The sequence below is a fragment of the Myiozetetes cayanensis genome, unplaced genomic scaffold (assembly GCF_022539395.1).
Source record: "Myiozetetes cayanensis isolate MyiCay16 unplaced genomic scaffold, myiCay2020 scf23, whole genome shotgun sequence".
Lineage (NCBI taxonomy): Eukaryota > Metazoa > Chordata > Aves > Passeriformes > Tyrannidae > Myiozetetes > Myiozetetes cayanensis.
The window spans coordinates 3,805,030-3,949,208 of record NW_026087445.1 but is presented as its reverse complement, the minus strand read 5'-3'; the positions used below and the strand labels follow the sequence as shown (position 1 = coordinate 3,949,208).

The window sequence follows — 144,179 nt, the reverse complement described above, 5'->3', positions numbered from 1 at the left end:
AGGTTTACCCATTTTACTTTATTAACCAAATCTGATAAGTGTGAATGAATTTTCTTTGGAGTGAACTCAGTTCACTGGAAGATTGTTTCCAGCTTTGAGTAATGCCAGGAGGTGTCCTGCGTGGCAGAATCTGCAGATTCCCAGGTCTGGGACTCTGGGGGTAAGAAATGGTTCATAATGGGGTGACAGTGGGTTCAGTACAACTGATATAACTGATAGAAATAGATAATTCCATGGGTAGAGAACAGATGAGTGGGCCTTTTTCCCTCAGACCCATTTAAGAATAATATAGGTAAATTTTTATGTATGAGTCTGCATGAAACAATGACGTTTCCGGCTAAAGAATGGGCTGGTCAGGCTTTTTGTCTTGTGTACAGCATTTCTAGTTCTCATTAAAAACAAATCCCCTCACACCACCTTTACAAGGTGGCTTTAAATCAGAACTGAAGGACTATTATGGGGGGAAGGGGTATTTTCAGGGGAGATTAATTATTTTCAGAAAGTAGAACTTTCTGAAAGAAAAGTTTAAAAGAGTGGAAAAAAAAATTGTTTTCTACTGGAAAAATAAAGGAAACCAGTTGAACAGGCTCAGATTAGGTTCTCAGACTGGGGTGGATGGATAACCCTCTGGCTGGGAGCAGGGCTCAGAGGCAGGCCCAGCTGACCAGGCTGAGGGGCAGGAAAAGCCAGTGTCACCACGATGCCAGCTGTACCTAACCCAGAGTTAAATCAGAGATGCTCATCTGTTGTGATGTTGGTCTGGCCACTTCCCTCAGCAGAAAGCTCCCAGTGGGGAAAACAAGGCGAGGGAATAACAGTGTTTATTTGTCGAAAGGGAAGCACATTCCTGTTGACTCAGCCCTCATTAAATGGCTCTCATTATTGCCACAGTGTGAGCTGCTGGCAGAGGCCTCTGCTCTGTCACCAAACCACGATGATGCCATCTGGAAAAGGAAGAGAAGGGAAGCAGGGCAGGAGAGCCTGAGTGTCCCATCCCTCCCTCCCCAAACCCCATCCCAGAGATTGTCCCGATCTGAAGGGGTAACACCGTGCTGGGAGGTGCCTGGAGCCCCCGTGGCTGAGCCATAAATCTCACTCAGTCAGAGGGGAAGATTTATACCCACAGCCTGGAAACAACGCCTGTAGCGCACAGACACGCACCCTGACACGCACACGCATTCCCAAACCCAGCAGCTTTGCCAGAATTAAAGGCAGCAGAGAAGGTGCAGTCCCAGGAGCAGCTAAATTGCTTTCATGGCTTTCCAGCAGCCTTTTTGAAGACAAATTGGGGGCTCGTGTTTTGAATGTAGCCCCAATTTGCATTTTGATTGGCCAACCGGCCATGCAAATTCCACGGGAAAGGACTGATCTGTCAAAGGCATCTGACAGTTTTCAACAATTGCTGAAATGGCTTTAAAACAGACCTGGGAGAGCTGGGGAGAGAGAAAAAAAAAAAAAATCAAAAAAACCTCTGCCTGATGAGTGAGTTCTTTCATCTGCTAAAAGCTCTCCAAGCCCACAAGCCTGAGGCTGACTTTAAATAGAGTCAATGGAGAAATATCTTCTAGACAGGAGGATGATGAAGCCCTCCAATAGTCTCTCTCCCTTTCATTCCCTTGTCCCTCTCTCTCACACACATATTTACCTTCGCTCTTCCTCCCTCCAGAAAAAGTCCTCTCCAGGCTGGTGCTGGATACCCTCACTTCTGATGGAAGTCAGAGAGGTGTCTGCCATTCAGCCATCTCATGGGGTTGAACTTCAGGATGGTCCTACAGCCACAGGGTCAAGGGATCTTGTCCATTTGTGATGTTGATGGTTTCAGGCAATTTTATTGTGAGCTAAAGGGATTAATCAGTTTGTGTATATCTTTAAATGAGTCACATTTTGCCACTGGCTTGCCAATCAGACGCAACCTGTTTCTGGATTCAACCAAGAAACCAAATATTTCCTAAGGACATGTCATAGGCAGGCATGAACTGCTCTGAAACAGCTCTTGGCAGTGTGAGATGAAGTCAGTTGTACTTACAAGAGTGATGAATGCTGAAAACTGGAGTTTCAAGCTACCAAGACTCAGAATTGTTTCTGTCTCCAGCGATTCAGAGATCTCACCCACTCCTTTTCCGTGTGAAAGAAGTGAGCTCATCTTTGGGTGCCTTTTTATGGATCAGCCCACTGACCTCAGCAGAGCCCTTGGGCCATCTCCCTGCACAGTGACATAATAATGATGGATAAGCATCATTTACCATTTTGGGGGAGAGGCAGAGCAAAAAAAACCAATGATTCCCAGGCCTGTCCCAAACCGTGGAGCCCGGCTCTGCTCCAACCTGCTCCTTTTCCCAGAGCACTGTCAACTTCTGAGCCCTCCAGCACATTCCTCTCCCTGCCCTACAGCTCAGCTCTGATACCCCCACACTCCTATACTTTTGACCTCCCCAGAATTGCACAATCTGCCCATGAGCCTGTTCCTCCTTCTGCTTCATCTCAGGATGCAGCATCAGCCCGAGGAGAAGTTCAGCTGTGAAGAAATGACTTCGCCTTGAGGCTGCAAACCCTTTGGGATAGACATGGAGACTCCACTACCTCCAAAGGACACATTAACCTACTTGGTTTACTTCTTCTGCTCTTTGTGGTGAGCTGACCATGGCTGAACAAGTGCCCACCAACCCACTCTATCGTTTCCCTCACCAGCAGGGTGGAGAAGGGGGAAAAATAAGGTGGAAAAAACTCATGGGTCAAGGTAAAGGCAGTTTAATAAAGCAAAAGCAAAGCTCACATGCAGAACCAAAGGAAAATAAAAGATTTCCATCAGCAGGTTGCTTCCTGGGAAGCAGGGGTTCAGTACCTGATGACATGATGGGAATGAGGGAAGAAGGTTGACACTGAACTGGTGTGGGCTGGGAGAGATCAGGGATACCTCTGGATTAGCCATGCTGAGAAAAATAATAAGGTGATTGTCTGTAGGGCATCTCTGTGTGTGAATTACAGGCTGTGAGGGCAACACAGCTACAATTATTTGTAGCCTGGTGTGATTCCCAAGTGCCTCAGGACTTGGGACCTCAGTGGCCCATGGGGATGGTGAATGATCCCTCCATGCTTGTTCCAGGTGAGATGATCCCACTAAGATAAGGAGATGACTGAGCCAGGTGTCAGGGGGCTCCATCCCAGAGCTGATACTCCAGAAGTGTTTGATTCCAACCCATCCCTTCACAGTGGTGTATGGCTTTCCCAGCCTTGCATGAGCCATGACTGAGGAACCTCTGCACCACCTACCTTTGCATGCTCTGGATGAGGCTTCAGCAAATTACCTCAATCATCCACTTCCTCTAATGTTATCTGCTTAATCCAAGCATAATTAGTGACTTGGTCATCTATTTAACCCCTAGCATAGCCACTGGAGTTGTATCCTTGAGAGAGGAAGGATCATGCTAGGTATTTTTCTCACTGTTTTCCCCCAGTCCCCAGGCCTTCCTCCAGGAGGATTTCCCTCTGACCTCAGCTAATGAGATGATCCAGCTCAGTGACTGGGGAGAGCTGCCTCAGGACAAAGTTCAAGCCTTTTTCTCCTCACCAGGTTCTCTGTGACAGTTTCTATTCAGCATTTAGCAGCGGGTATTTAGTTACTAATTTCCCACCTCTGTCAGGTGGATGGTGCACAGGGATGGATGTTCTTGGGGCTCAGAGAAGTTTTGCACTTGGGAACAAAGTGGACACCTTGGTGGGTTGAACACAAAGACGAGGAGGAGATTGGCAGGAGAGGACAGTGTGACTCCCATGTGATTAGAACTGGATTGTTCTTTTCTTGCTCTTTCCCATTCTCCCCCCATGCCTTGTAATGGTCATTGGTAGCAATTTGTGTCATGCCACCCTGGGCTCCGAGATTCCACAAATCCATTCATTACGGCCCCCAGGAGCAAATCCCATCAAATCACCAGCTTATAAACTGCATTTCAGATATGTTACATGGAGAACTGATTGCAAATCTGAAGACATTTCCATTTCGCCCAAGGCCAAGATTTTTAATTTAAAAAAAAAAAAAAAAAAAAAGTCCCATCAGAGTCTGTGCAAAAGGCTCTTTAGACATTCCAACCAGCACAGTTTATTTAAAAATTCAATAAGGCAATTTTCATGGCAGCAAGGAAGTAGAAGCAGTGCTGGGTGCCTGCACACCCAGTGAGGAGGAAGAAGCAGCCAGGATCTCATCTCCCACATCCACTCAAGCCAGACTGTGCTGCTGCCTCATTCTAACAGCCTACAGCCCAGAAGCTGTGGTACCCTTCCTCAGAAAATTAAATTTTCTCCAACAGTGGAATAAGGATTAGGGAGTGGTGAGCAGAAATGGCCTTTTTAGAATAATCTGCTGCCCAGGAGCCATATCAGCTAACACAGAGTAAATAGGGTTAGGCCTTTTTCTGGACTTCATGAGGTTGGAGACAAGACTTGAAGGAAGAGAGGGGTTAACTTTGCATAGATATAGCCATGGGTAGAGGACAGAAGGTAAGTCAAAAGTGGTTGTTATCTGCTTTCTGTGAACTTTAGAGGACTTCTTGGAAAGCAGAGACAAAACTGAATTGCTCTTTATAGAAGAAACACACCTGGTTGCTCCAGACCACACAGCAAAGGCATTTTCTGCTGCCTTATGGTCATTGTTATCTTGCTCTCTGCCCTCAGCCAGGCACAGAAAACAGCCAAGGCATCCCCTCATCCTGGTCTGGCATCAGGACATAGCCAAGTCCAACCTTTGGAGGTTTTGAGAATTCCTGTCTCATAAAGAAGCAGCCACAAATTATTGGTGCTTAAAGAGAACACAGAGACCTCTGCCACCCACCTGTTCCCTCAGCCCAAAAACTCACCCCCCCCAGAGGAGCAGAGGCACCTGACTCCCCCCACCACCCCAACTATTCAGGTCTCAGCCCACTGGCAGAGGAGCTGAAGGACTTTCCACTCCTGCTGCTAACGAGATCATTAAGACAAACACATGAACCTTTCCAGTCAGAAGGATGAGGTGGGGTTTTAATTAAGGTAATTATGCTCAGCTGGAAAGGCTATTTGCACAGGCATTTAGAGTCTCCAGGAAGGTGCTGTGTTGACAAGCTGGGTTTAAAGGTAGTAGTACTGATAGAGCACGTGGAATCTGCTGCTTGGGTGGACTACTGGACCCAGGCTACCAACACTGCTGGTGTCTTTCTTGAGAAACCTGATGGCACATTAAGGAGTCAGGAGATGCTTTGCCAGTGGCAATGTTGAGGATGTCCATTATGGAGAGGACACTGCTCTCTCAGGTCAGGGGAGGGAGTTTGCAGAGTGTCAGCACCTTTTTTCTCTCAAAAGAGGATAAGAACTTTTAACTTCAGAAATGCTCCCAGGTCAGTAATTTGTGGGGAATGGCCAGTATGTGTGTCAGGTCAGTTGGTGTTTTGTGTTCGAAATTGAGTGGTTTGGGTTTTGTGGTTTTTTCCCTTAAACTCTTCTAGTGTTCTAAACTCTTTTCATTTCTATATGAAAAGTCATTACAACTTGAAATTGGGAACTTGGCACTTGGACAGCATCACACTTGACAATTCTTAACTGTTATGAACTGTAGAAGATGGGTCAGGGCTGACCCTGGCCTGCAACAAGCTGGGACTTTGACAAATCAATACTTTCCTGTACAAACCTCCATAGAAATTTTCTGATCAGCCCCTGATTGTGTCCACTTCACTCTCTTCTTCACTTTTTCTGACTAAAAGCCCTTTACACTTATCACCCTATGTTGGAGGCCTGTCCTGCTCTTCCTTTGTAGCAGCTTTGGTGAGTGTTGGGGGGCCACAGCAAGGACAGCTCATTGTTTCCTCCTCCCCAGCGAGAAAGACAGAGCAGATCAATGTGACTTACACTTCACCCTTCCCCATTCAGCGCTGCCTCTCATTTTGTTCTACTTTTAATATCATCTTTATTGCGAGTCTGTTCTAATGCTGCCTGTTTATTTATGGCTATTACTGAGATGATGCTTTAATTGTCGGATCAGCGCCTCCAGTCCATCAGCAAAGGAGCAGCAGCTCTTTATAAACATCATTTTTTATTTAGCTCTGCCACACACACACCCCCCCCACACACACAATTAAGCACAACAATGGTGTTATTCCCAATGAACCCTTGTGCAGTTCTTTGTGATTTTTACCCCGTCTTGAAAAGGACAGTCTTTGAGTCTGTTTACTGTTCTTTCTCTACTGAGCATTTTACTTTGTAGATCTGGAAAAAGGAAATTCAATTAGAGTAGTATTCAGGATGGTTTTTATATATATTTTCTACCAATTAGCATTTCATTAAGGCAGTTAAATTGCATTTGCCAGAGACAGACACAGCCCATTGCAGAGCATTATTTTAAGATCCCATTTCTTTTTTTTTTTTTTTTCCATCTTGCAAGCTGAAAATGAAATCAGGGAGTGATTGATTAATTATTAATTCATTACTGGTGATTGGGTTGGAGTTGGTCAGAAGGGGAAAGTGCTAAGACACAATCTTGGTTTATGTCTTCTGACAACTTTGCAGGAGCTGCCTGAGGTCAACAGACTCATCCTAAGGTCAAACAAAGTTGCTGGGATGCCTTGGCTGTCTGGCACCACCTGCTTCTGAGGACCTTAAAGAGCATTTAATTTCAACCCTCCTGCCATGGAAAGGGAAACCTTTCACAGCCCAGTCTAGTGGAAGGCGTCTGTACCTATGGAAGGGGGGGTGAATTAGATGATCTTTAAGGTCCCTTCCAACAAAAAACATTCTATAATTCTCTAACTTTGTCAGTTTAATCCCCCTGCAGGATGGACGATGATGGATAGGGAGTAGTGATCACTCCAAAGTATCACTTCTAAAATTTTTTGGGCAAGAACCATCCTAGACCTTGGTGAATCCCCCTCCTCCTCACGATGCAGCTGATCAGCAGGAGGAATAATTACTGCTCCTTCTGCAGGGCTGAGTGAAACAGGGCACATGCCCACGTGTGGCAAACTGCTCCTGGCTCACACCAGCTGCCTGGGCTGCACCTCTGCCTCGCTCTAGAAGCAGGTTAAGCTCAGCTTTACCTCTCATTTCTGCCTTTTCCGAAGGCTCCTCTCCATCCCTCCCCCTGTTTGCAGCGTGGCTTTGTCTCTTCATTGCTCTCAAGGTCACCATTGATCAGGCTGTGAGTACTTTACAGCTGCAGCCTTGGACGGGCAGAAAGAGGAATTGATTGCAGCCAATTCAGCAGCAGATTGAACTGTATTGACTCGTCCCCTATTCACGCAGGAGGAGCTTTGCTACCTTTTAATTACCACGGCCACCCCTTCTCAGCATCAGTGGGATGGTTGGGGGTGTGTGGGAGTGTGGGGGGATCATGTGGCCTTGAGGGACATCTTTGATGGGGTTAGGGATTTTTTTTCTGACCAGTCAGGATAACAGGGGGACCAATGCTGGTTGGCCAGTGAGAGAATCCCAGGGGCAGAAAGTCATCTTTCCTCTGTTCAGTGACTCTTCCTGGAGGAGTCTGTCACTGGAATTGCTTAGTTTTCCACGGTGAAAACCAGCTATTTTCAAGAGAGTGACACTGCTGAGGGAACAGCAGCCACAGGTGATATGAGGCAGGGAAGGCAGAGGCTGACCTGGCAGAAGTCACCCTGTGAGAACATTCCACCTTCCCTCTCCCTGTGCCTGAGCACCCCGAGGAGGGTGTGCTGCTGCAAGCTCCCCTCAACCACTGGATCAGCCCCTCTCCTGTTCAGCCAAGTCCTCTGCCCAATTCCTGAGCTCCTCCTGTTGAGGTGCAAGAGCTGTTTTTGTGATCCTTGCACGCGTCTGGGGATCAGGAGAGGCTGGGATGTGTTCGATTGACCCGTGTGTAAAACAAGATGTACATGATTGATACCCACGGAGCTGCTCAGGCTTTCCAGCCTGGATTCTGCTGCTGGCTCTGTCCATGGGCTTCCAGGCTCCGAGGCAGTAGCACAGTAATTCAGAGCTGTCACAGAAAGTGCAGTTGGCGTTTCTGAAAGGTGCAGGATTGGCAGCTTTAGGAGACTGAAATCCTCTGTTCATCTACTGAATTGATGCCAGTAGTACCAGCACTAGGAGTGAGAGAAGAGAAGTGATTCCAGCAGGGCTGGTGAATAACAGCTTTCTTAGCAAATTGAAAAGGAAAAAGAAAAAATCAACCAGAACAACAAAATGACTCCCATTTAGGGTCAGGGAAAGTGTTGCATTTTGATTTTTGTTGAGTTTTTTACTGCTTAAAACTATTCTGAGTAAAAGACAACATTTAAGGCAATGTCAAAAGAAAGTAATTTTCAAACAACAGCTAAAATCAACATTTTAAAGACAAGTGGGGAAAGAGTTAATTTTTTTTTTTTACCCCACTTGCTTCCCTTTCCCACAGTTCCTACAAAGAGTTCAGAAATTCTCTGCAGTGTTCTGATGTGACCAAATACACCATTTCAGCCTCTTCCCTGGGACTGCTGATGTCCAACAGACTTCTCCCATCTCCAGGATCACTTAAGAATAGACATGACACTATTTTGTAAGGCTGCTGACCCCAGGCTGGGTTTGTGCAATACCTGCCCAGTCACCAGGAGCTGACATAAGACAAGCAATTAATTCTTACACAAACTATGAAAATACCATCAGCTTCTCTTAGAACTCAAACTGGTGACCTGCAGGACCTTTTCCTGCACCTCTCCATGTAACGTGGAGTATTTTCCTTGACTGACTGGGAAGGCAGTGCTGTTGGGGTCCTGACTTTTGTAGGCTCAGATGAAACAGGCAAAGGGGCTTCACCTCTTCACTTACCTGCCAAGGTTGTTTTGGCCTTGCAGCAGCCAAATGTACTGAGATGAGACATTCAATGTGTGTATGTGGGAATGGGTTTTGCCCCTGCTTTCCGAAAGGTCTTTGTAAGGAAGCCATCCCTTATCCTAACAAAAATCCCAAACCCTCTGGAAAAAATAAAAGATTCAGATCTATACTCCAACTTCAGTGGTGGAGAGATGGGGTTATTGTTTGCAGACCAAGGGTATCTCTTGACTGTTGCAATCCAAATTAAAGCTAACACAGACACCAGCTTTCTAGCATACAGCCCTTTCTCCTGCCCTTGAAGAGAGACCCTTCCTCATTTCTTTGCAGCATCCCAAATGGGAGAAGCGAATTCCAGCAGTTTACAGCTCCCAGGGAGAGAATGCACTGTGATAATCTCCCCCAGTTTCTAGCTGTTAAAATAAATTCTTCCCATGTTAGTAAGACTCCCCCGAGGCCTCGGGAGAACAGGTGCTCACTTGACCCGAGTGTCACCTGTGCCTCATATATCACAGCAGCCCCAGGGGGGGAAAATGCAGCCAAAGCTCCCTCCCTGCTCCCGCCCAGGGGAGCCCTGGCTCAGCACAACTGCAGATGGAGACCTGCCTGTGTGCTGGAACTGCTGGGAAAGCTCCTCTCCAGAGACTTGGGATCTGCTTACCCTGCCCCTCAGCCCGCGGTGATGGATGGATGGATGGACTGGGATGCTCTGACTTTGGAAGGCCTCTGGGTTCTTATGGCATTATGGGGAATACCTGGTGCTGCTGGTTTTGCTTCCTCTGGTTGTGTGGTGAATGAGTGTTTTCTTGTGCACCTCTCTCAGGAGTGGGAGGAAGTCGAAAGTTGAGCACTTTCACCCCTGGAAGTGCTCAAGGCAAGGTTGGATGAGGCTTTGAGCAGCCTGGCCTAGAAGAAGATGTCTCTGCTCATGGAGAGGGTTGGAAGCAATTGATCTTTAAGGTCCCTTCCAACCCAAACCCTTCTGTGATTCTATGTTTGAAAAAATTTCTTCAGGGAGTACATTCCTTCCTCTGCAGAAATTCCCTCTGTCCTACCCCACAGGAGCTGTAAGGAGTGAAGTGTCACTTGAAACAGTTTAAATGATGAGATATCCAGAGAAAAACAACTCAGTCAGGGAAATCCAGGCCCAAGATGTGGTTCTAGGGGTGTGAAGGGGGAATATTGTGATGAAACCAATGGGGCATGTCCTCTGTCCATGTGGTCCTGGCTGCCCACCCTTGGTGTCTGGAGTGGGTTTCAAGAAAAGGAAATCCTGCCTCTTCTGAAGTTGTTGGGGACAGGAATGCCATAAAAAGAAGTTAGAGGAGAGTTGCTCCCAGTATTAGTCAACAGGGGGTGGTAAAAGTGAGAGATATGTAGTTTTATCTGAATAATATTAAGACCCACAGCATTCCAACAGTTTTCCCAAAGTCACAGCAGCCAGGTTATGCAATGGTGGAGTGAAAGCTTAGTTGACATTCTGATCTTGTTCCCTGTGACCCAAACTCAAGGAGCACACGTACTTAGGCTCTCATTTTTGTCCATACCTAATTAAGTGTGCTAATTATTTGGCAGGTTATTAATTATTTTGCTAATTATTTAGACTCTGTTTGTGACTGGTCATTCCAAATGATGTACAACATGGGTTGATTTCACACTTCATGCCATGTTTATGCCAAAGTCGAAAAGGTTTATATTTTTTTCATGATTAGAGAGGCAATTGTGGAACAGTTGTTCAACACAAGGTTCCTGGGAAGCTCAGCTGGAATTTGTAAGTAGCCAGCTCTCTTTGTGTTCCCTTCCAGGCTACATGAAGCTGAGTGGTCGTGTTTTGCTGAATGTAATGTTGCATGAAACTTGCATAAACTTTTTATGAGCTCTTAGTTGCAAGTGTTTGGGAGCCATCAGCTAATATGGAAATAGTTTCAACAGGACCTTATGATTTAAGTGACAGCACAGTGACGATGAACTCAGAAACATTTCTGAGCATCTGTTGGGATGGGAGTCTGGGCTGTGATACTGATGGGTTTACACAGCAAAGATGCTTCAGAAAATTAAAATCTATTCATGGGATACTCTGGCAGGCAGCAGAAGAGTTTATATATGGCTTGTAAATTCTTCACCAAGCTCTGAGAATAACAAACTGCTTGCAGGGGAAAAAGACTGGGGATGCACACACAGTGTAAATAGGAATCACTGCGTTTTTTGGGATGAAATGGTGAACATAAGAAGCAGATAAGAAATACACTACTGCTTTCAAAAGTGTTCAAGTCAGTTTTTCTGAGTGGCTGTCAGTAATTTACTTCTCTGCCTCACTTCCCATGCCTTGGCTAATATTGATACTCAGTTCAAGGATGGATGTAGGTCCAGGGGGATGGGATGGGAAAAGAAGGACAGAAAAGGGAAGTAGCCTCATGTCTGTGCCATGTCATTATAGTGCAGACTGAGGCACTGAAGAAAGGAGGGCAGCCATCTCCAGAGTATGGGGAGAAAATATTTCCTGTGAGTCTCAGCTCACTCCCATTACTAAGGCACAGGGGAAAGGCAATCCTCTTCTGTGGAGCTGAAAAGTCTGTTTTCCCTTGGAGCAAACTGACAAACTTTTCCTGAGGGCCACCTGAAGAGCAAAGCCTCCTCACTGTAGCCATCTGGGAGTCACTGGGGGCAGGCTGAGTATTGATATTATTTATTTCTCCAGTTGCTGCAACCAATTAAACAAAAGCTTACTCAGTCCATAAAGAGCAATAGCCTGGGGAGAGAGGGAGGGGGAGGCATTGCAAACAGGCATTTTATCTTTGGCACACACTCCTGGGCAGGGGATTGAAGGTCAATGCATCCACATCACACTGGGCTGATTGCAGTGCTGACAGCCACTCACTTGGGTTTATGAAATTATCAGCTGATCTGTGATTGCAGAATCTAATCAAGGCTCGGAAAATGCGGTGGGTGGAAAAGCCAGTTGGGCTGGATTGTTCTCCTACATCTGGGGAGATGTGGGGAGGGGGCTCTCCAGGAACCTGCACCTTCCTGGGACAGGGGTTAATGGACAACCTTTGCTATCAGTGCCTTTTCCTCTGAGCTGACAGGTCATCCTGGCTTTTTGTGGTGTTTTAACTCAGGGAGCACAGATTTGCTCACTCACTACTGGAATGACATAGGATTGTAAACATACTCGTGTTAAGAAGGATCTCAGCACAAATTTGCTCACTCACTGCTGAAATGACATAGATTTGTGAACATATTCATGTTAAGAAGATCCTCACTAGGATTTGGCTCTGGGTGAAAGGTTTGCATATCACAAAAGGAGTCTCTGGCAACATTTTAAATTGTCATTTTAATTAAAGATCATGGGATATTGGTAATTCCTATCCCCAAGAAAGCAGCGGTTGCTGGAGCCTGATGAGGGAGTCAGAGAGGAGGATGGAACATCTCCAAGGGAAAATATGTGAATCTGTATTATTTAAAAATGATGAGGAGTGCAAGGTTTATCACAAGTCATCCTGACAAAATATGGGAAGAAGGGCTTCATCACTAATGTTCACTCATAACATTTTAGGTGAGTTGTTATAAACCTGGTAATATCAACTGCTTTCAGAAAAAGACCCAGATCCAGGTGCCATATTATAATTTTGGGTAGCTCACCTTCTAGATACTTACTTTAAGAATCAAGTTTTCACAGCAGGAAAAAAAATTAGGAAATACCTTTTGTGATCAATTGGAGGGATCAGAAGATATAGAAATCAAAATATCCTTTTCAGTTTAAGTTAATTTTGTATTTTACACAAAGTAACTTAGAGACTGTAGGGGAAAATGCTGTAATTTTTTAAATGCTTGAACTGAGCAACATGGAACTGGTGTCAATGCATGGATTTTCTCCTGGAGCTTTCCCTTCTGAAGGCTGAACAGACCTCCTCTACCACCATCCTCTTTTTAGCATGATTTTCTATATTCTAGCTATCTATCCTATTTTCTGATCTAAATACATTTAATTTCCCTTTTAACTCTTTTGCTCTATCATTGAAAATGCAGTGGTCAGAGAAAGTATACAGAAGCTGGGATCCAGCATTAACCAACCATTAATTAAAAGAATAATGGCAAGAATGTTGTTCCTACACTTTAGTGAGCATTCCTGCCTACCTCAGCCTTCCCAAGCCAGGAGGTTTGACAGGATCCAGCACACCAGGTGGGCTGATATTGATATTTTTTCCTGCTCTGAATAACCTTGAAAAGGCAGAAAGAACACCCATTAAAGCCTTGGGAACATTCTCCTTGTTTCATGTGGCAACAGATGAGATTACTCTGGGAAAAAAAAAAAAAAAGAAAAATTACCCTTAACTGCAACATAGGAGGAATTCAGAACTGTTGCAAAGACCAGAGCTGCACTTTACTACAGGATGTTCAGACACATCAGTAGAGACATATTTGGGATGAGGAGCTTCATGTTTGACAAGCAAGAAGAGTTGTTGGAATCCAAAATATTCTGAAGTGAAGAGTCTGTTCTTAAAAGGAACAATAATGGCTTAACAGTACAAGGCTTTTAAAGTCAACAGCAAAGGAGTTCAGAGCAGTGGCGTGTGCTTTCTCTTTTGCTAAAGAATACATATTTTTTTTCTGCTGGTGCAAGGAGCTATGAACGGACTATTTTTATTCTTTTCAAAAGAAGGAAGCAATTCTCATGTAACCAAAGTGAAGCAAACAGGCAACACCTTGACATTATGGAGCCTCAGTAGGCTGAAGCTCCATTATATATGGAGGTAATAATGACAACTTGGAGCACAAGAAAAGACCTTCTCTGAGAGGGAGTGGGGAAAAGGAAGAAAGGAGCTTTTTGCAGTCCCCTGCCTTGCAAAAGTGCAGGTGACTGTTCAGAGTCACACTGGGGGTGGCTCAAGCAGTGGGGTTGTGATAACTGAAATTGGTAGCTGTGTTCAAACACCTGCCAAAGCAGTTCTCCACCTTCCCAACCTGGTTTCTCAGCCTCTCTGGTGCCCTCTCTCCAACTGGCAGCAAACAGCTCCTATCACTGAAGTCCCACCACTTTATTTCCAAGACCGTGGTTCTTCTCAGAAGGCAGTAGAGAAATGGGAGAGGTTACCCCATGCCCTCTCCTCATCTGATTGAGGTGGCTCTAGCAAGCCGATGTATTTCCACTCTCCTTTTAAAATGCTTTACAGTTTAATAAAACAGAAAAATCAAATTGCAAGAGGACAAAATGATTTTCATAAACATTGCTGTGGGCAAAGGGGCCCTTCGGATAATAGAACTTTTATCTCTGTTTTTGAATCTTCAGGCTGCCCTAAATGCACGCCATAACAGTAAGTCATTCACTACATGCACATTCTCACAGAATTACTATATTAAACAACTGTGTTAAACAGGTGGGGAGGGAAGGTATATCTTTTTTTTATTATCCCTGCACACAGGAGCTGATTGGAAGGAGCTGGCCTTGCTGCCATGGATAGATAAGATCCAAGCCTGTGGAGGTCAGCTCGGACACTCATCATTTACCACTCAAAGGCACTGTCCTGTGGTCACATAAAACTACAGGTGGAGGGATGGAAATAAATGGTGACATTTGGGGAGCCATTGTGGGGAAAGGGCTTTTTTTTTTTTAATGGTAGAGATTTATACTTATAGACTACAAGTCGAACTGGAGAGCCGTGGGCATGAGGTTTCCTTCTCCATCAGGAATGTTAAAAGAAATCCTCCATCAACAGTCTCTGCACAACCTGTAGTGTTAATAACTAAGGTCAGGCTCTGGCTAAAACTGAAATGGCTTTTTATCATCACAGCTGGGTCACAGAGCTGGAGACCACTGTGTGAGCTGGAGATGAAGGGTCCTTGTCCTGACCCAAGTCACTTCTGTAATAAGTTGTCTGCAAATGAAGGGGATATGACTGCAGAAGTAAAATACAGCCATTCCTCAGTGCCAGTCCCTGCTGGGGGCTTGTGGAGAGGATTGGGACAGAAATCCCACTGCAGTCCCACTGTCTGTGTCAAACACCCTTGAGGAATCATGCAAGGACTGAGTAAGACCTCAGAGTGCCAGGCTCTGACCTCCTGCACATGTTGTGGGACCAGCCTCAAAGTTCCTTTGTCTTTGTTTTTAATATAAGTAGAATCCTGTGACTGAGACATTTTGCTGAAACAAAAACTCTTTCCCTGCAAAATCTGGTGTGAAAAAATTGACATTCTTGAATGAAAAACCATGTAATCAGGGAGTGTTCACTCATCTCTATCTCTATTGGTCAGTCTGTGTGCTCGTAAGTAAGAACATCATGTGGTGGAAATATTTCCCTCCATGTTGAGAGCTCTTCAGTAAAATTGTAGTGGAAAATATTTTTCAGTTCTTCCTTTTCCTTTTGAATTGCAGCAACCTTTGCTTGCAGACCCTCAAAAGAAACGCTGGCAGAGCTGAGGTGATAAAAATGGTACAAGCAGTTATCTCCAGGGCCTCCTCCAGACTTCCTTTATACACAAAGCAACATTAGTTAATTCTTCACTTTTTTTTGTGTTGATATGAAATCGTGAGATTTGAGGCACTATGGGCTGAAAGCTTCCATTAGAAGAAGGCTGATCCAGGGGTTAGGAAACAGGGTTGATATTTTGGAAGCAGCAGTTAAATTTGATGTCCGGATACATCTTTTCTATGTTACTTTGCAGATAAGTCCCCTCAGTCTGTCAGGATCTCATCTACAAACATGATAAGAATATTTCCACCTTATCCTAAATGTGTTATGAAATAAATCTCAAAGATTGAGGCTTTCTGTCTCCCTGTGTGCACACAGACATATCCCTACACTCCCTCCTCCCTTTCCACAGAGACATTACTTCATTCTTTCAGCCAATTCACAGCTTGTGAGAGGCAAAAGTGTAGGTTTTTCCCTCAACCTTCCTTTCTCTTTGCTGTGCAAAACAACATTCTAAAGATGACACAAAATTCTGCCACCAGACACCAAGTTCATGGTGCTCTCTGCAGCTGAGGCACATCCTGGGTGAATGGGGCTGAGAATAAGCTCATCAAAAGAAGAGTTTGTCTGTCCACTAAGATCTGGATCAAGTGGTACAGAGTGTAACAATGTGGGTCAAACACTGTTGACTGTATTTTCTAGTTACAACCATATATATTAGTATCTATATTTAATGCATGATTTGAAACTTGAGCATTATCTATGTGCTATTAATTATCATTTCTATTATTTGAGTCTGAAGAACAGTAATATACTTTGGCCTGAACATAAGTGCTTTCTTCTCTTCTTTGATTCTATAGCAAGCTGTTATTTCTTTCTGTGTGGAGAACACAAAGCCTGAGATTACAGAACTGGACCAGGAGAGGTAACATCTATTTCAGTGGTCTGTGGGGCTATTCTGATTAATGCTCTATAGCTCTTGCTTGACTCTCCAACCTGCTGAAGTAATACAGAAGCCATGCCTTGTTAAAGTGAATTTAAATTTATGTTTAATTGCCTTCAGAATAGAGGTGTTTGGAGCTATACAAAGCAGAGTGAGTCTGTGCACCTTCTGACATACACCACCCTTCCTCAGGAAAAGAAGCTGTAATGGGATACTTTGCCCAGTCAGAGGGTTTGAATTTATATTAACTTCAGTGTCAGGGTCAGAACAACCCAATGTCCCACATGTTGCTCTTGTATAAGTCTGGAAAACGTCTCACTCCTGTCACCCAAGGCACCCTCAGGGTGCTGTGGATATATAAGCAGGATCAGAACACATTTGGGGTTGTCTTGTACACAATTAACCCCTTACCACTTCATTCATGGATTCACCAATTAGGAATTTTGCCCACAGGTCTGATTAGAAACCCACTGGAAACCTACAGGAGCCTTTCCTTTCAGCAAGCAGGATTTGAATGTGAGTTTGTAAGACTGCTTGGGCCTTGCTGGATGAAAGGCACTGCACTGAAATGTAGCACAAAACCCCTTCCCTCTTTCACATGTTCCTATTCACATGAATATAGGTGCATCCACCTACTTCAGCACACTGAAATGAATATCTGCCACAAGAATAAAGCTTATCAGTGCCCAAACACGGCACAATCAGCCTTCTCTGTAGATGCAAACCCTTCCTGAGCAGCAGCGAAAGGAATTAAACCCAACAGAGGAGGACAGAGGCTCATTAAAGAGTTATAACAAACCAGTTATCAGATGCTCAAAGAATAAACTTGTTGGAATAAACCTGTTAAATAAATCCTCAGCAAAGCTAATTAGGCTGGTGTTACATGGGCACAATGATTCCCTTCTCCCATGGAGGACTTAACGATAGGATAAGCCCGTTAAAGGAACGCCAAGTACACAATAAGCCAGCTTTTTAAAGGATGCTCCTCCTCTAAACTTGACCTACCTACAAATTGCCACTGATGAGAGATGTCTCCAAATGCCTGTCGAAAACCCAGGACCACGTGCCTTGTTGTTTGAGAGAGAGACATCCATGGATGTGCCTCTTTTCCCAAACAAAGGGACTGGTGATGGCTGTGGAAGAGCTGCATGATTGAGGGGGTTTTGTTTTCCTTTCTCTCTGTGTTGCTCTCAAGGCACAGATTAACCAACTGAGCCTATTCTCAGAGCTTTAATGACAATATTGATCGACTATTGGTGAAGCAGCAAGGAAAGAAAGAGAATAAAAATAATTACTTTGCCCCTATAGAGTGGTTTTTGTCAACACATATGTAAGGATGGATGATTTGGAGATTAAAGACATTTAGCTGAGGCTTGGAACTGTGTTAGCCAAGCCTCTGGTTCTGTGTAAAACACACTCCTGCTACATCCCTCTCATGATCAACAGGGTGCTGCTGCTTCCTTTTGATCTCATCTACTGCCATACTGAGGTCTGTGAGGAAATTCTTAGAAGTTCCCTCAGGATAATCCACAAAGTTCCCCTCAGGATGATCTCCAAAGCTGAATGAGGCTTTGGGAGAGCCTCTTAGTATTCCCATGATGGCTTAACCTTGCTGCCAGCATGGGCAGGGGCAGCAGTGGAGATGGAGGTGCAAACCACGATGCTCTCAGTAGTATCATTTCCCACAAATACCTCAATGTGTTGCTACCATCGTGCCTTTACATTGTTGTGTAGCCAAAGAGCTGCAGTTGTTCAGTTGTGGCTTCCAAGTGAAAGTTGTGCAAACAACCATAATCCTGAAGAGAGGATTAGATCCTTGTGCTATCACTTCTATTACACAGGTGCAAGGGGAAGTGAAGAAGAGGAAAGTGATCCCCTTGAGACTCTGTGACCATCCAGCAGCAGAGCTAAAAATAGCTCCCAGGTGTCCCAAGTTGGTCCTGCACATTTTATCCAATAGGTCACTGCCTCCAGAGGAGAACTGGGTGATTTTCCTCAGGAAACATGGGAAGGGTTAAGTGCTGACTGGCTTGGAGGGAACTGATCTATAACTAGCAGGGAAAGAAATGTTTATTTCTGGAGAAGGTGTCACAAGCAAAAGAAAAGCTTGAAAACAAGAATTGAACACGACATAAAGAAACCCTTGACAGCCACAGCCCTTTCAGTCGCCTTGAGTGTCTGTGTGCAGAATTCATTGCTGGCATCCAAAAAATAGTGTCAGCTCTGAAAGACTGAACTCAGGGTATGAAACTACTGTGACAGCACTGGGACACTGGGGCTGACAGTGCTCCAGGGAGAACATCTGGGCTGGTTCAGAGCTGCCAGGGGCAAATGGATGCCCAGAGGGGAAAATACAAGAAATAACAACATGCAGGATCCCCTAGACTGAATTTCTGCCTAATGTTTAAGCTGCAGTGAACGGAGTGATTGGGATGGAAAGCTGGAACATGCTGGTACCAGAGTGTGTCTGGACAGCAGGAGGTGCAGAAATGTGCAGGCAAAGCTCCTTGTTAGTAATATCACCGTTCCCCTGGAAAGGTAGGAGCTGAGTTCAGGGCTGCTCTGGGAGGGATGTGCACACACAGAGTAAGTAGCAGTCTTTGCTTTGGGAAACATCCAAATAAAATAAGCAAACTGGAGCTTTTATACTCACTCTTTAACATGCTGCTTGGGAAACAGTGGCATAAAAGCTACACCTAAACAGCTGTGTTTCACACTCCACACTAAATCTTGGTCCTAGACACCAGGATAGGGCACACACACAATGGCCCCTTCTTGGTTTACTTGACCATGTTTCTGTAAATAGATTCCTGGACATTTTATTTGTCCTTTCCTGCTCTGACCACTAACCAGAATAGCCTGAGAGGCTGTGTTTATGCAGGGAGTTTTTGTAAAGCACTTAGTCATATGCCTTTCAACATAGTTCCTGAAAATCGATGGCATCAAGTTTTTCTTAACAAGATAAAAAGTCACCATTGTAGGTGAGAAATAACATTGCTCAAGGCATGTGGTTACTGTAAGGTAACAACAGCTCCACTTCTCAGGGTGCTGGAATGCACCAGTTATCAACCTGGTGACTCACTGCATACCTGAGGCAAAGTGCAGTTATCTCAGAGTAACAGCACACTCCAAAACATGTCATTCCTCAGTGATTCAAATTTTCTCCCAAATAAATAATAAATGATACCCAGGGGTTAAAAAAAAAAAAAAAAAAAAAAAAATTTTTTTTTATTCCTGTTTTCAACACTTGCCAGGTATATTGATTTGTCCAAAGATGATGGTGATTGTCCATTCTGACCTAGACTTCTGTTGATGAAAAAGTACATTTTGATTGCATGGATCTGTTGTAACACGCTGGACTCCCTACCTTGGAGATTTGGACCCTCAGGCTCCAGAAAAGAGAATTTCCCCCCTGTGCTGTGTGGCAAACAGCCAGGTGGCTTGGCCATTATTTATGATCCAGGGAGAAAAAGACAAAGCCATCCCTTCCAGAAGCTGAAAACAATTGCCCAGACAATTACAATAGATCAGCATCAATTTAACAGCCGTGCAGTGGGATGTGTGTCCATGTTATGACTTGATTTGGTGCTGGGGGTGGGACCATTGTCATGTATAACATCCAACCCTATGGCCTCGGCACAGCCCTGCTGGGTGTGCTCTGCCTTCTCTTGGGGAAATCAGAAAAGAAGCACTGACCCTCTAACTCTCATGGACACGCTGCAGAATTAGTTTAGACTGTGGATGACAGTGCTGTCCACTCCCTCCTGCAACCCCTGTTAATCAAGCTAAGAGCTCTCTTTCTCACAAATATCAGGATATATCTTGCTTTGCCAGCTCCTTTTCAAGGAACACTTTTTGGGCTCTGTGAGATATGAAACAGTTGCAAGAATACAGATATGTTGGAGTGAGGAACAAGGGAGAAAAAAAGCTCCACTGAACATTCTAGTCCCTGCATTTGACTGCACGTGGATTTCATCTGCCAACATTTTTTTTTTTTTTTGAGTGGTCTGAAGTGCTGAGTGATTGCAGATAGAGGCAGAGTGAGGCTTGAAGCCTTCTGTGCAGCGTGCAGCTCATGATGGGCTGGGAGTTACAAGTAGTTCCCTTTTTGAAAGCCTCAGTCCAAGTTCAGAAGGAAGCTAAACTGCAGGTGATGAATACTGATGACTTCTGCTTGGTCCCAGACAATAGTAACAATAGTGAATATGAAAGACTGCTAATAAAGAGGATGGATTTGTGACTAAATGGGAAAATCAGCAGATATGGGTTCATTTGCTTGCTCTTCCATGCACCTCAGTGAGCTCTAAAGAAAAGTATTCAAATCCTGTAGTTTCATCCTTCTAAAAATTAGGAATTCAATCTAAGCACTGATTTGGTTCCCTTTAGAGTCAACACAGAGAGAGCCAATTTCAGAAGGAAATTCCTCCCATGTCAAAGACAGTGTCTAAGATAACAGGAAGATTACACCTGTAGAGTTAAAATTGCCCCTTTCTGTTAACTGGAGAGAATGTTTGGATGAATACACCAAGCCAAATGTGTGTCCTGTTCTAATTCCCCATGAATACAATGGATCAAATCATTAATTTACATCAGTCAGCCTTGGCCAGGAACTGTCATATCAGTGACATTTGGGAAACAATCTTCTGAGCTGGGAACAACCAGTTCTCACCGTTCTTTCTTCCCACTGCATTTTCCCAGGTTTGACCTCAGAGTAGTCGCTGCCTTATTTTAAACTTCAATGAAAGACAAATCATTATTATTTCTTTTTCACAAGACATCTACTAAGAAGCAGAGCACCAGGGAAAAAATATTAAGAAAGCTAGTCAGAAAACTGGATCTCAGGAGACTGAAAATCTGCAACCCCAGTAGGTCCTGGTGCTCAGAACAAATGTCCTTAAAGGTGAGTGCCCAGGACAGCTGAAGTTCAATTTTGAAGCTATGTCACTTTTTCCATTGTTAATTTGAGGCTCAGAAGGATTTATCTCAAAATATAAATTTGGGATATGTTAATTTAGTAACAGTGCAAAGATAGGAAAGCACCTATTTGGAAAGATTAGTGAGTTCAGAGTCTTCTTAAGGCTTCTAGAGCTGCACTGAGGATGATTCAGTTTAATGCAGAAGAACAAGATATCAGAACCTCCTTTCAGAAAAACACCCAAACAATTCCCAGCTACTTCTTCCCACTCTACTGGGACGTGCCAACACTTTTTCTTAGCTTGGCAGGGGGTTCTAACATTCCCCAATCCCTATTTAAGACTTGACTTAAATGTCTAATTCTGCATTTGGGGGTGATGGAAACAGTTTCTGCTTGTTCCTTGCCTCCATGAGCCCACTCCCAGTCTTCTTCCCACCATCCACCAAAATAGCCTGGTACTTGTCTGACCACAGACCCATCCTGCTTGGAGAACACATGGACACCCCCCCGTGTGTGAAGGGATACCAACAGCAGATGGATCTGTTGGTGTCTGGGAGCTGGATATCTCTGCAGCCAACACAAAGCACAGCCCGAATAAGATCACTGCTTGCTGTGATATTGTTTGCAGAGGAGAAAGAGGAAATATATTTCACAAGAGACCAGGAGAGCACCAGAATATCAATACATTGCTCACAAAGCAAGTTTAATCCATTTTTAGCCTGTAATAAACAATGAAGTCTGCAAAACCTTGACAAGAATACATTGTGCATCCTCAAGGAGGACAACACAACAGGATATGTGGAAAACAAAAGTTTGCCCGTAGCATGAGAGGAACTCAGAGTGGAGTCTGAACATCTTCACCAGCTCATGGGACTCTGAAGGGAGTTTTGCTGTAGAATCACAAATAGATGTGAAGTATTCACTGTGTGCAGCTGGCACACACAGCTCCTTCTGCATGAGATAATGGAACCCTGTGCTGGCCTGTCTGGGATGGAGTTAATTTCCTTTATGGCAGCTCATATGATCCTGTGTTTTAGGTCTGTGACCAAAACACTGCTGTTAACACATGGATGGTTTAGTTATTGCTGGACAGTGTTTGCACAGCAACAAAGCCTCCTCTGTGTATCTCTCTGCTCCCAGAACACAGACTAGGGAGTGGGTAAGAGGCTGGGAGGGGACACAACTAGGTGGGTGACCTGAACTAACCAAGGAGATATTCTATGCCATAAAACATCATGCTCAGCAATTAAAAAAAAAAAAAAAGTGATTTTAGTTATGTGAGCCATCTTTTGTCTGAGAACCAGCTGGATGTTGCTCTGCTCACTGGATGTGGTGATTGCCTTCATCTCACTTCTTTTGTTTTATTTTTGTCAGCTTCTCCTTCCTGCTTCAGTTACCAACAATTTTTTTCTTGGCCACTAAGTTTTCATGGGATTTTTTGCCCTTTCCTCTTCCCCCATCTCCCTGGTGGGGAGTAAGGGGACAGCTGTGCAGTGGTGAGTTGAATGCTGGAGTTAATCCACACCCACAGCACAGTGGAAACCTCTCTGCCCATCCTTGTGCCAACTCTTATGTGAAAAACATGGACACTTCTCTGCTTTCTTGGTCTCTCAGTTTCATGTGATTTCTTCCTAAACTTCTAATAGAGAGTCCAAATTACTGTTTCTCATCCTCACCACCACAATATTTTTTTTTGTTTGTTTGCCTAGTGCTTGTAAATAGGAGACTCTCTCTTTTCACCATGTGTGTTGTGAATTTCTGTTCTTCTTCATATCCTCCCCCGATAGACTAGTTTATATTTTCTTTGTGGGAAGAATATTATAGTTTTAAAAAAAATCTAAACATTGCTTTTAAGACATCTGTGAATAGAGGGGTGAAAAAAGTGAAGATTGGTCATGCTAAGATTGTTAACAGCTCAAAAAAAAAAAAAATCCTTTCTGGAAGAAGAAATAGAAATTCTTGTTCAATGGAGCTTTGCTGATTTGGGGTGAAGATCCAGGCTTTGTTCATTGCAGGGAGAAGGTGAGTTGAAATATCCAAGACTAAAAAGAAGAGACCACTGAAAAGAGAAAACTACTGAAGTGAAATAATTTTGTTTTTAAAAATGGCATCCAGAAACCTTATCTTTGACACATAAGAACAGACACATAGCTAAATATGCTGTAACCTGCTTAGGTTTCCAAAGCAGCAAATTAAACCAGTGGACTATGCAGTGAGTGTCCATTCAGATGAGCAAAGCTCATTGAACACAACAATACTGTAAGAGAACATGTTGAATACTCAATGCACCAAATAATCCGCTTTTGATACAGAGACAGTAAAAGGTTTTGGGAAAGAGGCAGAAATAGTGTATGAGTGAACTGGGGAGGGGGGAGAAGAGAGAAAATATTCTGGGGCTGGAAAATGATAAGCAGAACTACTGTCCTTGCTTTGTTTTGTTTTCCTGTAATTATATTTTTATTATATTTATAGCAATTCTTTTTTCCAGGCAGGAAAAAAGAACTGTCCCAGCAGTTTGTTGCCTTGGACTTTCTGGAAGAAGGTGTTACTTTGTAGAGAGTGCTTATCACAGAATCATAAAATCACAGAATATCCTGAGTTGGAAGGGACCCACAAGGATCATCAAATCCAGTTCCTGGCCCTACATAGGACAGCCCAACAGTCCCACCATGTGCCTGAGAACATTGTCCTAACATTTCTTGAGCTCTGTCAACCTTGGGGCTGTGCCCACTGCCCTGAGGAGCCTGTTCAGTGTCCAGCCACCCTCTGGGGGAAGAACCTTTTCCTAATATCCAACCTAAACCTCCCTTGACCCAGCTCCATGCCATTCCCTCGAGTAATGAGTGGTTCTCTAGGTCTGTGAGACCCCTGGTCCCTGGAGAGTATCATCTCACCTATTTTCTCTCTCTCCCTCTTCACAGGAACATGAAATATCCTGCTGGGTGGTGCCAGATCCTGCTGGACCAAATCACACCAGCCTTTCCTGGTGCAGTGAGGAAAGACACCCAGTATTGTTGCAGTAGCTGAACTGGCAAATCCCACTGACTGCAGTGAGTGTTCATGGAGCCTTTGCTTTTATTTCAAACAACCTTATGTAGGACAGGAGGATTCCTCTTCCCTTTCTGGTAAATGCCAAGAGCATCAATGAAAAAAAACACACTAGTGATAACTCCAAACACTGTTTATTTGCTTAAATAAGCGCTTTGCCCTTGTTTATCTGTTCTGTATAAGGCCTGATCCCTCAATCTTCCCTGCTGTGGTGTAAGCCCTTCCTCTGCAGCCTTGTACCAGGGGGATCTGTGAGAACCATTTCAGCCTTTTATTTGAGCCAGTGTGACAGAATCCAGGGTGGCTTACCAGGAAGTGTGATGTTCAGCTTTGTGGCTGAACAGTCACTTGGAGAAAAGTACAACTCAGGAGCTCTGGGCACCCTGTAAGAGAGATAAGCTAAGCCCCAGCCCGGAGTTTAACGAAACAGCTTCTAATTCTGCTTAGGAAAGATTTGCTGAAGATTTAGCTTAAGACAATGTTCTGTAGCCACAGGGGATGGGTGAGAGAAGGACAGAGTGTCCTTGCAGACCAGAAGAGGGGGATGGAAGGAGGGCGTCTCCCAGTGCCCTCCTTGCCCCACATACCCTGCAAGAGGTGACTGATTTTTTTCCCTCTGTCAACCCAGCCTAGCCCAGCCCAGCCCAGCCCTGACTGACTTTTCTTAGAGGTCCCTGCCTGGAATCCTCACATCTCGGCGTTGATCAACGCTCTCCCTACACGGGTTGCCTTTGCTGAGCTGCTGAGATCTGTCTGGGTGGGTCATGCCCTTGAGGCATCCCCACCTCCGTTCCCCTCCAAAACCTTCCCCGAGCTCAGCGGTCGGACTTTGCCAGGCGGGTCCAGCCGGGCCGGGAGGCACCGGGAGCTCTGCCCGCTGCCTCCCAGGGAAGCTCCACTCGGCTCATCCCTCCGAGCCGCTGACGAGGACCCGGTGAGGGTCTCCGAACCCCCGAGCCCCCCGAAACCCCGTCCCCGTCCCCGCCCGCCCGCCTGGAGCTGTCCGCGGTTCTGAACCTCATCACGCCGCGGGGATGCGGGAACGGCTCCCCCCCAGCTCCCCAAGGAAGGGTGGGACCCCCCCGGTGTGGAGTCAGGATGGGCATCATCCTGCTCCCCTCGCCCCCAGCCGATGGAGCCCCGCGCTGTCTGGCTCCGATGAGGTGAAAATAGAAGGCGTGTGGGGGAAGATAAATTAAAAAAAAAAAAAAAAAAAAAAATTATGGATGAGAGCTGCCTGGAATGGCAACCAGTCCCGCTGCAGCCTCCTCCCCAAATCCCCTCGGATCTGCCCTCAGCAGACAAGTGTAGATCCCCCCTCAGCCCCGTCCGGCGGCCCTTCCTGGGCTCATCCTCCCTTCCCACGGCCCAGGCTCCGTCTGGCCGGAGCTTAAGTCCCTCCTTTTTGCCCCCAGCCCCTCCCCTTCTCTAATTATGTACAAAACACTTCTTAGAATAAAATGGCCAGGCTGGGGCTCCTCCCTGCTTTCCTCTTCCCCATTCATCCTCTCCAGCCCGCTCCAAGCCCCTCCCTCTGTGGCAAGCCCAGCCTCTCGCTTCTCTCCTGGAGCCCTTTTCATTTTTATTTCTAACCCCCTCTCCATTCTCCCTGCTGCCTCTGCTCCTTCCCCCGATGGCTACGAACTGAGCAGCAGAAGAGAGGGGGGGAGCACAGGAAAGGGAAAAAAAAAAAAAAAAAAAAAAAAAGCAAGGAAAAGGAAGAAGGGGAGAAAAGGATTTTTTTTTTTTTTTTTTTGCCTCTGCCCTTAATGCCCGCGATCTGGATCAAGGAAGGGGATTTTCTGTCTGAGCATGAAAAGGACTGCTAGAGCCCCAGGATTTTCACGCCTGCAGCATCAGCCCCGCACCCAGTATGCGAGCTGGACAGAGAAGCTCTCCCACAAGTTCCTACCGAGCCGAATAAAACCCACGGGCGACCCGATCTCCGCCAGAGAGGGACATTAAGCATCAGGTAAAGGCGAGCGCTGCGCTGCGGCTGCGGCTCTGCCCGTGCCCGGGGCCGGGCTCCCCCGTCCTGCCCGCGTTGTGTAACCGCGCCCGCGGCCCCTCCGCCCGCACCGCCCGCACCCCCGCCCCGGGCACCGGGGGCGATGGATGGAAAAGTCCCGCAGCCCCGTTAGCGGTTCTGCGTGCGTGGTGCTGAGCGAGGGGCCGGGATCCGCCGGCACTGGGAAGACTGGGAGCGCTGGTTCGTGCCGGGGCAAGGCGCAGCCCGCCGAGGATGCCCCGCCATGGGGGCTCAGCCCCCGGCTCGGCGGGGCTGGCGGAGAGGCGGGGGCGGCGGTGCGGGTGGGAGGCAGCCGGGATCCATCTGTATTCCGGAGTATCGATACATCCCGGAGCGGGGGGACCGTCCCCAAGGAGATGGTGTCATCTCCACTTAATCCACTGCTCCGCTCGCGCGAGTGACAAGCAAATCGCGGAGGAAAAAAGGAAAGTCTGTCGCCTCGAATCCCACACCGGGCTGATTGCCTCGACTTCCAGCGGGGATGGGAGACAGCGGCAGAGCCGGGGGAGGGCGCCGATGGCGGGGGGCTGCACCGCACGGCGCAGGAGATGGGTTTCTCCTGCTCAGCTCTCAGCGCTGCTCGCGAGGCTGGTGTGGAGCATAACTTTGCCTTTTTCCAGTCCTTGGGGAATGGGGGCACGGTGGGGGGACATCTCCACGCCATTGCATCATCCCCGAGGTCCACCACAGTCTGAGACTAAAGCCCCAGAGACGATCCGAAGAGGGTTGTAGGTGTGAGCGTGTGTTTTGGTTTTGGAGAGTCCCCCCGTGCTGATACCTGGGAGTGGGGAAGGGGAGGGGGTGTCACTTCTTGGATGCAGCCTCCTCTTCCCGGAGGGAACCCAGCAGCAGATGAAACGCCGGCAGAATTGGTGTCTGAATTTAGCCGTGTGATTGACATCTGCACTAGGCAGGATGGAAGGTTCCTTCGTGCTTTACTCTGGCTGCTCATCTGGATGCATAATAATAATTTGTTAATGACAGTAAAGCTGCTTTCCCAGGAGTTGTAGAGAAGTATTTGGAAGATAGTGAGAGGAGGAGGGAGTAAGTAAAGAGGTGTGGGTTCGATGTACGAAATGGGAAAGGTTTTTTAAAAAATTCCTTATAAAGGAAAAATATCGATCAGCTCTGCTTGTGAGCGACAGACAGACAGGCAGACCCGGACTCTCTCCCTCCCACACACCGCACAGACAAGCAGCCGTGCTCTCCCTCATGCATGTACACGCTAAACACACCAAACACACGCTGGGAACTCGCACAGCCCACCCCGTGCTCACACACAGCATCTTGGGCTCACTCTCCCATGGATGCAAACACCTATTCCAGCTCTGCGGCCCCGCAGTTCCCCCACGCTCAGACACACAGACTGGATCCACAGAAATAGCTGCATTGATTATTCTTGTTATGTGAATCAAGCCTTCAGACATTCACGTGAGCACACACATGCTTGTCTTCTTTGCAGGGCTAGCAGTAGGTGGTTTGCTCCTCCAGCATAGTCTTCTCCCTTGTAGTTTGCTCCAGGCATTGATCTGGGGTTTGTCTGACTCCAAAGCCCTTTGCGACTCAGCAGAAAAGCTGCTACATTTTATGTGTCTACAGTTGTTTTACTGCTCTTTGCATGTTCCCAGGACTCAGGAATGATTTCACTCCTGGAAAGAAAGGCAGACGAGCAGCACACAGGGGAGCAGGGAGATGGCTGGGGGAGCAGTGGCAATTCCATACCCATCATGCCTTCTCTGATAAGAGCTGGAGTCTGGGAGTATGGGAAGAGCTCTGCTGGAGTTACAGTGGTTTTGAACGTGTGTGAGCAAAACCACACACACATCCATAGCTAAAACACACGGTGCAAGGCTCCACTTCAGTGTTACTCTGGTTCAGAGCAAAACCCTCCCATGCCATGCTCCCTTTGCAAGCCCCTTTGATCAGAGACAGCTTAGTATGTGTGTGGGAGATGATGTCACTGGTGTTAGAAGTATTTAGCCTCCCCCTCTGACCTTCCTCCCCTTCCCCTTTTTCCATAGGGCCTAGTCAGGATACTGTGCAATTCTCCAAGAGCAGGAATATAATGAGGCCGACTAAAGTGTGTATTAAAACTTCGGAGAGGAGGAACATATGGTGAATTGGCTTGCTTATAGGTAAAAGGTGTCCCAAAAGAGATGATGGGGGATGTGTCTGTGTTCCCTCCTTACCTCCACTGTTTACTACATTGGAAGTACGTGTAAGGCTGGTGCTAAACACTATGCAGGAATGGGTCTGCCAGCAGACAATAATCATTGTTGTCTGTATGACAGAAATAGTTCAATGCCAAACCCTCCCGTTTTCTCTCAGGCAGAAGCCCCAGTGCCTGCTCTGGGCTCATTGCTGGGGAAAGCACCGCAGGAACCGACTCCAGAACCGGCACATCCGCGCCTGGCTCCCTGCCCACCTCCAGAAATGAATGTAAATTTTTAGACTTTATCCAGGGCTCGGTGTTTATAGCTGATGCAGGGACGTTGAGCAGGCAGGAAAAGATTAATCGGTAGCACCCTCAAAAAAACCCAAAAAACCCCAAAAAACCAACACAACAAAAACCAACCAAAACCAAAAAGCTCTGAAGAACAGACATGAGGGTGAAGAGCCCCCAGAGCACACCGAGGCGCTGCGTTCGGAGATGGGAGGTCAGGGAGGGACCCCCCGGGAAGGGAACACACCCCGCGCTCCGCGCCCGCTGCGCCAACGCGGCCCGAGGGCGCTGCCGCCGGACCCCAGGAGGGGGCGCTGTGGCTCCACCGAGCGCCGGGAGAGCGGGGCAGCCCCTGCCCGTACCCCTGCCCGTACCCCCTGCCTGCATCCCCTGCCCATACCCACTGCCTGCACCCCCTGCCCATACCCACTGCCTGCATCCCCTGCCTGTACCCCCTGCCCATACCCACTGCTCACACCCGCTGCCCGCACCCCTGCCCGCACCACTGCCCGCACACCTTGTCCATACCCACCACCTGCAGCCCCTGCCTGCACCCCCTGCCTATACCCACTGCTCACACCCACTGCCCGCACCTCTGCCCGCACACCTTGCCCATACCCACCACCTGCAGCCCCTGCCCACAGCCCTGCCCATACCCATCTCCTGACCCCCCTGCCCGCATCCCCTGCCCGCACCTCCTGCCCATACCCACTGCCTGCATCCTGCTCCCGCATGCCCCGACTGCATCTCCCTGCCCGCATCCCTCACCCGCATCCCCTGCCCCCGTCCCCTGCCCCGCATCGCCCTCCCTCACCTTCTTGCCTTCACCCCCCGCTTGCATCATCCTTTCCGCGTACGCTGCCCGCACCTCCTTCTCGCACCCCCTGCCCATACTCTCCGCCTGCATCCCCTGCCCGCATCCCTCACCCGCATCTCCGCACACAACCCCTCCCGCGTCCTCCACTTGCATCTCCCTGCCCTCATCCCCCGCCCGCATCCCCTCGGAGCGGGGCCAGGCGCCCCCCATAAGGCGGGGGTGGTCAGGGGTGGGCGCTCGGGGCCGGACGGGAGTGGGTTCTCGTCCTCCCGCTGCGGAGCCGCGGGGCGAGCGGAGCCTGCGGGGGCCCGGCCCAGTGCGCGCAGGGATCGTTCACCCGGTGATGAAATGCAGCTACTTCTGGGACAGAGCCCAGCAGCTTTTCCGTGCCAGCAAATACTACAGGGGAAGTGAAAAATCACTTCATGCATTGGAAGTGCAGAGATGAACTTAGTGAGGCAGAATATAAATTACCCGGAGCGAGGGAGCTCGTGCCCGGTGGTTTGATTTACACCGGCCCCCTCGCGAAAGTATCACGGGATTTTAACAACCATAAGGACCTTGGCCCATTTCCTTCCAGGCCACACAGAGCAGCTTCCCAGAGAGGGAGAATATCCACACACACACACACACACACACAGATCTGGCTTCTAGAAGACCCACGGACTCTGGGCTGGTTGTGTGGTTCTCCCCCTTCCCTGGAAATGGCTGCCTGAGAAGGATGCTGAGCTATGGAATGGTGCTGAGCTGAGTCAGGGCAAAACACCTCCCAGAGATGTGTGGTACCCCAGAGTGTTCCCAGATGCCAGGGGAGGTCTTTCCCTGCTGGCTGTGCCTCTGCGTGGCCACATCCAGCTGACTTGCTGGGCCTGGAGCTTGTGTGGACACGGCTGCAGCAGCTCGTGGCTGCAGTCGGTGTGGAAAAGGGAAATACTGTCAAGCAGGAGGGGCCTGGGGAAGGAAACTGGATATATCTACTGGGTTCTTCTGCGTGGAGAGAAACAAGGATAGGCAGAGCTGGACTAGACAAATGAGGTGGCATTCCCCGAGGTCTGGGAGAAGGCATAGGGTTGCTGGATGGATGGGCTAGACCAGGGAAGGAAAAGTGCTGGGACTAGTGGGAGGGAGGAACAGAAGGAAGAGCAGAAATCAGAGGAGCAGCTGATTTAGGCTGAGCTGAAGGCTATTGAAAGAATCAAGTTTATTTCAGGAATGCTGGATCAGATCCTAAGCGAAGGTGGTATATTGTGGGTATAAACGTGTCATTTTGAAAAGGAGCTAAGTCAGGCCCAGGATTCCCTGTGCACTTGGGCTGGGGAGTGTAACACATCATGTCTCAGCCTTTGCAGCCCCCTGCTTGGGGAGCTGTTCTCCTGCAGCCTCGAGGCAGGACCTGCAAGCAGCATCACAGGAGGGAGAGAAAGACTCTTATTTATTTTTGCTGTTTGTTCTTCTGAAGTCATGTGCTCTACATCCATTTTATTGTTGCGTGCACGGCGCAGCTGGCAGAGCTCAGCTCTGCACAGAGCTCTGCTGTGTCCCTGACAGGCCCGTTTGGAGCCCAGTGCTGGGTGAGAAGGGGACCCAGGGTGTCACCAAAGCCACTGCAGCTCTGGTGATGGCACATCTCTAGGTGTTGACATAGCATCCCTAACTGCTTGAACTCTCATACATATGATTCCTAGCTCCTATTTCAGAAAAACAGCTAGTTGCACTGCTGATGGATCACCTATTCCACTGGCAATAGGAATAACAGTAAGTCAGAGAGGCAGCATCTGATGGGAGTGAATAAGCTAAACCAGCTTCAGATGGTGGCCTGCAGAGGAGGAGGGAGAGAACAGCCCTTGCCAGACACACACTGTTGTTGTTCACTGTTTGTGTTGGTGATGGAAACGCTGGGCAGAGGTAGAAACTGAGTTGCCAGGAGCACCAGCATGGCTTTCAGGCCCTAGAACAATTCTCTGTGTCTGGTAGCAGTGGGCACCGTTCGATGGAGTGTTGCCATCACAGTGACATCTTCCCTCCCAGAGGGTCAGGAATTACAGCAAAGTCAGCCCTGGGCTGACACATACCAAGCAGTGACACAAAAGCTTGCAAACCAAGCTATGAGAGGTTCTCACACGTAAGAGAAGCTCCAGAAAAAAACAATTAGCTCCAGGGCTTTTTGTTGGAAATCAAAACAGAATGTAGGAGCAGAGGGAGCTCCCACACTCCCATCCATTCTCCGTACTCCTGATTTCCAGTAGAGTAGCTCTGGATCCTGCAGTCTCTTCATACCTGGGATCTATCTCATGGTTATCCTGATAGGCAGCACGTCCTTCCACCTGGTTTTTATAGAAGATACAGCCTAGAGCCTTACGACAGATCTTCTCACAACTTGGACTTTTATATCTATGCATATTCCAGCTGGAATATGTTGTACAGCAGTACCTGTGAAAAGCTTGCAGCCACTTGCTGTAAATCATCCCAGGCTGTCGGAGCCAGGGCTGTTAACTGGCTCCGTGGTGAGTGAGGATCTCTTTCTTAGGCTTTGATTTAGAGCGTGATTTAGAACCTGGCCTGTGCTCCAGACTCTGCTGTGTCCATCATGGTTTTGGATGCAGTTCTGGCCACAAGTCCTGAGTCGGCACAACTGATCCCATTTAGCCATCTCTTTGCCCTGCTGGAGCTGTGTGTGAGGGTGTCAGATGCACTGCTAACACTGGAGACCTCTGTGGTAATTCATCCTTGCAGTTGTGGACGCTGACTTGCTAAGCAGGGTGGCAGACAGGGTGAGCTTTAAAACCATCGCCTCCCGTGGGCAGCACATTCCAGGTGAGGCTGCAGGACCAGAAACATAAATTAAAAAGATGTCTTCAGTAGTTCAGAGGTAGAAAATTACAAAAAACCCTAAAACTAACCAAGGAAGGATGGATGGGAACGAGCTGTGACCCTGGGGAGGAGGCTGAGGATTCAGGGCAGGCAGGAGAACTGGGATAATCGGGTGTGAATCTTTAGCTGGACTTCTGGGACCAGTGGCACAGACAAAAGTGAGGCAGGATGCAGGAGCTGGAGCAGCCTGGCAGCTTTGGGCACGTGGCTGCTCTTCCAGCAGGTACAGATGGTGAGTGGGTAAGCGAACCCTCAGACATATGCTGGGGTACATACGTGGCTGTGGGTCCCTCCTGGCTCAGACCCCCTCGCTGCCCAGAACAGGAGGATGCCAGAGTTATTCCAGCCATTTCCCACACTGCTCTGTGCTGGGGGAGAATGGCAGTCAAAATCAAAGATGTGTTTTGAGGGAGCGCGGAGAGCTCAGGAGGTATAAGGTGAGACTGAAAGATGCCTGAGAAATACTGAGAAAGTCAAAGGGAAGAGCTAACAAAGGCAGCACAGTGTTTGTGCTAAAACTGTGAACAGAGAGAAAAAAGCAGCAACAAGGATCTCTGTAACGTAGCCCTAAGACCAGCAGCTATTTCTAGAATTGCTTATTGTCATGTCGTCCAAATTCGGAGTTGCTTCTGCAAAACAACTCCAGGCTTTGCTGTTTTATGCCTGAGAATGCTGATAATGTGTTTATCTGCCATTTCCACTCTCCTAAAAGAGAACTATAAAGTATTTGAAAATGATGGAGGGTTGTTGTACCATGTTTTAGGCCAGTGAACAGATAAATCTAAATCAACCAGGGAAAAGAGACCAGTTAGGATTTCCCCACAATATTTACATGATGTTTGCTTAAAGTAACTCGAGTTCTCAGAAATATTTTTATAAAATCCTTTCTGTGCAATTAGAGATAGTTGTGTATCAATCCTTTCATTTGCTTCTTGAGGGAGAAGAGTTAAGGTTAAAAGACTGATTGGAACTGGAAGTGCCGCTCGGGGTATTTGCTGACACTTTGGTGATGGAGCTGGATCGGGCCTTGTTAAGACTGGGAGAAACTGAGAAGTGGTCTAACCAAACCACTGAAGGGATCAGGAAGGCATGGATGGGTGCTGTCACTCCAGGGATAACCTTTCAGCTGTGTGGGGATGTGCAGTCAGTTGTCTGAGGACTGTCATGTGCAGTGTCACCAGGAGGATGCTGTGTGTGACTATTTCTTTTTTGTCTCCATTTATGCTTTTGGTTTTCACAACATTCTGCAGTAATGGAGTAAGTTATGAGTTATCTGCAGAAGTATTTGCTTAGAATTTTTTACATCTAGTACCACATAATTTCCTTGGGTGTCTCCAACTTTCTATGGGAAAGAGAAGGAGTGAACATCCATGTCTCATTTCTCTTCTCTGCTTGTGACTGGACAGATATCAATTCACCCTCCTTGTCTCAAGGGCCCCACTGCTGCAGGATATGTCACTGAGTGCTCAGATATTGCTCAAAAATATCAAATACAGACTCGGTTTCACTTCTGTGCTCAAGTGTTGCCGACCCAGTGCAATCCTGCCTGCAAAGAGCCCAATCCTGCAACTGGAATCACACAGTCAAATTTTTAATTACAGCCCCACGGACATAATGAAACCTATTTCCAGGATCAAAGCCTGAGCAACAGCAAATCCATACACATGCTGAGTGCAGAGTGAATCATGTTTATGATCCGTCAGCGTTTAGCTTCTTTGTTCCAAAATGCTGGTCAGGAAGGCAGAAGAAATATTCCCCAGGATATTATAAAGACTAACATATCATCAGAGGGAGAATCAATGGAGATTGATGGCAAATTAGATGGACACTTGAGACATTAAAAGGAAGGATGGAAAATAGGAGTGATATTATAATTGAAGCATATTAATACATTTTAAATTGCTTTACAAATATTAACAAGTTAAATAAAGAAAGCCTGGAAATAATAGTTTATCTAGTCTGGGGAAGTGAGGAGCTAGAAGGGGAATTCAGGTTTCAGTACAAAGGTATATGAAGGTTAAAATGAAAAGTGATCAGAAGCATTTTAACACTTTGATGATACAAGAACAAGGGGACACATCAAAATTAAAGGGCACAACTTTTAAAGCAAATTAAAAGGAAATAGTCCTTTCTTCAGCATATACTGGAGCCACACAATTCCCTGCTGCAGGATGTCGCTGAGATGAAAGTCCGGATGGATTTGAAGTGTAAAAGGCTACGTAACTTTGTAGCAATTAATAGCATTTGCAGCCCTGCAATCTGGGACAATGGTAATCAGATCTCATGCTTCAAAGCAAAGGCTGACCATCTTCTGGGGTCAGGAAGGACATTTTCTCTCTGCATAAAAAGAACATAATATGGTTGGCCAGGTAATATGACTGGCTATGGTCGATCCCACTAGAAGCTAAGTCAGCAAGAGATTAGCAAATTGCTTCTGTGGGTGCTGGATTAAGGTATTACAAAAAGGTTTTCATCAATGCCAGGCAGAATATCAATCCAGCAATCTCTTCCTCTGTGTCAACTCCCACAAAAGTAATTTCAGTGATTACAGTAGATATTGGAGCAGGACATAAAAGGGGTGGTTATGAGCAGCTGCAGTGACCCTGAGCTGCACGGCTCAGTTTCCTCCATCGCCGCCGTTATCTGCGGGATGGCGCAGAGCTCGGGCGAGCCTGGAGTCTCTCAGCACCAGGAACTGTATGGATGCAAGCTTCCCACCCTCAAGGGCCTGCTGTCTGGACAGAGGAGGAGGAAAAGAAACAAGGAATGCCGTCACCTCTGCTCAGAACCAGAGGAAGTGCAGCACAAGGCTCGAGGATCGATTCAAATCCTGTTAGAGTCACTGGAAGCATTTCAGTTTGCAGTTTTGCCTTGACAGATTTTAAAACTACTCAGTGGCAGGGTAGTGGAACACTTCAGAAGATAGGACCTTAAATATCGCAGTGGGATATGGGGAACAGTTGGAAAATCAGCCTCCAAGGTGTTTGTAAAATGTCACCTTAAAGAATTTGCCCAAGCTGATGCAGGAGGGCTGCGGCAGAGAGGAGTGCAAGAAACCTTGAGATTTAACCAAATCAAGCCTGGTAGGACTGACACAGAGGAGAGAGATCAGACATGGAGCCGTGTCCTCTCCCCTCATTTTCTCCCCAGAGCCACATGCATGTGAGGTCTCAAGGTGCCTGCTACAGACAGAAGTCCACCCTGTCTGGTGCATGCTGGACACAGTCCTGCATCCTGCCCACTGTCATCCACCATAGCCGAGGCCACACTGGTGGAAGGGAGGAGGAACATGCCTTTCTCCACACCCTTCCTCTCCCATCAGCCATTTTTGGTCCTGATTCTGAAGAAAGACATTTGGGTGAAGAGAGAACAGGTTGTTGTGTGCAGACAGGGATGTTCAGCTTTGACAGGTGACACCTGCTGAGGGCCCCTTCTCCAATGGCCGTGAGTGAGCAGAGAGGAGATTGCTCTTTCATGGTCATCTGCTCTGGGGCTGAGACAGGGAATAAAGCAGATTCTCTCAGAAAATTGGGAGGATGGACAGGTGATGGGTGTGAGGAAAGAACACCAATACTGTTTAAGTGGAATTAAGTTCTGAGAGGTGTGTGAGTGGGGCTGGGTGGAGGGAGGGGAGAGCTGGCAGGTAGGAGCTCAAAGTTCACAGGCAATGCAAGTATGAATGCTGAGACAAATTGGCATGTTGGGACAAATGATTCCTTTGCCTCCTGGATTGCAAACAGGAGAGAGATGTGACCAGCAGTTGCAAATCTGCTGGTGAGGGTTGGGTAGGTGTGATGATTGCTGTGCTTATGGGTTTGGCTGGAAAGGGGAAGGATGGACAAGGGAGCTTTAGCTCTGCAAAATGCATGAGAAAGATGCATGCAAAAAAATAGCTATAAGGTAGGACTGCAATTTACCTGCATTATTGGAAGATTGATTTCTGATGAAAGGAGCAGAGAGAGGAGGGGAATAAAATTTTATAGATGGCAAGAATGGGGAACAGAGCTTTAAAATGGCAGCTGTGAGTTAGTATTCTTGAAGGATTGGTTCAAATGGGACTGCAGAGACCAGTGCTAGCTTCTGATTTCCAACCATCTGCATTTAGAAAAGAGAGGGAGACCAGCAGACTGGCCTCAGTGAAATTCTGCTGGATTTCCCCCAGAGAATCAGAATTGTCCCTGCATTTCAAGTACCTGAAAGACTTTAAAACACTGAGAAGGCTGAAAGGTGAGGTGAGGGTCGAAAGGGAGAATGGCTGGCAGGAATAAGTAGATTGTAGCCTAGGCTGGATAATTCAGGGATCTGTAATAAAACTGCATGGTGGTAGACAGTGAATAAAAGACTGCAGGTATATTATGGTTTACGGAGCACAGGACAGATGTGTCTCTAAGGAGACTGTGATAAGGAGAGGAAGGGAGCAGTGGATCAGGAGCAGAGGCTGTTTTGGGATGCAAGAGCACTGTGTGAATAAAGCAGCACTGTAGCAAGATAGTTCAATCACGGTGCTGTCACCAACATGTTATATATGACCTTGGGCAGGTCACTTAGGCTGATAGCTTCCAGAAGAGCTTTTTAAATGCATGTGTTTCCATGCACAGGAGCCGAATCTCTCACAGTCAGTGCTGAGCCCTCCAGCTCACACAGTGAATCTCAACTACCCAGGGAACTCGGATCTAACTTTGGCATGAGGAAAAATCTGGATTTTTTTCTTTTTTTTCTTTTTTTTTTTTTTTTTAAAGAATTCAGCATCCCCTGTCCTCAGGAAATATTACCCCCCAAAGACTGGTTCTCAGCAGTGCTGAGTCTTTACATTTCCAGTGCTGGAGCAAAAGCAGCACTGGTTTGCATCTGTCTCTCTTCCACCCCAGCAAAATGGCTCAACCTTTAGAAATCTGTCCTGAATTAATTTTTCTCCTCTTCACCCAAGACCACTGGCAAAGTTGGCCTTTCACTGGAATATCCCTCCCTTGCACACAGAAATGGGGACTTCCACAACACCCACAGCGAAGTGCATGTGCAAACACACACAGAGAGAGATGTGCATTGTGCTTTAAGAAGCCTGAATCAAGGCTGCTGTTTCACTTCACCAGATTAATCTTTTTTTTTTACCAATTTCAGCATTTTCAGTAAATAGCAATTAATGATAAAGCTGCTTACATTAAAAAGAGGAGCAAAAGAGTCTGATAAGTCCTTCCTGCCAGTGGATTCTCCTGCAGTGCTTCTCATTACTTTGTTTTCAAGTTTGAAGGCAGAAATTCTGTCCATGGCTGCACTTTTTTCCTCACTTATGCTCCTCCAAGGCAGGTTTTTTTGTAGATCCTCGAGACCAGTGAAGTGCAGTCCCCAACCCCTTCGTGTCTCAGATAACTTTGATGCTGGGGCATGACCCTCCCTGGGGTGCCATAATAGTGGTGGCCAGAAGTGCTGGGGACAAACACACATTCCTGCTTGTCTGCAGACCTCCAGCTATAAGATTCGGAGCTGGGGAAAAGGAAATCAACAGGAGAGCTGAGGCACACTCTGGATTTTATTTTTAGGTGTAATTTTAAAGCTCCAAGCACTTGAAAGGATATGAGGACCGATTTCCAGCTCAATAATGCAGAATTTTTGTAGAAAGAGGCTCAAGGATGCATTTGCCATGCCCCACATGCAGAGTGTTCAAGCGTGCAGTGTCTGCTGGGACAGTGCTGGAGGACTGTGGAGGATGACAATAAGCCTTTGGAGGGTTTGTGCTTACTCATATTGCCCACAACTGATGTTAATAAAGCAAAATATACCCAGAACTGGGTTACTTCTTAGTGGAAGTTTCTTTCCTCCTGAAGAAAGCTCAAGAGCAAACAAATGCAAGTGTAATGTCTGTGGCTAAGGAACAGAGGAGCCAAGATCTTTGGCAATGTGGAAACACCTGGAGATATTTTGATGCCCAGTTCCTATATATGTGCCTAATTCTCTTTAAATCCACTGGAAGTTAAGCAGGTGATGCTTTCCCAAATACCTCTGGTTTGAGTCAGGGTTTGCGGATTCAGGGAGCTCTCTGCTTTGTTGTTGTTGTTGTTATTTTTTTTGTTTGTTTTTGGGTTTTTTTTTGTGTGTGTGTGTGTTTCTTTGTTGTTTTTGTTTTTTGTTTTTGTTTTGTTTTGGTCTTTGTTTTTGTTGGGTTTTTTTTGTTTGTTTTTTTTGGGTTGGTTTGGTTTGGTTTGGTTTGGTTTTTTTTTTTGTTTAATGTCATATGCACTTGGACATCCCATGCTCCAGTTTTCTGGTTCTGTGTTAGGGATAATGGTGCTTAAAAAAAAAATAAATAAAAAGACAGCCATGAGAATTGCAAAGAAAAGAAAGAATTCAGAGAAACAGAGGGCAAAAAGGGATTGTGTCACAGTCTTAGAATAAACCAGCAGTATATGGCAATTTCTAAGGGAAAAAGTAAATCCACTCTTAGATTATTTCCTGGGAACTTTTCTCTCCTTTTTGATACAAGGATTTGCTCATTTACTTTTCTGTAAATCTAATTATTTCACTCTAAGTTCTCTGTTGAATGCGGGTTTAGACTAGAAGAGAGCAAAAGACTCTGAAAGTTGTCAGCTTAAGAAATTCACAGAAAGTCAGCCTTGCTGAGATCCCTCATGTTGTTATGAAGATCTGACAGACAGCTATTGGAATTCCTGGTAGAAAGAGGTGAATAATGACTTCTCTCTTTTTTTTTTTTTTTTTTTTTTCCCATCAGTTTGGTTCTGGAACAAAAAATGAAGGGAAAAAATTACTTTAAGGTATTTAGATATAATTAACGTGGCAGGGGAAGAATGAAAAGATTTTATATTTGAGACTAGAAAGAAAGGAGAGTATAAAATCACTTCAAAATTTACACTTAGCAGAGAAGCATAACCTTGTTTTTTTTTTTCATAACCACATTATTCCACTTTTTTTTGTTTGTTTGTTTGGTTTTTTTGTTTTTTTTTGGTTTTTTTGTGGGTGGGGGTTTGTTTGGTTTTTTTTGTTTGTTTTTTTTTTTTGTTTTTGTTTTTTTTTTCACTTCTTTCTATATCCACTTAGCAAACACCTCATCACAAAGCATTTAAGAAATAATGCAGTTGTGTACTTTGATTCTTTTAATTTTTTTTCCCATCCCATTTTTTGACAGTAACTGTCTAATGAATTCAATCTGAATTAATAAACATTGGCAGACAATCCCCAAGCACTTTTCCGAGCCTAATTTTAGGATGTGTTAAAAACAATGTCTCGCATCCTTAGTGCCTATGATGGCAGTTCCCTTTATGCTACAGGCAGTTAAAGACAGTTCATACCTCAAATAACACACACTCAAAGGGTCCAGAGCGATGGGAGATAAAAGGGGAAAGTAAAAAGATTTGTCTGAAGTCAGATTAAATCAGGAAAAGAAACATACAGAGAATCCTACGCTCTTGACTTCCATTCCCCACTTTCTCACTAGCCTATGGATTAATTATAAATCTCTTTCTCACCCATTAGATTTTTCTCATACTTCTTCTACTCCTGCACTTTCTCATTCACACCTTCAAGTCTTTGCTACTCTTCCTTTAATCCGAGTTTCCTGACACTCTATTTTTTGCACGCTTCCCTCTCTTCCTCCTCTGCTCCTCCTGGAGAGGATTGCTAACCAAGTGGCAAGTGTTAATAACATGTCTTGGCTGTGCCTGCTGGGATGGATAAAGAAGGAGCGAGGTGGGTGAAGGAAAAGAGTAAAGGGGGAGGAAGGGCTGATCTGAACTGATTTGAGACTGGACAAAGGTGTGAAGGAAGGCAGAGGAACCCCCTGCATGCTCGGAACCCTCACTGCTGAACTGAACGTCTTGGGAGCAGAACATCAACATATCTGTGAGGTGGGACTTGTACCCTCAGGGATACAGAGGCCAAAGGGGGAGCAAAGACTTGCAGGACTGGGAGATGCGTGGGCAAAAGGGAACCAGCAGATCTGCCCTCTTTGCTGTGACAGGACCTCAATCGAGGACGTCTCGCCCTGGATTTGTCTGGGCGGTTTGTGCACAGGGACTTGCAGTGCTGGAGTAAAATCAGCTGTGAATGTGCATATTCAATGAGACAGGGGTTGGGGGTGCTCCCTGCACACCGGGGCTGCCGTGCTGGCAGGGATTAGACAGCCATCTGCTCGCTACAGCACACTCACAGGTCTGTACCTGCATCCGGGATGTCACCGGAGCTCCTGCTGACCTCCTCAAAGCCTGCATGTTTGTCACTGCAGCCTCTGCTGTGTGGGGAGTGGAGAAACCTGGGCAGGGCCTATGGGTTTAGGGGACAGAGGCATTTAAAGGGCACACAGGAGGAGAGGTTCAAGAGGCTGTACTTTGGGCTGACAGCTGCAGCTCCCTGAGGAACGCAGGCCAAGCCCACAACAGCTGGCTGGAGAAACCGTGTGGGTGCTGCGGGAACAAAGATGCTGCCTACTCTGCAATCCAGTCAGGAGGAGGGAGAAAACAGAGATGTAAATTAGAAGGAAGTTTCCTTGAGCTGCTCTGGTCTGAGAATATTACACCAAGAGTAAAATGTCCAGGAATAGCTGTCTGTCATTGTAAACAGTCACATTAGCCATGATAGATAACTTCAGGCTATGTCTTCATGAGCACAGTAGACTCTAAATACTCTTCTTTCTCTGGAAACTCCTTCCAAACACCTTTGATTTCACAGGGATAAGCCAGCTGTATTCCTGTTCTGCATTTAATTTAACACTCACAGAAAATTTTCTATCTAGCTAGCTATTTATTATCGAATTCCATGTCTGCAGTTGAGGAAAGTCTGTTTATTCCTTTTCCACAGCAGTGTCTCTGTCTCTGGCAGCTCTGACTAGCTGCTAGGTGCCCTGGGGAATGTCGAAGCAGAATTAATTAATCACGACCAGCGATGGAGGTGTTTTTCAGATTTGGATTTGGCCAGCTTATTGCACAGGATCTTTCTGGGAGTCAGGCAGTTGAAGACACAAATGTGACGCCTGCTCTGGATTGCTTTCAGACAAAGTCACTTTGGGAACCTGCAGAGGCACGTAGGATCCCTCCAGTGTGGGGGAGATGCAGCAGAAGTCAGCAGCGTGCTGGTGGAGGGGACTGCAGGACACCACGCCAGTGGAACTGTAAACTGCCACTCAGCATGTCCTGTCCTTCCCCCAGCCCCAGAGGTGTGAATCTCTCAGCATTCACATAGAAGTCTTTCCTGAATGCCTCCATTGGAGCAGGAGGAGTTGTGATGGCACCTGGCACTTGCCAAGCTGGAAGTCATCCTTCAGCATGCCCACGAGTGATGGCAGCGCCGGCCAACTGCACAGGCTGTGCTGAAGCATCAGTGTTTGCCTTACAAATAGCTCTGAATCCTTCCAGACCCTCTTCCCCCTCTCTGTAGAGCCTGATGGAGCATGTGCTGTTCTTCCTGGTCAGCGATTTCCCCCTGGCAGTGGGCAAAGGTCAAGTGCCCAGGCCAATTCTCTTAGATCTGTCAGCACCCTTCAGTTCCTCTGGTGATGAAGGGCTAATGATTTTCAGAGTCTGGCATGGATGGGCAATCTCTCCCTGCAGGAGCATTCCTGCTTTCCAAAGACACTCCACAATATGGCTTGGAGTAATGAAGCATTTCCCTCAAGGACTCTTCCAGGGGGTAATTCAGTGCTCCATTGTGCCCTTGCTGTCAGGGGGATCGGGCTCCAGCACTACAGATGTGCTGATGACAACGGGTAGGATCAACTTTCAAGTAAATTATCCACAGTGTTCAGAATTTGTCATCCTCAAACCTCTTTTTCTGCCTTCAACTTATTCCATTGTTGCCTAACACAGAAACAAATTGAAGCACTTTGCTCCTTCCCCACCCCAGAGATGAGGCCACGTCTGGGATGGAGCCATTTGTGGGGCGGGGAGGTGGAAAGCTCGGCTTTTAATGGAAGTCTCAGACTCCAGCAGTGCTCACTATTAGCTGAAGGCTGTAATCCATAGTGACAGGCCAGCTGGAGCACGAGGAGACATCCAGACAGATCTGCATGCAGAGGTGCCCTCCCAGCAGCTGCGTGGGGGGATTCAGATTTCCAGCCGCAGTGCCTGGCGGTTGAGGCAGGTCCCTTTAAGAGGAAAAGCAGACAGAAAAACCCCTCTGCTGCTGTAAATAAACCTGCAAAGGTGGGGGATGCTTCTCCTTTTCATTCCCACTGCACAAACACCGCAGTGTTGAGGACTGACCGCTCTCTCCAAGGGCTGCTGAACCTTTGATGGGAAGGAGCAGCTCTTACTATGTACTGGAACTTTGTTTTACCCTCAGGAAAGGGGGGAGAAGGGAAAGACAATGGTCAGGCATAGCCTCAGTGGGAAGGAGCAGCCCTTAGTACCCACTGGAACTTCCTTTTACTCCTGTGAAGGGAGGAGAAGGAGTCTGGCCATGCTCTGCCTCTTGCTCCATCCGCCATCAGGGACAGCCTCACGTTGGGGGTCCTCCTTTTCTCCACATTTGGAATGGATTCTGTGTCCTCTGGCCATCCAGCCCTGCCTCCATCTCCTATCGAACTGCACAGGAGCCGCTGGGGACATTTCCATCCACGAAATGAAGGATCAATAAGTTGCCTCGTTCCAGGCTCACTCTGTGCTTCTGTTCTCGCCCTCCCTTTTGCCACTTGCTTTGCCCTTCTTTTCAACCCGCTTTCACCACCACCAGCACAGAATTGATGGCAGAAATTCAGAGGCTACACACAGAGGAGAAAAAAATGTGGTTTAAAGCAAGAAAAAAACCCCAAACAACCAAACAGGTAGACTTCCAAGAAGGAGGTGGAATATGTCTTTTTAAAGTACATAAGTGGTTTGGAAGCCCAAAGGCCCCAGGAGGTCAATGGTATTCAGACTTATATCCCTGATGCTCATGAAAACATTGCACACAAATTCCACTCTGGGAAAATTTGCATTTTCTTCCCCCTTTTTTTTTTTTCTTTAGCAAGTGGAGAAGTTGGTTTTCTGGTGTGCAGAGGGGAGTGGAGCTGTGCTATGCTGTCGTTGAGCTGACAGACATGCTTGGAAAATGGACATGCTATTTCCTTGGGAAATTCTTGCCTTTTGATACGTGGTTGGGGATTTTTTAAAGCTTCAGCGTGAAGGAGAACCAGGATCCCACAAGGCTCTTACGGCCTAAAAATTCAAAAGTAATAATAATTTGAAATCATCAATATTTTCTGTTCCTGTGGTGCTGAAGCACTAAAGTGCCATGAGAAATATTTATCATTTTCTGATGACAACACATATAATAAATGAAACAACATCAAATATTTTATTCAACCTGCAGTATATTTTCAACGTATATCAATACAATACAAAATGTGTAAAAATGTCAAAACAAATTAATTGAAACAATATAAAAATAATGTGTTTATTTCCTCAAAATTAGACATTTCAACATGACTGAAAATGAAGAGAGAAAATCAAACCGATTTGTTTTGACACTTTAAACGTAAAAAAGTTTGTCAAAATTGACAAGTTCTTGTGCAACGTTTGGATTTCGAGAGAACTGCCTTTTCCTGTGAAAAACTGTTCTGTCAAAATTTTTTGACCAGCTCTACTTACAGTCTATCTAAACAGACAAGCATCACAGCCAAGACTCTCAAACGCTCCAGGTGGTCAGGAGATGGATTTAGCACAGAGCAGAACAGTCTCAAAGAAGGAAATAAATAAACCTCACAGCTAGAGGTGGCCTTAAACTTGGCTCCCAAACTGCTTTAATGTTGGAGATGCTCAGACCTGAGTGGTTTTGGTTTTTTAAACCTGGCAAGGACTGAATTCCTTTGGTTTTTAGCAAAGCTGTGTTGCAGAACTGATGGGAGGGAGTGTTGGTGATGGTGAGATTTCAGTGCAGATCCTCAATATTCTCTGGGATTTTTCAGTTCTTGGTTTTGGTTGGGGTCTAGCTGGTACCACCCCTCTGGGTTTGACTGATTATTACTGATAAGTGTGAGATGGCTTTCTTTTCCACACATCCTTCTGTCTCAGTGGGATTTTCAGGCTCAGTGCTTAGGGAATAGCTGGGAATGCAGTGCTGCAGCAGAGTGGCTCCAGGGTTCAGGGCTGGTGAGAACAGCTTTGGGTAAGAGTTCTCCAACCTTCATGATACAGAGATTTTAAATCTTCTCATTATATAAATGCAGTTCCAGGTTAATTCGAGCTTCTAATTTAATATGCTGTTCCAAATTAAGAGTTAATATGGTATTTGATTATATTTTTGCAATGAGATCCAACCCAAGGCTCATTGACTTCAATAGACCTTCCAGGAGAACCTGCAGTGGCAGAGCCTGGGCTGGTGCATTCTGAGAGCAGGAGACCTGCACTCAAAATTTCTGACTTGTTTCAGAAGCTGCCCATAAAATGGTGGGTTTTGGGGCTAATCCATTTTCTAGCTCACATTCCTGTCCTGAATTTAAGCACCCTTGTACTGATGTGCACAGAACTTCTCCTATATGGGGTGACAGGACTGTAGAAGGGGCTGAACCTGGGTGTTTTCAGCCTCAGATCAGTGTCCTGTGAGCTAAAGGAGTCCATCCTAAACCCTTGAATTAGTGATTTGTGGAACACACCTCAAGTCTCTGCACAGCATCCCTCGGGGAGTGGCAGGGATACGAAGGGAGGAGTTATCCTCACCCTGGCCCCACATGCAGCTCTGTTCCTCTGCACAACTCTGAGCTGGGCTGTCCTCTGGAGGTCCCACCTTGTCTCTGGAGTGTCCTGGCAGGACTGTGCACAAGGGTCTAAGACAGAGCCTGCAGGAGACTGTGTGGCCAAATGCACATGGAGATTTTTATGGCCACAGAAAATTCCTCATCCGCACAGTGGGATAAGGAAAGTGGAGCTGCCTGAGGCCAGAAACTGCAGCTGCCAATTCAAGGTCCCTTTTCTCTCCCCTCTTCAGCTGCCCTTGGTTCCCTTGGCTTCATCCAGCTGAGTGGTGGCTGAACCTGGTGCCCAGAAGGAAGCTCCAAATTAAATGGTGCTTTTCCCCCTGGCTGGCAAGGCTGTCATTATCCAAGCAGCAGGAGCTGTACCAGGAGAAGCCTGTGGATTTTAACCCCTTCTGCTCCTCCAGTTAGAACAGAGGAACACAAAAGACCCAGGTCAGAGGCTAAGCTGCTTTCTGAGACACAAGAAAAATGGGAAGATAAACCATTTGAAGGGATCATTAGGCAATCTAAGCCTCTTAACATACCTAAATAAGCAGTGGTAGTTTGCATTTCCCAAACCCCATGGAATGGGGTGGCTTTGGTGGCAAAGTCTCTGCCTAAGAATGAACTTCAGAATAGCAAAATATTGCAAGGACTCTCAGGTGTGGGATAAGAATTGACTTTCTTGGATTGAATGGGCAGTTTGGGCATCAATTCAGGGCAATTTGGGCATCAATTTTGTTTCCTTCAGTCTCTCTGCTTACAGATCCCAATTTTTGCAATGGAGTATATTAGAAAGGCAAGACTGGCACACAGGATGGAACAGGCATGAAACCCAAACCCAGGGTTTCTGGACTCTGACACAGGCTTCACTGAACTGAGTTTACTCTCATTGAACTCAGATTACTCTCCTTCCTAAATTTCCAGTAAAAGCTGTAGGGAGTAGTATGATTTTTGTTCAGTTTATTGTGTCTGGTTTGCAGGTGTTTCTTGTTCCAAAATGCAAGAACAGTATTAAATGAATTTGGATATTTCCTCTTATGCATAAATTACAAAATCTATTTTGGCTCAGTCAAAACACACAGTTTAAGAAAACACTTCATTTTGATTTTGAATGTATATTACTCAACATGTAATGAAAAACAAAACACAATCTTGAACCGATCCTTTCCAAACTGAACACTCGACACATTCTGTTCCAAAGAAAAGCTGACTTTATCAAAATGCCTTTTTTTTCCCCTTAAATCAACAAATTTCTACAAAGTGTTTTGCCTCTGATGAATTGGCATTTTCCTGACATGAAATGAGCAATCCAAAAAAATTCTAAGCAGCTCTGTGGCAAGTCCCAGCTAATTCTGGAGTAGTAGCAGGAAGGTGCGTAGGAAGGGTACTGCAAGGAGACGTAGCATTGAGCCGAGACTTAAGAGATTTGGGTTGAATTCCTGAAGCAGTTATAAAATGAGCTGGGACAAGTCATTAATCTACCCCGTGTCTCAATTCCCATTCTGCAGAAGAGAAAAAGCAGCACTCCCCGATTTCCTAAAGCCCTGCAAGGATAAAAATCTATTAACACTTATGAGATTACTGGACTTTGATATGAGGTGTATAAATACAGAGGAAGACAGAAGAAAGAGCTGCATTTTTGTGTAACTTAGAATGAAATTATGGGGAAGTGGACTAGCTAGGACAATAATTTAATAATAGTAGGAATAATTTCAAGTTCAGGGCAGTGCTTAATAGAAATCACTGCTCACAACCCACCATATTTTTTTTTAATAAGCAGCTCAGAAAAGTGCAATTTATCATTATTATTATCATCTATATTCATCCTATCTCTGCCACTTCACAAATGAGAGGAGTTCCTCACAAACATCTACAAAGAGAGCTCATTATCCAGCCTCCCTATTTTTAACTCTCATTTGTGACAATAGCTATCAAAATCCTGCCAACAGTCGGGCTGCTGGTGTGCTGACACCACTGCTCCACAGCCCGCTGAGCGGTATTATCTCACTGTTCCCTCGTGCTCCCCCATCTGTCCCTGGCCATCTGGTGTCCTTGGTCTCCTAATTAGGCTGTGAGCTTTTTGGGGCATGGACCGCCTTGCTGGTTTCTGTTCGTGCAGCATCTACGGTGGGACCGGTCCGGGCTTGGTGCAGCAGGACTGTCTTTAACATCACAGGGGATCTTGTGTTGCAAGGGACCCACAAGGACCATCCAGTCCAAATCCTGGCCCTGTTCAGACACCCCAGCAATCCCATCCTGTCCCTTAGAGCGTTATCCAAATGCTCCTTGAGCTCTGGCAGCCTTGGGAACCTGTTCAGTGCCAACCACCCTCTGGGGGAAGAACCTTTTGCTGAGATCCAACCTGACCCTGCCCTGAGAGCTCCAGCCATTCCCTCGGGTTCTATTGCTGATCAACAGACAGAACAGATCAGTGCCTCTCTCTACACCTCCCTTTGTGAGGAATCTGAATACCAGAATGACATCTCCTCCTCTCCAGATGAGCAAACCTCATTGTCTCCTCAAGTGGCTTCCCCCCCCAACTCTTCACCATCTCCATAGCCCTGTGACACTTCACCACACATCTGTTTGCACGTGCAGAGGTTCCCTTTAATTCTTTCCCAACATGTTGAGCTTGGAGAGGTGGTTCTCCTCTCCAAGCAGATCCCTGAACCAAGTGCCTGCAGATCCTGGAATTCAGCAGATTTATGATGAGGACTACTGAAGTTTAACTCCCTCTGTCCAGCACCACCTGCTGTTGTGACTTGGTGGAGGTTTCTCCCTGTCTTGCTTGATTTCAAGCTGCCTCTCACCCCCATCATCGTCACACCAGTGCTTTATAATTAGCTGAAGTGCGGGGACAAACGAGCTGAAAGCAGGTACGGAGCTGTTACCGGAGCTGTTACCAGTGTGATTCTCGCCTCGTTACAGGCAGGGAGTAATTAGAGTTTCTGCACAAAACCCGCTCCCTTTAGGCTGCTGGTTGAACTGCATTGATTAAGAAGGGTTTGTAGGGTGGTTTTGGTTCACTGAATATTCTGACAAGTTGTAAGCAAAGTGTTGACAAACGGAAGAGAAAAAAAAGTCTCTTCTCCTTGAAGTCATTTGGGGTCAAAAGTAATATTTTTATCACTGTTCCCTCTTAAGAGGATGGAGAGACAAATCAAAAGGAGAAAAAGCTTGAGTAGTTTGAAATAGAGATTTGGAAATATTTCCCCTTGGAGCTCTCACAACCCAAACACTGACATCTCCCAATCATTATTTTTTTCAGCATGAGCAATTTGGCAAAAATGAAGGGAATTTGTGGACTGTGTTGGTATTCTTGGAAAGGTATTTCTCATCCTCTCTCCTTGCCTTCCCTCACCTAAAAACTTTTCATCTGATGAATATGCCACAGGTTTAACCACTCATGCATATTTAAAATTGAAATGGTTAAAGAATAATGCAAATTTAGACACCAATCAATGCAGAGTTACCGAGGTTTGGGGAGGAATTCAGTCAGCACTGCCTAAAATGGTGAAATCCCACTTCCATAAAGAAATAGCTTTACAACCATTTGGAATTTTACAATGTTGCATGCCATAGTCATCCAGGGACTCAGAGCCACTGCTGAATTGCAGCTCCATCCCTGACTCCAGTCAGATATCAGTGTCTGCAAGTTTGAGCTGTAAAGACATCTAGGTCAGAAGTGCCCAAACTCTGTTTTCCCAGAGCTCAGGTTAATCCACAGCAGTTCCTATGACTTAACAAACCCCGACAGATTGGCTTCCCCATCCCTTTCCATCCGTGTTCCCTCTTTTCCTCTGGCTCTGACAGAAAAGGTGTCCCCAGCTTGGTTGGATTGCTGAATGGGGTTTCCAAAGCACTTCTATGGGCCACCTCTGAATTAGAGGCAGGACATAAATGTTATTGCTCCAGTTGCACCTCCCCCAAGTTAAATCCTAAAGGTGTAGGGCAGTAGTTACCTGTCCAGCAGGAATGTGAGTGCACAGTTAACTCAAAGCAGGGATGGCTGAATAAAATCCAGAGGAGCTTATCCCTACTTAAAATTAAGGGTACACTTAAGCTGTTTGCTGAAATGAGGTCAGACATTCGTCACTTTACAGGGTCGAGCTCTAAACTAACATAAGCTGTTTCATCTCTCCCCTGACGCTTCAGCCTCTTACTAATTTATCAGCATCCTAAAGCAGTGTGTGAAGTTGCTGCAGAACAGAAGTGTTTCAGATACAAATAGCAATTGTTAGCCTCCTCCCTCTGGTAAATGGCAGCAGGCAGAAACCTCTCTCAACCTGCCAAGAACCAAATGTGGGACACAAGGAAGAATTATTGGTGCATGAAGCTTAAAGAGATAGGGGACTTATTTCTTCACTACAAATAATGTGTTCAGTAATTTCTCTTTCCTGAGTGTGCATTTCTGATGGAAATAGTTCCCAACAACAAGCATGGGGAAAATAGGAGGGATGTGTGCAAGATCTAGTTTGAGTCTAATAGAAGGGATAAATGAAAGGTGAAGAGGTTGGGAGAAAGGTAGAAAATCCCAGGAGGCAGAGGAGGAATGGAGTGTTCACAGCAAGCAAAGGAGAGTCAGAGCACTTGTATCCTGTCTGCCCATTTGCAGAGGGAGCTGGGGCTGCACAGCCTCTCTCGTACGAAACAGACCTTGCAATATCATTTTGTGCAAAATCTATCATTCTGAGCTATCCCACTGTATAAAAATTACCTTTTAAGTGGCTAAGTAGACACCCAGCTCTATTCTTTTCTTCTTATTTCAAGAAACAATGGGAGTAACAGCACTTGCCTGCCTTACTAGAGTGCTGAGAGCTTTAATTAATGTCTCTAATTCAATTTGAACTCCTTGGATAAAAGGCACTGCCTTGTGACAGCAAAGGTATTGCCGAAAATAGAATATAATTAACACACAGATATCAATCACGATGAAATTAAGTGTACATTCAAATACAACTTGCACTTTACAGAAAGTACTTGCCTATTTTTCCTCCAAGAACCCTGAAGACTCATAAGATAAGGAACATTTAATGCTCCAGACTGAATTTCTATTAGAGAAAGGCCACCTTAAACCACCTAATAAACTACAAGGGGTTGTAACAGGAATCTCCATTTGCACTGAGGGATGGACGGTGCTGGAAAATGACTGGAACGTGACTCAGAACCAGCACATGGAACATTTTCTTCTCCCCCACTTATTTACCATGAACTGTAGCCCGTGTTCTGGCTCACCCACTGATCATGTTTGTTAACAGATGTGACATTTGCATGATCGTGTTTGTTGACATGAACCAGAAGGACCCAGCTCACTGCACTGCTCTGTGCTGCTCCTGAGTGGAAAGGGAGCTTTTTAGCTTGGATTTTTTCAACTGCCGCGTTCCAAAGCTGGCCGAGATGGTTGCCATTCCTTGCTTATAGGACAGAAACACCTGGTGAGTCATGTGGGCAGCAGGTTTGCATTCTGGTAGATGCTACAACCAGATTCTGGCCTCTCCAACAAGGTCATGGTCCAAGCAGTCACACAAACACTGCTGTGACTCCATGTTGGCAATTGGAAAGTCAGGCAAAAAAAGCATGCAAGGGTACTGACCAAGGTCCTGGTGTCTGGGGCAGAGTTGAGCACAGCACTGGATTCCTGGATCAAAACTCAGTGTCTGACTCCCCCAAGCCTCCCCGTTACTGCTGAGATGCCTTCTGTGCCAGATTTAACTTCTGGTTAGCATTTGGTCTCCAACCCAAGGTTTATAGACTTGGAGACCTCACGTCCCTGCTTCTTCCCTTTTCCCTTTTGCCAAATCCCTAGAACATATCTCACATCAGTGGAGCCCCATAAAGACACCTGACAAATTAATTTCAGATTCAAGCTTGTTAGGAGTTAGATTGAATGCACCTCACAATATTGCCTTAGACACAAAATAATCCCACTTTAGTGAGCTTTATAGCTTCCATGGGGACCAGCCCTGTGGAGTGTATTAATCTTTAATGTGAAACAACATCTCTACAGCAGCTACAGGGGGGAAAAAGATACTACTAAAAAATTAAAGTTGATGGTGTGATAGCAGTCTAGACCCAGTTGTGCTCTACCATCCTCCATTGCCTCAGGCACCATTCCCTGCTCTCAGCACTGATCCAGCTTCCAGACTGGAGATGTGGCCATTTCTTACAGTGGTCTCAAGGCATATTCTCCCCACATTTTACCTCTTGGTTATGAGCCATCACAGCCCTAATCATCCTGACTCTGACTGTGGCCTGAAGGAAAGGAAGGGGAGGATGAAGATGGTATGTGTGGGGAATTAGGGAATATCTCCTTTCTTTCACAAGCCAATATTTCCCCAATGTATGATGCTCTCATGTGGGAGGACACACTGGGATTTCTCTGAAACTCATTTTGTTTGGTTCTTCTCATGTTTTGGTTCTCACTTGCGCTGTGCTGGGAGCAAGAAGGGGGCTGTCACTCCACCCTGGTATGTAAGAGCTCCCAGCCTCTTTGCAATAGGAATTCAATAGAAAGTGAAATATTTAAAGGAAAACTGATCCAGGCTGGCTGATGAGGGAAGTAGTTATGGATGAGTTTAATGAACAGACAACCAAGCCAGCTTGGACAACATGTGCAGAACACCTGATCGTTATCAGCAGTGATGGCATATCCTGCTAAGGGCAAATCTGCTGAGCTGGCAGCTGCATCCCACAGTGGTGGGACAAGAGCAGTGAGTGGAGAGCCAATAGAAACTGCTGAACTGGAATTTGGAAATCCTGAGAGTGGGATGCAGCTGGGAGCACGTCCCAGTAATCACCTCAGGCTCATGACTGCTGTGAGTGGAAGCAGAGGTGTACTGTAGCCCACTTGGAATATGCTCTGATCCCCTCAGTGTGGGGCTGGAAACTCCCCAGCCCCCTGATTTTTAAGGTAAACTTGAACCACTCATTTGTGTGAGGTGAGGGACTAAAGCACCGAGAACTGCCCTCTGTATGAGTGAAGCAGGAGCCAGTGGTGAAGGCTGACGTTAAATACATGTCTCCAGAACAGGAACAACCTCCTCAGCCAGGAGCTGCAGGTCCCACCAGGTTTAATAACAGTAATACTCCCTCTGCAATTAGAAAGAAGTTTACACGTGGCCAACAGAAAAACCGAACATTCACTGACTTACCCATGCTTAGTTTTCTCTCATTTCTCCCTGTAACGCAACAGCTGAGTGTCATTTTTAACCAGACTTACACAACTCTGCCTTGTCAAGTGCTGCTGAGCTCCCTGCAGCTCCACTGACACATGCTGTGCACACGTGCAGGCTCCCACACACCCCGGCTCACACTCGGCTCTGGTGCTCCCCGGCACACTCAGGGCTTCAATCCCCCTGCACAGCAGACTTGCACACTCACTGCCGTGGGCTGAAGCTTTGCTGTGCTCTTGGTGAGGATTCCTGGAGCATGGGAGATCGCTCAAGCCAGCCAGAAATGCTGATGGCCTCTGGTCTGTGCTCTACTGCTCGCACCAGCCAAGGTGTGAATGTGTGCGGCACCTCTGGCACACCTCGGTTTGGCCTCTCCTACACTCTTAGCAAAACCTTTTCTCTCTGGGAATTGCAAACTTTTGGAGTGCTTATGGTGGACTCAGAAGGGTTTCTGGAGATGTACAAATAAGCCTGACATCTAAATCTCACTGTGGCAGAGCTCTGCACAGCCTTTCTCCTGCTTTAAAAAGTAGCTTCAGTCTCTCTACACTGTACTTTACAGAAATAGGTGGGTATCACCTGACCAGAGGGAAAACTTTTGGCCAGGTTTGAGCTCCTAGAGTGGGGGATGCAGCCTTAAGATCACTCTGCCTGCCCAGGTGTGCACACTATGTTGACACATCCTCCACAAATCCCAAGGACAGGAGAGGTGGCAGGAGGAAGAACCGGTCCTGAGTGTGGAGAGAGGGATTTTTATGGGCAGCTCCCAGTGACGAGGAGCACAGCCCAGCAGCTTGTGGTTCAGAAGAAAGTGGGGGGGTCCATACTGGATGCAGGGTGCTAAACAAGGCCCTCACCTGCCCCCAAGGGAGCACGTGGCTTTGTTTGGAGAAGGGCATCTCGCCAACAGCCTGACTGCGGGGGCGGATGATCTAACGCTGGAAATGGGAGTCAGGAGACGAGGGCTCTCTTCCAGCTGTATCCATGGCGTGCTGAGTAACCTTTGGCAAGGCACCTCACCCCTCTGCTTCCCTTCCCACTCATCATATGTCTTGTCACTCGACAGGGAGAGGAGCTGGCTCGTGGCAGGGCTGTCCTCGGCCGCGCTGTGCCGGGGGGTGCGGCGGGACAGCCGCTCTCCCACCACGGCAGCGACAGCGTGCCCTGCTCCAGGTGGTGTGGAGCATCCCCTGAAGGTCCCTAGTAAACCTCCTACGCTGAATATGCATGTTAAATATGTCACCCTGCAGAGCCTTGGTCTTGGGAAGAGCCTGGAGGTCCTACCATGACTGAAACAGCAACAGACCCCGTCCCCCTCCACCAGACACACACCTCCCCAAACCCAGGCAGGAAAGCAGGTTGAGGACATTTTTATCTGTCAAAGTTTGGCAGGATTTCACAGTTGTGTGCGTATCTCTGTGTGTGTGTGTGTGTCTGTGTGTCCGTGTGTGCTCCTCGCCGCAGCCTGGGTGATTATTTTGTTTTATTTCTTTTTTTGGCAACGCTTTAAAGTGAGAGCTGGGTCTTTATAGATTGCTCAGGTTGCACAGAGTATGGATTACAGATCATCAGAGAGACATGAAAGCAGAAGACACGTTTCTCTGGCACAGCATTAAAGGGACAATAAAGGGGTAATTGTAGCCTGGGGTGCAGCCACCTCCTGTGCCCGGCCTTCACTCGCCTTTGCAGCACTGCAGAGAACTTCACGAGGGAAATGATGGAGAAGCTGGGGTGAGGATGGCTCAGGTCAGGACCTGGTTATTTCAAAGGTGATATATGCTCAGGAGGTTAAAGGCACCACTTAGGCACATGAATAAAACACTGCCAAATACTCTAAGCTGTAACACAGGCAAACCGAAGGCTTTTAAAACTAGATTTTTCCTGTCAATTTGCACCCTGAGAGATGATTGTCAAAGGATCAAAGCAATTCTCATTTTCAAACTCTCTCTTTCTCTCCCTCCTCCCTCTCCTCCCCTCCATTTCTCTCTCTCTCTCTCTCTCCTTCCTCCTATTCCCTCTCTATTTTCAACAGGACTCCACAGAATGGAGCAAGAATGAGAGGAAAAAGGCAGACAGAAAAGCATGAACTGGAGGCTTGTTGAGTTCCTCTACCTCCTGTTTATATGGGACCATATACTCGTACAGCCCTCCCACCAGGACCCAGCTGCTACCAACCAACATGTCTCCAAGGAGTTTGATTGGCTTATTTCAGACAGGGGGCCTTTCCACCACTCACGGAGCTACTTATCCTTTGTGGAAAGACATCGTCAAGGATTTACAACCAGATATAAAATATACAGGTATGTCGGTTCCCCAGTTGTTTGGTGGTGGGAACTCAGCCAGTTCCCGTGGGCTCCAGGCTCGTAGTCCACGGGAGACGCATCACCGTCCCCGTCCCACCTGGAAACGCTCCCTTGGTTCTCCATGGTCCTCTCAGCTGGCAGAGCAAATCGCTTCAAGGGCTGGGATGTGGTGCTCTGATAGTGAGATGAAAGCACTGCAGTGTCATGGCAATGTGCACAGAGTAGATGGAGATAAAAGGGGCTAAGGGTGTGGGTGTTCTTCATTTGCGGTGACAGGCAGTTCACAGGTAGGTTCAAGAGCAGGTTTTTCACATCAGTGAAGCTCTGGACAGCCCAAACTCATACATGTGAACTGCCAATATCTTCGGGTTCACATGGGCATAAAGATGTCACAACACATATCAGTGTGACAGCTCTCACGCTGCTGTGCAGGAGCCTTACCTGTTTGCTGCCTAGCAGAGACCTTTGCAGATTATCTCTCCATATGTATTGGACTTGCTCACAGAACTATGATCTTGCTTTTAGAAAAACTCCAGAGAATTAAAAAACTAAAGAGAACAGGCAGAATTTGGATTTTCCTTTGCCTTCTAGGTTTTGAAGCCTTTGCTGCTGCTTGTTTCAAGCTCTTCTTGCCAGCTGTGCTATCCAGAAACACACTTTTTTCTCTTCATTTTAACATGAAAAGCCGGGGTGCTCACATGAACCTCCCATTAAGGCAGCAAGTGCTTTGGAGTGAAGGGGAATAAGCCAGCAAGTGTCAGGAGATTTGTGCTAAAACCCAAAGAGACTGCAAAACTCTCAGAGACATGTGTGCATTTACATAATTATATAGTCCTGTTGTGCTTCAGAAAGACACTTGCAAACACAGCCATGCAAAGCAGCAGGCAGGGAAGCACCAGTGAATAAATAGCCTGTTGGCACAGGGAGACACGGGATGGCTGGGGATGGGGGAGCAGGGGTCCACATGTGTGCAGGCAGTGTCCTCCCACGGGCAGGGAGCCAAAAGCCACTTGCAGAGTAATAGAGACACGCAAGGCATCACCTATGTGTGGGGAAGAAAAATGAGTTGCTCCTGTGCCGTGGCCTCCAGGGAGTGGAGCAACCCCCTCCCCTCGCAGCAGCACGGGGAGGTTAGCACAGGGTGAAAATATTGTCCTGGCTTGTCCTCAGCCGAAACAGCTCAGGGGGAAGACAGCCCCCAAGCCTAGAAATTCTGCTGCCACACTTCCACTAGTGAGGTTTCAACAGTGAGCTCTTTGCTCGCACAGAGCGGCAGAGAAAACTCGCCTTGTTTTTGCAAAGCCTTTCTGCCTGGCCGTGGCTCTCCCCAGCTCACCCCCTGCCCTGCCTGACGACAGACACTCTGACCAAAGCCACGGATCCCTGCCCTGCTCAGTGCCCCTGGCAGCAGCTCTGCCCTTTGCTAAAGAGCTGTGCAGCCCGGGCTGCCAGCGCAGCACTCTGCAGGGATGGGCTGGGAGGGAAACCCACACGATGGATGTGTTCAGACACATCCACGGACTGTCACTGCGGGTCAGGCCAGAGATCCATCAAGCCTGGGATCCTGTCTCTAAGAATCATGGAGAAACGGGTCAGGAAGGACCTTGAGAGGTCATTTACTCCACTGCCTCTTCCCCAAGGCAGACTCAGCCATACCTGTGTCACGTCTGACAGAGGGTCGTGTGTGACCTGGAAGGTTTCCTGTGATGGGGAATTCACACCCAGAGCAGGCAGCTTGTGTCACAGCTCTGCCACCTCCACTTTTACAAAGGAGCTAAAAATTGTCTGCATGTGAAGCCTGTGATTTCTAGTTTTATCTGTTAGGGGGTGAGGAACAAATTCCTTTTGATTTATAGGAGACTGCTGAGAATTTGAAGCCTTATCTCAGTTCAGGATGAACTTTATACATGGGAAGTGGAAAGGGATCTTTTCTTTCTCTATTTCTGCTGGATATTGCTGTAGCACTTAGGAAAGACATTTGTATCATGGGGAGGACACAAGATCCTCCTTCCACCATAGGAGAAAATAGGCAGCAGCATTCTGTGTGCATGGGAGGAGTCTGGGAAGGGTCTCACAGATGGTGACAAGCCTGCAGAAGTCATTGCTCACAAAAGAAACTGGAGACGAGACAAAGTCCAGTGGAAATTGTTAGGGAAAGTGTTTAGAGAGGCAGGGGGAAGACTGTAAGGGCACCTTGGGACATCTCATGGCCAAATACCACTCACTGATTGGGGAACTCCAGCTGTGTGTGTCCTGCTTGGAGCTGCTGGGAGCTGAACACTTTAGAAAAACACTGTCTGGGATTAATTTGCTCCCAGTGTGGTCACCTGAGGAGGAGGGGAAAGCCCTAGGGGCTTCAGCAGAGCACATGGAGCCATCAGGTAGGAGTCTGGCTGGGTGTTGGAGGGCTGGTTGTTTTTAATACTTGACCCTGTTGACAGAACTGGTCACTTAAAAACTGAGCCCATGTATTTTTGAAGGAGTCTCAAAATCAGTCTTGCTGTGGGGAATTAGTAGAGCCACAGTCATTCCTGGCAGCTGAGTGCTGGACTGTGCACACCTCCCAGAACATATCGTTTTACTGAAACCCACAGGGGTAAAATCTCATTTTGTGGGCTCCTTAAATTGACTCTGAGAATCTGCAAAGCTGTTGGGATTTTGTCAACTGTTTAATTCCAACACAGAAGCCTCTTTCCTACCAAATGATGTCTCTCAATTGCTCTTTGCACTAGACTAGCCCAAGGGAGGCACATATTCTACATTAAGGATATCACTCCTTTCCTTGGAAAAGCAGATGATGTGGAGCAGGGGAATTTTCTGTGCAATCTTCTCTTTCAGTGCTCCTTTTCCCCCATATGTTTTCTGGTCAGCTGGTTTGTTCTGTGTCCCTCAGTCAAGCAGTTCCTTGGGGCACTTGTGGTTTTGTTGAGTGAGGTTTCACCTGACCACTGCTCCCCTCCTAAGGCCCATAGCAGACCCCAGACCAGCCACAGTGACCACGGGTTTGGAGAGGCCTCCCCCATCCCTAACTGAAACACTGTCAGCTGTTCAGTGGTGATTTGCCCAGTGTCCTGCTGTGCAGGAACATGGACACAGTGCATCAGGGTCATGTCATTGACACTGGAAACCCCGAGACAAAGCCACTGTTGGTGCTCAGAGCAGCACAAGGAAAAATGCAGCACTTCCTCCTGTTTACAGGTGATGTTAAAAACACCAAACTAAACCGTGCAACACTCCTCCTTCCACCACTGCTGAAGTCCAGGAGTGTGTCAGCAGCAAACACAGAGCCTGTTGCAGTTATCAGGGCTGGTTTATATATGCTGCATAAGCAGAATTGCTGTAGAACCTCATAGCTGCTGCTATCTTTCATGAGATGCCTGGATTCAGATCTACCATCCTAGCATGGAAAATAGTTCACTGCTACAGTCTCCAAAGGCTTGTTCCCTCCTCATGTGTGATTCATTCCAGCAGACTTTAGGTCTCTTTCTTGCAAAACTTGGACCACTGATTTTCCTGGTCCCCTCAGTCAAGGTTTGCACCTTGCATGTGGTATTAGGAGGAAGGCAAGCAAAGGAGGAGATGTTTTCTATTAAATCATGAACAGTAGGAGTAGATACAATTGCATTAAGGAAGCACATTAATCAGCATCGATTCATACTAATAAGGGTGGTTTAGGGGGGCCTCTGGCAGGAAAATGCTGCTTTGATCATTATCTGTGCACACTGATGCTAATGCAGATAGGATGGCAGATGCTGAGAGTGGTTTGTGGGATGTCTGAATATTCATTATCACTATCCTTGTTGTTGTTCCTAGTCATGAGAGCCTTGGGTATGAGGTACTGCAGGAAGGCTGGCAAACAGATGAAGCTCAGCTTGGCTTTGGGACTGGGTCCTGCTCAGGACAGAAAACATTCCTGTTACCACAGAACAGTTAACAGCCCACTGCTTTGAAGTATATTGTAGTGTTGTCCTTTTTCTCTTCTCTCAGAAAGTGATTATTTAGCTACAAGGCAAAGCAAAGAAAACAGTGGGCTGAGCACTGGAATACCTGATGCAAACAGCCAGGCAGAGGCACTGACACAGGCATTTCACTAACGATGCTGCTCAGCTGAGGCCAGTTCTAGAAAAACAAATCTTTTCGAGGAAAAAAAAAAAAAAAGCAGCTTTGTTGTTCGAAGTTGGACATGAGAGGCAAAGAGTGAGGAGGTGAGATGGGCTCATTCAGCTGAGTAGACAGGCTGACCCTGCCAGTTCTTTGGGAAAACAAGGGCTGGGCACAGCACACTGGGAAGAGGGCAGGGAGGTAACACAGGCAGGATGTGGATTTTTGCCCCAGGCTCACGGTGTGGCTGTGGGTGAAATCACTTCTCCTTGCCTGGGTTCCCTCCCACCCCTGGAGAATGGGAGATGACAGCAATTGCCTGCTCTGCATTGCTGGGCAGACTTAATTAAGTGCTGCAAGACGTTTGGACATAAGGGACAGGAGCAATATAAAATGGATGATCACACGGGGCTGGAAGGGGAATGTGCATGTGCAAGAAGAAACGCGGATTTTCCGTGTGTGGGAGTTTAATTCCATTTTCTGAAATGACAGTAGGGACGGGGAAATCTGGCTCTCTGTGTAAGAGAGCAGGGAAACCCTGGGGTATAAAAAGGAGATCTGCTTCCCTTGCAGCTTCTCCTGCAGTGGGACCATTTAGAGGCTGCCTAATTTCATGAAACCTGCAAATACAGAATCCTTCTGAGACCTCTGTCAGGTCTGGTTAAAATGCGCCAGCAGATTCAAAACTTGGTGGGGGATGTGACACCAAACCAGCCAGTCCTGCCCCATCCCTCCACCTGCAGAGGGACAAGACAAACTGGTTGCTTAAAACAAGGTCTCTGGATATATAAAAACGAAATGGAGCTCCTGGGACAGGAAAGGTTGGGAGTAACTGGCTGCACAAGCTGGCTAGAAATTGGTTGGGATGCTGCCTGGGGGAAAAAAACCTGATTTACCCCCCCCCCCCCTCAAAATATTGTTTCATAAACAGGTCTCAGTGCAGAGGTCAGAGGTGTCTCCATGCTGGAGATACCATCTCAAGGCTTGGCTGGACAAAGCCTGAGCTGATGTGCTCAAGAGCTGGTGATAGCCCTGCTTCAAGTGGGAAGTTGGATGAGGGACCCCCAGGGTCCCATCTAACCAGCATTTCTGTGATTTCCTTGTCTCTCCTATTCGGAGTGGACACTCCACTGTGTGCTCATAAAGGGATTTGCACTGCTGAATGCATTCAGCCACACTAGAGATTTTTATTTAGTCCTAGAAAACCCACAAATCTGGGCTACGTGCTCTCTAAACATGTCACTCCCCTGGTGAAGAGGAGGAGAAGGATCACAGAGCCAGGATCTTTGCTGTGCACGTAGCACAGGCTACAACAGACTTAGAGAGGCATATGCTGTTCTGCTGTTTAAATTTTCCCTTGGAGGGAAAAAAAGAATAAAAAGGGAGGAAAAGAAAATTGGCCTCACAAAACTGCCTCACAAAATTTTTTGAAGTTTTATGGCACCACAAATTAAAAACAATGAGCCACATTCTCTGTGATAAATACATGAAACTGTTGACTTCAAGGAAAATTCACCAATTTATTGGCTGGAGAATCTCTTGCAGCACTTCCAGCCTTGCACATGCAGCATCAGGGTGTGTGTGGCTGCTTGCTCTGCCTGGGAGGATGATGAGCTTTTGCCATTTCTAAGCAAAAGCAACTCCCACATCAGGCACTGGGCTTTGGCCAATGTGCTTAGTGAATGTGAGGGGTTTGATGACTGGTTTTAAAGCAGAATCACAGACCACAGAATCATTCAGGTTTAAAAAGACCTCCAAGATCATCAAGTCCAACCTTGCCACCCAGCCCAGAGCATTGAGTGCCATGTCCAGTCATTCCTTTTTTAGGGAGGGGACTAAGGTAACTGGTGAGGCTTCATTCCAGCAGCAATGTGGATTAAGGTTTCCAAGAGGTTGTGAAGATGTTCTGGTTGTGTTAAGTTCTGTCAGAGACAGGATCTCTTAGAGCCTCTTCCATCACCTTTTCAGTCCATTCTTCTTCTCCCATCTCTCCACTCCTCATTGACTCCTTTTGCTGTCTCTCTATTGCATTGAATTTAATCTACTGGTCACTAGAGCTGTGCAAATAATTGATTTTGTGGTTCACTGGTTGTATGGAACAAAAATAACATTAAAAATGGCTTGATCTGAAATGGATGTTTGTTCAACTTTTCAGTAAAATGAAAAAATGTAAACATTTCATTTCAGGCTCAGTGAAAGGCTTAAGGTTTGCTGTTTGTTTTCATTTTATTAATCCAGTGAAAAACTTTTTTTTTTGTTGCAATTTTTAAGGTGTAAAAGTTCATCTCAAAACACAAGGTTGAGCAGTGCCACTTAAAAAATGTCAAAAGACAAATAAGGTGATTTTTGAGTATATTGTGTTTGGCTGTTTGTTCTTCAGCTTGAATTTGCAAGGAGATTTTATGTCCTTGAGATAGGGAAGGACAGAAAAAAACCCACTCACTGTCCTTGATGTTCCCTCGGTGACTTTGAATTCTTAAAATTCCCCAGGGTTCAGCTTTGATTTCCCTTGGGATCAGCTTTTAGCATCTTAGGAAAAAGGAAAAAAAAAACCCACAATAATTTCCCCAGCACTGCTGGACAAGGGATTCATAGCTGAGAGGAGCAGCAGCTCTGCTGTGGGAAGGTTTCTGCTTGCTCCAAACCCAGCTGGGTGCTGAGACCTGGGTGCTGTGACTGTGACAAACCCTACAACACGGCTGCAGTTACAGGTCCTCTCTCACACACATATCCTGGCAAGTTTTCAGTCCTGTTCCAGTTGTTTGGATGCCTGAAGCATCCAAAAAAGCACCGTGAACGTTCTTCTCCAGCAGCATTAAGGTGATGCTTTAGCTCTGGGAAGAATTGATAGGCACTGTTAGGCTTTTTAATCTTTGCCTGGGCTTTTTTTAGTCATGCTGAAGTTCTGCTGACAAGGTTTTCCTATTAGGGTTTTATGCTTTCTGTTTAAAGGGGACATCAACTTTTATGTTTTCCAGTCAGACAGAGGCAGGGCTTTTTTAGGAGAGACAACACAGCACTTGAAGGACAGAGGGAGCTGAGATGAAAGGAGGCTCTTGCCTCTGTGTGGAATGAGCAAGGGAAATCCATGCAGCATTGCAGGGCAAAAAAATGCAGGATCTCCATAGTTTACATTATACATGTAAAGGAGTGATGTACACTGGTTTGTAATCAGTAAATGCCGTGCAAATAAATGTGTGTAAACCAAAAACTGGAATCTATTTCCATAGTGCATGTAAACAATGAAGCCTTCTAGTGTTCTCTTCAATGTAAATGTTAATCTAAAAATGACATTACTACAAGTTTATGCAACTTTACAAGAGAGCCACGATTTACATTCCTGTCTCACCAGCTCTAACAGCAGTTTGGCAAACAGGAGCCATCCAGTGATGGGTACAAACCAGAGAATTCCATCACAGAGCATCTCCTTCAGCCACAACCTTCATTCCTCATGCAGTTCAGGGACTGGTGTTGTTACATTCCCTGCATAATGCAGCTCCCTGCATATGGGAAGATTTTCATATATTTGCATAAGCAGAATAAAGGCAGAAGTAGGGGGTGGCAGGGAATGGCTGGGGCTGAGCTGTGCAGAGCTGAGTCCTGGGCTGTGTGAGCAGACACAGAGCTTGGCCCTGGTTGGGGCTGGAGGAGCAGCTGCTCTGGCTGTGTCTGGATTCAGATGGTGAGAGCTTGGGAACATCCCTGGCAGCTGCAGGATTTGACAGAAGACACACCTCTCCCTCTCTTTGATATTCTGGAGAACACAGGGCAAGAGGAAGGATAAATGGCACCAGCCTTTGATATGCTTGGAGCTGCTGAGAAGTGGGAACAGAACATCTGGCCGAGCTCTGGGGAAGGGTAGCCCCACATCTCAACTCAACCAGCCCATGGGGAACAGCACAGGAGTAATGCAGTGATAAGTTCACCTTCTGATAGGGCTCTTGTGGTCAGGACACACCAGTTCCTCTGGGGAGAAGCTCTCTTATGAGCTGTGTGCCTGGAAAGGCAGATCCCTGCCTGGTTGTGCTGCCTGCTAACCCAGGTGAGCTCTGAGCTGGATGGGCTGAGCACTAGCACAGTTCTGCAGGGCTGCTCCAGCACAACAATCCCCTTTCTCAGCCCAAAATGAAATATTTTGATCGTCCTCCCAGTGAATTCCAGAAGCAGCACAGAAATATTTTAGTCACTGAACCTTCCCAAAGAGATGTGCATCCTGCTGGGCTTGGACAAGGTTGTCCACATCCTGTCCCCCATGAGACCTTGCATGATGGGGCATCTTTTCCCCTCCACATGTCAAGCAGAGACTGTGCCCAGCAGGGCTGCTCCCGGCATGCTGTGACAGCAATGACTCTGCACGTTCATCTCCCATCTCTTCAGAGCAGCAGACTATGGTCCAGTGGCCTGGGAACATATTTTAGAGGCTAACAAGGCAAAGAGAAGATTTTACTCTCTTTCTAAAAAAAAAAAAATTTTTTGTATGTGTACAGATTATCAATTCTGTTTTCAAATCAGGGAGATGCTTATTTCAGCAAAGAAGCTGTTACATTTTGTAAAAAAGAAAAAAAGCCATTCTGTTAGATGCATAGAATAATTTTGTTCTGGCATCAGTAGCACTGGGAGATGACATGAACCCTTCCCTCCCCACCATTATAGGGGTTTTTCTATTTCTGGATCCTTCTAATGTTTCTCTTGGGTTCCAGAAAGTATTTTTTCCCCTTTCTTTTTTGCTGATTGCCACCCACCAGTCTCTGTAAATGGAACAAGATGTGTCCCACCAGGACAGCCGGAGCCATCCAGGCTGGATTCCTGTGTTCAGCAGCTCAGAGCAGGTACAGAACCCAAGGACACATCTGCACAGAAACCCAGGGATCAGCTTTGCCTGCAGCAGGGAGGGAGGTGGGTTTGGGGCAGCGCTTTGTGCCAGGGTCTCCCCTCCAGGCAGGGTGCAATCAAATATTCCTGTGCACAGCCAGCAGTTCCTGTGGCCTGGGGAAGGAGCTGGAGCCCAGGTGTCCTGGAACAGCCCCAGCTTCCCTATGGAGAGCCCTGGGCAGGTGATGCCTGCTCTGCTCCTGGGCACAGGGAGGATGGAGGCAGCATCCAGGGATGCTGTTTGCTGGAAGCTCCATGTCTGGGGTGATCAGGCCCACTTCAAACCCACAGCTCTTCCTCCTCCATCGCTGACATGGTGACCATGAAGGATTTATGGGAAGCTGCCATGAGGTTCCTTTCACCAGGGAGTCATTTTTTTCCTGGTTAAATACAACCCATCAGGTGAGAAACACTGAGAGGGAGGAAAGGAGAGGGGTAGGGGTGGTATTTACACCCACAAAGCTGTCTGGGCTGAGGCACTGCAGGCAGCTGCCTCCTCCTTCTCCTCCTCTTCCTCCTCCTCTTCCTCCCTCCCTGCCAGATTCCTCACAGCTACCTGGCTCTGGAACCACTGTTCCAACAGGACAGAGATCATCCCTGTGCTCTGTGGTGTGGGAAAGCCTCTGACCTGCTCCAGCACCTGCCCTGGGAGGAAGCCTCGAGGTCTGGCAGCAGCAGCAGCTGCGAGCGGGGCCAGGCTGGGCCAGCGCAGAGGGAGGGGATCCTCCAAAGGGCCTGTGATGCTTCTAAATCAAAGTCCTGCTGACAACACAGAGCACTAAATGCCTGCCTGGGGCTCTGCTCCCACAGTCATGTGACGACATCAGAATTTAAGCTTTAATTAAGAGATGAGTGCGGGGAGGGAGGGAAGAGTCTCCAGCCCTTATGGCTGCGAAGGAAAGCTGGGAAACACGACCTCAGTGCAACCAACATCTGCTTTAATGTACAGGCAGCTCCCTGCAGAGGGGTGAGCAGCTGGGAGAGGAAGCCATTCCATCGAATTCCCAATCAAGTCAAGCCTGCTTGTGCTTCTGCTTGCAATGAAAGAGCTTACTTGGAGAAAGGAGAAGTTCCAGAAAAGCTGTGCTATGGCAGAGTTACACAGAAACACAGAATCCTGAAAACACTTGGGTTGGAAGGGACTTCGAAGATCATCTAGTCCAAACCCCCTGTAATGGCCAAGGGTGTCACCCACTAAATCAGGGTGCTCAGGGCTCTCACGCAGCCTTGCAGGGCCAGATTTCCCACTGTCACAGCCTCTGCTTGTGGACATCTCCCAGGGATACACCTTTGCAAGGCTCATTGAAGGAGAACCCTATTTGATGGCCAAGTTCTCAGCTGTCACACCGTGCTCTGGAGGCTCAGATATGTCTGATATTGCAACAACATCTCATTCCCATGACTGAGGATCATGAAAACGCCAGTGGGAGAGCTGTTCCCATTGTAGCTGGGACCTGTCTCTGAGCTCTGACTTAGTGAAGCATCCTCACACTGTGAGCTTGTAGCTTCTGCAACAGAAGTGCCCCTTTGCGAGGTGCAAACCGAGTTTTCATGGACTGGTAGTGACTGGCAGGTTTGCTGGAGCATGGGCTGGGTTTGAGCACTGATTTGAGCATCTGAGCATCACAGAGCACTCAGGGCATTCAGCTTGGGTGAGGATGCACTGACCAGTGAGGGACACCTCCCCACAGAGACCTGGAGGTGGAAGAAGCAGTGTTATGTCAGGAAATCAAAGATGTTTTATTGTCTGTGCGTCCCTGAAAATTGTTTTCATTGTCCATGCATTCCTGCTCAAACTCATTTTGCTTTCCCTCCCCTTTTTCCCATTCATTCCCTCTCAGCAAAGGCAAACCTGCCCAATGAGTAATCAGCATTAAATATTTCAGTGTTACCTTCCAGCTCTTGAGCACAACCCCAGAAATATCATTACTTTTAACTTCCCTCCAGATGCCTGGGGCTGCCCCTGGGGAGTGCAGGCTCACAGCCAGGGGTGAGGCTAATCAGAGATCTTGAGACACAGGGAGAACTGTGTGTTGCATGGTTAGGAGCAAGCAGGAGAGATGGGAATAAGGCAAGAAGGTTTTTATCTTCATTTCTGACTAAACCCAAATGAATAGTCCCTATCAGACTATTGGCATTTTGTCTTCCTTCCCCTGTTTTCCTCCCCTTACCCCCCATTCATGCACAGACTGTCTCAGATTCCCCCTCCCACCCATAAAAGACTCCCGACTGTTTCTTGGGAGTATTTGATATTTGGGAATCTGTGCTGTGCTGTGCAGCAGGTGAGTGTTGCCAAGTCACATGATGAACTGTATCTCAAGACTATTTAATGTCTCTTCAAAGCCCACACTTTCAGAGTCCTGTGATTATGTAAGTGTCTCAACTCAGATTTTTAAAGTAAGTTTACGGCCCTCATAATTGCAGAGGAAAACTTGATAATACCACTCCTACATAGTCAGAAAGCAGAAGGGGGGAAAAAAAAAAAAAAAAAAAAAGAAGGAAGAAAAAATCCCATGAATATTATCAGATTTTAAAAGTCTCATGAATTTTAAAACCAATCTCTTAATTCTTTTTTTGAGCCTGACTCATGATTTTCAAGCAGTTACCAATGCGGCTGTAGGGTTTGTAAGGATGTTTTTTTATCCTATTAGTTAACTTACATAAAATATCCAAACCCAGGGAGACTCAGAAACTGAGTATTGCACTTCAGTGCCCATTTGGAGACAACAGGGTCTTTTCTTCTGTGTAGATGCTGAGGATCTCCTCTTAAACCAGGTCTCCAGTCACTACTGGAGCATAAATATTTCCCAAAATTATATTAGTGTTAATCATATGAATGAGAATAGCCATAGTATTGATCTTCATAATGCTTAGGTTATTAAATTTGAGTTTGAAAGTAGTTTTGTGGTGCAATTCATAACAGCAAATCATGTCAGCATGCATAAGCAGGGACAGGAGGCCACGGAGCAATGGCACTGCAAAGCCAGGGAGAAATATGTTCTGGAGCCTTCCATCCTCCCACAGGGTTACACACCAAACAGACACTTGTGGCCAAGTCAGCAATGCCAGAACTGAAGTTTTGCTAATTGTTTGGTGACTTCAGATTAATGTAATTGATCTGAAAGGAGAAAAAAAGCCTTTGAGTGTTGAAACAACTTGTTCCAATGTTGTATATGCACCACCCAGGGGCCCTTTTTTCCTTATGGAACCACAGAGGGGTTTGGATTGGAAGGGATATTAAAGACTATCTAGTTCCAGTTCCCTTCCAAGGTCAGGGACACCTTCCACTAGACCAGGTCGCTCCAAGCCCTGCCCAACCTGGCCTTAGACACTTCCAAGGATGGGGCAACCACAGGAATATTCCTGGGATATTTACACACACACACAAAACCAGGGATGTTGGTGTGATAAGATGTAGAGGGATGACCACTGTTACCATCAAGTGGTGGGTTTGCCTTCCACATGCATGTTCCTCAGGCTGTCTCATTCCATTTCAGAACCATGAAAATGGAAAGGAAGGAAGGTGGCAGTGCAAACCATGCTTTTAGCTGGTCACAGAGCCTCACAAACACCTCTGTGCACTCAGGAGCATTAAGGTGGGAGCTACACACAGATACTGAGGTGTCTGGAGCATCTTGCATGGCCTCCAGTAGATTAAAGGAAATCTGAGAATGCTTCCCTGTGAAATGACTCTGCAATAAGAAATTACCAGCTTTTCCAGCATGTAACAAAAGAGGAACCAAGACTGTGCAAGAGGCTGAATGCTACTATATAATAAGCTTACAGGATAATTACCAACTGTACTTGGGCTTAATTTTCTTCTGCAGAAGAGTCATAAAAATAAGTTTGTTGTTTTCACTCTGAGGGAACTGAGATATTTGCATCAGGTCTTTAAAAGAGACAGTGCTTTGTCTCCCCCTTGAACATATCAGCTCCACTGGTGACCATCTCCTGCATGGTTGTGGGTGAGCAGGCAAAGGAAAAGATTTTTCCATGCACAGCTGCTGTCTGGGAGCTGGTAAAGGAGAATCACAGCTCTTTGTCAGGGCCTTATGAGTGTTTGCAACACTGGAGCATGATTTTCACCCATAATAGAGGGGATTGTGCACTGAAAAGGGAGTGGAACTGGTGAAGTTCTACAAGGATGGAGGGAAATAAATGACAGGATGGCAAAGTATTTGCATTTTAGGCACAATAAAATTGTCTCAGCGAGGTAGAAGAACGTTCTCTCCAAAGTAAGGTTTTGTCAAAATGCTTTATTTAGTTAGTAGTGTAGTGATGAATTAGATTCAACATATTTTTGAAGTCCCAGCCCCTCCGGTCACCAGTGACTACAGTGAAAGAGGGAGATCTAAGAAATGAGCTATTTTGACAAAATTTTGTCTAGTGAAAACATTACAAGCTGTTCCAGATTCCTCCAACATGGAACAAAGCCAGATTCTGCAGCCCTGAAAGTAGCTACTAAAAGGAATCCTCTCCTGGGCAGCTCCAGCCACGGCTGAAGCTGGAGCTCTCCCAAACGGGAACGATTTAAGCTTTGTCTGGAGACACAGAACTGGAGCCCTTACCAATTACAGCTGAGTTATCCTCAGGTGCCACAGGGACACTGCACAGGGACTGAGGAGTAAAGGATTAGCCCCTGCACAAAGAAATATTGAGCAGCTCACTACTACCTCCTATTGTGCTCATGCCAGTGGAAATCCTTCTTAGAATGGCATATTTTATTCAATTTTTAAGAGCTCTCAATTTTTCATTCAGGAAGGGGAGCTGGAGCAGCATCCGATCTGTAATCAATCAGCCCTCGCAGGAAAGCTCAGAGGAAGGGCTCCTGCTCTTTAGTCCTTTATCTTCTCTGAGAACTCACAGAAAATGTATTTCTGAATGAGAATTGTATTTCTGAGAGTAAGGGAGAGGGAAAACTACAGCCAGGGCCTCACCTGAATCTTACAGACATCTGTCCTGTATTAACTATCCTTTAGTAACTGGCCCTACAGAAACTATCCCCAAACACACCACTTTGTCTCCAGAAGCAGCAGATGATCTTGCAGATAAGCTTGGCCCAGAATTAAAAAAGGGATTTAAGCATTTTATGTGGGTACTTAACTGCCTAAGTGCCAAATTCCTGTAGTTTTTAGTGGGCATTACAAAATCTGGGGCTTTTGAACAGGATCTGCTACAATCTTAAATGAGGCCATCCATAACATAAGGCATGAATTTATTATCCCTGGTAGTAAATCACTACAAATGCACAATGATAAAAGGATGAATAGCAGACACAGCTCATCCAGGGATCTCAAAGCTCTTTAGAGTTTCTTAGGATAGTGGAGGAAAAGGCTGAGTTTTGTTTGTTTGTTTCGAATGAATAAATTAATCATTAGTAAAATATTATGCAGTTTATCAGATATATTATTCACTAGCTATTTGTCAAAATAACTGCTCAGTCATATATTACCAGGACTAAACATTTATAATGTGTGTATATCTAGTCATCAGATGATTTATTCAGGCTTTTGGGGAATGAGTTAGTTATTGACCAGTTAAAGTACCGCTCCCCCAGGAGGCAGAGATGTGTTAGGATGTGAGATCTTGTGAATTTGGACGATGGTTTTGCTGTGCTGTTGTTTAGAACCTGATGCCACAAGCAGAATCCTGAGTCTGGGTTTCCTTTTGTCACTACCTCAATAAAAACAGTCATAATTCTGATTATCTCTAGCCATTGCCAGGTTTATCGCAGGTAGGAAAATTCATCTACTTATTCAAGATCAAACTATGATATGAGGTCTCTGTGTTCTTGTAGGACCAGTGTCTGAGTCCAACACCAAGATCCTCATCCCTTCATAGTTATCTCAGCTTTAAGTATCTCTCCACCTCCCAGTGGCAGCAAGAGAGGGTTTAGAAATCCCAGTTTGTGACAGACCACAGAATTTCGGAAACGCTGGGAGAGAACAGAGGAGCCCTTTACCAGGTCCCTCCCAGCTCCCTCTGCCGTGCCAGCGACCTGGACTCCTTCCAAAAGTGCCTCAGCAGAGCAAAGCTACGTGACTGACACTCACCACCTCCCCTTGTCATCCGTGACCAGCATCCCAGAAGGCCTTTATTGGTGTCAGTGCAGCCTCTCCCCCGGGTTTTATTAGGGAAGCTGATGCCAAATCACCCAGCTTCCTCCCACTCGATAAAAAATGTTTATAACCCAGTAAATTCTAACATATCAGCAGCTTGTTATGGAGGGAAAAGGTCACTGGGAGAGAAAGGGGCAAAAAAAAAAAAAAAGAGTGCCCTTCCATCTCAAGTTCTGGCTGGGTACAGAAAAAGGAGTCAGAGCCAGGAAAATATCTTTTGATATGATAAAGTCTCATAATAGAAAATGTTGCTGCAATACAGGCCTCGTTTCTTCAGATAAATATTTAATATAGATCACTAAAGATTAATCGAGTACAGAAAAGTGTCTCTCCTATGGTTGGTGTAAAGAAAACATCTTCTTGTTAATTTATTATGGAGCCTGAAATGAGAAAAATCCTATGGAGAGAAAAGCAGGGTACGGTTTCCATAGAGAAGCAGAGCACCACACCAGAATTTATTTAGTGTGTGGGCAGAAGACTTCCCAGAACCAGCTGCAGTGTGGCGTTCGTGTGATACAAAATCCCAGTGTAGGAAGAAGCCTCACTGTGTCTTGCTGCCCTGCAGATCCCAGGGTTTCTAGGAATGGTGAGGCTGTATCACAGAATCACTAAATCAACCAGGTTGGAAAAAGCCTCTGAGGTCATCAAGTCCAACCTGTGACCCAACCCCACCTCATCACCCAGCCCATGGCACTGATGCCACATCCAGGCTCTGCTCAAACCCCTCCAGGCACGGGGACTCCACCCCCTCCCTGGGCAGCCCATTCCAATGGCTGAGCCCTCTCTCTGCAAAGAACTTCTTCCCAATGGCCAACCCAAACCTCCCCTGGGGCAGCTCAAGGCTGGGCCCTCTTGTCCTGCTGCTGGTTCCTGGGAGCAGAGCCCAATCCCCCTCTGGCTCCCCCCTCCTGTCAGGGAGTTGTAGAGAGCAATGAGATCTCCCCTGAGTCTTCTCTTCTCCAGACCTGTGGGCTCTCAAGAGCCTCCAGGAAAGGGCATTCAGTCCTTTTGGAGTAAAGTGATGCCCCAAGCTCACTGCAAGGAGAGGAGCCCCAGATCCTGGAGGCTTCTTGTTTAGCCAGAACTCCCCATAACCATCTCCCTGAGATCTCCAAGGCACTGTGGCCATTTCACTGCTCCTGCTTGTGTTGGGCACATCCAGGGTGCCAGGGTGAGATTTCCATCTCCCACGACGTTGGGATGTGTTCAGTCAGCGATGGGTAAATGACAGGATCCCTGTGCTTTCTACAGCATCATCCACAAAAACCACCTTCCCAAGCATTTTGCAGCATTAAATGGGACAGCTACAGAGAATAAATCATAAATAGCAGCAGAGACAGTATGAGGGAGAAACTAAGAGTCACAGGCAAGGGAGGAGAGATAAAAGATCCAATTTCAGCTGAGACTGAAATGGAACAAAGAGTCAATGAGATGGAGAGATACATGGGGGTTGTTCCAGATGGCCAACTCCATTCATATGAAGCCTCTTGCACTACCAGCATCTTGTGATGAACTTGTGAACAAAGGGGCACCACTTGCTTTTCGATGAAGTGGGCAGAAGGATCTGGCAGATCTGTCTGCTCAGGGATGGGGGAAATAAAAGGACCCCCTACTGAAATGCATATTTTTAAGACAGGAAAGAGCTCTGGAGAGAGGGAGGCATTTTTCCACCTCTCCAAGAAGCCATGTCTAGCTGTTTCTCTAGAGGTGATACTTTCTTTTTCTTCTTGACCTTTTCCTGTGGACACCTTCCCTGTTTTGGGAATGTTTGTGTCAAGTAATTGCCAAAACCCTGGTCTGCATGTTTAGCTCTCCCAGGGAATGAGGCTGGGAGGAGAAAGGTTGAATGCCACTGGTCACATCCCAGTCATACTGCTGGGAGGTGAGCAGGAACATGGGAAAACTGTGCTTAGAAGGGATGGTTTCCTGTGGTTTTTTCCATATGCAGCTCAGAGTCTCTCTTCTGCTGCCATGATCAGCTGAGCTCACAGAACACCTTTTTTTTGGCTCACATGGGAGATGGTGGAAGGACAGAGTGGCTTTAGCACCTGCTATTACAACCCAAGGAACTAAAAGGACACACCAGGGTCAGACCTTCCCACCTCCCACTCTGCCAGGCACAACATTTTGCCATTGGAAGAACTCCAGTCCTAAACCTCTGGGACACTTTGCAGACAGGTCTTGAGTGCTCTCTGAACCCAGATAACAAAATACTGAATAATGACTCTCACTGGTTCTGCAGCAGGCTGTTGAACTCGATAAGGGTGGAAATGGATGGCACCTCCAGCCTAGGACTATCTAGGGGAAGGCCTAACAGACTTTTAATTGCAGCAGGGACTGTTGCAATCATTTAATATAAAATTATTCTGTGTTTAGAACATTCATCTGTGGCATGATCTGGTCAGGAGAATTGCATCAGCTAATCATAAACAGTTATCTCACACCCAGGACAGACTTTGGCTGACCAAGGGTGTCCTGTTTTGTCCTCTGCAACCACCACACCTGCACTGCAGGTTGGTCCCTGTCACCTTGGCAGGGGTTCTCATCAGGCCCCTCCAACTCTGCCTGTCATGCTCCATCCTCCTGCTGCAGTGAGGCACAGATATAATCTATGGAACACAAACATGATTTTATAATAAGTTTTCTATGCAGCCAGGATAAAATGCCAAAGAGAATCAGAAAACAATCAGTCAGTGAAACTCGGCCCCGGTGATGAGTGCTCTGCTGGTAACGGTCCAGTGCCCAGGAAGATTGAGGCTTTAAATACAGACACCTCCTGCCCTTCCAGAGAGGAAGAGGGGCAAGGAGAGATGGGCAGGAGGGAGGACGAGACTCAGGAAAGTGGGAATGCACAGAATATCCTGCTGGGAATGAGTTAAAACAGGAGCAATATCAGACTGCACAAAGACACCTCAGTGTGGATTCTCTTCTCCGGAGATCAGCAAATTCACCCTCAGCTGGGCTTTGGAAGTGGCAGTGGAAGGAGCAGGGACAGGCAGGGCTGCTGCAGGGACAGATCTGAGTGAGATAAACATGCACTTGTTGTGGAGGCCTCTGGGTGCTGCTCTTGCACAGAGCCGGATAATTCATCCCTCCCACTGCAGGCAGCTTTAGGAGCCTCTCTCCCCTCCATCGGGTTTGCAGCAGCCCCTGCCCTGGGCAAGTTTACATCAGGTTCCATGTCCTGCCACAGATCATGGTCTGCAGGACCCTAAATCTGAGCTGCTCTGCACACTGCAACAGCTGGGGCAGAAAAAAACCAGAAAGGAAGGCTGGGAAACAAAAAGAGGGGAAGCAACTCCTTCCAGGAGTTGGAAGGAGGGCAGGAGGAAGGAGAAAACTGGGTGCTTTGATGTGGAGGGAAGAGCTGAAACACATCCCACTGTCTGGAGCAGCAGCTCAGCCACTCTGGGGGTTCACCCCAGTTCAGAGAGGGCAGGGCTGTACCCCAACAGGGCAAGGAGGGAGCCATCCTGCCCCCATTCCTCCTGGCATGTCCTCAGGCACTGGGAATTGGGAGGTTTCTAGCCAGCAGCAGGAAAATCAGGACCAGCTCTCTACCAGACTGCACAGTTGTCTTTTTTTGTTTTTTGTTCCTTGTAAGAGTTGGGGGATTCACATTAGCTCTTTTCCTGTCTTCTTTAAGTACTCCAGGCTTGAGTCATATAATTGTATAACTCACAACTTCCATTTGAAAAATAAGAATAGGCTGCCTTTTAGGATTGCGAGGAAATGCCAGAAAATACAAGTGTTGAAATCTCAGAACCCAGAAGGCAAATAAAAAGCACTGCAGATACTGTTGTTTTGCTCAGTAGATAAATATATACATATGCATGTGCTTCCAAATTCCGGGGTCCAGCTCATTCTTTCGGAGCAGAGGCTCAGATGTGCAATAGCACATAATTCCTTCCTCAGCCCTGTGGAGCCTGAGCTGCAACAGCAGCTGATAATTTTACTTTGCCCACTTCTCCCCTCCCAAAATAACCATGAGGGAAGGTCTTCATGGAATCACAGACTGGTTTGGCTTGGAAGGGACCCTAAAGATCATCCAGTTCCAAGCCCCTGCCATGGGCAGGGACACCTAAGGGTCTTCTTAGATTTTTTTGCAGCATCTGATCTCCCCAGACTGAATTTTCAGCCTCAGAGAATCCTGTTTTTTAACTCAACACAAACCAAAAAGTCTACCATGAAAGGGAGCACAGGTAAGAGGGGAAGGACCAACCTCACAGAAATTCCCATCCAGACTAAGCAAAGGGTTCCCACACCATGATAAAAGCACAAAACAAACACCTGCCAAGCCAAAATGAAAATCTGAGACATAAGAGCATTAATAAGGGATAACTCCCTTCACCCTCTATCTCCGTCCCTACTAAACTTAAAAACCCCACCCAACTTGCCCTTGAAAAACAAAACAAATACCTTTCCCCTGAAAAAAATTAAAGCCCCCCAAAACTATAAAATCAAAATGACATTAAATTGAAAATAAAATAAAAATAAAAATAAATAAAATAAAATAAAACAAAGGCCAGCTTTCCTCACACACAGCTTTCTCTTTCCCCCAAAACATCCTTTGAATGGTGAGACTATAAATCTTTACAGCTGGTCTTAACCTATCCCCCAGGAAAGAGCCTTGTGTTCAGGGAAGGACTCAGCTCCAGCCCTCTGTCCCAGACCCTAAATTTTGGTGCAGGAGGGTATCTCTGCTCACAGCTTAAAGACCTGCTGGGCTTTGAGGCTGCCTACACTGGAAATGAGGAGGTTTTGCTCTTAACTTTGCCCAGACTTGAATTTCCCCTCTGGCCATCAGCATGTGAGTGGATTTTGGGTTTTCTGTAGCTGAACTTTGGGGTTTTGTAGCCCTTTGTACAAGTGGGTGCTTGTCTGGCTCTGGGCACATTGTGGGGCAGGTTGCATGTGCTGCCTTTCACTGAGCTCCCTCCACCAAGATGCAGGTTTGGGGCCCCCAGTATGGCTATAACAAACCCTCTCAGGTGTGTTTGAGGCTTTGTCAGCTAAGGAAGAACTCCAGTGGTCCTTTCTGCACTAGAACTGGCTGTGGTTCTAGTGCAGATATTGATAAACCTGCAGGATTTCAGGCAGGCACAGCCTGAAGTGGTACAGCCCAGCACCCCCCTTCTCCCCCACACCATCCAGCTTGTTCTTTGCTGATTCGAACACAACAGTCGCAAACCTTCCTGCAGGAAGTGGTTTGGATTTCATCAGATTCATTTCACAGCCTTTGGGGTCCTGTTACCTGACAGATGATAAATGCTGGGGGCGTGCATTTGATCCCTCTCACTTCTGGTATTGATCAGGTCCAACACCCTCCCTGTGACATGACTCCAGCTCGCTCCACTCCATGATTTTCCACTGCTTCCACACGGCTTTTGTGGCCTCCACAAAAGGGCTGGGATTTGGGAATCTGTGCAGTGGTGATTTTTAATAGACATATTTCCAACGGGACACAGGGAAAGGGCCTCAAGTTGCACCAGGGGAGGTTTAGATTAGATATTGGGAAAATTTTCCTTGTGGAATGGGTTGTCCAGCGTTGGAGCAGGCTGCCCAGGGAAGTGGTGGAGGCAGCATACATGGAAGTGCTCAAAAAATGTGTGGATATGGCACTTAGGGACATGTCTAGGTCTAGCAGTGAATGGTTGGACTTGATGGTCTGGAAGGTCTTTGCCAATCTTAAAAATCCTGTGATTCTGGCTCTGCATCTGTTCTCTGTGGCTGAGGGGGGGTTGTGTTTTCACATCACCCCCACCCTGAGTGAGGTATTGGAAGCAGAGCATCCTGCTGAATGGAGCTCTGGGCAGACAGCAGGGACCATGGGCATTTTTTGGCACAACCAAAGTAGGGCAGCAAGCTCAGCCAACACTCCACCATCTCCTTCAGTCCTCACGTTGTCCTGCCTTTAGATTTGGGTGGATTTCCTTCATGGCTGGGCTGTATCCTGGATCTCTTCCTTGGAAAAGTTGTTCCTCTCCTGCTGCTTTAGCTTCTCCATCTACAGTGACACGTTTGTTTAAAGGTGCTTTGAGATCCACATATCAAAGTCACAAATAGCAGCTAAAGAAAACATGACTCATGATGGGGACATTGCCAAGAATGTGCCTGAATAACCAAGTGCCTCAAAGCTTCACAAACAGATCCCAGGAAACAAAAGCATTTGCATTCACTAGTCCCTGTTCCCTGGATAGGACAGGGCAAAAATAAAGCTTTTCCTTTATGAAATGTTGCATAAAAAGCGTGGTTATCTTTTCATTGCAGGCCACTTTGCAGCATGCAAAGAGATTGCCTTTCTTCATGAGTTTGTGATTTTTATTTTATTGCAGTCTTTTTATTTCCTCCATCAAAACATGCCTGAGTTTGAAATGGCATGACTAGGAATGAAAATTAAATACATCAAAACTGATTTTTGTAGAAATGAGATTTTGGAGCAACCAGGGAATGTTCAAGGCTTTCTCACAGCTTGTGTTCAGTTTTTTTGCTAAAGAGGGATGTAGTCTGAGGAAATGGGTCACCTTTTTCCTAGAGAAAATTTCCTCAGTTTTACTGTAATTCTGAAATGTCATAGGCTTTTGGGGACAGTTTTTTTCCTCTTTTTTAATCTTGAACAAAGCACAAATGTCTCTGATTATGGATGACTTGAATATTGCTGCAGCCATACTCTGCAGCCTAATTTTTTTTAGCCCTTAACCTCTTATTCCTATGCTATTTGCTGGTAATTTCAGGCCCAGTCACCACCTGAATCCTGTTCTGAGAGGGGACAGAATTGGGTGTCCTGAGGAACCATGAGGAGAAACCACTCTTTTCTCCCAAACCAGCTTGGAGGAAATAATGCCACAGTGCTATAGGAATAAAGTAGCAAGGATCAGTGGGGGAGGGAAGCGTGGCTTTGTTTTACTGTGTCAAAACAGCTTTTATTCACTCACATCCTCATACCTCTGCCGTGTGGTCACAGTTGCTTCCTGCGAGATCCCTTGGAATGGTGTGGGTGATGAAGGATGTGAGTCCTTATCCCATCTCCTGGGTCACTTTGACTCTGTGCTGGGTCTAGGTGTGCCTTTTGGAGCTGGCAGTGGTTTGTCTGTCCTATTGCCCCTCTGCAAGTTCTGTTTTCCTGCCTATTCTCCACACGCAGCCCGGAGCACACCCTTCCACCTGACGGATGGCAGGGACGGGGGATGGACCCTCTTCACTTCACTTAACCTGGACAAAACCCCCTCAGTTGCCCTGCAGCAGAGGATCCCTGGTGGGAACAGGTGGCTTTGCCAACTGGCTGCCTTTAGGCATCCAAGCCACCCACCAGCTCCTGCCTTACGTGCTCTCTGGTGTCTCCATCAGCTGAGGATGACTCAGGGCAGAGGGGGTGGGCAAGAGGGGACAGCTTTCCCATCACTTGCTGAGCCCACAAACGTGGCAGCTGTGCCCACTTGGCCCTGCCAGGACTGCCTGGAGGGCCCAGCTGGGCATAGGAGTCAGGAGAGGCTTTGTATTTAAACATCACTATTTATTTTTTTTTTTCCTTTTTCCTCCTCAATCGGTGAATTTGAGCCCTTGCCAAGCGAGTGGCACAACTGACCAGAGGGGGGGTGATGGCTCCATTTTCTAACAACACTTGGAGTTTCGGAACATGGTTGCATGCTGAGTTGGAGAAAATTTTGTGCTTTTTTGAGAGAAAAAAGGGCAATCAAGGCTAAATTTCCGATATTACTTTCCCAGTATTGACAAATGCTGTGCTTAAGCCCCTGGCAGTGCAGCAGCCAGGTTACCCTTGCCTGCAACGCGAGGAATTAAGGTTCAAGTCCACATTTCTCAGTCTTTTTTCATCTGAGCAAACTGTGAATCATGATAAGTAAAGAGCAAAGTTTGGGGCTGTGGTGTCACAGGCTGAGGTTATCAGCCAGCTCCAGCTAAAATTAGGAAGAAAAGCTTGTAGTCTACACACACCTACATCTTCAGGAAATGAAGGAAGTGCAGTTTAATGAAATGACTTGTTCCAAACTGTGTTCTTGTTACAGCCTTTGAGTCGTGCTGTTGTGCTCATATGAACACTGGTAGGCTGTGAATCCAGATGGTGAATTTTGGGACTGGTAGGCTGTGGATCCAGATGGTGACTTTTGGTGCAGGGAAGACACAGTTTGTTGAGGGGCTCCATGGGGTAACAAGGGTTCACCACGACTTAACATGGCCCAGTCCTCCCCTGGGTGATTTGTTGTCTGCTCTAAAAACTAAACTCTCTTTGCCTGTCTTACATTTCAAACTTGCTTACAAAAGCAGCAGATTGAAATATTCTTATGTAATAATTAGGAGGATGGACTTCATTGAGAGTTTAATCTTCTACTGGAGTCTGAACATGAGTGTGAAATGGTCTATTTCTGGAGGGGGGTTGAGGTTTTGGCTTTGTTTTTGTTTTTTCCTGGGTAATTTTGGTAATTTTGTGTGTTTGTTTTGTGGGGTTGGTTTGTTTTGTTTGGTTTTTTTGTTTATTTTGTTATTTTTTGTTGTTGTTATTGTTTTCTTATTCATTGGTTGTGCTTTTCTTGGTTTCCCCCTCACACCAGTTCCTACATCATGAGACTCAATGATCTGGGGCCTTTTCCTGTCTGTGCCCTGTGCTCCTTTATACTTTTAGTTACTTGTCTCACCATCTTGTGTCTTGGCTCCCCTTCCAACTTGCTCAGCTTTCTGGACAAGGATTGTGTGCTGATACAAAGGAGTGTACAAGGAGGGAATTGAAAGAACTGTGGAGAAGAGAGCCTAAAATCATACAGACTATCCCAGATTTCCTTAAGAATACCTAAAATTCCTTGAATGACTCAGATGTTTCCATCTGTTACTTCAAAAGTGCTGTTCTTTGAAAGCCTCTTCTTAAGAGCAACTTGACTTTCCAGGATCAGCTTGATCATGAATTCCAGGTCAAACTCATAAAAACAGAAATCCAGGAGACCAGGCTATGGAAAATAATCTCTGTGTTGTTGCATTTATAACCACAGAACTCAAAGTGCCTGCTTCATAGATGAGTTTCTCTAGGCTATCATCTCAGGTATTTTAGTGGGAGAACTGCTCTGGCTGCATCTCTCGTGATTTTTATCATAATTCACAGCGAAGGAAAGGGTGTCTCTGTGCTGTCCATCGCAGTGCTTGGAGCACAGGGCCCTGCAGCCTGTTAGAACAGCTTTCTCAGTAGCTTAATAAACCATGTCTGGTCTGGGTAAGCTTTCAGGGAGAGAACAGCAATGGAACAGAGCATTTCCTATTGTTGCTAATGTTTGTTAAGCTGCAGCAGCGTGAACAGCGCTGGGAGCTCTTGTGGAGATGTCACTCCAGCTTCCAGCAGCTCCTGTCAACCCCGGTGTAAACTGGAGTGGCTTGGAAATGCCCTCAGCCCAGGGCTGGAAACAGCTGAAATGGTGTGAACAGTAATGGGAACTACTCACCAGCAGGTCTCCAAGGCTGAGGGAGGCTGGTGGTGGGAAGGGTCCCTCCAGTGCCCGAGGTCTGGGCTTTTTTTTTTTTTGCAACAAAATCTGCGCAAAGAACATTACAGGGAGAGCTGAGTGGAATAAATGTCCCACTGATGGGTGTGATGGGAGGGGATTGCAGCAGGTGACCCACGTGGAATATTGGAACAGATCCATAGGGGGTGGATAAAGGCACCTGTGTGTGGGTTTGTGCTGAAGAAGTTCAGAAGTCACTGTGAGTTCAGAAGTCACTGTGAGTTATCTGAGGATGCACAAACACCTAATTTAGGGGTGACACCAATCAGGGGAGTGGACAGTGACCTGCTCTGCCTTGTTTTTTGGTTGCAATGGTAGCTCTGTTTAGATGTGATGTCAGAGGTAGGAACCATAACCACATCCTGGCCATGATCAAATTTAACAATATGCAAAATTAATAGTGATCAAACTGAATGGCCAATTTACCCATGCTGAATCACTCTGCTTTGAACCTCTAGTAATAAATTTATTCCAGCTTTTTTTTCTTTTTAAAACAAATCAACCTTTTTTCACCCAAAAATCACATGTTGCTTCCTAAGAGACCCAAATATGGTCCTGTCCTAAGAGAGAACACAAGGCTCAGAGTCATGTTTGTCTGATTGGATTTTAATTCAGTTCTTGAACAACCTGTTTACTTTCAAGGTCACATAAAATCCATCTGACTTTGAAGCAATTTTCATTCTTTTTGATTCTTGCAAGCTTTGTGTCATTCTGGACTTATTGTTTACCTTTCTCTCTTTTTACAAAAAAAAAAAAAAAACCCTCAGTTTTCAGCCCTGGAAAAACTTAATATTTTTAAGAAAAATATTGAGGAGTTGAAAACAAAACTCTATAACAGGAAAATCCAACAGGGTAAACTGATTGCCCAGAAAAGGGGGAGTAGTTGAGGTTTCAGACCCCTCAGCCAACATCAAGCACAAGGCCAAAGGATGGATCAAGGGCACAAGCAACAGAAGATTCTTCCATTGTCCTTTGGAGACAGATGGAGGAGTAGGGAGTCCAACAACACTGTTTAACTTCTGCTGAATGATCCCACACTGATTGTCCTCTCCTTGGTTCTCTCTTATCCAGGTAAATGCCCTTTTGGGGATAAACCTGCATCAGCCAGCACAGCATTTATCAATAGATCAATAGTCAATTTATTTATCTCATTCACCTGCCAGCTGTCATAAGTGAGCCTGTCTGCTTGCCTGCTTGTTATGCAAAATGCTGTCAGACTTCCAGCTTAAGTGATTTCTTTTTCATACTTCTCTGGAATTAGATTTTTAGATTTTTTTTTTCCCCCCTCTCTTTTATGGCAGAGTTTCAGCCTCTGTCTAATTTGGAACTAGTTCGAATCTACAGACTGGAGTTTTCTTAAATAGATTACGGGGGATGAGTGCCAAACCCTCACAGGAAACTAATTCTTGTAGGGTCTTTGAAAAGCTCAGCTTTGAAGGCTGACTTCTTCATGCTGGCCTAGATAGGGAAGAGGCCAAGCTGCAGAGGAAACTGCTGAAGGGATATTGCACTGCTCAGCCTGGGGCTGTCTGGCATTTTGAGGGCACAGACTAGAAATAAAACATCACTGACCCCACCATAATCACAGATACCCTGTCCAGGCTCATATTAAGCCTGATCTGGCAGTACAAGATAAGCATTATAGTGCTGTTGTCATCTTCATTCCATATCCCATGGCATTGTTTGCACAGTCCAGGGCTCACAGGAGCCTGGAAGAGCCCTCACCCTGAGGACTGGAGATAACCAGCACTTTGTGCAGCCCATGACTGGGACAAATGGGCTGAGAAAAGGAAAGGCAAAACAAAACACCCCCACCCCCCACCCCAAACCAACAGCTCTGTTGTAGGAATGCCTGGGAGGATTCTGGAGGACTCATGCTATCCTAAAATTTGTTTTCTACCCAGATAAGGCTTGAAATTTTCTGTTTTGGTTCACACTCATTCTGCCAGCTGATAACACTTGTCTGCAATGTGCACAGAGCGGTCCTAAAATGTCTGTCTTAGTGACTGGGAGGTGCTTGGAGGAAAACAGGGGACAGAGACACATCTGGGCAGGGGCTGCTGTACAGACACCAAAATCCAGGGAGGTATGAAGGCTCTGTCTCTGACATCAGGGAACCCTGATGACATCAGAGCCGATTATCAGTGTGATGTGCCAAGCAGAGGACACGAAGCAGTGTTTGTGACTTGCTGTCAAGGGGGTGTTGCCTTTGGAAAGGCTCCTCACCTTTGGGAGCAGCTGATGACTTTGCAGGTAAGGTTTGCAAAAAAGATAAAGAACCACTGAGCAGGAAGAAGTTGGTGCCTTTTCCTTGCCTGGTTCCCAGGGAGCAGTGGGGCTGGTCCTGGCTGCTGAGTGTGCACTGAGTGGGAAGCACTGACTTCCCTGCAGGCAATCCATCCATGCAGCAGCAGGAGGGGTTGGGGTGTTCTAGTTAGGATGACACAGGCTTTGTTCAGTGTCTTCTTCCTCTGTTTTTTTTTTTTTTTCCCCCCCATTTTCAAACTAACTCTTTCTCCATCATTGTTTAATGCGTTTAATTTCTTTTTTGTTCCAAGCACCAGCCCCTGAGGTCTGTACTTAACTTCTTTGTTCACTTCCATGCTTTGGTTGTCTTGGCCATTTGAAGATGGGAATTTAATTTGCTCCGATGGCCCCTCTCTCTGACTCCTCTCCCTGGCAGAGATGTTCACACCTTTGGATTCTCCTGTCCTTTCTGCTGCTGCAGTGAGGGCTCTGGTTGTTGTACCCATTCCAGGCTTTTGACTTTTCCTTTCTATTCAGTAATTTTTTCCCTGTTTTTCTGTTTCCCTGGAGGGGTCATAATGCTAATGAGCACTGAAACATTCCTAGTGGCTCCTTCTGCCTCTGACATGCTGGCCTTGATGGCAAACTCATTAATGCAAGCTCTGAAAAGGCTTTCTCAGACACAGCTTCATTCAAATAAAGCCTGTCCCCTTCCTGTTGCAGGGAGGAAAGCCTGGAATAGTCAGTATTTCATCCCTCTTCCCACTCAACTCCTTTCCTCCTTCTCCCCTGTAGGTAAGAGCACCTCCAACCCCTTCCAACCATTAGAACAGAAGCTCCTCAGTGCTTTTCCAGGGATTAGAGACCTGTCAGGAATTCCCTGGGTGTACCCCCCACCTTAGCTTGGGCTGTCTGAGACATCAGAGCACCAATAAGTGCCTCTGCCCCACGATTCAGACATTAGGTCATAGTTTTTCCTCATCCCATCTCTGCATCAGGGATTCAGACTCTTCCTCCCCCTTGCTGAGAGGTTTATCGTCTTTCCAAAGCCATTAAAAGCTTCCCTGCTGGCAGAAGTTCAGGTCCTCGCCTGGGATTCCCCTGAGGGTCAGAGAACTCTGCACTAATCCCAGCTGTACCACGGGGTGCCACCGTAATCCTGGTCAAGTCTTTGCATCTTCTTCTCCTGGAAACTGAGCCAGGGCAATATTTCTGTTTTATAAAGTGCCTTGAGACCTGCAGAGACCTGCAGAGACCTCCCCTCTGTGTCCCAGGCTGTGGCACTGGGACTGTGGTGCCTCTGGTGGGTCTGAGAACCCATGACCAGTGAAATGCCAGAATGGTTTCTGTGAGGAAAGGTTTCAGTGCCCTTTTGAACACATCATCCGTGATTCCAAGGCCTTGGTGGAATGCAGATTGAAGGTTTCAGTGGTGACAAACCTAACCCAGTGGCATGAGTTCAGTTTTGACCCATAGCAGCTGCTTCTCCAGAAAATGCAATTAAATCTAGTGCTGAAAGCTAATAAAAACCCTGGTCTTGGAGGTGTTTCTTCACATACTTCAGGAGTTTCAGGCTGGAACATTCCCTAAGGCCAGATCTATACTGTTCCCTGCAAATACCACTTTTTTTTTTATGACCTCGATAATTCTAAGTTATTTCACTAGCCATATCCATTAATGTTAAGTCTATTTTCCAAAATCGTATCATAAACCTTGGCCTCAGGTGCATCTTGCAGCAGAGTTCTGTAGGTTGCATGGAAGATTGCTGGAATTAGAGAACTGCTTTCCATGTAAAATATTGGAACTGGGGGAACAAAATTTGAAATGTGTTTTTGGACATTAAACAGGAAGCTTAACAAGACCATATCATTTGCTTGACCGTTGAGGCTGGACCAGATGACTCCACTTCCAAACTTCACCCTCCTGTGATTCCAATCCCAACAAATCAACGGCACATGAAAAAAGAACACAGCCAAATACTACTGCAAAACCTACAAAAAAAAGCTTGAAAAATCTCACTAAGTAAGTTCAAATAACGCATAAATTAGAGGGAATTGCAACCGGCTCATGGATATTCTATGAGCAGAAGATAAACATCTAAGTTAGTTGCATAAATTATTCATCATAACATATTTGCTCAGCTTTTCTCATCAACTGGGAAAGCCACACATCCCAAGCATATGGAGAGTATAACAGAACTGGGCTTTCACCTCACTGCTATCCCTGGGAGCAGGAAGCCCAGGGGAGGGATGGCATGAATGAGAACTGAGTGGGAAAAGTCTCCCTCACTGCTGTGCTTTAGGTGTGGATTCTCCCCAGGGCTCACCGAGGGCATGAATGGGAACTGGAATTACCCCTTGGCAGCAGGAAAGGTTGAAGATGTGACAGTGATTTCTTTTAAACTCCTGCTTTTGCCTGCTGCCTGTGGTGTCATGAGGTGATGCTGGACCTGATGCAAAAAATGAACCCACTTTTCCCCCTGAACACGTTGTTTGCCAAATTTTCATTCTCCTTTCCTACCTTCTCCCACCTTCATTGTTCATTCCTTTCCTATCTGTGGTCCCAGTTTGCAAAGTCTGTCTTCACACACTGATGAAGACACTTCTAGGATTTGGGAGTTGATACATCATAGAATCCTAGAATGATTTGGCTTGGAAGGCACCCTAAAGGTCATCTTGTTTCACCTCCTGCCAAGGGCACCTTCCACTATCCCAGGTTGCTCCAAGCCCCATCCAACCTGGCCCTGGACACTTCCAGGGATGGGTCAGCCACAGCTTCTCTGAAGGAGAATCTGATCAGTTGCCTGTTTCAACTTCTGATCTTTGCTGTTAAATTATCTATTCCAAAGCAACAAAACCAAACTCTCTGTACTTTATTGAGGAACACGAAGCATTTATCCAACCCTTTCTGGCTCTGGAGTTCTCTGGTGCCTCCTGACTTTATTGATGCTGCAGGAAGCAGAAATCTGAGAGCAAACATGTACTTGAGTTTTACAGGAAGCAATAATCCCCTCTTTGGAGAGGAAGCACAGATGGTATTTTTCCTCTGGTTATGATCTTTATGATGGGAACATGGGCATCTCTATTTATTGTAAAACTTTGCCTGCCTTTTAGTATCCAGCTCTGCCTCTTCTCATGCAGTGCAACTGCTGGAGGGACAGTTCCTTCTTCAAAGGGGATTTCCTTGTGTAGTGAGCTCTGGGATTGCAGCTCTAGTCTGGAATGATTAGAGCAACATCTCTGTAGTGACAGAGAGGAACTGTTTGTCTTTATATTTAAGTTTTATCTATTATTAAAATCAACTGTGAGACCTGCAGGTACTGGACTTTTACACAATTCTGGGACAGTAGGGAAAACACTCTTCTCCATACAGGGAATATATGGCCATTTGTTGTATATTTGTTATCTGCAGACAACTTGGGAGACAATGGCCTGGTTATGTCACTCCTGGTATTAATACCCTGGCGTATCAGGTTTATTTTGGGTTGAGTTTGGGATTTCTTTGGCCTTTTAACCAAGGTTTTTCTAGGAAAGATGGATATTTCTGTGGATTTCAAGGTTTGGCACTAACGGCTCATAATAGAGTAAGAGGTGTGTTTTGTTTTGGCATTTTGACTTGGCTCGTGGAAGCCTGGGAGCTACAGAGGGGGCATTAGCTCAGGTGTAAGGAGTATTTTGAAGTAAATAGCTGGCACTTTACTGATTTAATGGATACAACTGCTATCAGGCAGCATGGGGTGTTGTGACGGGGCTCAATCAAAATAAATACATTTATAATTGCATTAAATCAAATAACCTCATGCACATAGGGTGGACTGGCTATAGAATCAACCGGGGGGGGGGGAATATCTGCTTTGTGATCCTGGCTTTGCAACTAACCCTCCCAAATCTGCCTGCATGTGGGGTGCTCTGCCAGCCAAGTGGGGCTGTCATGCAGGTTGACACACATTGACAGGAAGTTCTGTGTCAGTGCCAGGTTTTGTCATCCCTGTTGTGCTGCTTTTGACTGGCTATTATGGATTATTGCATAATAAAGCAATATTTTGACCCCAGGATCCTGCTGGGAATGCCAAGTCTGACTGAAGGTTTCCAATTAGTCTTTTATTAGTTCTTAGGTTACATCTGGAGCTGGGTCCCTCCAGAGAGGGACCTCTCCCCCAGTTCATACCTGTATCACCATCACCCAATCCTCAAGTCTGACCCCAAATCCAGTCACTTAATTCTGATAGGTGGTTTCTTGATTTCTTATGATTTTTCACTGTCACTGGGCTGGCCTTCTTCTGAAGTTACTTCATTCTCTTGGAATTGTCTCCTTGGAATTATCTTCATTCCACTCCTATCTGCTAAATTCAGTTGGTTCCTTGTTAGCAGCATTAATTTTCCCAAAGAAGTTTACTCTTGGTCAGGCAAAAGCTTCAGCTACTTTAGCTGCTAATGCTGAGCCACTAATGCTAAACATTCACAGAAAACACAGTGAATCAAATTTCTTCTGTAACACTGGGATAAAGTTGAATTTTTTCCATAGTAGCTGGTGTGGGGCTGTTTTGAACTTGTGTTGGAAACAGCCTCAATCACACAGGGATGTTTTAGCTGTGGCTGAGCAGTGCAGGGATTTTCTGCCCCTCATCCCACCCCACCAGTGAACAGACTGGGATGCACAAGGAGCTGCAGGGGGGCACAGGAGGGACATCTGACCCTCAGGCTCAGCACATAGACCTGGGGAAGAAAGAGGAAGGGAAGATGTGCAGAGTGATGGTGTTTGTCCTCCCCAGTCACTGGGATGGAGCCCTGCTGTCCTGGGCATGGCTGAACATCTGCCTGTAATGGGAAGCAGGGAATGAATTCCTTCTTTTTCTTTGCTTGTCTGTGCACCTTTTCGTTCACCTGTTAACCTGTTTTTATCTCAACCCACAAGTTCTCCCACTTTTACCCTTCCAACCCTTTCCCCCATCCCAGCATGGGGCAGTGAACAAGCAGCTCTGTGGGGATGAGGTGTCAGTTGGGGTTAAACCACAACACCCTTAATCTAAATAAAATTTTTGTCTTAAACCCAAATTACAGGACTAAGTGAATGAAAAGCGGCAGAGTAGCTTGTGGGTTGATGATCTGGGAGGTAGCTGAAGATAAAACAGGTGCATTGTAGGAGAGTAGGCATAAATAATATCCTTTGCTTTTAAGAAGGCCTTGCTCAATATTTTTTGAAGGACATTAATAGGTTTCTCATTTTTCAGGTGCTCAGCTGGTGATGTGTTTCAGAGGCCTGATTTTTAGATTGCAGGTGTGCAAGCTTTTCTCCAGGCATGTCGTTTCAAAATGGATACCTGCAATAAAGAGCTGCTTTTGCAAACATTAACTTTATATTTTTTTCCCCCCAGTTGCTCTCAGTTTAAAAGCATGGATTTGAGAATCACTTTATTTGGTTGGGTTTTTTTAAAGACAAACAAACAAACCCTCCGCTTTCATCCTGGCCTCTGCTTATATCTGAATCGATCCTTTTACGTGGTTTATCTCAAAAATTGGTTTTCAAAACGATCTTTTGCTGTACTCCTGGTGCTGAAAGATTAAGATATTTGGAGAAAATGTGTTTCCTTCAGCTCTGCTTTGCAAAAGGAAGGCTTGTGGGCAACAGGGATATAACAATGATCAGATTGGGCGAGATCTGTGTTCCAACTGACCGGCTCTTCTGCTGACAGAGACCAGAATTTGCTGCTTTATGGAGAAGATTAGGACCCCAAAGTGTGTGATGGTGAAAGGACCAACCTGATTTTGTTGTAGGGAAATCCAACTTTCTTCCAGACACCTCTGGAGACTCGAAGGCCACCTCCTCATCAGCCCAAACCCTGATCCTTCAAGTGTGTTGTTATTGTGCAGTAATGTCTCACTTTTCCTCTTCTCCTCCCCCTTTCACCCTGCCTAGCCCTGTGGCCTCACATGTGTGTATCCATGTGGGGGTGTCCAACAGGATTGTCCCCTTCTCCACCCTCCTTCCCTGCCCTGGGTGGCTCTCCTTGCCCCTCCAGACTGGAATCCTCACCCCTGCTGTGTTCCTGTGTTGTCACACAGGGAGTTTGCCCGTTGGAAGGTGAGGAACACAGCCATCGAGAGGAGGGACCTGCTCCACAACCCACTGCCCCTCATGCCTGAGTTTCAGAGGAGCATCCGCCTCCTGGGCAGGAGACCCACCACGCAGCAGTTCATTGATACCATCATCAAAAAGTACGGCACCCACATCCTCATCTCTGCCACCCTGGGAGGTAGGTGGCAACCTGGGCTGTTTTCTGCTGCAGGGGTGGGGGTGGTGGGATGGGGAAGGCACTGGGCAGCCCTGCAAATGTGTCCGGTTTTGGGGCGCCCCAGTGAAAGACAGACTCGGAGCTCAGAGGCTGCGAAGATGAGGAAGGGACTGGAACATCACTCTTACAAGGAAAGGCTGAGAAAGCTGGGCCTGTTCAGCCTTGAGAAGAAACACTGAGAGGAGACACCATCCACTTCTATCAGTGTCTGCAGGGAGGGGGCAGAGGATGGACCAGGCTCTGCTCAGGACAGGAACTGATGCCCAGGAAGTTCCACCTGAACATGAGGAAGAATTCTTTGCTGTGCAGTGACCCAGCATGGAACAGGCTGCCCAGAGAGGGTGTGGAGTCCTCCTCACTGGAGATACTCCAGAACCATCTGGACACAATCCTGTGCCCTGTGCTCTGGGTTGATCCTGCTTGGGAGGGAGGTTGGACTAGATGACCCCACTGTGGTCTCTTCCAACCTGAACCACTCTGCAATTCCAAAACCGTGGCCATGCCATGTGGGAGCTGGCTGGGGGCACAGGGCCAGGCTGCAGCTCATTGTCAGACACTGTGAAAGTCCCCAGAGTATGAAAGAATTCACAACACAAGGTGTGAGTTCAGCACCCGTGCTGTGTGTGTACCTGTGCCCCTCTGACAGCAGCGTGTGTGTGCCCATGTGTGCCAGCAGAAACACGTGCCACTCAGCCCAGGAGCCTGGCTGTCAGCCCCGTGCCACTGTCCTTACCTTGACAGCAGAGTGTGTTGATCCCTCTTTTTCACAGAAAATGAAACCCAACACAAGGGGGAAAACATCCTCTCTTGCTGGAACTGGAGGAATTTTAAAGAGCTCCAGGAAAAGGGAGGTCAAGGAGTTGGGCAGAGAGCGCGTGCAGAGAGGAAGAGATGGCCAAGAAGGCTTGTGCTGGATGCACAGATAACATGGAATAGGCTTTTGAAAAAGCAGCAGTTAAGTAAAATTCAAAATGTATATGGAAGGGCTGCAGAGAGGTCTGAGTGATGCGCACTGAATATGTCAGTGATGACATCAGAGAGAGCACTGTAGGGCCTTGAACCCCTGAGCAGGCACTGCTGGGGCTGCTGCATAAACATTCTGAGTGATGAGTATTGAACATGGGAGGGGTGAAAATCAGCAGTTCCTACTGATATTTACTGCTGGTTTTTTTCCCTCTCCTTTATTATTTCCACTATCCTTTTACCCTCTTGGGTTTTGCCTTTCTTTCGTTCAAGTGCCTTTCTTCTGAGAACTACTCTCTGCGAGCAGGATTCTGCAGTGGTAAAGGCTCTTAATTTTAACACAGAGTGTGTTTTGTTGCTTTTTCTAACGTACCTCACCTCCAGCCTTGCCACACTGTGAAGCTTGTGGTGAACTTTGAGGAATTTCTGGCCATCTGTCTGTTCCCAAAGCGCTCTGCAGACACTGGGATGAGACAGAGATGAGATTAGATGTGTGCATATGATTCATGCACAAATTAGGTGGTAGGTAAGTTGGCTCAGTTCCACTGAAGTCAAATGGCCTCCGGTGTGGCAACGTCCTTCAAAGATCCTCGGGCTGCTCTTCCAGTCCAGGCACTCAAACAGTCCATTCCATCAGCAAGAAATGTGGGAGGAAGCAGGTTTCCAAGCACTGAAGAGTACAAGTGACTGCCTGCATCAGGCCTTAATGAAGTCTGTGTAAAGATAAACTGCTTTTTATTGAGGAAATCACTTTTGAGGCCCATGTTTTACAGAGCCCAAGACAGCCAAGTAAAGTGAGATATTTTTTTTTCTGGGTTTACTGTTCTTTCCATTGACTTGCCTCTTTCTTTCTGCCACTCACATCCGTGTAAATTCGAAATAAGAGAGACCTTTGATGGTAAAATATATTTTTAATTTTGCCTGGGTGAGGTTGTAAATTATTCACAGGGTCTTGTTTCTCCTCCTGATTTTACAACACAACTATCTTAAACATGCAGAGACTTGTAAGGAGAACTGGTGTTGGAGGGGAGAGCTAAATGCTCCACCAGCCCAGAGCATGGTGAGCAATGTTAGGGGAGAAAAGAAGGATTCATCTTGGCAATGGCAGTCCCAGGGTAGATGCAGATGAAGCTGGGCATGCATTATGCACAGAGGACACACTCTGATCACAGTCTGTGGGCTAAACAAGACCACTGGGATATAAAACCAGACATGTCCTGGGCACACTTGCTCTCCCAACACCTCGTGTCTCCTCAGAAAAGTTTCAGGCGTTCTGCCCTGGGTTAGAGTTGTTTTTAACCCCCTCCTGATCTCTTATTATGTTGCAAACGAGTGACAAACACACGGGGAATTGTTTGCCTTTCAAACGCCAGCTGTTGCAGGGCCCTCGGGAGGGGGGTGATGGCTCAGGCCGGCCCCCCTGAACACAGCAGCTCGTTTCACACCTGGCCACAGGAGGAACTGCTCTGCTGCCTTTCAACCCCCAGAGCCAGGCAAAAAAACCCAGCTCTGCTCCCCTTCAGCTCTGACAGCGGCATTGCTGAAGGGTCACTTTGAGGGCGCCCCTGCTCTGGGATGGAGCACACAGAGCCAATTTGCGGGGAAAGCCCTAAAGGAAAAGCAACTTTGAACATGGCACCCGCTTAATAAAAGAGAAATTAAGACTTAATAATGCAGGAAAAGTCTGTTAACCTCTCTTGATCGAAGAGTTGCTTTCCCATGTGCCCCCTCCGTGGGGATGCTGTGCTTTTCCAGGGCTGCACTCAGCCACATGGAAGAGGCTTCCAGCAGCAGTATTTCTGCTCAGCACCCTTCACTCCCAGGGACTGTATTCATCCCTCAGGAAAAGCACCGTAGCTCATGGGCTTTATTCTTCTGTTTTCTTCCTCAGGGAGGAAAAAATGACAGCTTTTTGGGGGAAATGACTGATCCCCACTGCGCTAGAGCAGAGGATTCTCTTCTCTGTTGAGTTTCTCAGTGCTTGATCTGTGTTGTCCAGGGACTAAAGCTAATGGTGGGTCTCCTGGTGATGTGGGACTTGTGCTACTGCCTGACGTGATCCCACCCAGGTTTCCTGCCTGTCCTCTGGCCTCAGCATTCCTCTAGTGAAAATGGACTAGGCTGGAATGAAAAGGTCCTGATTTTTGTGCCTTGGCTAGTAATAAGGGCATTATTTTACCCAGAAAAAGATGTTGTTTCCAGTTACTGGTGTAATCAATGAAAAGTTGGTGGCTGGATCCAGCAAATTCCTCTGAGAATCCCAGCTAAGGGGAGAATTATCCCAGGCTTTCCTTCTCCTGTCATAACCTTACAAAACAGTGGTAAAGCATCATTTCTGTCTGCTGCATCTCCATGCAGTTAAACGCTTCTGTTACATGAGAGATACAAACCTTTTAGCTCAAAATACACTTTCACACTGATCCAGCCCCTTGGCCAACTCCCATGGAGAGTCCTTTTGGTGGCAAAGGGGTTACTCATGAAAACTGACCAAACAAAACCTCAAATCCTCCGAAGAAACTCACCCAAAAAGTGAAACTTGAGCATGCCTTGATGGCATCAGGTACCTGGGGTGCAGTGAGGGCTGTTCCTCACACTGCTCACAGCCAGCTCATTACCTGGGCTTTGCTGCCTTCACCTGTTGTGACTCATCAGAAAGAGGGGTTTAAATTCTTTGGAATATGGGCTGTCTTTCTGTTTGTGTGGATACAGCCTGATGTGGTAGAGCCTTGATTGCTGCCAAGGTCTCCTCACATGCTCAACACATAATAACGTTAATGGTGGTAAAGGAAATCAAAACTGGTCATTTTTCCAGGGAAAGTGTTTTTGTGAGCAGCAACAATGACGATACTGTCACTACCACGACTTTGATCACGCTCAAAGGATAGTCTGTTATTCTTAACAAAAATATTAAAGATAAAGTTTTACATGCTAAACTTCTCCACTTGGCTGTTGTGAGCCCAATTAAAAGATTACAACTGATCAATTCTTTCAATGAAAAGTATCTTCTTTGCACCAAAAAAATGTCCATTTTTCATCTCAAAGCCAGAGGCTGAATCCTCAACGTAACTATTGCTTGAAAAAACTGGAATCTAACAAAAATATTTTGATTTCCAGCCAGGATATTTTTGGTTTGTTTTCAGGCATTTGGCTTCCAGATAAAAGCTGGACAATTTCCAGGGAAAGTGATGGGGAGGGCTTAGTGGGGTTGTTGGGTTTTTTTCATGTATGCAATAAAAGAAATAATTTGGAGGAATCAAATAATTTCAACTAATAAGAATTTTAAAAAAAGTAAGTCCTCATTCTCTTAAAAAAATATTCAAAGATGATGAAGAGCAAAATATTTCTTGGCCTTAGAAATGGTGGTACATTTTTTTGACCATTCTATAATTGCCAGAGGCAGTGTATTCATCAGTGCTTCATCTATCAAATCAGAACAAGTACCGTTCTTCTCATTAAGAGAGTTATGTAGAAATGGCACATTCCTACCATAGTTGTCTCTGCATTTATTAAAATCAGAGCTTCACATGTCAAGGGTGCAAGGATGGCATTTCACCTTTTTAGTCCTCTTTCAGTGCCAGCCTTATGTTAAGAATGAACTGGATTTTAATCTGGCTTGTCCAGCACAAATCAAACTTTTAGGTAAATATTACTCCTCAGCTTCATGTACTTTTCAGATGTATTTTGTTATGTTCAGGTTTCTGCTGACGTTTATCAGCTCTTAACTGCTTCACTCCCAGACTCCCTGTGGTTACTGATACAAAATCATCTGTTGTCCCTTACCTTGTACAATATTTTCCACTCTCCACTTAAATTCCCTGAATGAGACTCTGGGGAAGAAGGCAGGAAGGTTGGTTAGTTTAAATTAAGTTTCTTGTTTGCTCTTTCCTCTGATTGCTCCCCTTCACTCATCCCCTTTCTTTTCCCTTTTTGCATCATCTTTGGAAGCTGAAGAGGCACAACTAGCATTTGTTTGTCCTCTGTACCCACCTACACAACTACCTCCTATTTCCAATCATCATTTATTCCTTCCAAAAATCAGCTCAGACAGAGACTTGTTTGAAAGTGTCATCTTCCCCTGTCAGGAGCATCGTTCCAGAAGTACCACACACAGAGAAAATGTTCCTCGAGTGGGATAAACGGTCTGAAACCTCTCCAGCACTCGTGCTAAAGCTCTGCTGGCTAATAAATGCCCAAAATGTTGACTACTGAATTCAGTGGAGCTGATCTGCAGGTGTGGTGGACCTGGGCTTTCTGTCTGAATAGAGAAGGCTCACACGTATCACACCGGGGTTCTGGTGCCGCTGAGGAAGGGTGGGTTCCTTCAGGAGCGCTTTTGGTGTCGGCATTTCTTTCTTTAGGTGCAACAGATGACAACCATTTGTTCCTGTTGAGATGACCCTGCCTGGCAGCCTGAAATCTCCTTTTCTTTCTGCTGCAGGAGAGGAGGCCTTGACCATGTACATGGACAAAAGCCGCCTCGACAGGAAGTCAGGGAACGCCACGCAGAGCGTTGAAGCCTTGCACCAGCTCGCCTCCTCCTACTTTGTGGACCGTGATGGCACCATGAGGAGACTCCATGAGATCCAGATCTCTACCGGAGCAATCAAGGTACTCTATCTTGCCTTGGGAAGAGAAGGGCCGTGTGCCCACGCTGACTCTGCAGGGATTTGGGGCAGGGCTTTGCCAGCCCACTGTGGTGTCTTTTTTGATAATGGGTTGTTTTGTTCCCAGGGTAAATTTTTCTCTGACAAACCTTACTGAAGAATTGATTTCCCCAAGGCCAGTAATATGTCCAGTAATATCCAGGGAGAGGTGGGCATTCAGTGTGATGGTTATGTAGGATAGGAGACCTCCACTAAACATGACTTCTGGAAGGGAGAGAGGGAGCAGAGAACCCAGACCAGTGATGGAGGCTGGAAGAGAAAGGCAGGTCTGTGAAATGATCAACCCTGTGCAACCCAGAAGTATTTTTCTCCTGTGGTTGTAAGACTGCTAAACATCTCTCAGCTGAATTTACTATAAAGAAAGGTGAAAAACTCTGTGTGGCATTACTGAGGCATCTGGAATGAAACGGACTGAGAGACAGCTTGGGGGTTGCAGCAGGAAGGAAGGGAAGCTGCTCTGAGAATACAAAATAGGGAAAATGGCTCTGCAGACAAAGGCTGCCTTCTCTGAAAGCAATCATCCTACACTGGGCAGGGATTTTATTGTTGCAGAGTTCACTCCAGGGAAGGTGATGTGGATGGAGTCGTCATTGTTAGCCATTTCTGAAAGGTTTCAGCTCTCGTTATTGTTCTGTGGTATCTCATGGCTGAGCCTGTTCCCTTCTGGATGGGAAATTGTATTGAGATATTGAAACAGTGACAGCAGATAATCACCCCTGGTGAATTCCAGAAGGGCCGCTCTCCTCCATGGCTGGAAACCAACAGCAACAGCACTGCAGGTCATCTGCGCCTCCATCCATCCTCAGAACAAGGATGGTGGTCACATATGGGAGCACCAGGCATCACTGGGGGCTGGCAATCCATCTCTGTTTCTTGCTTCCCAATAAGAGAAGCCAGGGAATAATTCCTCTGCTGGCTTCTGATGTTCTCCAGTGGAGATACTCTATGAGAAACATCAATCTGCAGGATCCCTTTGCCAAGCCCAGAGTAACAAGCAGTACCATAAAGAAAGCAGGCAAAATTCATTCTGCTTTTCCAGCTTGTGAGTGCACCAAACATTAGGTGTGTCTGTCCAGGGTGGGGCATTTTTCCCCAATTAGGAAGATGTGTTTTGGGCTGTATCAGCTGGTGACAAGGAGTGTTTGTACCACAAGGGCTGGAGAAGCCTGGGGAAGGGGTGGTGCTGCAGCCAAAGGGAACACTCTCTCTTTTCTGCATCCTCCATAGGTAACAGAAACTCGGACCGGCCCCCTGGGCTGTAACAGCTACGACAATCTGGACTCTGTGAGTTCTGTCCTTCTGCAAAGCACTGAGAGCAAACTCCACCTGCAAGGTAGGGCACAGGCACGAGGGACGTGGCAACACAGGGCATGGAGTGGGGGGCTGAAATGAGCCAGGGGTGCCCTTCTTCTTCCCAGCCTTTTCCCCTTCTCTGTTTGCTGTGGTTTCTCCTTCAGCTGTAAGTTCCCTGGAGAAGGATTGGTGGCTTCTTCTGGAGGCTTCACAGGATGCTCAGCAGAGCAGCGCCAGAGCTTGAGAGGAACTGAGCCAAAGGGACCCCAGTGAAGTATCTGGGTGCCCCTGCCACAGAATTTTGATGGACTTCTGTGTATTATGCATACACTAATATAAAAAAAAAAGTGACCTTTTCCATCAATATTGAAGGAGTATTGTGTCCATGTCTCTTTGTCCCTCCCAAATTGCTGATTTGGGGAAGAGCTTTGCAGATCAGCTTTTGGGACTTTTTAATGACCGTAATCTTTGGGAAAAGTCACCGAGGTTTTATTTGGATGCTAGAAGCCATGGCTTCAGTCCCAGCTGGGGAGCTAGTCCAAAAGTCAACAGATAGAGGTCATGACTGAATTAATAAATAAATACATGCTGGTTAGCAAGAAGTCAACTTTGGTAGAAGGAGGAAATTCACTGGGCGTGTAATTTATGAAGGTTATTCCCAAATTTTTGACAAAATAAGGAAATGTGGGATTTAATTGCTCACTTGCCCAGATGGTTTTATTTCTGGAATCCTTGTACTTGCACAAATTTTAATTTTTCAGATGAATGGGCTACATTACATCTTCTGCTTTGAGTATAATTTGGCAAGTGCTGTTTTAATCTTTGGTTTCACAGAAACTGGGTTTCATTTACCGAATAATGTTGTGGATATATTATTATTGTTGTTATTATTTGCCTTTAAAAATAATAGGCAGGTTGTTTTCTCTGTACCAGTGATTATCCAAACCACTGAGTTCTGGTTCTTACCTAATTAACAATAAGCAATTTGAGAGGTTTTGTGTACTCTGATGGTGGCTGCTGGTAATGAAAACCCAAGGATGACACATCAGATAACTGGGTAAACAGCTAAATCAGCAGGCAGCTCGGGTTATAGGCAGAGAAGCAGGTAAATCAATAGACCTCTATTGGCTATCTGATCCTACAGGAGAGGACATAAACCAAGGGAGGGGGAAGGAGGTGGAGGAAGAGGGGAAAATTAGGAGAGAGAGAGGATGTAAGGCAGATGAGGCTGTGATTTCTGATGGGAGTAGACAGAGGACCTTGGGGGTCAAGCACACGTGGGTTTCTTGGAGCTTCACAGCATAACCCAGTGCAGAGAGAGGCCAGCGCCAAGCCAAGGGAGTGAGCGAGGGAAGGGAGGCAGGAGCTCCTCTTAATAGAACAAAGTGACCTTTAAAGCTACACCTGAGCTTTCTACCTAATCTGGAGTGCGGTTCTTGGGATAATTACCCAGGATCCTTCCTCTGCTCTGAGAAGGCTCATTAGGAATTAGTCACAGGGCTGCAGCAGGTAATGGATCGTGGCCGAGTCCCCTCTGATCTGATTAGCAGCCGAGCATGAGCTGCTGACAGAAATCCATGTTCCTGCCTTGGTGTCACTCAGCTCTGAGCCTGGCTCAATAAAAGAGCAGCTTCTTCATGACAGGGAGAGTTTCTGCTCCTGAGCTTGCTGCCTCCCAGCCCTGAGAGTCGTGGTTTCAAAGCCCCTTTAGGGGATTTAGGGGCTGGGGCGTGGCACTCACTGCTTGGGTCTGGGTGACAAGGTGGTGACGGGTTAAAGGTTGGACTTAATGAGCTTGGAGGTTTTTTCCAACCTAAATGATTCCATGATTCTATGAACCAAAGCTAAGTTACCTTCGTGCCTTCACACAGGGTTTGGGAAGGTGAGCTGGCCTGGAGTTTCCAGGGGAGGAGAGTGGAGGGTGTTTGGTTCTGCACCTGTGGTTACTGGGACAGAAATAATCCCTAATTTGTAAACCACTATCCATGTGAACCCAGCACGTTTGTACACACACTGGGGTGTATATATGCAATATTTATCACAGAGCACAGAAGGTTTCCCTTTTTCCTATCCCTTCCTGTAGCAGGATCCCTGTCCCATGTGTGGGGAGGGCTGTGTGGTGATGCAGCCTCCCAACAGGGGACTGAGGAATCCTGTTTTGGGCCAGGATTTCACAGGTGACTCCAGTTGTTTGCACTTTGTATCCTCCTGCCTCCACCTCCAGTATGGATGATCCATGAGTTGCCTGGAAAAGGAGACCACCAGAGCGTGGGAGGGGAGGATTCCAGCAGCTCTACAACAGGCTGGTGGGAAATGGGTATTTGTGATCCCAGGACAAGTGTCCTAGGCTGAAATAGGAAAATTTGAGGGGGAAAAAAGGAATATTTTCAAAAGTTTCAGGAAATTAAAGTTCCAGAGACATCCCCTGCCATATCAATACTGTTACTGACAGTGTATGTCAATATTGGAGCATAGCACTATTTCAATGAGGTAAAATCCTTCTGTGTTATTCTAAACTTTGCAACATTAAGCAGGAAATATTGCATATTAGGTAATTTCTTACATCAAATATGGTAATATAATATGGTACATAATATATAATATTATGTACAATAATTACACAATATCAAATATATTATATTAGCATATTTAACATTATATTATAAAGTATGTATAAATACCATATATATTATACACACATATATATAAATATACATAGATATATATTATATATCTTTATAATATATATGGTACTATAATATTAGAATTTACATTACAATTGCTATTAAAGCTTTTGCCAAGATGGGCAGAACAGTAATGACAACACAAAACGTTTCAGCTTTGCAGTGAAGCGAGATGAGGAAGTATGAAAAAATACATTTAGAAAGTCAAAAGTGCTTTTGGAGTCAACACTCTCTCACAAAATGCTTCAATGAAACTGCATTTTCAACAGAGAACTCTTCTGTGGAAAATGTTTCAAATAGCTCTAATTTAGAGCTGGGGAAATTTACCTCTTTTAATGCATGAAGCCTTTTATATACAGTCTAAAGGCAAACATCTCTAATAGTTTTTCTAGGTGAATTAAGGACATGTTCCCTTGTCAGACACTTCATATTCTGCCTGTAGTTATCTAAGACAAACCTATACCAAATCTGTGCTGCTCTTAATTTCAAAAGAGGAACTTTTTGCTTTACAGACTGGCAGAATTCCTCCTGAACAATATCTTCAAAACTAAGAGATTCTACCTAATACTGATCACCAGCAAACTTCCCTTCTGCATCTGTTATCAGCTCCTGAGCCTCTGCTGGGGATGAGCCCATTCCTGTGCCCCCTGGCTTGGATTGAGGGATTCTCCCCATGAAAATGGTCCAACATCTCAGTCTTTAAAGACCAGGTTGACCCCTTGTTTGGCTGCTCACATGAAGTTGCTTTAACAGCAGGCAAGGCTGAAAGATTAAGGGTTGGACTTGATGACCTTGGAGGTCTTTTCCAACCCGGTTGATTCCATGATTCTATGACTAAATAAATTTTTTTAGCGTTTGCAATATTCAAAGAAATTTCTTGGACAATAAAACAGCATTTTGGGGTGGTTTATTAAGGCCATGGCTGACAGAGGGCTTTCCCAGCCACCATGGTCAGCTGAAAGCTGCTCTGTGGAGCTGGTGTGCTGTCATAGTCCTTGGGGCTTTACAGGTGGCAACTGAAACACCCAGAGCAGTGATCTGGAAAGATTAATCCCACCTGTGCTTTACTGACAACAAGAATCCACTAAATTTCAGCAATATTTAGTCACTGGGCACGGTAGGGAAATATATACCAATGCTAAGGGTGCCAGGACTGAGGGAGATGCTGCTGGCACGGTACTTGTAAAATATCTTGCTAAGATCTAGTCACTGGGATGCTCCCCACTAAACCAAAAATATCGATATGAATCTGCCCTTGTCTGGCTATGATGAGAAATGTGTGAATATTTATGTATAGATATAAAAATATATATGGGAAAAGCAGGCACGGCTGTATTTCCCAACACTGATTTCTTCCACGAGGAAATTCCTGGCTGGAAGATCCGAGTCACGTGTAATCCTTACAGCATGTTTGTAGTTTTAAAGTCAGGGGTTTGTGTTTGGACTATGCACACTTGTGTTGCAATGAGTAGCTGGATTTGGCTGTCACTTGTGTAAGAACATATCTGAGTATGAGCTGTGTGTTAATGCTCCAGGTAACTGTGGATTCCAGCAAAACTGCTTCCCTGATTAAGTTAAGCATTTATATAAGTGCTTTGTTGAACTGGTGCTAAGTGTACAGGGCTCTGATTACCTCTTAAGCATGAGATTATTTCTTACAAGAGGAGGTTATTCTGGTTTTTTTTTTTTTTAGAAACCATGAGTTTTACAGGCAAAAAGCAACATGAGGCACTGCAGAGTAGGATGGGACCATGTTATGTTTTGGTGATTACAGAGTATTTCAGATGCACAGTGGATGTTCCTTGCAATGGGAAATGATTTCCCTGAAATTTTAGTTGCTCTTTTCCACCCTATTCCCTCCAAAAAAAAAAAAAAAAAAAAAGTAGTCTCCAAAGCCAGGATCATTTCTAGTTGGGACCAAACAGCTTGTCATGCTGTTATCCAAGTTAAAATTCAAAGAGAAAATATGTGAACTGAAGAGCCTGAGGTCATTTGGTCATACTCAAATGGTGAGGCCAGAGCAGGTTGCTCCTCTGGGAGGCAGAGTGGAAAAATGTATTCATGGGACATGGACCATGAATAAAGAGTCAGAGCACATCAAGAAGTCCAGCTCCCCTCTCCTGTGAGCTTGAAAGCTCAGTGAGTACAGCATCCTTCAGGCTCTCCAAGCCCCTTTTGTGGATCAGTTCTCCAATAGCACTGCACTTTCCTTCCATCCTGAAGGAAAGTTTTGCATCCTGGCAGGTGAGACCATCTCTAATGTCAGTATGAAGGTTTGACAAGAGGCCATCCCTCTCTTTGAACACTTCCAGGGATGGGGCAGCCACAGCTTCTCTGGGCAACCTGTGCCAAGGCCTCCCCACCCTCACAGGGAAGACTTTCTTCTGCATATCCAATCTAAACCTACTCTTTTTGGTTTAAATCTACCTTGTCATATCACTAAAATCTCCAAAAGAGGCTGATCTTCAGGACTTCCTGAAGACAGTAGGAAGAAAAATGAGCTTCTTGCTGAGAAACATCTCAGAAAAGACCAAGAGGACCTCAAAATGCTGATCTTCTTTTGGCCAGTTTTGAGGTGTTTGCAGGGATGCTGCAGACAGGTCAGCTCTTTGTTCCCTCCTGTCCCAAATACCACCATAGGAAAGGCAGCAGGATCTGTGCAGACACAGTGCCTCCAAAGGCCAGGCTTGAAATCCATCCCTGTGCCAGTGTCACAAACATCTTCCCCAGCTGGAGGCAGCTCTGTGCTCATCCTGCCCAGCAGCTGCCACTGCTCCACGCTCGGCTGCCAATGGGGTCAGACAGAGGGGCAGCTCGGTGCCACCAGGCATGGTGCTCCCAGAGCCCAGGGGCAGAGGAAACAGAGGTCCCTGTGTGCCTTCCACAGCCTCCTGATCCTCCCAAAATCTGCTCATCCACAGGGACCTCATCAAGGCTGAGGTGTCTCTCTGGATACAAAAGCAAAAGGGTAATGGGACTCTCGGGGTCACTGCCCGCTGCTTTCCTCTTGTCTGAGGTGAGCATGGCCCATCAGAGATGGGCTTGAGCTCCTGAAAGGGGTCACAGCCCTTTTTGCCATTCCTGCACACTCTCATCCCCTGAATTATTGTGTGATTTCCCTTCCAGTCCGCTGAGCTGTCAGCCATGGATATGGTAATTCAGTGCAGCAGAAACACAAACAGATGGGTAATTGACCCCCGTGCCTTCATTACTCTGGAGTTCAGTGCTGCTGTTCAGGCCATAAACTCCTTTAGCTGCCACTCCAAAATCCCTGGGCCTTTTACAAGGAAGCAAGAGGGCCAGGCTCGGAGTTATTGTCATCTGCCTCGTGCACCACAGATGCTGACAGAGTCTGACAAGCAGGACTTGCCAGGTAGAAGGAAACAGCTGTGAATCCTCAGGGAGACCCATAGGGAGCCTGGAGGAAGACAGGATGGAAAAGCATGTACACTGTACACAGGGCAAACACTTAAATCGTTATTATGTCCTCCGATACCTGAGCAAGGTTACACTTACACTAATGCCTGCACAGATGGACGGGTACACAAACACTGGCAGTGGAGAAAGGGACATGGGGATAGATCTCCCTGCTAATGTAAATCTTCAGAGCACCGCTGAAATCACTGGCACTAAATCCATTTGCACTTTTATAGGATTTGGCAAGTAGACTTCCTAGCAGGGAGCAAGCTGCAAAGGCTCAGGTGGCCTGCTCCTGTATTTATGCTGTGAGAGCTGGGCACTTAACTCTGCAAGGGTCTTTTATAAATCCCTCCCTGAGTTGTTTTCCTTTCTTCTGTTTTCCATTCCTTCTTATTTTCTTTTTCAGTGTGTAGTTTCCTTGTTTCTGTGGTACCAAACCCATTTAGTCTCTCTCAAAACAGGTCAGAACTGCACAGTGTTCATCCCCTCTCAACTAGCACTTGGTTTCGGGGGATAAAAGACCTTTGCATTCAGAGGCTTTGTACTGTACTGGGATCTGGGAATGGGACGAAAGGAGTAGACTGGTTGTTGGGAATGGAGAAGTTACTTGTCTCCCTGTTCTCAGCTAACTCACTGCTTGCACTGGAAACATGCAATTTGTACCCCATCTTCATTATTCATAACAGTTCCAAGAGAAACACCCCAGCAGCTTTTCATTCCTCAGCATCACTTTCCCAAGCTTTTGAAACGAAGAACAAACACCTGAAACGACTTTTTAATTTACTTTTTTCACCACCCTCCTCCCCCATCCCTCTTGTTTCCCTGCCAGGTCTCCAGATCATCTTCCCTCAGTATTTACAAGAGAAGTTTGTCCAGTCTGCCTTGAGTTACATCATGTGCAACGGGGAGGGCGAGTACATCTGCCGGGACAGCCAGTGCGGCTGCCAGTGCTCCGAGGAGTTCCCCCAGTGCAACTGCCCCATCACCGACATCCAGATCATGGAGTACACCCTGGCAAACATGGCCAAGACCTGGACAGAAGCCTATAAAGATCTGGAGAATTCAGGTAACTGAGCAAAGTTCGTTTTCCAGTTAATTTATTGCAAAGAAAATGTGTCCGATTATGCCATGTAAGAATCTCTCTCTCTTCTCTCTTTCTCTTATATTCTCTCAGTATAATGCTCCAGTTTGGATAAAAAAATAGATGATATTGAACTCAAATCCACCATCTTAGTCTTAAGGGAGTACCTTTTAAACACACGCACAGACAAGACCACACACCACACATGTGTACAGGGATATTTTCTGTGGAACTGTTTGATTAAAAATCTGATTTTTTTTTTTTTCCTACCAAACCAGCTCTGAATCTCTCTTTTAATAGTTCTACAGAGAAACTTCCACAGTATAAATGATGCAGAAATTGCTTTTCAGATTTGCATGAATGATTTATTCTGCTTTGGTGAAAAGTAATTCAGAGGGAGAGGCATCGGCCAGATGACACTGCATTTGAGACAGAGAGGAGAAGGGAAAATGACTTCTCTCTCCTACGGGGATGATATCTGCTGGTGGGAATATTTCTCTTCTCTCTCCACTTTCTCCCAGGGTGAGGCTGGGGGTGTCAGCAGAGTTTGTTCCACGTTGATGCTGTTGGTGGTAGTAGCTGAGCCATAGTAGTGCTGTGGTACTTGTGGGATGCTCACCCTCTAGGGCTTGAGATAAGAGCAACATTATCAGTGAATTGTATGCTTTCCTTCAGCAAGTGATCTGCCTACCCTGAAGCCACACAGGACTAAGCAGAACTTCATCAAGAACTTGTCCCAGTGCTGACTCTCATCCCTTAGTGTTAACCAGTTCCTTTCTGACACATTTTCATTAACGATTATTGTCATAACTGTCCAAGTCTCCACGTCAGGAAAGAAAACTGTGAGGAAAGGTCCATCTAGCTCAACTCAAGGCACTGAATTCTTCTTCACAAGTTCTCATAGCAGCAATTTCTTTCTTCATCTTGGAGGTCACTTTAATCCCTTTAATGGTTGGAATGGAGCAGGCTATGACATTTTCTGCATGTGGACCCTGCTGGTGTTTCTGCTGCTGCACAGATTCCTGTGTCCCACTCATGTTGTCAACTTGGTGCCCAGCTGGGCAGTCAGAGTTGTAGTTCATGGCCCCAGAGTGATGACCATCTTGACAAGATCCCCCCATGTACTCCAGGGAGCACAGGGCTGGGGCAATCCCAGAGGCAGGGCATGAGCTGAAGAAGTCAGATATTTTCTGCAGGTTTCTGTGGATTCATGGATGGGGTGGCAGACTAGAAATGTGGATTTCAAAACCTTCTGCCAGCTCAATCCTACACAAGTCAGAATTACTGGCAGTAGCTGCCAGCACAGCTCTGCCACTGGTTACGTGGTTACCAGTTGTTAGTTCTAGGCACAGGATCTTCCCACAAGATGCTCGAGAGCCACAGGTTGGCCACCACCCATCAACCCCTTCACCTTCCAGGTGTAACCCAGGCACTGAGAAGGTGAGAGCCCTACAGAGGGAGGAGTTACACCCCACTGTGACCCCTTCACTGTGACATTCTGTCCTTGTTGCACTCTATCCAAAGCAAAGACTGGGGTAGATAACTATGTTCAGTCTCCCTCCTCTTGACATTTCAAGGGGGGAAGGTGCTTTTCATCTGCCAGGTTAAAGCAACACATTGCAGTGCAATTTCTGCTGTAGCCATATTCCACCCAGGGCTGGAGGCTTTGCAGGGCTAGATGGAGTGATTATCTTTATGTCTAAAGCTGCTGCATCTCATTCATCACTTTGTTGCATCATGCGTGAACTTATCCTCTGAGATGAAAGTTGCTATCACAAAAGACTGTAGTATTAGTGTTTTGCTTCTTTGTTTTAATAAATATTCCCAATAACTAGAGGATTTGCTTCATTATGAACAGCAGAGGAGAAATCTCTGATGACATCTGAAGGCTTTTCCAATAAAGTGGACTGAAAGGCACACGAGTGCTCTGAAAGCAAATACCATTTGCACAGGAAGCTGGTGATAGCCTAAAACATTTGTATTCTGCTTCTGGGCTGTGTTGGATCCTCTATTAATTTGGAAAAAAAAAATCATGCAGGGCAAATCAAGAGTTGGTGTGATTTGGGAAAGCATCTTCAAAGTCAAGGAGGCTGCAGTGAACTGATGCTGCTTTGAATCAGCTCAGGGGCTTTTAGCCCTGTGCTTCATTGCTCCTGTGTAAACTGAGAAAAATAACACTGCTTTATTCTTGGCATTTTAGTGTGGCTGGCCAAAACAATTCTGTGCTTCTGAATTGAAAAAAAAAAAAAAGCCAAACCCTTCTGATCAAGTCATGGGGTGGGGTTTTATTTGTTTGTTTGTTGGTTCGGTTTTCTTTCAAGAATATTGCTTTCTGATGAAAAGGGGATTTTTTTTTTTTTTAACATTAGAAAAATGAAAGTTTCATTTTTGAAAGAGATGTCAGACATATAAATTCACTGTGGTGCCACCAGTCTGCTGCAGAGGCTGGACGGTGTCCCGTTCCACATGTCATGCTGAGTCATTGCCATGGGATTCCCTGCAGGGACTGACTCAGCAAAAAAGAGGGGCCAAGCAGCATCATGGGAGGTGTAGTCCCAGCCATAATCAGCATTTTCTGTGCAGAGAACTAAAACAACACCAAATGTAAACAGTTTTATTAGTTAATTGGAAATTCTCAGAGTTAAGAATTAACTATTCTCAGAAATAAGGAATATCCCCATCCATACTCTTGGTTTCCAGGCACACTTACAAAGTTTATACATAAATAATGAAGAAACTATCCTGCTTTGAAAGTGGTGGTTGTTTTTTTTTTTCCCTTTCTCTCATCTCTTTTATTTTAAACTACCCCATCCAGCTTTTATTTGGCAAGATTTCCTGCTCATTTGTTTTTCCCCCAACGTTGCACTGCGGTAGCAAAATGTGCACACTGCACCGAAATTCCTGCCTTCCCCGTCTCGATGAAAAATGTAGCACATTCATCATCAGAGGGAAAAGAGCTCGGGCTTCTGCACAAACAGGCTTTTGAGGAAATTGATTTATAAGGGGTGGGAAGCAAATGCAAGGCTTTTACTGCTGAAAGGTACCCGGAGTAATCAGCGTGGTCAACAGGAGCAATTAGGCATGGTGATGGTTTCAGAGGACCACTGAGCAGGAGAGAAGCATTTTTTGGGGAGGAGAAGGGCACTGAAAGCAGCATTAAAAATAGAGTGAGAACTTGAGAGATGATTAAAAAAAAAAAAACAACCCTCTAAGTTATCTTTGGAGGAGACAAGCAGATTGTCCCACGGATGTCGGCGGTGCAACGGTGATGATTATTTTTATGAGGTGCTCGGTTACACCATGTGATGAGTAGGATGGGAACATCCATTTCCCATCTACGTGATGCTGGTACTGACTAATGCACTGATACTCTTTGTTAGGCAGTTAAGCATGAACTGCAAGTTGATGAATAATAGGAAATCTGTTATGCCAATATCTTTAACTTTGTACTGTAGGGTGTAAATGATCCGGTCTGATTTTCTCCAATAATTCTATGGATTATTTCTTTTAATTGCAAAGATATCAGCCTTTACAGACTCTCCTTTTTTGATTTTTTTTTTTTTTTTTTGCTATTGTGCTCTTTTCCTCCTGAAAATGGGATGAAGGAATTAAAAAAAAAAAAAAATACTAGGAAAGAATGAAAAATAACATAGATAGGAAGAGATGGCTGCATGTCTTGTTGGCTACTTTGTGAAGTTTAGGGCAGGTTTTTAGTCCAGCCTCGCTCTAGAAGCAGGACTACAACCAGCACTAGGTCAGGTCAGTCATGGGTTTGTCTAGCAGAGTCTAAAATGGGATTTTTACACACCTCTGAGCAGTGCTGCATTATCTCCAAGTGACAAAGTTTTTCAGTGAATCATTTTAACTTCTCAAGTTACCAACTCTTCCTCTTGTTATATCATCTGTCTGTAATAAGAGGAGTTTCTATCCTTTGTATTTGTAAGTACCTTCTCCTCTTCACTTCATGTGGTTTTTTCTGATTTGTGATTAAAAAAAAAAACAACACTCAAAACCCCCTGCATTCTGGTGGGGTTTTTTTCATTATCAAAGAAAGTAAAATTGAAATAAAGCGATCAAAAGAACCAATAAACACAACAAAGAAATCAGCAACAAACCCCAACATCGAACAATATATTTTTCAATCAATCAGTTTTTTTCCCCTTTGGCTAAAATTGACACATTTTGTTCTCACCTGAGCCCTGCAAATTTTATTTTCATTGTTACATAATGCAACTCATTTAACTTCAAACGGAGTAAAATATGTAAAAATAATCAGAATGCCCTTTTTAAAAAATGAGAAAGCAGGACATTTTAACACAACCCAAACCCTTCCACTGGGGAATTTTGAAAGCTTTTTTTTTTTTCCCTTTTGTTTTAACAACACTGCCAAAGCGCTTTACCTTCAACAACAAACAGCAGAAAAACAACGTAAATGAGAACTTTTTACTGACAATGATTACAACTCCCAGCTTTTTGTTTATAAGCCCTACTCTATAATCTCATGCTCCAGGGAGTTTCTCGCTCTTTTCCTCCACCCTGTGCACTTTAACTGTGTTGTTTCACCTTGATACTCAATATGGGGAGTTTTTCTTATATGGGAACAGCAACAGCCACAGAATTAGGGGGGTTCCTGGGGCAGGCTGACAGAGGATAATTACTGGATATCACTTTTCACTGATGCCCTCATACATCCTGCTAACGAGAAGCTTTGAAACGTCCTTACAGCTCAGAAACCTCTGCATTCCTCCCCATTTTTTGTGCCTTCTTCCAGATGAGTTTAAATCCTTCATGAAAAGGCTACCTAGCAACCACTTCCTGACCATTGGGAGCATCCACCAGCACTGGGGGAACGACTGGGACCTGCAGAACCGCTACAAGCTGCTGCAGAGCTCCCTGGAAGCCCAGCGCCAGAAGATCCAGCGCACTGCCCGCAAACTCTTTGGCCTCAGTGTCCGGTGTCGGCACAATCCAAACCACCAGCTGCCTAGGGAAAGGTACCTCCATCCCTCACTGGGGACAGGTGGGCTGGGGAGGGTGGCTGGTGGAGCTGAGCTTGTGCTCTGGGCATAATCCTGGTAGGGTGTGTTTGGGCACAGGGTGTGTGAATGTGCAGGTTTTGGGGAAATGGTAAAATCTGGGAGGGGGTTGAAATTTCTGGAGGTGTAGGTAACCTTTATGACAGAGCTGAGTACATTTACCTCCCTTCTCTGTGCTCCACCCCTTGTTCTCTGGTGTTCTGCAGGAATACTGAGGGGAGAGCTCATTGCAATTCCAACCTCCTCTGGAGGGGCAGAGGAGGGGCAGGCACCAATCTCTGCTCTGTGGGGACCAGGGACAGAACCCAGGGAATGGCCTGGAGTTGTGTCACGGCAGGTTTAGGTTGGATGTTAGAAAAAGGTTCTTCCCCCAGAGGGTGGTTGGGCACTGAACAGGCTCCCCAGGGCAGTGGGCACAGCCCCAAGGCTGCCAGAGCTCCAGGAGGGTTTGGATGATCTCTCAGACTCATGGTGTTACTCTGGGGGATGGTCCTGTGCAGGGCTAAGGGCTGGACTTGATGATCCTTGTAGGTCCCTTCCCACTCAGCATTTTCTGTGATTCCGTGACTATTCCAGGGCTGACATCAAGCAGACTAAGCTGCTTTTTAATGGTTTCACCTCATAAACCCCAGCCAAGCTTAAAGGCTTCACTTGCTGTTAAGGGGAACATATGGAGCACAAGATGCTTCAGCCCAGTTTTGAGTTGTGCTCCTCAATGAGCAGAGCCAAAGAGAAGCTTTAGTTTCACTCGGAATACATCACATTTCTTCTATGAAATGCAGAGTGAACCTACAAACCCACACTGACCAGAGGCCTTGCAGGGTTCTTACAGATGGAGAGAGCAGATTTTCCATTAGAGTTACAGCAACTATTGATACTGAACAGTCCCCTCCTGCTGGCTCCTTCCAGCCCTCACCTGTAGCTGGGTTTGTTTCCTTCAAGCAATTTTGGGGACTTGCATCTGTGGAAATTAATAAACATCTCTTGCTGTCTTTCTATACTGTCTGGAGTAAAGTACTGAAAATCCTGGGAGGGGGAAATGAGTCCAAGTGCTTTTTCTTCCATGCTTCTCTTGGAGGGGTCAGGAGAAGTCAATATTTGTAGAAACTGGTTTGGTTTTTTTCCTCACTTCCTTCATTACCTAAATATTTAGTTTGAGGACACAACTGACTGATTGACTGCTGTCTCCTGTTCTCATCCAGCTCCCAGGCTGCTAAATGTGCTGACTTTTCATTTCATCACTGTGCAGCTCAGAAAACTCTTCCAGGGCTTAACATCTCTTTAATTACCAAGAAATCTCATGTTTCTGTACAAAGATTTGATGGACTTACTAGGGATGAGGAGAAATATCTATTAAATGTGAGAGATTATATATAAAAAAAAAGTCTTTGGAGAGCTTCCTAAACCTGGCCCATTCCTGCCAAGTGGCTGAGCTGCTCCGACCAGGAAAAGAGCTGGAGGAGTCACAGCCATGCCCAGGAGGTATTTTTAGTTGTGCCACAACAACAACAACAAAGAGAAGCAGCAGTGAGCAAACATCCAGCCAACCACGTTGCTTCAAAACATTCAGATAAATATGTCTTGAGCATTTCTCATCTATTTTAAAAAATCAGCCAAGCAGAAAGGGAGCCTCCAACTACTACAATGAAATCTGGGGGAAGGAGGATGAAATGGATGATGGCAGCTGGGTTTTTAACTGACTGATGTGCTTGATTTGTTTAAGTCAACATCAGCAGGCATATTATCATTTCTTTTCTTATTTGTCATTGTGCATCTGTAGGTAGGCAGGGGAGCAGCTCTGGAGACAGCTCTGTCTTGGAGGAGGTTTGATTCCCATCTTTCTGCTCACAGAGCTGGGAAATACTCTAATTTTCTAATTGTTGCTGCACAGGGCAACAGATGCTTATCAGGCATGTGAGTGGCTTTGAAAGGATGGAAAGGTTCTGTTAAGAGCAAGCCCCTCTCTCTTCAATACACACAATAATAAGCCTAAATTATGCATTCAAGGCAATGTAAAAAAAGAAATGGGATTGCTGTTGACTGTCCCCAGGGAAAGGGAGAGGTGATGATTCCAAAAGAAAGATAAGAAAGGAAGAGTAGGGATTCTGGCAATTAGGCTGATTCTCCATGACCTTTTGCAATAGCTAAGAAAGAGAGATAGATATAGTCATATAGATAAAGGCATAATATAGATATATAGACACAGATATATTTGGTCTGCACTGCTTTTGTTAAAAACCAGACAAATTTACAGATGTAAAAAAGGGACAAGTTTGTTGGTTTAAAAAAAGAAACCACTCCCCAGTTGTTAAAGCTTTGATGCTGAATGAGTACCTTTAGTTACATTTTAAAACACTGGGTGTAAAACAGAAATAACATCCAAAGGAGAGCAGGGCTTATACATGTTCTGGGCTCCAGCCAAATTGTCATTAGTTAAGAATACATTTCACAGCTGCTGAGAATAAAAATAGCACTTTTTACTTCACTGTTCTGCACAAAAATCCCTAAAAGTACCCCCAGAGCAGCTAATGCTGGTTCTAAAGTGAAAGGTGAGTTTGCAAAGGAAAACTTGCTTAATCTTTACCTTTTATTCTTGCAAATAAATAAATTTAAAAAAAAAAGAAATCTGTCCTGCTGGATCGGATTTTTGGTTGGTTTCTTTTTCTTTGTTTTTGTTGGTTTGTGGGGTTTTTTGTGTGTTTTTTGTTTTGGTTTTTTTGTTGTTGTTTGTTTTGTTTTGTGGTTTTGGTTTTGTTTTTTGTTTTTGTTTGTTTGTTTTGTTTTGTGGGTTTTTCTTTGTTTGGTGTTTTGTTTTGTTTGGGGGGTTTGTTTATTTTAGTACACATCTACAACAAAGTTACCTCTTTGTCTCACGAGATACCCAGCAGGCTCCTCCCTTCCCCACATCTGATTAATCCTGAAGAAAGACAAATCATGAGGAAAAAAAATATTTATCACCTCTCTGCGTAATCTGACCTCTGCTTCTGGTCTGAAAGCCCAACACTGTCCTGCAAAACACTATTTTTTTGGTCAGAACAGATTGTTTTTAATGGTGAAACAGCTCTGAAGCTGGCTCCTGTTCCAGCACTGCCAGGGACCAGTGAGCAACAGCCAGAAAACACTGCAAAGGAACTCTCACTCCCAGCTTTGCCTGCATTTAGTTTTTATTTTCACTTTAGAATCATTGAATCATTAAGGTTGGAAAAGCCCTCCCAGACCATCAAGTTCAACCTGTGCCCGATTCCCACCTTGTCCCCCAGCCCAGAGCACTGAGTGCCACGTCCTGTCCTTCCTTGGACACCTGCAGGGATGGGGACTCCACCACCACCTCCCTGGGCAGCCCCTTCCCCTGACAACCACTCCTATGAAGAAATTCTTCCTGATGTCCAACCTGAACCTTCCCTAGCACAGCTCGAGGCTGTTTCCTCTGGTCCTGTCCCTTGTTCCCTGGGACCCCCACCCGGCTCCACCCTCCTTTCAAATACCAGCAGAGAGAGATTAAGTTTCCCCTGAGCCTCCTTTTCTCCAGTTTTCTAATGTAAGATATATAAAGATATAAAGCAAGATAGAGATATTAAATGCAAGATTGCCCGACAGTGACCTTTGAAGACATAGCTTTCCTTTTTTTTTAATATCACACTCTCTAGTACTTTATGCTTTGAACTGGCAAAGGCTGCAAACATTAGGCAAAATAACTTCTGCCATGACATCAAGTTGGAGAAAGATAAACTGACGACTCCTTAATGAAAGGGAAAATAATTGAAATGAAAATCAATGCCTACTCAGCTACTGGCTTTCAGTTTTTAAACAGTGGCTCTTTTCAGCTTCCTTCTGCCCCAACACCTCCTGGGGACATTCCCAGGAGTCTGAGCTATCAGAGGTGCGTGTTTCAAAGTTACCTCCTGTCAGCTGGAGGGCTCTGGCTGGTCCTGTGCATGTTCTTAACCTGTCCCAGTTGCAAGACAAAATGGGGTAATTTATACCACTTTTCCTCTCTCTCACTCTATCACACTTCCCATTGTCGTGTTTGTAGCCAATGCCCAGCTCTGCCCTGGATTCTGCATTTTCATTTAATTATGTCCTTTATTGCTGCCATCAGCAGATGGTGGGTACTCACCTTTCTCTTTTTCTTCTTGTTTTTGTTTATTTTTGTTTTTTTTTTTTTTGGTCCTACTTGTGTCTTTGCTGAGGCTTCTTTCCCGTTTTGCTCTGCCGACTTTTAGTATAAAAGAAGGACAACAACATACGTGAGATGGACAAAACGTGGTCACCTGACTCTAACTCATATCATGTCCCATGGTTCTGAATGTGCTGGCTGATGCCAGCAGCGTGTTTTGCAGCCGCCCTGTGCTTTGCTGTCCCCTCCCCTCCGAGGCAGAGCTGTCCCAGGAATCAGGAGGATTTTTTCTATGGACCAGGGCTGTCAGTGTCTCCCTCTAGGGCAGGTATTTATGGAGGTCACTGCCTTGCTCCCAAGTCCCCAGTCAACCACGTCTTTTCCAGTAGCAGGGGAGCTCCATTGTGAGCAGGGCAAGGAGACCCTGGCAGCCCTGTTCTCACATCCGAGCTTCAGAATTTTTCTGCTAAAGCCCTTCCTTTTTCCTCACCCTCTATTTTTCCCCCTTTCACTCCTTTTCTTCCTGTTCTCTTTCAATTGTTGTTTTCAGTTTTTCCTTCTCCGTCCCTATTGCCCCTGCATTTCTCTGTGTTTTTTCCTTTTACCTGCACAGTTTCCCATCTTTATTCCCCTACCCTTTCCGCTTCTGCTCCTTGGCTATTTCTTTCCTTCCAGTGCTTTCCTCTGTTTCACACTCTCATCCCCTCCACTCTCTCCCTCCCCCTAATCATCTTGCTGTTCTTTGCTGCTGTATCATTTAATGCCTTCTTTGATACAGCCCACAGCTTAATGATTATTCGGAGGTCAGGCGATGCAGGTGCCATGAATTTCACTAATCCAGCTCTGAGAGCCTCTGTCCATAATCACTCCTCCCGTCCTACAGGGGCTGAATCCTAATTTGTCATTAGCCAGTCCTCTCACTGCAGCACTCCCAGGAACTTTCTGCCCACAGGAGACAATGAAGTATTCATTAGCCGCGGGGGGAGGCGGGGGGAGGGAGCAGCGGCTGCACAGACCGATCTGCTGAGGCTGCTGAGAAAGGAGTCGCTGTGCTGAGCTTTTCCTGGGGAGGGGGAAGAGGGAGCAAAAAAGCAACGTGGCAAGTGGGTGACACAGAAAGCGGACGTGGGTTGCAGTGACCCTCATTAGGAGTCATCCCAGGGCTGCAGGATGTGGAGGTGACAGTGCTGATACAGCAGTTGTGGGAGTAGTGGGGCCCAGGGATGGGCAAGAGGGGCTGCTTTTAAGGGGAGAGGCTGCAAGAGGTGGTTATTAGCAGCGGAGTTTAGGGTTTTGTTAAGGAGAAACTATTTTAGCATCTTTGTCTCAATGAATCCTGACTTCCACCCTGCTTTCTGCTGTTACGAGCTCTGCACCATAAGCACAGGTTACTATTGGCTTTGCCTTGTCCCATTAGGGTTTTGTTTTTGGAGAGTGGGGCTATTTGCCAATGATATGGAGAGGAGTTTTCTCCTGCTAGCCTGGGAGTTCTGCTGCCCTGTGATGTCTGATAGCACCTCAGCCTCTGGCATGGCTTTATCAGCTCCATTTTCATAGCTGAACTTTGTCACTGTGGTACTGATGGGATCCTTGGCAGGAGACTGTGCCAGTCTCAGCTCCTGGAGCAGTGTGAGGAGAGAAAAATCAGATGATCAGTTCTAACTGCTTAGATGTTTCTTAGAAGGCTTTTTCTCTTCACCAAAGGAGTAAACAGCAGATGAAAGATTCAGTCTAGAAATAGACTGGAATAGCTCCCAGATGCCACGGCAGGGCATCGATGTTCTGAGAGCTCTGCATCACATATAGCCCAGAAAACACCGTAGCTCTGGTGAGATGCCAACACCCAGCACTCTGTGAAGCCCTCCAGTGCTAATGATTTCTTCTCCCCACCTGCAGGACGATACAGGAGTGGCTCACCCGGGTCCAGTCCCTGCTCTACTGCAACGAGAACGGGTTCTGGGGGACCTTCCTGGAAAGCCAGCGGAGCTGTGTTTGCCACGGCGGCACCAGCCTGTGCCAGCGCCCCATCCCCTGCATCATCGGGGGCAACAACAGCTGTGCCATGTGCAGCCTTGCCAACATCTCCCTCTGTGGCTCGTGCAACAAGGGCTATAAGCTTTACCGGGGTCGCTGCGAGCCTCAGAACGTGGACTCGGAGCGCAGCGAGCAGTTCATCAGCTTCGAGACAGACCTGGACTTCCAGGACCTGGAGCTGAAGTACCTGCTGCAGAAGATGGACTCCCGCCTGTACGTGCACACCACTTTCATCAGCAACGAGATCCGCCTGGACACCTTCTTCGACCCCAGGTGGCGCAAGCGCATGTCCCTCACCCTGAAGAGCAACAAGAACCGGATGGACTTCATCCACATGGTGATCGGGATCTCCATGCGCATCTGCCAGATGCGCAACAGCAGCCTGGACCCCATGTTCTTCGTCTATGTCAACCCCTTCAGCGGGAGCCACTCGGAGGGCTGGAACATGCCCTTCGGGGAGTACGGCTACCCCCGCTGGGAGAAAATCCGCCTCCAAAACAGCCAGTGCTACAACTGGACCCTGCTGCTGGGCAACCGGTGGAAAACCTTTTTTGAGACTGTGCACATCTACCTGCGCAGCCGGACTCGGCTGCCCTCCCTGCTGCGGAACGAGACTGGCCAAGGGCCCGTGGACCTCTCTGACCCCACCAAGCGCCAGTTCTACATCAAGATCTCGGACGTGCAGGTCTATGGCTACAGCCTGCGCTTCAACGCCGACCTGCTGCGCAGCGCGGTGCAGCAGGTCAACCAGTCCTACACGCAGGGCGGGCAGTTCTACTCCTCCTCCTCCGTCATGCTCTTGCTGCTGGATATTCGGGACCGAATCAACAGACTGGCGCCTCCCGTGGCCCCAGGGAAGCCCCAGCTGGATCTGTTCTCTTGTATGCTCAAGCACCGCCTGAAGCTCACCAACAGCGAGATCATCCGCGTGAACCACGCCCTGGACCTGTACAACACCGAGATCCTCAAACAGTCGGACCAGATGACGGCCAAACTCTGCTAACCCGGACTTATCCACGGACACATGTTGGTGAATCGATCCTTTTGCTGTATAAAAAAAAAATAATAAAAAAAAAAATAAAAGAGGAAAAAAAAGAAAAGAGATAAAAAAAAAACAACCTAAAAAAGCAAGAACGAGAAGCGGGGGGAAAGTATAAAGAGAAAGGGGGGAAAAAACAAGATTTGTAAAATGTAATTAATATACAAAAGAGGAAAAAAAAAGAGGAAATTCTTCATTTGTTGAAAACTAAACCCGTTCTAGCAGCTGTATAAAACTGTCAGGCATGTTTGTTATTTCTATAATCCGTCATAAAAGGGTAACACCTTACTCTCTCTTGACCTTGGGGGTGTTGCTTGCTAGTCCTCAGGGGCAGCAGAGTAAATATAAGGGAGAAGCAGAGAGAGGGGCAAACTTCTGTAATGAACTGTAAATTTTTCTGCTATGCAGGTGCCAAGACAAAGAGACATACAAAACAAAACAAAACAAAATCAAAGCAAACAAACAGAGTTATATGTAAATGTAAAAGAGCTGCCATTATTCCTATAGTGGGAGTAAATGGTTACAGATAAAAGAGATTTCTTCTGTTGAGATTTACGCCAGCTTTACCTTGAGTTATTCCCGCAGCCTGTGCTGAGCTTTGCTGGAGGACAGGTGGGGATGACAGTTCTTTGAGAGCAAAACTGATGCCTCCTTGGCGAGAAGACACATAGGAGGTGGAGGGTGGGTGCAGGTCTCAGGTGTGTTCACTTTGGGATTTCCATCTTGGAAGACTTTCCACCAGAGGTAGAGTCTCAACACTGCAAATGGGACGTGCTGGGTCCCTTCGGCTGTTTTGCCGACCCGGAGTTCATGCCCTGCATGAGGCTGCTGGTGCCTTCAGCGGTGCCAGAGCTGGAGGAGCAGCACCTGTAAATCTTCAGTCACTCATCTTTCAGGTACTTCAACAGAGTTCCTAAAGCAGAGAAAGCCAAAATCATAGCGCCACTTTGATAAACCTGGACTTCAAGGCAAACCTGAGTTTGGCTTTCTGCCTCAGGTTCTGGGCTTTCCAGTAACGCTGGGAAACCCTCATCACCACAAAAACCAAAGCACAATGCAAGAGAATCCATTTCCAAGGAAGCCTGGAGACACTGAGGGGTACATAGGTCATTTTTTGTTCTTTGGTGAAGGAAAAATCCCTTTTACTTTCTCATGTTTCTGTGGCTGTGAATAATATCCTTGTTTCACTTACACTTTCTCTGTCTACAAAAAAAAAAAAAAAAAAAGAAAATACAGAAAATATATGAGAACATTTTATTAAAATATATGCAAAAGTAGTAAAAGGGAGGGGTGGGAGGGAAGAGCACAACAATCAAATCTACCCTGAGTTTGCAAGGATAAATCCAAATTAAAAAGGATTGAGTTATCAAAAAAATAACTAAAACAACTAAAAGGTGGGTAACATTTTTTGGAATGTGTGTGCACGTGTGTTTGGATTTAAAAAATATAATATGCTGAATGGAGACTGTGAGTGTAGGATCAGCTGTGCTGGGTGATGAAGCCTGAACACTGTGGGAGGTGAGTAGTGAGGTGTTTCTTTTAATTTCACTGTGTTTTTAGTTTAAGTTGATTGTGAGAAGTGCTAATGAGAGACTGGAATTTCTGCCCTCCTAGGAGGAAGAAATAAATCTCTGCTCCTGACTCTTCCAGAGCTGGAGGTATATCCCAAGGAGAAACAGGCCTGAGCAGGAGGGACAGACCAATCCAAAGCACAAAACTCAGACTTGGCTCAAGATTTAACATGTTGATTCAATGGAGCCCAAAATAGTCTTGTAGAAATGCTGACCTTACCTGGAGACTTTGGCTCAGATTCTGAGAACAACATCAGTTCTGCTGGGCAGACCTAAATGCATTGTGGTGTTACTCATGTGACATCAGGGACTTGGGCAATTAAGTTTGGTTTCAGGTTTACTTTAATTCTTGTGATTTTGGTTGATGCTCATCCAAATTTCCTGCAAAGGAACTCCATACCTTAAAGAAAACAGACATTCCTGAACTCTCCTTCTGAGCTTTCAATTGAGGGCATCAGAAAGCAGTCTGGGTAGTTATTGAGGGCAGAAGAGAAGCTATTTGGGTAGGAAAAAACCAAAAAGGAGTCCTAGTCACGAAAGCACACATCAGTCCCTGTCTGCCTGCTCAAAGGTGGGGGAGTTCATGTATCAGAAGAAGAGCTGGGTGAATTAAACAACATTTTCTAGGGACATCCATTGATTTCTTTTAGTAGTAACTTTGTTTTCCTTAACTTGCATCCAGATCTCTTCCTCTCTCTCCTGCTCAGTCCACACAAGAGGCCACAAGGTTTCCTACTTTTCCCAGTGTTTGTTTTTCCCTTGATTGGTCTTTGCTTTGTGTAGAAGTTCATATTATAGACTCCACCATTCAAAGAGGGTTCTTTATAGATGTGACATTTCTGCCTCAGCTTTCTGATAAGAGAAAATTCACCAGCAGTAATATGCATGGAGGGTAGTTTTAAGCAAATAGTAGAGAGTATTCATGGGAAATGAATGTCAAATTTGTAATTATGAGTAGAAATAATGTTCCTGACAGTTACATCCATCTAAGCAGGGAATAGAAATGTACTGTTTAAATTACATGTATGACCCAAAGAGCTGACACTGAAAAGAACTATAGTTATTGCTCTAAAAATACTGAATACTGCTTATGAGCAACCTCCAGCCCGAGCTGCAGCCTGCATGCAATGATGGGATTTGCTCATGGCTGGGAATAGTGGCCGTGCCAACACAAAGTGAAATTAATTCGATAAATTTCCTTCCTTTGAGATAAGAATCCAGCTCCAGTGACTCAAAGCCAAAGAAGTTGCAATTAAATCTCAGATCTCGTGGGTAACTAGGAACACATTACCTAAATCTTGCCTGGTATTTGTGGGACTGTTAGGGATCAAATCAATTGCCCTCATGTATCTTTAATGGTGCCTTGGGAGGAGCAGCCCTCAGAATTAATGGGGGGCAACTCCACAAACCTTCAGCGAGACACTGGGTGCCAACAACACAACATTAAATCCTTGCTGTCCCAGTCAGAACCAAGCCTTGGTGGACAGTGGGGAGTTAGAGAGGCACTAACATGAGCTAACATTCCCAGCGGGAGGTTCCCGTGGAGTGTGAAAAACCAGAGTGGGGAGACAGAAGGAAGTTTGGTGCAGAAATGCTGTCAGCATGTGGAACTCACCCTGGGGGTACCTGCTGGTGCAACGTGGCACCTGGATATGACAGCACATCAGCACAGCAATGTGGAACCATGTCCCAGCATGGCCAGATGAAATTTTGTGAAGGAACGAAGCCAAAATGTCAAGAATAAATTCCCATGTCCTTCAGGGTAGGGGAAATCCAGCTATTTGGCAGCTCAAACACCATTTTGGGCTCAAAGTTTATGTCAGTGAGAAAATGGAAAACCAAACCCAAACAACTCAATCAAATGTGGTCTGGGTGATGCTTTTGATGCCAGGAAATAAATAAAAACAGGGAACACGCTCTTCTTCCACTGCCCAGTCCCATAAGCTCTTCCCCAGGTAAGGGGACAGGCTGTGACAGCCAGATCCAGAATCAGATCCCACAGATTTTAGGGAATTTGCTCTGCAGGCAATAGGAGATGTGGAGGCATCTGGCATATTTCTGTCCCAATGAGGGAAAGCAGTTCAGGTGCCCCTGGAGAGGCCACACCAGTGCTGTTAATGATGTTAATGGGCTTCTGAGCAAATTATGTTCAGGTCCACTCCACTTGGTCAGGAAAGTGTGGTTCTCGAGACAATTATTAGAATGGAGGGTAATTAATAGAGGAGAATTAGGTGGGACCCAGAGAATCCTTTCACACATAAAACTAAATTCACTATCCTGCATGATCAGTAGATACTGTTGCAGAGTTTAATGATAAAAGGGATATTCATACTCTCAAATAACAGTAACCATTCTCTGACTGCATGAGAATGAAATCCAGCTTCCTTCCTCTGTAGAAGAAAGAGTTAGGGAGCAATCCATCAGATTGTCAAGCTCAGCTAATGCAGAGATGGTCCTACCAAATCAGGGCAGATTACTTGTCCCTTGTCATTAAATCAGGGACTGCATGAAAGCTGGAGCTTCCAAATAACCCAGAGAAAACCAGAAAAGCCAGATGCCAGGTGTCCCAAAGCCAAAGCATGGCAAAAAAGGGCAGAATCTACCTGCTTCTTCCCTTCAAATGCAGAAGAATTCTGGGATCAATTGCTTCAAGTCACGTGAGGGAATGCAGTGGGAGCTTACTCAGAAATGTGCTCTTTTTAAGTTATTCAAATTTAGACTTACCAGCCGGTGTGGCAGAAAGCAAAAGACGTCAGCAAGTCTTATTAACATGCTGATGCTATGGCTGCACAAGTGTACAGAGTGTCCATTTGGATCAGGGCTAAGAGCACAACAGGGAGTTGCCATGGAAACATGGGCAGGCCATTAATTAGCTCTTGCATGGAATCATCAGGAAGAATCTGGACCTCAGCAGCTCTGCCCCCCTCAGAGGCAAAGGGCACAGCCCCAGTGACCCCCAGGGAGGCCCAGTGACCCCTCCACTGCTCCAAGAACAACCACACTGTGGAGCAGAAATGTCCTCTTGGAGGTGGGACAACAAAAGGGCATGACAAGGGAAGGAGCTTGTGAAATAAAAAAAGGCATGGAGACCATCTCCCTTCTCCCCTTCCCAGGAATCTTGCTTGCTCTTGCAGAAAAAACACAAGAGATCTGCTGCTTTTGGAGCTGATGACACTTATGCCAGTGACCTCAAAGAAACCAAGACCAGCCACCACTGCCTGGTGAACCCAGTTAATGGAGTTCCATCTCCTTGGGTGGGCTGCACCCGGGATGAGGGAATTCCAGTGCTCCCTGGTGCTCCCCAGAGCCATCTCAGGCCATGCTAAACCAGGAATCCCTTTCCCCAAAGAGAAACACGGGCGAGTAAGAGAGGCTTTTTGGCCACTTGCCCAGCCTCCCTCCAGAGCCAGAATCTTGTAAGCAAGCTGTGATGGACTTCAGCTGCCACGGATGGGATGTTCTTTTCAGCTTTTCAGCCCACTTGCTGGAGCGCCGCTCAGGAGGACGTTTGGCAGATGGTGCCTCCTGTCCCAGGGTGTAGCAAGATCCCCCAGCCTGGCTGCTCAGTGCCAGTGCTGCAGGAGACACGCTGAGTGGCAATCCAAGCTGTGTCTCCAGCTAGAGCACTTTCCCTGAGGAGTCAACCCTCACTGAAAGGAGGAGAAGGCACCAGGGTTGGGTGCTGCAGGTCCCTGTCGGAGAGCGGAGATAGAGGAGGGTGGTCTGTGCTGTGTGTGCTGGGGGAGAGGCTGAAGGGAGACACATCAAACAAGGTCAGGAGGGAGACACTTCCATGTTCTTTCTACCTTGGAAAGTTTGAAATCATGAATTAGCCCTGCTGGGCCCAGTCACATTATAGAGCTTCTTGTCCAAGACACTTTTTCTAATCTACATATCAGTTAACACCCCCTCACAACTAACCTTTTTTCCCATGAGCTGAAACTGCCTTATCTTAATGTCACCAGGATTATTACTCCTGTGTAGATTAAATAAATATGGAAAACAGTGAGGACTAAAAAGCTGTATGAAAATCTTGCTGGAAATTTCACTCCTTCCTCCTGAATTCTGAACTGATGCAAGATGGGTGAACAATGTTCTACAAAAAATGACCTTCCTTCTGTGTAACAAGAAAAAAAGCAAATTAGACAATTCTACGCCCCTTGGATATTAAAGACACCTGCAGGAACAGCCCCAGGTACTGTCACCCCATTTTGTGTCCCCATCCTTAGTGTTTATCTGTACAGCAGTGCAATTGTCAGGGGGTTCCTCTTGGCCTCCAGCACTTTTGCTTTTCAGACAAGAAGGAAATCTGACCTTGTGTAGAGACCTAGAAAAAACAGGCCATGGGTTCCTCCCCAGGAGAACTTAAAAAGATATTGCTGGAAAAAATAATCACAGCAGCAGAATCTGTGGAAGAGTGAGATCTGGTGAGGTGACCCTGAACAGGAACAAAAGAAATTTGGATTACTGACCTCAGTGCTCAGGGAGGACTCCTTTCACTCCCCAAGCCCATCTTCTGCCTCTCACCATCTCCTCAAAACTGAGTTTTGGCTCAGCAAAGAACAAAGCCAACCCATTAGATGTTATATATAACACACATCATGTAAGCACAGCTTAAAATAATATTTTAATGCCACTGAAAAAGTGAACTAAATCAAACTGAGCAAAAAAAAAAAAAGCAAAATTAAATAGGAAAAGCACACCAGCTCATTCTGTTTATTAGGGATGTTTTTGCCAGTGATAAATTGCTGTGAGATATCTTAATTTTTAATACACAACAGCTTCCAGTAGAAAATGTCCAACTGACTTATTTTGGCTGAAATTTTAAACGAGGTCTAAGAAGAAAAAAATAAAGTCAAGATTCCTTGACTGAAACACGTGGGATGGGTATTGCATTTTGAGAATCTGAATTACCATGTGTTTTAATACTATCAGTCATGTTGTCTAGAACATAGATCTGTCTAAATAGGAGAAAGAAATTCAACTGGGATGATTTTCCAAGGCGCTCACAGATCTCCTTAAACAGGGTGTGCCAAGGGGAGCTGAAGGTCAAGAGCTCTGGAAGATGCTGCCAGGAACAGAGGGAAGAGCACCTGGGTTATGGTACTGATAAATTCAGGTGAGGAAACCAAGAGACTGAATCACAGAGAGGGAAACACAACTTGCACCTTCAGTATTTCTATATGCAGGCATATATTTTGTTGAGTTTTGATATGTGTACATTATTTATCTTTTAATTATAATGCTGAGATTTCGGTTAAAATCCAAGTCTGTGTTTGGTCCTGGGCATACACAGAGTTAATACAATCTTGTCACTTCAATAGACACAGTCAGTTTAGGGCTCACCTGATTTTTATAGGTGGGAAAAGGAAGGCCAAGATGGACAGAGACTGACTTGCTGTGGCAAAACCTGCACAGAACCGTGACCAGAGTCTATCTGGAGTCTCAGCCTTGAGACTGACCTTTGTATGAAGACAAGGAGAGATGCCAGGGCAGGGATGGTTTTTCCAGGTGTGTTTAATTTCCACTGACAGTTCCTGGTGTGTGACTGCCCCACTCTCACAGGCACTGAGAGCGACCTTGAGAAGGATGTATAATGACGAGCTGCCACGGTGTGGGTTTTGTTTCAGACTTGTGACACCCCAGTGCTCAGGTCAAGCCTGGAAGAACTGTCTGTGCCTGATTTTGGGGCAAAGTGAACCCCATAACAGAAATTTTCTAGAGATGGAGCAATCCCTCTTTCAGCCTGTTTTCTGGGACAGGCTACTTGACAACAGGCAGCATCTCCTCCTTTGTGGGGCTGGGGTGTAGCTTGGGACTGAATCTTGTTCTGCAGTGTGCTGACAGGATCATATTATACAAATGTCATGCATCTAACGACTGAGATCTGGCTTCCCTAAGACATTTAGGCTCAGGCTTCTGTTAAGATTCATTCCAGGACAAGAAAGCAAAACCTGGATTTTGGCTGAGTTGGATTTAGACATTAATTCTGATCTTTCTGTGTTTTTACAAGCTGCTTAATTAAGGTAGATCACTCCTGCCTTACTCCAGAATACTCATGAACTATCTCCATACTTTCATTCTCTCTTGATATGAAAATCTAATCATGTTCATTGCTCAAAATCAACTCTGGTTGAAGACTAATGCAAAAAGGCTCAGCTTAAGCAAGCAGCTTGTTCAGGAAATGTAGATAAGAAACTCTCATGGGTTGCTTTGAAAGTCAATAGACTTGGGTTTAGAAGGATTAGTGAAGGGCTCAGTCCTGCAGGGTGCTGAGCATGAGGGATTGAGATACTGAGTGTCTGAATGAGTGTGGGAGGTGCATGAAAGTCAAAGGGACTGTTCAAACCCCCCAGAGTTAAGATAATGCCCATATATTTTTTTGGCTGGAATTCAGAGTTCTCAATAGCTGGTAACACGTGTTGAGCTCAGGGAGAATCCCAGATCTCAGGGCTGTAAAGGCCCGGGAGCCCCAAGATCAAAACCCAACTTGCCAGCCTGAATTACTGTTTTAATCTCAGCAGCTGGTGGGGTGCAGTGAGCTGTGGTGGAGTGTACACAGAGCCTTTTCAGCCGAGATGAGCACTCACAGTGCACCCCACAGCCGGCACGTGTCCAAATGAACACCGATTGCATCATTCCTTAATGAGAATTAATATCTCTGATGTAGCACTGAGGGACCTCAGTCGTGCACCAAGACCCCAGAGTAGCTGGCATTTTACTGAGACGTAGGAGAAGGGAGATGTGGTGTCACAAAGCTCCTCAGAAGAGCACTAATTAAGAGGAAGATACATGTGGCACCAGCTGAAGCTCCCAGTGGGTTTTCAGGGGTCAGTCCTCTAAAGGTGGACCAGTCCTTCATCTGTTTTTTTAGGGTGGTTTTTTGCTGCCCTCTCTCCTCAGGAAATGTTGAACAGGAGCCATTGTTTTTGCCATCTGCATGTATTCCCATTCTCAAGGTGTTTTTATACCTCTCTGATATTCTTTAGGGGGTGAGTAGCATGTCCTTCAGGTCAGCATTGCTCGTGCATTTATTATAGGATCCAGTTAATAAAAATAAAGGCCAACAAATTTAGAACAAGAAATAGCATAAAAGCCAACTAGATGACACAGACATAACAAACTCGTGCTCTAGAAAGGATTTGTTTCAAACACAAAAGAGGGCAGAAATAGATGTTGAAATGTAGTTGTCCATGGTCACATAGTTAGTCAGTGGCAGAAGGGAAATAAAAAAGTTGGTCATACCCAGCCCATGTCAGTGGTTTTTAAAGTCTGTACCTACAGGAGCAAGATTTAAATGGGAAATTCAGGGTTTGTTTCCAGGGTGGAGGGAGCTAAGGAGCCAAACCCACATCTACTGTGTGATTACTTTATTCACCAGTTGTGGAGTAGCTCCAATTTATTTGAAATATCAGGCTTTGGCCAGAGGCAAGGTATTTAAGACCAGGGTACCCAGCTGTTCTAACAGCCCTGGCATATCCCACCTTTCTGTGCTCTCCTGTAAAACAATAATGCCATTTCTCCCATCATTATGCATCACACATCAATCTGGCTGCTCATGAACAGCTCTGACCTGAATCTGTCACTTTACAACAAACTCCTGTAGGATTCCAGGTTTACTGCCATATAACTGCTTTATTATACATGGAAGGCTGTAATAAGCTGATTAAAAAACCTTCCCTCCCCCTTTTTTTTTTTTTTTAAAGACTTAATATATACTTTTCTGATAAGTCAGATAAGTACAAAATAAACCTGAAGCTTCACCCAAAATATATTATGCAAAGAAACCTGTCACTATAAAAAGCTTAAACCACGCAGGACTCCCTGTACCAACTCCTCTCCACACTGCCTTGGCTTCATAAGAGGGAGTCTTGTTGTGGAAGCTGTTAATTCTTTAAAAGCCTTGAGTCAAACTATCGTTTTGGTGATTCAGCTGCTGAAAGACACCTCCCCTCCCTAGAAATGCAGCTTTCTGGAACAATATTTCCATTTTGAGAAGGAAAGTTCCAAAGTTCAGTAGAAAACACCCTTCTCAAAGTTTAGGGTGAAAGGCAACATCCCATCACGTTTCAGCTCGGGAATCTCAGGACAGGGAAACTTTGGTGAATGATTTAAGAGGCATGGGCTCCTCTGCTGGGTTTTAATTACTGCATGGCAGATGAGACAGAACCAGCCAAATGCTAAACTGGAAATGAAGTGTTTCAATAATTTCCCATTACAAATGTCAACAAAAATTATATTTTGCTGAATTTGCGTTTCTGCAGGAGAAAACTGTTCAGCTGGGGGAAAATAAATTGGTCAGCTCTATCAGCAGAACTAGTTATGAGAAGTGAAGTTCATCACATCTGGGCTAATGGGGTGTGAAAAGTTGGCCTCGCTGAGTAGAGTAGAACTTTCTTACTGCTCCTGAGAGGCTTCAGAGGAAGGAGTGATCCCTGATTACTCTGCTTCCTGTCTACACAGATGTAATGTGCTGCTCCAGGCAGTGCTGGGGAGTGAAAAGCTCCATGTGTTTCCAAATTCCACCCTGATTTTCAGGCCAGTCTGCAAAATTTGGTCTCCACCACACTTTCCATGGATAATGCTCCATAGAGGGAATCAGCCATGAAGGGAACACATCACACCCCAGCCAAACAGGCTCTTGCCCTTGTGAGACTTCCCACTGCTCCATAAAATTACTTTGTGTGCATATTTTTCCACCTCCAAGTGGTGGAAGGAGCAAAGGGAACGTGTTGCAGCCCTGCTACACAGAGGACACGTCTCGAGGACGACTGGCTGTGGTGTGAAGGGGCACAGTCTGTTCTGATAGTGGTGAAGAACTGTCCTGGATAGAGAGAACCAAACTCGGCAGACAGATGGATGTCTAAAATAGACCTGGGAGCAAAATATCCTGTAAACTTACAGCAATGTGGAACTTGGAGGGAACAAGGTGGCTGCTCCAAAAGGAGTCAGCGAAGTGTGGGATGTGATTGCTCTGGATATACAGGACCTGGGAGCAGGATGGTGGCACATATGGCCAAGCAGAACAGTGTTTTTGCAAAATAGAAGGCACGATTGTGGTGATCATCTGCAGTGTTTTAAAGCACGACTTGACGGGTTAAGAGCCCAACTTTAAAGGTGGAGAAGGTATTTTGGGTCTTACATCTAAGCCATTGATAGTGACAGGGTTTTACAGTGTGTGCTCTGCCATCAGGGAGCAAAAGCCCCAGATATTCCTGGTAATCAAAGCCCCTCTTTTGAATCAGTTATTGAGTTTTTTCCTCTTGTTGCAATCACTGGCCAGCACAAGCTGAATTACAGTGTTCTCTATTAACCAGCACTGCTTGCTCCACCTTAATTAGTGCAGACCAGTGGAGTTGAGGTGAATGAGGTGAACGTTAGATGCAATTTTATCATTGATGTTGAAAAGGCAACCAGACCTCAACCCTTCCCTCTGTAAGTACCTGCCTTCCCTTTGTGAGATGATCAATAGCCCTTCCCCTGGAGGAGGTGGGCACAGCACCTTTCAGAACTGATAATTGTGCAGGATCCAAGTGTTTTCTAATAAAATCTTTCAAAACCTTCACAAAATTTCTACCGAAGGCAGGCATTCCTGGGAGACCTATAATTATTGAGAGCATAAGAGAGAAGAGATGAGAGTTATCAGCCTGTTCCACATAAATAGGACCAATTCAAACCAGGGACCTGAAAGAGCGGGTTGTGGACAATCAAATGAGAGTGGCAAAAAGAAATAATAATAATAAATAATAATAAAAGAACGAAGATCAATACTGCTAAGGAAAAAAAAAATCATTTAATTTTATACAAGCCATAAAGCTTACACACATTCTGTGATTTCCCAGAGGTCCCCTGACTGATTCTATTTTCTTGTAAAACCCTCATCTTTACACAGCACATCCCCAGCTCCTATCTCTGCAATACAAATGTACATCCACACTGCAGGACACCCCGAGAGAGTTATTCCCTCGATGCTGCTCTTCCTCTTCTTTTTCACATTTCAAAGTCAAATATTTATCTTTTGGCATCTTCTGTGTTTTGCTTTGATCCTTGAAAGAAAGAAAAATCCCTTCTCATTGCCCTCACTCTGGAAAACCAGGGAGGCAGAGGCTCCACTGCTTTCAGTGAAGTGGCCAGGAGGGTGCAGAAAGATGATCAACTTCACACAGCAGATGGGAAGATGGCTCCAAAACAATTGTTTTCCCCAAACTATGGCAACATATCAACATACTGACACATGCAAAAGCTTGGCATCCATGCAGAAAAATACTCATGCAGGTTGAGGAAGACACCGGGACATCTTCCCTTATCTTTGAAAACATCTGTTTTAAATTCACATTATGGCACAGTCTGATTTCTGCTGAATCATCTTGAAATCTGTCCCTTTCCTAGAAGAGTAGAGATCCAAAAGAAGTCTTTTCTACACAGTATGGTCAGTGTATTCTGTGCTTTTGTCTGCAGCATCAGAGGGGGCCTGTAGGAGATCTGTTCTAAGTTTATCCTGATGCAAAGGTGTTTTCCTACATCTAAATTTGCCTGGACCGGTGTCCAGACTCTGAAATATGAAGGTGTTGATCCCATTTCCTTGCTGGTAAGGATAATTGGTAAAGCTGTGTGGGATGGTGTGCAAAAAGGGCCAAAAATCAAATCAAAAATCCTCTGGTTTCTTTTCTAACATGCTTGCCCGTGGAAGCTCAGCTCTTCTGCTTCCTGCAAAGGAGAGAGAGGAGGAAACCAGTCCAAAAGAAAAGGAGGAAAAACAAATCAAAGAGGGGTGGGAAATACCCACAACTGGAAGCCTCCTCAGATGTCCAGATGAGCACCAGGCCCTCTGAGGTTCCCTCAGGGAGAGCAGGAAGGACAGGAGGTGGGAGGGAAAGAAAAAGAGGAAAATTCTTAGACAGAAAACTCACCTGAAAGAAGCAAGGGAAGGTGGGTGTGAGCCAGGCTGCAGCCGCTGTGTTGAGCTGTGCTATCACTCTGGGTAGTTCAGGGAGCTTTCAGGTGATTGCTCTAAAAATACCTTATCTGCAACCGTTAAAAATAATTTCCTCCTTTCTACATATTGACCTCCCTCTTTACTTTTATGACCTCCCCATTCCCAAACATCTTCCAAGGATTTAAAAATAACAAGCTGCCTTTCTTCCTCCCCACCTGATCTGATTAACTTGCATAGTTCAGTTCAGTGGTGTGAGTGTGGAAAATAAACACCTGAGAGAAGAGCTTTGCATTTGATGTTTGATGTGCTACTCTCCCAGAGCAATGAACATCACTCTTTGCACACTGTCCTTGGATACGTTTTGGGAGGATTCAGACAGGAACTGCTTTCTTTTGAGCTGATTTGTTGTCCTGGTGGTCCACGGTCTGAGGAAGAGTGTGCTCAGGGAAAGGGAGACACTTCAGCTGGAGGGGAGAACAGCAGAGAATGCTGCAAACCACAGTGACTTGCTTTGTACATGGATTCATGGCTGCACTTTATTCCAGTTACAGCTTTTCCTTGATGTTCCTTCCCTGTGCTGTGTGAGTGGCCAGCACTGCAAGGGTTTGGGCAGCTTAGCTGGCCCAATATCTCCCTAGAATAGGTTGGTGGGGATCACAGTGGAGTCACCTGGCCCAACCTTCCTGCTGGAGCAGGGTTGTCCTAGAGGTCATCTATCATCTTGGGCCTTGTTTAACTGTTGCATCTCATGGTTTGAAGTGGTATTTATTTCTTCATTTTGATCTTCTGACACCAACAGGAAGCAATCATGAGCTCCTCAAAGAGGATGAACCCCATAATGTCACCACTTCAAACTAAATTGTCTCTTTAAGGCACCAAGGACTTCCAACATCAACCTACATAAGGGAGAGGGCTGTGCTTGGGGGGTCCTCAGGTGCAGGCATGGAAGGGTCTGTGCAAGATGTTGTCCTGGATCAATTTAGAAGGACAATTTTAGAATCACACTGTTCATCCCTTGCTGGAGGCGGGGTATTATTTAGCAGGTAAAAGTATCTAACACAGAGGGGGAAAAAAAGTCCAGCAGAATGGATAGAGATGCACTTCATTTAATTTAGTACTTGATACTCCTCACTCTGTGATTGGGGACGCAGAGAACAGCAGCCACTTCATGCTGCAAGCACAGCTTTTTATAAGGACTTTGCAGTACCTTCTGCCCTATTAACACTTGCTGTATTCTACTCCCAGGCTTAATTATTCATCTTATACCCAAAAGTGCAGCAATGATTAAACTGAAGAGCAGTTAGGCATTTTCAAATTGAAGTGATGCTGCAGTGTTGGAGAGACGTGCGTTTCAAGGGTATGAGTTTGTCCCTCTCCCCGTGCCCAGATCTCCTCTCCACTGTCTGTGTTCCTCCACTGCTCAGTCTTTAAAGCACCTCTCTTTGTTTCCCTTTCTCCCCTCATTTCACAATTACACCTTCCAGCTCTCTCGTGCCATTACCTCTCCCCTCTGCTGATTTGCCTCTGCAGCTGAATTTTCTCTATTGCTCTCTCTGCAGGCTTGGATCAAAGCCCACTGAAAACAACTGAAATTTCCTTACTGACTGCTAGAAGATATTGCTGAAAGAAGGAAACATTAAGGATAACAAAAACTTAACTGCAGTTTTCTTGCCTGTGTATTGGGGATGGGTCAAGTGACTTCTCTTTCTGTTTCCAACACTGTTTCTCTGATTCCATGAAACTTAAGCAAACCATTTCAGCACCGTTTCTGAAGGACAAAGATGTGCAGATCCCAGGAGAAAGCACAAAATGGTCCTTTGAAATGTTGTCAACTGAGAAGGAAGCCTTCTCACCTTGCTCTGAATTGTGAAAATAACTTGAGACAAACGCTGGTGACAGTGAAGATGGCTAATTTCAGCAAACCATAAAGTTAGGCTTTCAGTTGAAACCAGTCATTTAAGTCATAGAAAGAGACTGTTACCTTTGGAAGATGAGTCATCCCACCCACTTTAGACACTGCACATTGGAAGAGGTGACTCATTCTCTGGAGATGGCTCCCTTTCTCCTCACAGCCTGTAGAGGAGGGCCAGATCACTGGCTTAGACATCTAAACTTCTACAGGGCTAAAACTGGGTAAAATTAACACTCACTGTGCTTCACCATCAAACATCTGATGGACACCAAACCACTGGTGCTCTGTGATCCTGCAAGTGGAGCTGCAGGATGGACCTCCTGTCTTTTCCTAACCAGGTCTGAGGTAATTGCTGCCCACCAGTTGGACAGCTCATGTTCAAGCTGCAGCCTCAGCTGAATCCTCCTGGGAGACAGCAGCAATTTTTCTAAATTATGTTCTCCATGGCATGGTGATGCAATTACAAAGGAGTAGGTGAGCACTCACAGTCCAGCTTGATTTCAAAAACCTCTCCTTTGCCATCCCACTTGGACATGACACCCTATGGGCTGTGGTGCCTTCATTCCACTGAGCTTCTCATCCTTTGTCACCTAATTCTATTTTGGTATCTCTAACAGGCTTGGTTTGCTGTCCCTGACACAACTAGGACATCCCAGGATCCTGGAGCAGGTGGGAACAGTGTCCAAGACTTGGTTTTGCTCTCCAAATGTCCCTCCAGCTGGATTAGCTGTGGCCACACTCTCTGAGTGGAAGGAACCCAGTCCAGCACTTCACACAAACACTGGAGCACAGCCAGTTCTCTGGTTGGAGACCATGAGAGCAGCGTTCAGATTTTTCCTTTCCAGAAAACCACATGATGAGAACAAAGTTAGGGCTCGTTCTTGCTCACAGTTTCTCCCTTGCATTTTTGTTGAGGGCTGCACCAGCACATTCATTTATAAAACTGACCCAAAGACAAATGCACACAAGCTTTTCTTGCCTCCCCGTTGCTATCTTGGAGGCAAGGCTCCAGTTTTTAACCATATGACACAGCAAGATAAGCCTTATAATAAAAAGCAAACAATGCAAGGCCAGCCCGGGGCCCCCGAGCCGTGATCTCCGTTTGTTCAGCGTTTTCCCAGGAGGTTGTTGGAGATACCTGTGAATAAGGCTGAATGCAGAGAGCCAACTCTGCTGAAGCAAAGAGCACAGCATTCTGGGTTATTAAACCATTCGTCTTCCAGCCCTGGGGAAAAGGAGTTTGCTGCAGAAAGTCACAAATGGGCTGAGTTTGTGTGTCTCAAGCGTGAGCACCAACTTCTGGAGAGGGGAGAGCAGGGAGTGAGAAAGGCAGAAAAAAAAGGGACATGGCAGTAAAGCTGTTTTTGAAACTGTCTCTGGATCTTGTCTGTGTTACCTCCAGATTTCCCCTCAACAGTCTTTTTTCGTTGTTCATGATAGGTTGAAGGGTTTTTTTTTTCAACAAAGCCTTATAAGAAGAGTTAATACCGTCAAAAAATTCACTCTTCGAGTAAACTATATTCTCCATGGCATGATAATACAATATGCCGTTAAATTCTCTCACTCAGGAGGGAATAAAGGATATTTGAGCATAAATGCATTATCCACAATCCACAATAGCACAGCCTATACCCCTGTGGATAATGCTATTAGTGCTACATTTCAAATTAAAAAGCATATGCTCTTCTTCTTTCAAAAACAAGGGAGTGCTGCCCACTGCCTTCACTTGACTAAAAACAAAAGCTTTTAAAGTGATAAAACAGCATTCGTTTGATAAAAACAACCATCTGTATCTGATTTAGATAAGTGTTCATATTTAAAGACAAATTGGTGGTTTGGGAAAATTAAATATAAGTGGGAAGGTTGACTTGATCTCACCACAAATTGGTGTCTACTGTCCCCACCAGCACTAACCCAGATTTTGACACTAAACCCTGGTCTTGAACAGCAAGTCTTTTGCAAGGGCTCTTTAAATAATTTTACTTGCAACCCCTCAAATAAACATGTTCCCCAACTCATCCTCTGCCTTCCCCACTTATTAGTCTGTATTAGTTAAAGTGGGTTGCTTATTAAGTTTTTTTTATATCTTCAGAATAATTTGGAAAGACACCAAGCTCTTAATGTACCAGATTTTCATAATGCAACGTGATAGTAGCAAACATCAAACCCCATCAATGATCTGTGCAGCAGGCACCCTTAAAGCATGTAATTAAGATAACATGAGATAACATCAGGCACAAAAAAGGGAGCGGAGGAGGGAAAACAAATGCAGTTTTCTGAGGAGGCTGCATTTCCATCGTCCTTTTGAGGTCAGGACACAACATGGGAACACTGAAAATGGTTTTGTCACAGTGAACCAAGTGGGATGTGTTGGATGGATCAGCCTCAGAACCACAGCAACGAGCCCAGCCAGGGTAGAAGATGAATATTCACATATACACGTGCCCTTTTAGAAATAGCTATACAGGATACAGGCTCTTATGGAAAAGTCCTCAAGTGTTACAACCTTCCCTTAATTTTTAATTCAATGAGGAATATAATAAAGGCAACAATACCCCCTTGTTAGTTCAGACCAGGTTAGATCTGTTAATTTAGATCAGCAGACCTCACAGGTTTTTTTGCAAAGATGGTCAGTGTTTTGAATTCCACAGAAGTTATTTCCATTGCTTTAGCTCCTCTGCCACACAAAGGTGGGTGGCCCTACAAGGGGTGTGTGCTGGAGAGGAGGGGGCTGCTGGCAAAACACACAACAGTGAAACCAACTTCATCACTGTTATCACTTTGTGCTGCCAAGAATCACCCAGAGGCCCCCATCTGCTGGGCTATTTCTGCTCCCTTTAGGAGGAGAGAAGTGGGAACAGTACTTTCTTTCCAAAATGTTCCCATAGGCTTTGAGAAATGTTTGTGGCTGTGCACACCTCCTAATCGCTTTTCGCTGGTAAAAGGCTGGATATTTTTGTGCTGGAAAGTGTGGATGCATGTGCTGTTCCTTTCCCTAACATAGCTGAATACATCCATACACAACTGAACTTTTATATTTAGCTGTTAAATTAAAAAAAAAAAAAAAATTAAAAAGTCCCAGCATATCGTGAAAACAAGTTCATTTCCAACCAGAAGTTTCCATCCATTTGGGCAAAACTTACTGCATTCCAAGGCAGTAAGAGACAAGCCCAAATATGTATTTTAAATTACATCAGAGAGGAGAGATTACAAAGCATTTTTCAGATGCATAAGTCCAGGCTAATAAACCCCCTTTCCCTACTCACAACCCCCAGTGTCAGGCAGAAAAGTAAACCAATTTGTCACTGCTGCCGCTGGGTGCCAGGATAAAAGTGTGTGCTATTCCCATTCCTTTGCCAGAGGTCACTGGATGCAGAGCCTCAAAGACCGGCTGGAGAAAAACAAATGAGTGCAAATATTATAAATTGCATGGTAGAAGCTCTGTCGTGACTGGTGGGGAGGCAGGGGGGGTGATATCTTTGGGGGGAGCAGGAGGAAAAGCTGTGCATGGTTCATGTGGCACAGGAGGGCTTTAATTGGGAGGGGACGGCTGGTTTCAAGGACAAACGGATAATCCACGTTTCGCTGGGGCGACAGTGAGATAGGGAACATCTTGGAATGCACTGATACAGCAATTAAGTGAACTGCTGTCCTTGGGCAGCTGCTGAGGTTTCTTAAAAATGCAGTTTTAGACAGCATTTCAAGTCTTTGCTCACCAGCAGTGGGGATGCACAGAAAACATGCTACTGTGTGTGCAGAACATCAGTCTGGGGACATCATTCCCTCCTACAGTTAGGGAACACAGAGTCCTGAGGTGGCACATCCCCTATTCTAACGTGCTGCTTCACAGGTTTAGATTAGATATTAGGAAGAAATTCTTCCCTGTGAGGGTGGGGAGGCCCTGGCACAGGTTGCCCAGAGAAGCTGTGGCTGCCCCATCCCTGGAAATGTCCAAGGCCAGGTTGGACGGGGCTTTGAGCAACCTGGGCTGGTGGAAGGTGTCCCTGCCCATGGCAGGGGGTTGGAAGTAGATAATCCTTAAGGTGCCTTCCAACCCAACCCAACCCATTTTGTGACTCTGTGATTTACAGGGAAAGACGGGGGGACACCTCATTGCTGTTCCCATGTCAGATGTAGAGGTGCTTCTCAGTAATTTGGGGCAGCACAGCAAGAGAATCAGTGAACTTCTGTACCTTTGAGCCATTGCCTGTAGGATAAATGAACCAAAAAAAAAAAAAAAAGGTGCAACTGGGCTTGCTTTCCTGTGCAGCTTGGACAAATGTATTTTATGGTGTTACAGAACTAGATCCTTCTTTTTATATCCTCAAATGCACAGCAATGAGTCCAGCACTGCCTGTTTAAACCAGCAGTGCATGCACAGCAGATCTCTGAAGGTCCCTGGAGAGACAACAGCACAACAGATGCCATTTTGGCTGACCACAGAAACTGGGAAAAGAGCCCTACAAAGCTGGAAGTCTTACAAAGCTTAGCAGCAGGTTCTGCAAAGCTGGTGTCAGTCTCTCGAATCAGGAATGGATGGGTACACACTGAGACATCTGATGGGCAATGGGTTGGGAGAGCTTTCCTCCCCAACTCTGACGTGGCCAGACTGGTGCATCCACCATGCCTGGCATCACTCCTAGGGAAGTTACACTGAACCTGTGCACTGCAGTGATTAACTTTTAGCCGCAGGTTTATTAGGCTAATTTTACTTTAGAAATTCTTTCTTATTTATTAGGCTCATTTCGCCTTTCTGAGAGTTACCCTCCTACAAGTGAGATCATTAATTCTTTGGATTTATTTGCCAAATATTTTTTTTCCTGGAATTATTTCTCTGTGTCACAACTTAGGTTGAATTGTAAGCTTCTGCAGGTTGTCTTTTTTGTTCTGTGTTTGTAGTCCATCCAGCACTTTGACTGGGGGCACACTGTCTCTCTGTGACATATATAGATAGATAGATAGATCTATATAAAATAGGCAGTGCATTGTTAGTACTCTGCATCCCCTGTTCATTTTGTGCTGGTTAGTTCTGACACAACCCAGTGTTCACATGCTGTGTATCAGTCCCCCAGTTTCATACACATTTCTATATCAGAGCAGGTTGTTAGGGCTAAAGCTTAGAAACAAAGTCAGGTCCATTCAAATATTCCCCAGCAGTCATTTCCGAGCATGGGAAAAGGAGGTTCAGCCACTGAGCAAACAAAAGCTGTATTAATTAGGCTGCTATTTCTGGAAAGTGTTTTGAGGTATTTTCTCACTGTTATTTTGTTCCCCTTTGTGGAATGCCTGCGCCTCCTGACCCCACCTGACACTCTCACCACCATCCTTGCTCTTTCAAGGTATCTTTTATTGCCAGACAAAGGGAAAAATATATATTTGAATGTGGCCACCAGATAGGCCATTGCTAACATCTCTACAATAGAAAAAGGCACTGCAGAATAAAGGCATCATTGGTATTATCAGGAAGCCAGGTGTGGGCTGAGAGGACTGAGGTGTTATCACACATCACAAGGATTAAAGGTTGCCAGCCTTGACTTTGGCCACACTGGGGCAGATTCTCAGCTGGTGTAAACTGAAGTGCCTTCCATGAAACAAGAAATATTGAACTATGCCTGTTATGTCCCGTGATTTCATTGCAGCCAAGGAACATGTGATGGAAAGAGCTCTCAAAGGTCACTGTATCCAGTCCCTGCTATCTCGGGTGACTGCACCACGCAAACCCACTCCTAAGCTGATCGAGCCTCATCATAAAACTAGTCAGGCTGCTGCTTGCCACCCACTCCTCCTGCTGAAGGCTGTCCCAGAGCTTCCCTCCTCTGCTGGCTGCAAACCTTCCAGCTTTCAAACAGAATTTATTAAGTGGAATCCATTTCAGCTTGCTCTCTGAATGCACAATTTTAACCCAGCTGGAGGAGGAAGCAGAGGATAGTGAGGCTTCTTTGCATTCCTTTTGGGTTCTGGGAGAACAAGCCCCTGATGTGGGAAGTCCACTGCATGGATGAAAGGTAGGGGCTCAGGTTTCAATTCATACCTTTCCTTCTGTTAATGCCCTGCATGCAGGTAACAGCACTGCAGCTGCTGAGCTTTCTGCTATTTCATTGCACTCTTTTCTTCAAACATCACCCTTCTGCAGCCAGAGCTACTTCCTCGTGGCAAGACTTACCCCAGGACAATTAATAGCAAGGAGACAATATCTGTGCCAGTTGTTTGTCCAAAATCCCAGGCTCACCAGACAGTTCACTCACAAGGGGTGCATTAGGATCACCAGGCCAAACTTGAACATGATTAAATCCTGTGAGCCTCAGAGTGAGAGGAAAGGTGTGTTACTGCTGCCTCCTGGTCCCTGCAGGGGTCTAGAGTCAGTCCTGTGAAGAGCAGTTGAGGGAGCTTCAGCCTGGAGAAAAGGATACTCAGGGAAGACCTTCTCACTCTCTCCAACTCCCTGACAGGAGGGTAGACCCAGGGGGGTCAGGGTCTGCTCTCAGGGAAGCAGCAATAGAACAAGAGGAAATGGCCTCAAGCTGTGCCAGGGGAGGTTCAGGTTGGGCATCAGGAAGAATTTCTTCACTTGAAGGGTTGTCAAGCATTGGAAGGGGCTGCCCAGGGAGGTGGTGGAGTCACTTTCTGTGGAAATGTTCAAGAAATATCCTAATGTGGCACTAAGGGCTCTGGTCTGGTTGAGGAGGTGGTGATGGGCCAGCGGTTGGACTTGATGATTCTGGAGGTCTCTTCCAACTTTAACGATTCTGTGATTCTATGACAGTTTAACATGAAAAGTAACTTAGACTTTATTCATTCAGGTTCATTTAACTGTGATATTTCGTATATTCATAATTTTGACCAGCTGGGAGCCACTGACACCATTCTGAGTCCGGCTGCATTAACAGGGACCTGGACATGTGAGTCCATGGTGCTGCTCAGCTTTACTCTGCACTTACCACTGACAGGCAAAAGTCCTCTCAGTCTTAGCCCAAACTCAAAGTTACAGCCTGGTCTATCAGCACATTATCCTGGGCTTGGCTTCCTCTGAAAACACTATGAATATGTTTAGTCCAGAAGGCTACAAAGCTTGCACACACATTACTTTTCTCTCTGAGTGGAAATAAACCATTTTTGACTAGTATTTTCACCCTGCTGAATATGGAAAATATCAAAGGAAATATGGTTTATATATATGTATATAGGTAAAGATAATCAGCTCAACAGGAAAGATTTCTCAGGAGGGATGTGATCAGGTGAAGGCAGAATTCACTTCTGGATTTCCATTTGTCTGCAAAAAATATACTGTTGTTTTTGCTAGTTTTTGGGGGGACTCAAATGACAGTGATTAAGAGATTCATTTAGTAAGATTATGTTTCTTCCTTCCAGGCACACTCTCCCTGGAGGAGTTAAACTGGAAATCCAAGGAGGCTTCTGGCAGTGGGGAGCTCAGAGGAGGTGTGGAGAGCATATTTCAGCAGTTCCCGAGGTGGCAGGTAGTGATTTCAAGTGAGGAAGCCAGAGAAGGTTGGAGTCTCTGATCAACCCTGGCTGACTTCCAGATCTCAAGGCCCAGGAATGGGTGTATCCATGGGCCCAGTTCTCCTAAAAGACAGTGAAATAGGTGGAACTACCTTCATCAGAGGCCTCTTAAGGCAGTTTTACCCCAGCAATAGGGCAAAATGGCAGAATTAGGTAAACATTTGTAAAGGTTCTCCCTCCATTCCTTCTGCCTCATCAACTATATTATTCTTTTATTTGTGGTATCCACAATGTCTATAACACACCACAAAAAGCTACTGCAGGGTAGTACATGGCAAATGAAGCCATTGCTTTGATAGGGACTGATCCTGGGAGGTGCTGGGCAAGGTGGCCCCAATTCTGGGAAGCACTTAAGCATCTGTTCAGCTCTGAATAGAATGGAACACTTTGCCTTGAGCAGAGGCTGTCCAGAGAAGCTGTGGCTGCCCCATCCCTGGAAATGAAATAATAACTTGCAACAAAAAGCAAAACTGCTGGAAAATTTCACCTTATAGGTTTATTTTGCCAAGTATTGTTCCACACTGACTTTTTTTCCCCTCTTAAACTAAGAAATAGATCCTCCCTCTGCATTGTGAGAAGCACCTTTTGAAGACAAGAAAGAAAGAGTGGGAATAAAATAGTAAAACATAAAATAAACCCTGGGGCCCATAGCTCTGCTCCCCTGTGAAAGGGGATTTCAAAGGGAAGCATTTGTAATTTAGATTTGTGAACAGCAGTGCAGAGCAGCCCCGCTACTCACTCCTTCCTGCTGAAGATGCTCAGGCTGTGTTCCTGCTGCTGAAGATTTGGGAATAAGCCCAAGAACAACCACCCAAACCCCTTGAGCTATTGATTCAAATTCTGCAAGTCACTGGGATGACTCAGAGCAGGGCTGTGTCAGCCTGGCTCCCTCCACGCCCCCTCCCATCGCCTGGAGATGCCAAATCCTGCTCCAGGGAGGAAACTGCCTTAAGCTGCCACCATCAGGTGCCAGAAGGGACCTGTTGCTGTGGCACAGTTGGATGTTGTTAATGCTTCTCCTACACGCTGGAGAGGGGACAGCAGAGCCTGAGGGGACACCTGGAGCAGAGCCAGCTCTCACAGGATGGCTTTGGCCAGGAGAAAAGTGGTTTGACCAACACCTCGAGGGCCCAGCCAAGCTGAGGCACCCGGATGACTTCACTTATTGCCTGTTGACCCAGCACTAGTATTGTTTTCTACTTGGGCCTCCTCCAGCTGTAGATGACACTTGAGGCATCACTCCCTCACAAGGCTGTGGTCTGAAGTCAATCTTCCTGTTTCCAAGCCTGACTATGGACTTCAGTGGGGTAACTTGGGCGAGCTTTAATTTTGCAACAGCTCAGTGATCACTTCTCTTCTCAGATTGAGAGCCTCCAGTGTCCACCTCCCATCTTTGTCACTGCCAAGGGCCAAGGGCCTCGCTCTGCTCCATCAAAAGCTCTCAGTCAGCACAGCAAGGTGAACCCAATGTGCTGAATTTAATTTGGATGAGAAATGAATTGCAATAAGATCCCTATCACCACCAGCAACCCCCCTATAGCTCGGAGACATTTGAGTGAGAGCAGTACTGAACGAGGGGAAAATATAATAACAGGGGCCTTGCTGGGTGCTCTCCACCCCCTCACCCCAGAACTGTTTATTAAAGGTGAATTCCTGAGGGTGTTTGGAATCTGCCTCTGACTAGCAGAGATAATAACGTTGAAAGCTTTGATGAGAGCAGCCTGAGATTCCAAAATTCTGAATCTATATGAGTTTTTTAACTCCTGAGGGGTTCATATACCCAGGTGAGAGAGTGGACAACTAACCTGCATCTACCAACCACAGGATCACCACAGCTGGAGCTACAGGAGATGATGTCCTGTAGGAGAGGATCACAGTCCTTAGGCTCCTTCAAGGACACTCTGTGGACCTGCAGCCCCACTTCCAAGGTGGAAATAACAGCAGCACAGCACAGTGTCCAGCTCCAGTATTCCTGTAATACCAGATGATTCCTGCAGTACCAGGGGAGGGGTTTGATCCACACCATCAGTGGCAAGTTTAAAAACACATCAGTTGAAACTGGGAACCACTGACAGCAGTCTCAGGAAAGGACACTCCTGTGGCTGATTCTTTCTCAACCGGTGGCCATCCTCATCCAGATCTCCTCTTAATGCAGGATATTACCATATCCATTATTTCCCTGGACTTTTGCAGACATATTTCTGCTCACTTTGCTTGAACTCCAGGCTGGCAGGACCTCTGATAGGTTCCCCTGTGAAGGTGGTGTGCTGTCACAAGGCTTGTCATTTTAGCTTGTGCACAGCACCTTCAGACCAGCTTTTCACAGGTGGGTAAATGCAAACCTTTGCTCTTCTACCATGAGATCCAGGCTCTATTCAAAGTCTTCACCAAACTTTATTTAAACACCTTAAAATCCCAGGAGTTATATCTGAAATAATCTGTGTAAACATCTTCTGAAAGTGAGCTCTCCAGTCACAAATATGCCACTGCCTAACAAATATCATCTCTCTTGAATTCGAGGGTGTAAAAAAAGTTCTGTATCTTACACTTCAGAAGCTTTTTCCATTCTGACTGTAGTAGTTCCAAGAGTGTAAAGGGTAAGAGTCCTCACCTATGGACAACGTGGAGAACATAGGTTTGGAGCAGGGAGATATGAAATTAATTGAAATTAATCTAGGAGTCCTTGTAATTTGAAGAGTATATGGGCCCTGAAAACATCCAAGCTGAAGAGATGCTCCTCCTCCTACTCCTTTCTTCTGTCATCCTTTATGGTTTGAGATGAAAAGCAATTGTAAAATTGTTTCATGGCTTAATTTAAAATTAGGAAGTTACATAACTAGAACCACAGTGAGAAGTGGTGCCTGGACACACAAGGACAAGAACCTCCTGGGTCTGACATGCTGAGAAGAACACAACCAGAGCAGCTCATGCAGAAGCAGGACAGAGGGAGGGACCTCCCCAGCTGCTCCCAGCACAAACCCTGTGTAATTAACAGGTGCCGTAAATGAAGCAAAGCCAACGTGACAGTCACAGCTGGATTGGCTTCTTTGCTGAGCTTTGTCTCCTTACCAAGTGCAGACATCAGCAGCCCTTCCCTTCGTGGTGCATCTCTGAAACCCCTCAGCTCAGGCTTGGCCTATTTTACTGCTCACCAGCCTTTTGCAAAACACACAGCTCTGCCTGTTTGGGGTGACCTTTGCTGAGCCACCCTGGCACTGCAGCCAAGAGCTTCTGCTGATCTTGGGTGAAGGCTTTTCCCTTCCAATCCTGTTTCTGCTCTCTGCTGGATTGCCTGCTGCTGCACAGCTCCTTTAATGTTAAGCAGAGAAAAATGGATCAGGTGGAAATGCAAGGAAATGAAAGAGTTTAACTTCAGTCAACTTTACCATTAAACCCCTTCCAGAAGTCTGTGGTGTCTGGGATGCCTCCTCAGTGCTCCTCCTCACAGAGAGCTGAGAGCTGGTGACTCTGCACACCCTCTGTTCCCATGGACAGCTTCCAAGTTCACCCAGTGAAAAGCAGGGTGAGTGGGAAAGCCAAGATTTGCCTGCTGAGTTCTCCCTCCTGGATGTATGCAGAGCATTAACAACCTTTCCAGTGGCAAGATGTACCTTCCCCTTCCTCCTACCCCTTCTCCATACCCATTCCTTTTGGTTTTGTGCCAAGCATTCCTGATTTCCTGTCCCTTCTACACAGCTTGCTGTTCCCTGCCAAACTTCTCCTTCTTGTGCAGGAACTTCAAGCCCTTCCCTGCATGCCATCATTCCATCAGGGAGGGCTCCTTGCTCCCAGCTGCAGACGTGCTGGTCTCAGGGTATCAATGGTCTATTCTCATAAATTTATTCCTCCATCCCCACCTGCTGCTGTGGGGAAGTTCTCTGTAGTCCCATGGCTTTCCTTCCTGGAGCTGGAGGTGTCTCTCATGGTCACTGGGCAGTGAAGGGATGATACATGTGCTTGAATATGTCCCAGAGCTGAGAATGAAGCTCCACAGAGACACAGGGGATGCACAACCCCAGGGAGGGAAAGCACAAAACCAAGGTGAAAAACTGCATTTTGGACAACTGCAGGAGTTGCTCAGAGGAGGCCAGTGATGGCAATAATTGGGATTTTCAGTACAGAGATCTGTGCTGATCCCTTCCCTATATTTCCATGCTTTCCTGCTTCAGCCCTGATCTACCCTACAACACCTAAAGGTGTCCCCTCAGTGGCCACCCTGGCAGCCCCTGACGATGGGTTGCTTATCCCAGGAATCACAGAGCTCTTAAGCCCTTTTTCATCCCTTCCAAATACATCCCTTCAATTCTGGATGATTCAGGGAGCTTCTTACATATCTCAGTTGCCTGGTTACCAGGTTAAGGCTGGTGACAAATGCTGGATGACAGTTTGCTTAACACTGCTTCCTCCGTGCTCTGCGCTCCAGCCCTCTCCCTTCCCAACCTCCTGTGGTGTCAAGCCTTCAGATGCTCTTGTTCACAGTGTCTCTTTGTGGCAAACTAACCTCCTGCATCCTTTGTTCCATCTGGTCTGTCCTGTAATCTCCAGCGTCCTCCAATTGAATTACCTTGTCCCATTGTCACAGACCAACTCCCCCAGGGTCCCTCAAAAACATTCTGATTTAATGCCTCCATTCTCAGAAGGCAAATGCAGGAAACATCAATACTTTTTCTCTCCTCCTGCACTAGAAAGGAGATAAATCCATATATCATTGATCCCAAACCCTATAAACTCTCAGTCTTGAGATGTCTATATGTTCACATGTGACCTCCTATAATAGGATATAGTCTTGCTGTTGGAACTGTATTATAAAGGAATAATATTAGGAATAATGAAAGAACTGCCAGTGTCTCCTTCCATCACTCATATGCAGATAGTGCTCTTTAAAGCACAGGCCACCTCTTTCATATATTTATAGTGTTGAGTACAATGTGAGTCCTACGTGTTCCCATAATGCAAATAGGACAAGGAGGAGTGATAGGACAAGGGGGGATGTCTTTAATGACAGAGAGTAGGTGTAGATTAGATATTAGGAAGAAATTCTTCCCTGTGAGGGTGGGGAGGCCCTGGAATAGGCTGACCCATCCCTGGAAGTGTCCAAGGCCAGGTTGGACAGGGCTTGGAGCAACCTGGGCTAGTGGAAGGTGTCCCTGCCCATGGCAGGGGGTGGAACAAGATGATCTTTAAGGTCCCTTCCAACCCAAACCATTCTGTGATTCTATGAAATAAAAGATATCTTTAAACACAAATTTCCTTCTATTTTGAAAATTAGGAAGGGCTTTCACATTCCTCAGTTTAACTTCTGAGGTTTTGTCCTCTGTAACATCAACGGAGCTGTTGAATGAATGCATCTGATTTTCTAACCCCAGAACTCCTCAGAGAAGGAGTTCCAACCATTCAAGTCTCCCCTAGTCTGGTCCAGTGAAATCCTATTCTCCCTCCAGCACTTCAGATCATCTTCCTCCTCTAAGCTAAAATGGGACAACAGTCATTTCAGATCCAATAACACTCTGCAACTGAGTGGTGTGTTGGACAGAGGTGTTTTGGGCTCTCTGTTAGAGTCATTTGTCCAGCTGGCAAACACACTGACCAAAATATATTTTATTCTTCCAGCACTGAAGCCCAGAGCTTTTGGATGAATCTGTGCTTAACTATTTATAATTGACCTTTGCACAAAAGAACATGAAATTTTTATAGCCTAAAGCCTCATTTATTAACTTTACTGGTGTGTAAAATATTGCTGTTTGCTATAAATTTGTACCAGGACAAACAATATATATGCTAATTAGTGGCTGTGCAGCCTTTCGGGGGCATTTGTGCTCACCAGTCATTTCCAACAGGCAACAGAGGAAGAATGGAACAGACAAATGACAACTGAGTGGTTTGATGCTCTCTGTTCAAACAGTGAAGTCTGAAGAGGTGAATTAATGGTGTTTATTATAACAAGTCCATTTCCTTTTCATTTCCTTTATAAATTAGGCCGGGTAACACGCTGTGTCCCTGAGAGAGCCGATCAGAGGCACCTGCTGAGATGCACCTGCAAACCCCATCACTCTGGAGTCCTTTCATCACTCCTTACTCAGCTTTCCCTTTCCTTTGCCTTCCTTCAACCCACCCATTCATCTTCTCCATCCCATCTCCTCCATCTGCACTTTGTGCTGTTATCCTTTTCCCTATTGCCATTTTTGCACTTTCCCCCCTTTTTGTTCCTGTTCCTCTTCTCTCTTTTTTCCCCTCTTTTTTTTTTTTTTGCTTTTCTTTATATCATCTCTTGCTTGTTTCTTCTCACAATATATATTTTCCTACTAGTACTTTTGGGATCTCATTGTTATTTTATTAACTTTGGATCATCCAAGGGCACACATCCCTAAGGCTCATCCAAACTCAGTATGAAATTCCACCACAGGGAGGGTGGAAATAGAGAGTTGAGTGTTCAGCTTCGTGTGGCTGAACCAGCTATTTCATGGTTAGTTGGCTTTTTGTGCCAAAGAATTACAGTGGCAGAGATAATTAAAGGAGCTTCTTGAAAACATCTCAAATGGTCCAAGATTTGCAGCTGCATCTGATCTCCTGTTCCTGTGTTTTCCACAGGAATATCAGTCTTTACAGGCTGGAAAAACGAGTGGCAACCTGCTAGTAATGAACGTGACTCCTTGCAACAGTTGTCCAGGGATGGGGAGATGGGACAGAAATGCCATTTTAGGGCTGAGTGGTCACAGAAGTTTGGAATGGAGGTGAAATGATGCTCCTCAGAAGGAATCCTCCCTCTTCTCCTATTTTCCCTGCACCTCTCCAGGTCACTGTCTACAGGATGCAACGAGCAGCCAGAACACTCCAGTGAGGAGCATCCAAAATTATAATAGTGCTCAATCATCTGTAGGAACAGCAGAAATCACAGACCAAGGAAGATCCAAGTACAATAGACCCCATAAAAATATACACATATTTCCCTTGGAGACAGATCTGGGATGCTGGTTTTCACGGAATTTAGACCGTTTAAGGAATCTAATTGAGTTCATTGAATTGTGGGAAATTGCTAAGGATTTTCCATCAAAATATTTGCAAAGTAGTAGTTGGCTTCTATCAAAATAAAAAAAATAATTCAGCTGAAAAATATCAGTATCACAGAAATTGCTTCAACATTTCCTTTGAAGTAGACAGGTATAAGTCCTACTCTGAAGGCCGTGGGAGAGAATAATGTGCCCCAAAATATCATTATCATGAGGCAAATTGACATATCTGGAGGATTTTAACTTGAAATAAAATTTTTGGTATTTTCAAACTATCCTTCAAGTGTTTTGCACCAAAATTGCATTTATGTTTAACTTTTTCTGCTCTTAATCCTATTGATACATTGAAATATCTTAGTAGGACAAAATTCTGCATGTGAGTCAGGTCTGTATTCTGGTATAAATGTTAAATCTAAACATTTCCCTAGACCCACAAACTTTCTGCTTCCTAGGGAGTAATACAAACCCTGCTGTGCAGCTGCCCTTGGATATTTGTAAAGGTAAATAAACAACAAAACACTTCATTAACAGAAGGGGTTTGTAGAAAAAAAATAAAATCAATCCATCGATCTCTTTGAGGTTATACATATTAAAAGAATAAACTTCCCACAATGATTTTTGTTTTCTTATTTTTACCCATTAATTTTAACAAATTTTCAATGAGCCCAATAATGTGCCAAAAGCTCCAGGGTTTTCAATTCTGACAGAAACACTTTGCTCAAGCCACAGGTTTTGTTCTCCTCTCATTTAAAGACAGATTTTCACTTCAAGCATAAGAGTGGGTTTAAGAAGAAAATAATTTCAGGGAGCAGGATATGTGGGTTGGGGTTGGAATCTCTGTTTTTATTAGAGGTTTATTAGGTTTTTACAAGTATGTTTTGAGTTCTCATTTCTGTGCTTTCTCTCTCTAAAATCTTTAGGATATGCTGGGATCAAGATGGTGTAGAGTTGTGAGTTGGTTTGGTTTTTTTTTTTTTTTCCCAAGTGCATCTACAGAAAAAAAACCACTGCATGTTTTCCCACACCAAAAAGAGAAAAGAGTATTCCTTAATATACATCTCTAAGAAGTGGGGATTTACCTGAAAGACCAAAGCAAGCTGGGACCATTGGACAGTGGGATGAAGGAGGAGATGTCTGGAATTGCTGTAGGCAGGACAGTGATATGTAAGTACACTCATTAATGTTCAGTGTCATGGATCTTTCTCCAGCTTCCTCTCACTGGCACTTCACTTCATAGGAAATGAACCCTGTGATCACAGAATGGTTTGGGTTGGAAGGGACCTCAAAGATCCTCTAGTTCCAACCCTCTTGCCATGGATGATCTTATTGACACTTCTTTTCACAGCCTCAGCAGGGAGATGA

The 144,179-nt window shown here is 45.8% G+C and overlaps 1 protein-coding gene across 1 annotated transcript; it reads left to right on the top strand.

Moving 5' to 3' along the window:
* The first annotated feature begins 25,640 nt into the window (after positions 1–25,640).
* On the top strand, positions 25,641–114,425 carry BRINP1 (BMP/retinoic acid inducible neural specific 1). Its single transcript, XM_050319780.1, has 8 exons — positions 25,641–26,084; positions 54,135–54,402; positions 87,310–87,500; positions 92,941–93,110; positions 94,394–94,499; positions 101,393–101,629; positions 106,416–106,638; positions 112,694–114,425. The coding sequence occupies exons 2-8, from the start codon at positions 54,185–54,187 to the stop codon at positions 113,832–113,834; spliced, it is 2,286 nt and encodes a 761-aa protein (XP_050175737.1). The 5' UTR covers positions 25,641–26,084; positions 54,135–54,184; the 3' UTR covers positions 113,835–114,425.
* Positions 114,426–144,179: the final 29,754 nt, after the last annotated feature.

Coding starts and splice junctions, on each gene's coding strand:
- BRINP1 (XM_050319780.1), top strand. CDS start 54,185: ATGAACTGGAGGCTTGTTGAGTTCCTCTACCTCCTGTTTATATGGGAC. Junction 93,111..94,393: donor TCTCTACCGGAGCAATCAAG/GTACTCTATCTT, acceptor CATCCTCCATAG/GTAACAGAAACTCGGACCGG. Junction 106,639..112,693: donor CACCAGCTGCCTAGGGAAAG/GTACCTCCATCC, acceptor CCCCACCTGCAG/GACGATACAGGAGTGGCTCA.